General features: G+C 35.8%; 5 protein-coding genes across 7 annotated transcripts; 1 reads left to right on the top strand and 4 right to left on the bottom strand.

The window, feature by feature from the left end:
- Nucleotides 1–28893: 28893 nt before the first annotated feature.
- On the bottom strand, nt 28894–29631 carry LOC126759227 (protein BUD31 homolog). Its single transcript, XM_050473933.1, has 2 exons — nt 29391–29631; nt 28894–29324 (listed from the first exon to the last, which is right to left on the bottom strand). The coding sequence occupies exons 1-2, from the start codon at nt 29482–29484 to the stop codon at nt 28984–28986; spliced, it is 435 nt and encodes a 144-aa protein (XP_050329890.1). The 5' UTR covers nt 29485–29631; the 3' UTR covers nt 28894–28983.
- Nucleotides 29632–31143: 1512 nt separating this feature from the next.
- LOC126759225 (zinc finger protein 383-like) lies at nt 31144–77751 on the top strand. Its single transcript, XM_050473929.1, is given in 10 exon segments — nt 31144–31525; nt 31592–31836; nt 31912–32029; nt 32089–32184; nt 32187–32234; nt 32326–32715; nt 32770–33216; nt 33276–33399; nt 59317–59401; nt 76980–77751. Coding segments are annotated over 10 exon segments (1788 nt in total). The 5' UTR covers nt 31144–31326; the 3' UTR covers nt 77016–77751.
- LOC126759228 (transcription factor 15) lies at nt 34113–38088 on the bottom strand. 2 transcript variants are annotated; one of them, XM_050473934.1, is made up of 3 exons: nt 37654–38088; nt 34541–34671; nt 34113–34451 (listed from the first exon to the last, which is right to left on the bottom strand). In XM_050473934.1, exons 1-3 carry the CDS (start codon nt 37809–37811, stop codon nt 34327–34329), a joined length of 414 nt encoding a protein of 137 aa, XP_050329891.1. In that variant the 5' UTR covers nt 37812–38088; the 3' UTR covers nt 34113–34326. The 2 variants fall into 2 exon arrangements, with proteins under 2 accessions (XP_050329891.1, XP_050329892.1); XM_050473935.1 differs by having other exon boundaries at nt 37657–38086.
- On the bottom strand, nt 49320–96507 carry LOC126759226 (uncharacterized). Of its 2 annotated transcripts, XM_050473930.1 has the most exons (8): nt 96390–96507; nt 96133–96261; nt 83541–83805; nt 65765–65872; nt 53316–53656; nt 50944–51064; nt 50636–50839; nt 49320–50558 (listed from the first exon to the last, which is right to left on the bottom strand). In XM_050473930.1, the coding sequence occupies exons 3-8, from the start codon at nt 83670–83672 to the stop codon at nt 50493–50495; spliced, it is 972 nt and encodes a 323-aa protein (XP_050329887.1). In that variant the 5' UTR covers nt 83673–83805; nt 96133–96261; nt 96390–96507; the 3' UTR covers nt 49320–50492. The 2 variants fall into 2 exon arrangements, with proteins under 2 accessions (XP_050329887.1, XP_050329888.1); XM_050473931.1 differs by having other exon boundaries at nt 50944–51049; nt 96133–96506.
- Nucleotides 96508–133868: 37361 nt separating this feature from the next.
- On the bottom strand, nt 133869–135127 carry LOC126758795 (uncharacterized). The gene has a single exon (XM_050473177.1). It carries the CDS (start codon nt 135089–135091, stop codon nt 134129–134131), a length of 963 nt encoding a protein of 320 aa, XP_050329134.1. The 5' UTR covers nt 135092–135127; the 3' UTR covers nt 133869–134128.
- Between the last annotated feature and the right edge of the window lie 9052 nt (nt 135128–144179).

The following is a 144179-nucleotide window of genomic DNA, read 5'->3' on the forward strand; positions in this document are numbered from 1 at the left end:
TTTCTTTTCAACGATCCCCTTGATCTTTGTGTCGTTAATATACGGTTATTGATGCTGCGTTGACCAAAAAAATTGAAACTTGAAGCGAACTGTGTCACACATCCGTTTCGTGATTTCTCCTTTTGCTCCTTCGACTGTTGCTGCTAATTTGCTTTTATTCAATGATTTTTTTCTTACTTCGAGAGGACGCACAAATGCAGTGTCATTTAGATTTTATGCCTTGATTTTGCATACTATATAATATATGTATTTTCCTCAGATAATTAAATTTTTTCTAGTAGTGGAAGGGTTGAAAATATGTGTTAAGTATGTACCATATATTAAATATTAATATTCATCACTTATGCTTAAGCTTTTGGTAAGAGGGTGAAGGAGTTCAAAATATTGCCAGTCATATTTCATAGCATTCAGTGACCTCGTGCTAAATAACAATTTCGAGTAATTGAACCTTCAAATTCCAATTGAAAGCAAAGTCATTCCTGGGACAACTACATTAGTAATTGATATATATTTTTATTCAAGCATTGAGCCGCTTTATTAGTAGGAATTATCCAAAAATATGAAAAATATTTATATTAATTAAGCTTGCAATTATACAATAAACAAAAGTCTTTGTGAAGCTTTAAAACGAATGTACTTGACCAAACTGAAACAATATTTTGTTTTCTAATAGCTTATTCTCATCTTTCTCACTGCCAAATTTACCTCAAAATGGTATTCAACTGAGCGAATAGAAATGGTTTATCCGTCAACCGAAGTAAAACTGTAATGGTTTTATTTATCAGGAGGTACAAAATTCCGGACGTCACTCTCCTCCTTTTCGAAGTTTCACCCCTTCAACTTGGCGATAAGATGAAATATCTGAGACTTATCCTTGAGTGAAAGTTCTCATGGTGGCCAAATATGGAGGAGAGGGTAAATAAGATATATTTTGCCTTATACTTCACTTATGCTTCCCTACAGAGCTATAGTGAAGAGATAGGGACATCTACGTAGTACTGCGAACTACACCAACAATTACACTTAATGACATTTCACAGGTCGCACCCGTGAATATTGCCGACAGGTGCATTGTTGCGAAGGTTGCGCTAAGATTCAGGGGAGCTGGGTATATGAAGGTGAGCAAAATAGGGATATTCTCTCCTTCTTCAATTGCATCCCTGAAAACTTAGAGCACTGTGTCATAGAGGTTACTTTTGGTGACAATTTCTACACTCACATACCGACGAGGGATATGTAGATGGGCATAAGTCAATGAAGAAGAAACGCAATGAGCTTGTACACAGATGTATCGTAGCTAGGAGCGAAGTCTTCTGTAAAGAGCTCTCCGTCAACCTTAGCCTTAGGGAAACGGACTACTGTAGTCTTTATCAGGCAGTAGTGGCTGTTATTAGGGTATCAGTTTATTACTCCTGCGAAGTGCAACTTTTTTCAGGTGATGATTATTCACTCTGACAACAGAGCGGCAATACATTGAGCTCGCAAACTGTGCGCTTAAAATTAGGGAGGGGATTATGGGATATCTATACTATTCTGACTGCATGTAGCATAAATCTACTTTATTCTCAGATTCGTTTGGGTTGCTGTTCATAGTGGTATCGTTCAAAACTACAAAGCCGATGAGTTGGCAAGAGGGACACCCTTACCCCGCTCACATCAGGATGAGAACGTGTTGCATCTCCGTTGCTATCTTACGTTCTAGCACTGGAGTTAAAGACTTCGCTAGTGCTTAGCAGGCGTTAGTCGACGACCAGCTTCTGCGCGGCTGTGAGATCTTTCTAGTTTAAAGGTGAACTTTGGAGATCTACTGAACCTCTTGCCCTTAGCAAAGTTCATATTGCCGCAACCGACGGATGCAAATTGTTAAAATTGTTCGAAAGTAGGTGCGGTGGAAATATCCAGTCACTTTCTCCTCCTTTTTCTAGCTTTCTAAGATTGATTTTGGAACATATTGGCAGTCATACTTTCGACAAATCAAGAGGCATAGCTGAGACTGACATAAGCCGCCTCAACATTTTTTGATGGGCTCAAAGCGTTTCGTGACTTCATTAAGGTCTTTGTAAACAATTTTATAGGAATTTTAGGTAACAAAACGGACAGGCGGTATTAGCAGTCCAAGTGAGATCCCTGTGAGGATCAACCATTTAATCTAACCTATTCTCATCTTCACTATTTTATGGGTTTTGGTCATTTTGGTAATAATGGTTATAAAGACTAGGATTATTGTTTACAGAAATGTAACAATCAAAAGTTACTTTTAAAATATATCTACCATCTTGCAACCTGAAAACAAAACATTTCTCACATTCGATAAATTATAATCATCATTACTTTCTAAATTATATGCGCTGTCTTATCTACTAAAATACGTTGGCCATAATCTCTGTGTTTTCTGTAACAATTCAATAAGCATAAATCAAATCTTGTCGACTCAATGCTTTTCAATTGTTAAACGATTATTATACTTCTTCAAAGATTTGAACTATGATTCTGTGACGAAACAAATGTCAGCTGAAAACCTTTTATGTTCATATAATCGCAAATATCCTAATATTGTAGTATGTGTGAACTTTTTAATAACTATTACATTTAAATGTGTGACATGACATTTTCAAAGAATCTTCTACAAAAGTTGAGTCGAATAGAAAAATTGCAGTATATTAAGAAGCTAAAATCTGCTTCGACAATAATAATAACTTCAATCTCTATGGACACATTTCTGTGTTCAATAATTCATGTAAAGTGGTGATTTGAAGTTTCTGCAATATTTTTATGACTACAATTAACCGGATTAATATGCACTCTGACAAAACAGTTGAATAAACTACCTTTGCAGCTTACATACTTATACATATGTAACTAGGCGTGTTTTAGATGGCATATTTACACATGTGCGACTATAATAATCAAGTGCAGATATGCTGCTGCTGATGATGAAGAGCACTTGCGTAATGAATATTTATGAAACGCCAGTACTTCACTAATTGAATTTATATATTTGCCAGATTGGCGCGCACAGAGAATTGCTGAAATACACGCACACGTTGTCAACTCAACTGCCAACAAAGCTATGCAATTTAAATACCAACCAGTTGGCAGTTTAATGCTGCTGCTAACTCAGTTTCGCAATTCATATGAAATTTGAGTATTTTTGAAAATATTGCAGAGTCGTATTTGCATAAATTGACATGCACATAACTACAGCTGAGCTGCAATAGTTACCATAATGGAACGTAGTTACTAGGACGCTGAGCGTTAGTTCGAAACCAGAAGATATTGTTTTCTTATAAGCGAGCACCAAAAGAATACTTGCTAAAGTACTGAAAAGCATTTACCATCACTATTTTCCTTAAGTTTAGTGAGCATAGTTAGCAGATTGGTAAAATATAAGACATAATTTTAGAGGTGAGATTTTGCAAGTGTTTTCAAATAAAGGAAATTTTTTTAGACATGCGGTTTTCAAGAAGAAATAATAATATTATGGCCAAGAACTTAGCTTTATTATAAAGATAAGGGTCTGCCATAATGTTTTAAAATTATTTCGGGCAGGTTACTGCCGTGGCTGGCTCAAATAAATTCCACCGGGAGTCCCAATTAAAGACCACTTCCTGCAGCAACTGGGTCCATACTTCTTCTTATTTATTGGCGTAAACACCGCTTAGGCGGTTATACCCGAGTTTACAACAGCTCTTTCTTTTCGCTGCTTGACATCAATTGGAGATCCCAATCGAAGCCAAATCCTTCTCCACCTGATTTTTCCAAGGAAGTGGAGGTGTTCCTTTTCCTCTGCTTCCCCGGGCGGGTACTGGGTCGAATACTTTCAGAGCTGGAGTGTTTTCATCCATTCAGACGACAACCGTAACCGCTTTCTTAATTCGCTATACTATGTCAATGTCGTCGCATAACTCGTACAGCTCATCTTTCCATCGACTGCGTTATTCGCCGTTGCCAATGCGCAAAGGATCATAAATCTTCCGCGAAACCCCTATCTCGAGAACTCATCGTCCATGCCTCTGCACCATATAACAGGACGGGAATAATGAGTGACTTATAGAGTTTGGTTTTTGTTTGTCGGGAGAGGACTTTACTTCACAATTGCCTACTTAGTCCGAAGTAGCACCTGTTGGTAAGAGTTATTCTGTGTTGGATTTCGGAGTTGACATTGTTGTTGCTGTTAATACTAGTTCCAAGATAGACGAAATTATCTACGACTTTGAAGTTATGACTGTCAACAGTGACATGAGAGCCAAGTTGCCAGTGAGACGACTGTTTGTTTGATGACAGGATATATTTCGTCTTGCCCTCGTTCACTACCAGACCCATTTGCTCCGCTTCCTTATCCAACCTTGAGAAAGCAAAAGCAGTTGTAGAGGACAATGATATCAATATCATCGGCGTACGGACAGCAGCTGTACACTCTTATAGAAGATCTGCTCGATTAAGTGCTGCGGCTCGAATTATTTTCTTGAGCAGCAGATTGAAGAAGTCGCACGACAGAAAGTTGCCTTGTCTGAAACCTCGAGGATGTCCTTCCCGATCCTGACGGAGCTTTTGGCATTGCTCAACGTCCTAGCCATATCAGTTTTGCGGGGAGTTTCTGACATAGCAGCATAAAGGCACTTATAAGACGTTTTAGAGGGACAGATTTTCTTTTGGAGATTAGACTTCCGTTTGTCAAAGTAAATGCATTTTTGACCTACATGTTTGATATGCTTTCCATGCACTAAAATTATTACTGCAAAACTCGCATTCTGTCTCGGGTAATTTGCTTGCCGAAAACATTATTACCACTCTAGACAAATATCCCGTCACTTTGTGGATATCAGTCATCGAAACGCTAATACTGATATTTTAACACTTTTCGTAACCAATTTTTTATATGAGTTCATATCAGACAGGAGTCCAATCAATTACCTACCATAAGTTTGAAAGTCATAAGATCACTTGTAGTAATACAAAGTTTTAGACTAAGAAAGAAATGGATCTGACCTTATTTAATTGTGGACTATTTAATTGTGACTAACCTATTCAGCTCAGTTATGAAACCCTAGCCATACTGCACATGCATAAGCTCATAAATATACATACATACATATATAATAATAAACATTTTTCCTGCTTCATTTTGCTTTTGGCCATTTATTCCATTTCCAATTGCGCTTGGCACATTCAGTGTTTAGTTTTAATTTCGCATTTTGTTTCGTTTGTGTCTAAATGAAATTGTTGTTTTTGTGATTATTAATTTCAATTATTCTCAAATTTTCTTTGACGTGCATAATTTGCCGTTTTGCTAAACTAAAATTGCGCGTATTTTATATGCATCGACAATTTAGTTTCGCAATTTATTAAAATGCAAATTGCCAAAAGCGAAAATTTTATTATATTGTGATTAACATATATTTCCACTAAATACTATTTTGGTTCATGACTATAATGTTTATAATGAATAATAATCACACTATATGTCGAAATCGATTTTTTCTGCATATGGGTCCAATACAATTTTTTTAAGAGGTATTATCATAATCAAAATTTAGTTAGCCTTTAAAATCGAAATACTTTTCTTCGAATTTCGAAATTGAGCTTATTAAAAAACAATTTTAATTACGGTATGTAAATTCCTAAAAAATTAAAAATAGGACATGATTTGTGGGTCAAACTAGCAAAAAATAGAAAGATTTTCTTCATAATTTTAATTATAACAAGAAAAAACGTTAACTTCGGCTGTACCGAAGCTAATATACCCTTCACAGGTGCATTTCTTTTAGTAACTATGTGTCCAGTTTGTATGGAAGCTATATGTTATAGTAATCCGATCTGAACAATTTTTTCGGAGATTATGTTTTTACCTTAAGCATGGATTACTGTCAAATTTCGTGAAGATACCACGTCAAATGCGAAAGTTTTCCACTCAAGAACTTGATTCCGATCGTTCAGTTTGTATGGCAGCTATATCTTATAGTGGTCCGATATCGGCAGTTCCAACAAATGACCAGCTTCTTGAAGAGAAAATAACGTTTGTAACGGACAGACAGACAGACAGACGGACGGGCATGGGTAAATCGACTCAGCTCAACATACTGATCATTTATATATGTATATACTTTATAGGGTCTCCGAAGCTTCCTTCTGGGTGTTACAAACTTCGTGACAAACTTAATATACCCTGTTCAGGGTATAAATATAAAATATTTGTGTAGCGATTCACGTTTGAAGTCTTCAATTGCATCAAAACGGTTTCGTCGGAGCGGTCGTTTGTCACACAGAGCTAATAACACTGAAAAAGTATTCCTTATTAACAGTTTGGCCAATCGGAAGGAAATCGGAGTGCATCACATCGATAATCGAAGAAATCTATCAACATAACCTTGATTTTCGACCTGTTTTGATGTAGTTTTTAGGCATTTGCTCAATTTTGCCACGATATTCGGCCGATTGAACGCCAGTTTCCTGGTCAAGAGCATAGTTCAAAGACTCATGGCCAGCAATAATATGTTTCATGAGATCCTCGTAGTCGGAAAGCATTGTTTCACAGATTTTAACGCGATACTGTTTTTCAAACAATTTTAGTGATTTTAGAACTAATCGGGATTTCACTTTTTTAAGCCCAAACTATCTTTCAAAAGTGTTATCACTGATTCCTCCGATCTTCCAACGGCGCCAGTAAGATCTCTGACTATTAATAATCATTGATTTTCAATTACCAATTTTTTATATTTTATCGCCGTTTTGATCATAATTTGCTTTAGATGACGGCCACACCCTGTGAAATCCAGAAATCCACTGTATTCACACTTTTCCAGCCAATAAAATACCGTTCGGTTGTGAACTGTCAGATAACAGTGCAGAAACTCCTTCGAGTTGCGCTGAAACATCGTTTAATATTGCTGAGACATTTCGGTTAGTCAATAGAGCGAGCGCAGCACCTAGCCAACAACTTTCTCAGGCTCTATATTTCATGCAGATAAAGACGCATGCGGGATTCCCTAATGCTTGGGTTTTCTCGCGGACGTTCGATCGGCGGTCTGCCAATACTAAATTGATGTTTTTGTCTCATTATCCACTGTATTAGTCCTTTTTTGACACTTGAGCATTGCTTGAATCAGAAGGACATGCTGATATATCACTGTTTTCGGTCGGCGTCGTAGGAGAAGAGTCTCTCCTAGCACTCCTTGCGATTTCTTTCCCAAAAGAAAAATAGCAAAAGTACTGCAGCATATATGTAGCTATCATACACAATGATCGATAAAATCGAGTTCTTCTATAGAATACCACTTTTTTTAACAAGATCTTTATGAAATTTTGCATGGCTTCTTTCTCAAGACAACGATACAATATTCGAAAAAAATTCTCAGATCGGACTACAAGGTGTGTTCCAAAGTAAACAGGACTTAAAAAAAATAAAAAAAGGAATTTTTTACAAAATAGTCTCCTTCTGCTTCAATACAGTTTTTTGCACGGTCCATAAGTGTTTTAGCTCGTTGGCCGGTATGGCCGCCAGTATGCCGGTGCAAGCAAGTAATGCTTTCCTTTCATGGGCAAATGCATTTTTCCGAAAAGAAAGAAGTCGCACGGTGCCATATAAGGTGAATACTGGGAGTAGTTAATGGTTAAAATGTGATTTTTGGTCAAATAATCGGTCACAAGCGTCGATCGATGAGAGCAATTTGTGGTCGTCAGTTAATTTGTGCGGAACAAACCGTGCACACACCTTTCGTAAGCCCAAATGTGCGATCAAAATGCGATAAATCGATCTTTTGGAGATATTCAATTCCATTTCCATGAATTTCAATGCTGATTTCTGGTGAATTCACGCACAGTTTCGATGGAATTTCCGGTGATCCCGGATTTTGATTGGCCCACATGTTGATCGTCATTTATGTCCTCACGACCACTTTGAAAACATTAACCACTCGTGCACTCTGCTACGGGATAGGTAATCATCGCCATAAATTTGTTTCATCAATTGAAATGTTACGGTACAAGTTTTACCAATTTTAAAACAAAATTTTATGTTGGATCTTGGTTCGAAGCTCATTTTCGCACCGATTACACAAACATACTGACACTTAAGTCGCAATAACTTCACTTCCAATAAATGAAATGTCATGTCTCACTGGACAATCGATAAAGATAGCAGATTCTAACGCACCAGTCCACATATAGATGGCGCTACCAGGGGGCGCTAGATTCAAAAAGTCCTGTTTACTTTGGAACGCCTCTTGTACATATTTGTACTTTTGTACTTATACCATACATACGTACATATGTGTCAACAAAATTGACGTTTGTAAACAAACATAGACAACAAGCACGCAACTTGCACGCGCACAACTTCATTTCGCCGCTGCATTTATCAGCACATAATCGTGCACATGTGCATGTCGGTTCATGCATTCATAATCAAGCGCTGCTGCGATGTGTACAATGTGCGCTTTAAAGCACTACTCTCACTCCGCACTCCCTCCCGCACTCACTCGCGCACAAGATTAAATCCATTACATGGTGCAACAACAAATGCAGTTAGTGCTAATGGCATTTGCTGGTGCTGCGAAGCCCGCTGATCGCACATTTAAGCAGCACATCATGCATTGAAGAGTAGCTAACGCAGCCGCTAAGCTTGCTCTTTCGCTGCACCTTGCCGCGTTGCGCTGGCACACAGGTAAGCGTGAGCATGCACAAGTAATTAAGTCGAAGCATATTTCTGGGCGATTGCGCACCATTGATTCATAAGGACCATGCACGTAAGTAACAAAATATTCAACTCGCTTGAGGTAAATGCAATCGAAGTGCATGAGATAAACGCATTGCAGAAGCAATTGGAGTACACACACCTTATTATACATATACATATATCGGGTGATTTTTTAAGAGCTTGATAACTTTTTTTGAAAAAAAAACGCATAAAATTTGCAAAATCTCATCGGTTCTTTATTTGAAACGTTAGATTGGTTCATGACATTTACTTTTTGAAGATAATTTCATTTAAATGTTGACCGCGGCTGCGACTTAGGTGGTCCATTCGGAAAGTCCAATTTTGGGCAACTTTTTCGAGCATTTCGGCCGGAATAGCCCGAATTTCTTCGGAAATGTTGTCTTCCAAAGCTGGAATAGTTGCTGGCTTATTTCTGTAGACTTTAGACTTGACGTAGCCCCACAAAAAATAGTCTAAAGGCGTTAAGTCGCATGATCTTGGTGGCCAACTTACGGGTCCATTTCTTGAGATGAATTGTTCTCCGAAGTTTTCCCTCAAAATGGCCATAGAATCGCGAGCTGTGTGGCATGTAGCGCCATCTTGTTGAAACCACATGAGTCAACATTTAAATGAAATTATCTTCAAAAAGTAAATGTCATGAACCAATCTAACGTTTCAAATAAAGAACCGATGAGATTTTGCAAATTTTATGCGTTTTTTTTTTTTAAAAAAAGTTATCAAGCTCTTAAAAAATCACCCGATATAAATCGTGCATACTCGTACTATTAACTGCTTTTGAGTGGTATTGGTCGCAAACAGTGCCAAGCGTTTGAGCTCAATAACTCGCGTATTGTTGGCTATACAAATAATACTAATGCCATGTTCACATGAGGATACCATAAATCGACATCATCTCCTAGCAGAGTCGGCAATTAGAGCAAGCATGCATCGCTTTTTTTTTACTTTTGTATTTTTTTTTATAGTAGGAGGAAGCATGAAATACCGGAGTGCGGAACTTTAATTCGCTAAAGCTAACCTACTGCCAACTCATATCTCTCCCATGGAACCAGCAGCTTAAGTTTTACTTCATGGGAGAGAAAAATACCTTAAGTGTTATCTGAAAAACTACCGCCAAGTGAAATTTTTAACTTTTCCCTTAGATTTGAAAAACGAAGGCATTGAAGGCCAGAGTCTTCTATGCACTCTGTATACGTCGCACAGTACGGACTAAGATCGTGATGGAAACGGAACAGATAGCTTCTAAAGCATCCATATCCAATCAGTATTTGAGTTAGGTGGAAGTCTAGGTCACTATGTTGTCTACCTATCCAGGAATGGACGTCCGAGATTAGTCTGTGGTCCTCTGTCCTTTGGTTGAGGTTTGCTACTACAGTGTGATGCTTTTTGTTTTCTCATCTTCAGATACTTCAGCTGCGGCTGTGGAATATTGTCGCATACCCTCTTTTGTGCTTATGTGCAAGACTTCCGTTTTCTGCTCAGCCAACTCCAAACTCATGGTAGTAAACCATTGACGTAAACCATTTATGCTATCATTTGAGTCGGAAGTCATCCATATGTTTAGCCACCGCTACCACTATGATGTATGCTTAACACACCGTTGTACTTCAAGTTCCATAGTAGAGGGCTTGCTCTACTCCACTCGAGATGTAGCTCTGAGTACTCGAAAACGCTATTGCTGTGAGTAAGTTCATCCGCCATGGCGCTCTACAATTGGGATCTGGTTTTGGGGCTTATAAAATAAATCAGTGTAAGAATTGAAGCCGAGCGACCAACAAACGCATCGTAGACTCGGTGACTGGGCCTGCTTCAGATTTTCACAAGAAGATTTTGTTCAGCAATGAAGCTCAAAGCAAAAGTTACAGTTATTGGTGAAACCTATAGAGCCATAATTATTGACTTTTTGTACCTGATTTAGAGGATGTTGATGTGGACGACCTTTCGTTCTAACAAAACTGCGCTACATGCTATAAAACCAACCAAAAAATCAATTTATTGAAGGAAACTTTTTGTGAACGCATTTCCTCGCGTCGTAGACCTTTGGTGTGGCTTCTAAGATGGTGCTATTTAACACCGCTCGACTCTATGTTGTAGATTTATGTGAAATTGCTTGTCTACACAGATAAGTATGAGAGGATTGATACCTTAGAAGAGAATATTCAGAGCGCTATTGCCGACTTACGAAACCAAAAGTGGTCGGAAATCTCCCGATCGATCACTCTCTAAATCGTTTTAAATACCCAATAGCAAACTCTTATATTTATAATGTTGTAAAAATGTCGTATTTTAACAGTAACTAAACTGCTAGTAACACACAGTTCTTGTAAACCTGTCCAGAGAAATCGTGATTAAAGAGATAAGTATTTTATGTAGCAGTGTGAACTTACTTTAACACATTCGGTTCGGAAGGCACATTTCGTTGTAGAGCTTAGCCTTTGCTCTGCGGCGACTCCAATCGCCCAAAGGCCGTGACAACGCATTTTAATGTGCCTTAAGTGGCCTAAAATGTTGACAGCCAACCATTTGGCAAATAGAAAATATGCGCGTAGTTATATATGTAAACATGTGATACAAATAATCCGAAAGGGGTTTAAAGCGCAATTTAATGACGTCTGATTGTGTCGTTAAAGCGATTTGTGAAGGATTATTTAGCTTAAATTGCAAATTTGTTGGACTTTTTGGGAATGAAGTGAGTGAGAATCAGCAGCATTGAACAATACAGAAATCTTACTAATTTTGCAATGAAATTTAAGTATTTCTGACTCGTCATAACATTTAAATCCAAAAAATAAATTCAGTAGGGTCCCATGTTTTGAGTTCGAAAGGGTAAAAAACAGTTTGAAGATAACCGGGATGGACAAAAGTTAAACTGAAATCTTGCAGAATCTGCAAAAAGTTCCCAATATGTTTTCTGTGGGAATAAAATTCGCTGAGTCATGATTTCGAGTCCCGACAGTGTTAAAATTTATAAAAATAGAAAGCATCACCTCCAATCAGGCAATAAAAAAACTCCGAATTTAAAATTTTTAACTTTAATAGCCGCATAAATTCCATATACTCGTACCAATAAACGGTAGTAAAAGTTAAACTACAAACACTCCGTTCATGATTGCCCCACGAATAAGTCTTAACAAATATCTGAACTTTCATGGACTACGCGAAGACATCGCGAATAGTTTTTGCTTAATGGCTTATACAATTTACTCTTCCATACATGTACCTAACTTTATCTGCTCTCTCCTGCCTCACCCACAGTCTTCGCTGACCAGAATTCTATTTTGCAAGTTGTTCCAACTAACGAACAACAAACTTCTCGGTCTACTTGCTGTAAAAGTCAGACGTATGTTCGATGTCATCCATATACGGACTACGTGCACTTAACGTTAAATATCAGACATTTTATGTACATACAATAAATTTCTTGGCAAAATTTACAACCACGAATGCGCTTAGAGATGATAATAAAAGTTGGTGGCCACTGGCATCACCGCCTTCTCTCTGACTTTTAGTTTGGTATATTGTTTTAATTTAACGCAATTCAAAGTGACGCCAACTCAGCTTGGTAAACTTTACAATGCAACAACACAAAACAACAAGCCAGTTGTAACGATATCAGGAAACGAATCACAAAAATCTTCTTGTTTTCCTGTGTAGGAAGTGCAGTGGGCGAATTGAATATTTAAACTTTTTAATTTGTTTATTTTTTATTCAGAGAAAATATAAAGCGTTTATTGACTATAAATTGCTTTAATAAATCTAGTAATAATAATGCATTATATTAAATTCATTTTATTTTCTTGCAGAAAATTAGTTAGGTTATACAGTTAATTACAATTGTATTAAGGGAAAAAAGAAAATCAGAAAAGAAACTTGTCTCATACGGTCATTTTATTAGCTCATAAATCTAAATATAGTTTTGGGCCTGGTAAAACCTGTTTTGTTTTAGAAGTCGCTTGTAGTAATAGGTGTTTTCGATTCGCCAAGCAGATAGTTGTGATTCCAAAAAACTATACCAAATGCTCAAACAAAATAGCTTAATGAGCTTGTTTGGCGAGCATAGCTAATTCGACTCAGCTTATCGTACTCATCATTCGTACATATACTTTATAGGATGTCCAAGTTTTCCTTTGCTGGAGATTTGACACCACTTACTATACGGACTAAAAGGTCAGACAGACAAACATAGCTAAATCGACTCAGCTTATCATGCTAATCATTATACCATATTTTATAGGACTTGTAGAACTTCTTTGGACTAACTTTGATCTCACCTTCGTAGATCTGTATCAGACTGTCCTTTGACATTTCTGCTGCTACAGTTATGACAAAATTGAGGAAATCAGTTAATGAGCGTCGAACATACTGGGGTAGATTTGCCAATGTTTCGCATATATTTTTTTTATAAAAAAGTAATATTTTATCAAAACATGAAGTTAAATTTTTATTTCAACAAAAATATCCGAGGTGACCGATAACTTGAGAACGACTGAATGAAAAGTGATTAAAGTTTGGCCATACTGTAGCTAAAGTTAGTACCCTAAGCTAAGAATATTGTTACATATATATATTTTTTAATGCCATCTCAAAGAAGTCTAAAGAGTAAATATATATGTACATTAATCAGACTCGTTTGGTCAATGGACTTCGCTTGCGCTTATCAGACGCTGGTCGACAGTCCGCACCTTCTTTGCCCTGTGAGTGAGGTGGAAACACCATGGCACTTCATCTGCCATTGTTCAGTATGTGGAGGAAACATCTCGGCAATCTTGCCTTCGGTCAACCAGGACATTTAGCCGAAATTGAGCTTTGAAGGGTTTTATGATCTATGATCTATATAAGAGTTTCCGTAACACAAGGATGGCGTTCTAAACTGTCCAAGTGATATCTCTGTTAGGATCGACTTCCTATCTAACCTCAATCTAACCTAACCTAACAACTTGTAGGGACCCAGGCCGATAAATACTTATCCTATACAAGAAAAACTAAAATTTTGGAAAAGATCATAACTTTTTTTTGTAATTGGAGGCGTACTATCCAATATTTCAGCGTAGATCTTGTAACTTGTAAAATCATGATTTGTGGATGGCAAAAAAGAAAAAACAAAGCTCAAACTCCTTCAAAATGCGCTTAAATAGTGTCAAATAGTTTCCCTGTTACTTTTGTTATCAGGGTTGAACAAATGAGATCGGGCCTACAGCTGTCTCGTGCCTAATATTTCGAGCATCATATGACCACCTCAGCGTATTAATATACCCTGAAGCTATTGCAATTTTTCTATTGACCGCGCATCCACACCCTATCGAAAGAAAATTACGAGTCCAACTTGACTGTGACTTTGACAACAGCGCTCTATGAGAATATACTAAAATTAAAATAAGTTTATCTTGCGATGGTGACGGCATCAAGCGGTGAGGCTATCGGACCCTTTACGACTTGATATTCCTATTAATTTTTTTGGCTTGGAGTTGTTTGAATAAAAAGTATTATAACAACTTTAAGCCGCCAAGGCTGTACTGCATTCGAACGCATTTTTTTTTATTTTCAGAAATATAGAATTGTAGTATGTGGTTTGGTTGGATCAGTTGCTATACATTAATGGTAATTCGAAATCATGACAAATATTTCAACAGTGTTAAATTTTACTTAAAATTAGTATTTAAAATCCACTGCATAATATATTGGACGAGAGCGCGCATTGTTGAACTGACCGACAAACTTTCAACCGCAGCAACTGGTGCAAGGGCATCTGCGCTGTATTTGTGGTCGTGGGCGCATAGCGTTTTGCGCCTTTTTGTCGAACTTATTTCCACACACAAATTCGAAGCGCATGTATTATATTTACCATGATGTAGGTATATATTTTCTGGGCATTTGTCAGTGTTTATGTATGTAAGAGTATATATGCACACGCAACAATAGAATTAATATGTATGCTAAATTGTTAATCTAAGCACACAATCAGTTGTAATTATATGATTTCACAAGTGCCCTCGCCCGAATGAAATCCCTATAGAACTCACTCACGCATCTAACAGTAAAAATTTCACAAATAAATAGCGAAACCTAAGGTTTTGAAACTGATTCGATTTTAACCAATCAAGCCATCACCATCATCCTTCTTCACAAATAAGACTGTGTTCACACTCGACAACTTTCAACAGGTTAATTATAAAAAGTGTCCCAAAATACGGCTGCGAAAAACTGATACAGAGCATGCATCAGCTTCTGTGTAGAATATGGTCGGACGAAAGCATAGCCTACGATTGGAATTTAAGTTGTGTTCTGACCAATCCACAAAAAGGAAGACCCCACAATCTGTGTCAACTACCGTGGAATAAGCCTCCTCAACATCGCATATAAGGTTCTATCGAGTGTTTTCTGAAAAAGATTAAATCCCATCTTCAACAAACTGATTGCTCCTTATCAATGTGGCTTCAGGCCTGGAAATACATCAACTGACCAGATATTCATCATGCGCCAAGACCTGAAAAAAGGATCGATACACATCACCTCTTCGTTGATTTCAAGGCTGCTTCTGACAGCACGAAAAGAAGCTGCCTTTATGCCGCGATGTCTGAATTTGGTATCCTCGCAAAACTAATACGGCTGTATAAACTGACGTTGAGCAATAACAAAAGCTCCGTCATGATCGAGAAGGACCTCTCGGAGGTGTTCGATATCAAACAAGGTTTCAGACAAGACTCCAATTAACTCTTAGAGAAAATAATTCGAGCTGCAGAGCTAAATCGAGAAGGTACAATCTTTTTTAAGAGTATACTGCTGCTTGTGTACGGCGATGATATTGATATCATTGACCTCAACACCCGAGCCATTAGTTCTACTTTCTCCAGACTGGAGAAGGGGGGCAAGACGAAATATATCTTGTTATCAAACAAACAGTCATTGCACTCGCGACTTGGCTCCCACGTCACTGATAACAACTGTCAATGTGTTTAACGTGGGTATCTGCCTACGAAGGCTCAAATCCACGGTGCTATCTATTGCTAGTAGCACATAGATCAAATTAATGCGTTGATCAGCGCCCCAAAGTGTAAGTGCATGCACAACACTACACTCTGGAAGAAACCAAGGTATGAGTGCCGCCCCACACACATACACTTTGGTTCCAATCGGTTCGGGTAAAAACCAAAGGAAACACTCTAGCCACCTTGGTGGGTTCGAGGCCCATCTAAAACCTCTGCTGTACTCTGGGTCCGGCACCCGGCCGCAGTGCGACTCCACATTGGACAATTGCCCTTTCTGCATTTAGGTGTAAACCACAGCCACCACGAATCTCCCCAAAGGGCCAAGACCCAATGAGCAGACTGAAGCGAACTTCAGGGGCGGCTGCTCCCCGTGGTACCATGTTTTAGTCTTTGGTGTGACCTGTAGCCCAAGCTTGCGCTTAAGCTACTGCCAGTCGAGCCCCCAAAAATTCCGAGGAATTCTTAAGAACCCGACTGTATGATTTTTTTGTTATCCCTTTCATTTTTGTGTTTGTTATATAATCGCAAACCCATTCAATGAATTGATAGTATTTCAATATAGCACTTTTCTGACATCTCTGACCATGCCGACATTCAATAAACTAGACATGCGAATGTCGGACATAGTGCATTTGGATTTTAGTCGCCTCATACGACAGGCATGCCTTACCGCGGGAATATTCTTATCTCCCTCCCCGCAGGGAGGTCACTGATAACAGTCATAATTTCGAAGTTGTAGATAATTCTATCTATTATGGATTCAAAATTAACACTAACAACAATGTCACCCTCGAAATCCAACGCAGAATAACTCTTTTCAACAGGTGCTACTACGAGCTGAGTAGGCAATTGAGAAGTAAAGTCCCCTCTCGACGAACAAAAACAAAACTCTATAAGCCACTCATTATTCATGTCCTCATATATATATATGCGGCTTCGAGTAATTATCGTTGCTACTCTGCAATAAAGAGCCTTTAATATTTCAATACCACGAACTGGTCCGAATTTTTCCAAAATTTCCCCAGTTCTGAACCAGGTTTTCGCAGTTTCAACTCAAACTTGTCATCGTTTCCTATAAATTTGCGCTATTCAATGGGTTAACCACAGGGAGGCTTCTGGCATTACTATGTTAGTTTGAACAATCATATCGTCAGTTTGCCATATTGTAGATTTTCTATACGTAGGTATGTACGTGCCCGAGAGCGTAGGAAGTTAGTGTATTAGCGCTTTTGAAAAAGCCGTCCCCTTTTGTCGTTTGTTTTGTGGTTTTTCACTGATTGTGTGTTTATTTTTCATCATCATATGTTATAGCATAAACTAAAATATTTCATAATTTCGCTAAAAAGCGACTTAATAACATAGCAGCTTGTTTAAGGGGTATTCTACTCTAGAATTTTGAAAAATTCGATTTTTTTTCATATATTTGAAGTTTAGACCCTTAAGAACATATCCTCCAAAGGATTTTTAAAAATTAAAATTGTTTTAAGAGCTACAGTTACTTCAGTGACGCAGCACCTAGCCAGGTTCGGCCGTTTCGAATTTTTTAAACGCGTTTTTCTCGAAACTACTTTTTTCCACACGGTACCGGCATTATCTCAAGTTCTATACAACCGATTTACTTGAAATTTTGTGTGAACCTTCTTTATATAATCCTTTATCGTTCCTATCGTTTTAATATTTAAAAAAAATCAGGAATTTCAAAAAAACAGCGTAAAAAATGATTTTTATTTTCAGGCAGTCGCCATTTTTCAAAAAAAAATGTTTCGTGTTCCCTGAGGTAGGGACTATAACAGCATCCTTACTGATTAAGAATTTCTTTTGATTTTTTTTCAGACCACCAGGAGAGTCAGGATCAATGTCACCGGATGCTCTATTTTTTTTACACCTTTCTCTCCCCCCGTTTAATTATTTTAATTTTTAATATTTTTTTGTAAAACTTTTTTTCTTTATTCTTAAGATATCAATAAAAACACCATAAAAAATGGATAGTAAAAATATTAATTGCCTTTTTTTACGACACTTTAAAAATTACCTTAAATTCATGCTTCTAGAGTAGAATACCCCGTTAACTTCCAGTAAAATATTAAAATATATCGTATACGATGATATACTACTACTAGAAAAAAAGTTTATGGCTTTGTTCATAATTTTAGATGCGCGGATTCCTAGGGGCGTTCGTTTAAGCTTGCTGAAAAGCCAGAAGTCCCATCCATCATAAATCTTCCGCAGAACCTTCCTATCGAAAACTCTTATCGTATTAAAAATGATATTATGAAAAATTTAGTTTTGTTTAAAAAATTCTATATTTATAATTATATAATTTTCGGAACAGAGCTGCGGACGCATGTAATCGAGCTTGTGAAAAGTGATAGCAAAAGCTTTGACTTTTTGACATTTTTCTCTGCATATCAATTTTTTTTTGTTCGATAAATATCAATTTTACTCTGAAAATAATAAAAAACATGAATTTCAATATTCAATGTCATATCGTTTTCAGCAGTTGCTTTCACCTTGAAACGCCAACGCCAACGCCACCACCGCAACAATTTTGTATTCGTTGCACGTCAGCGCCTTGGCTTGCAACAGAAAGTTTGGACACTTTGTAGCATTTTGTTACGTGCAAATTGCTAAATTTTTCACTGATCACCAGAATAGTTTCGAGACAATTCTTATTTAATACAAATTTTTACAAAATTCAATGCACATTCTGACTTAGTGGTTGCTTGAAATAAGTATTGGTAAATGGGGAATAGGAAATTTCGAAAGTTATGAGTTGCATTTCAGAAAATTGTGTAAATGTGCTTAAACATTCTTTACATATACATACCTTCAAACATATTTTCATATGGCAAAGACTGAAAATATTCTACTTATACATATATACATATATAATAAAGGAAGAACAGACTTCAACTTCAGCTGTGTGGAAGCTATAATACTCTTCACAGGTTCATCTCTTATAGTAGTTATATCCGACAACGTAACCGGCCAACGGTTTGCATCAAATGAAAAGCGTTTTGCTAGTTCTTTCTAGTTATAAAACCAATCGAGATCGATATTGAGTTATAAATACTTATATCTAAAAAGAATAAAACGAATTGACATGGCGGTTGGTATTGGAGAGCGGTCCGTCCCGTTAATCGAAAAGTTATGAAATGCAATAACTAAGTCGAAACATGTTACGTAGGAAGCATTAAATTTTACGATAAAAAAGTTAAATTTAGACCGTTGACTATTAGGTGAAATCCCACGTTTATCCGTTGACTTTACACCGCTTATATTGGTCAATATGTTCGGTATTTTAACAAAATTTCTTCACCACAATATGATTTATCGTTGAATACCAAATAAATTGGTCTGAAGCTGGGTCTACCTGTATCTCCGAATTCCTGTTCATATAAACCAGTGTTTCCCAAAGTGGGCGATAACGCCCCCTTGTGGGCGCTGCAGGTGTCAAGGGGGGCGGTAAGAGACCCAGAAAGAAAATGGGGCGTTGTGTAGAGGTCTGGGGGTTATTTGTAATTTTATTTAGCTAGGAGGCCTCTTAGACAACGACTACATGAGCTCTCGACTCTCAACAACAACTTGTGAACATCAACTAATATGAATTAAAAGATTGCTCAAACTCGGTTCTATATTTCTCTCCGCGTAGTTCATATATCTGTCCTATTTTATTGAAAATACAATAAATTTCATAACGGGGCATCTCGACAGGATAGAATTTATAGAATACTAACTGTCAAACGTATTGCTATTGCCATTGCCAAATCTGTATGTGGGCATTTGCTATCATAATATGTGACCCGGTCTACGGAAAGGGGGCTTAGGTGTCAAAAAATCAATTTTCACTTTTTAGTTGATTCGGATGGAAGATGAGATGCTTTTTCACGTGATAGAATCCAAAAAGTCATAACTTGTTTCGCAATTTAGCTCCGTTTTCGTAGACCAGGTCACATATAATCATTTGCGCAAAGGTATAGGGTAGGTAGGTTCGAGCTGATGTAGCGCATGCTTTGAGCTCTTGAATAATTTATTTTATCATGATGTAGGGCACGTTTTGCGCTTTTGAACTCCTTTAATCTTTTATGTGGAAAATAAAAAAGGATCTTTATCCTTTCTTACAAATGTATTTCTGGGAAAAATAAGATAATACGAAAAGGAGAAAGATCCTTTTTTACAAATGTATTTCTAGGAAAAATAAGAATTCATGTTTTTGGACTACTATATAATAATTGTGCTTAAGCATTCCTATATAAACAATGTAATATTTATTTTATATTCATTTGTGGTTTTGCGCGCAATAGATGAGCATTACTTACGCCTCCTTTACACTACTCGCGAAGTTAAACGTATTTCTCAAAACAAAACAATGTCGTAAGTAAAAAAGAAGAGTCGGCAATACTGTGCGGAATACATTAAATTCGGATTCATTGAAAATCCCACAAACCCATCCTCGCCTTTGTGTCTTCTATGTCTAAAAACATTTTCGAATGAAGCAATGAAGCCTTCAATACTGCAAGATCATTTGAATAAAATGCATCCAGATGAGAGAGACAAGAATGTAGCATATTTTCAAGACCTAGAGAAGAAGCATAATACTCAGCCAAGAGTAGCAAAACTATTTTCAGCGGCTGCTAAGCAAGATGACGACGGACTTCGAGCTTCGTACAATATCTCTTTGTTAATTGCTCAAAAAGGCAAACCACATAACATCGCAGAAGAGTTAATATTGTTCTTCTTAATATTGCCAGCAATAAATGAAGTAATAACTACCGTGCTTCATAAACCGGCCGCAGATATTATCCGAAAAATTCCTTTGAGTAATAATTCTGTGCAAAGACGAATTGATGAAATGGCTGAAAACATTGAAGAATCATTGTGCGATCACCTGAGGACAAGCCAATTCTCAATTCAGCTCGATGAGTCCACTTTACCAACTAATGAACCATTGTTGTTGTCTTACGTGAGGTTTATTAAAGATGAGAAAATATGTGAAGAACTATTATTTGCTAGAAATTTAGAGACCGATGCAAAAGGCGAAACCATATTCAATATATTGGTAAAGTTTTGCGATGAAAAAGAGATTAATTTGAAAAATATTATTTCAGTTGCTACGGATGGCGCTGCGGCTATGATAGGGTGCCATAAAGGCTTAATAGCGCACTTAAAAAATAAAATTCCAGATGTCCTTGGTTTACATTGCGTTATTCATAGACAACATTTATTTGCTAAAAACTTAAGTGAAAAACTATTTCAATCATCATCATCAAGCAGTCAATGAAATCCGCAACAGCTCTTTGAATGATAGATTATTTCATCAGCTTTGTGTTACTAATGACGAGGATTTCAATCGTTTGTTGTTTCATATTGAAGTTCGTTGGCTATCAAGAGGCAATTGTCTGACTCGATTCTACAACCTGTTTGACTCTGTTATAGAGTTCTTGGAAACTAAAGATACAGAATTTCAAGACAAGCTCATAACATTAAAGAATGATATAGCTTACATGAACAGACCTGTATAAATCATTCAACGACATGCATCTCCAACTGCAAGGCAATAAACTAAATTTAATTAAAACAAAAACGTCGTTGCTGCTTTCGCAGCCAAACTGCTTCTACACAAAAAGAATCTGGGCAGACGTGAGTTTCACAATTTTCCGAATTTATCAGTATCTGCAGTAACGACGAATTGTTTGCCTACTGCCAACATTTGGAAAACCTCCACATTGAATTCACCGAACGATACCAGGACATTTTGAACTTGGAAATACCAGACTGGGTGTTGAATCCGTTTTCAAATGTCAACACAGCAATGTCACCTCAGCTGGAAGAAGAACTTATAGAATTGACAACAAACGAGGAAATAAAAATCAAGTTCAAAAATAGTTACCAAGAATTTTGGCTATGTGCTCATACGCCATTATTTTTTTATTGCATATTTAGAATCTCCATCATTGATTCTATGTCTGGTCAAAATTTCGTCAAATTCTACTTCCTCAAAGTGGGTCAAAATGTCATTGAAAAAAATGATGTATAATTTCATGTTCAAAAATTTCCTTCAATAAGTGTTTAAGCTCATATGCGCTATTTTGCTTGAAATTGCTATTGCAAAGTTGTTAAAAGAATAATAGTGTATGCGCATTATACTCCATTTTAGCCTGTAGAAATAAATACAATTTATCAAAACTTTAACTCATAAAATAGCTTATAATAATATACACTATTGTTTGAGAAATAGTTTTATTCCGACCATTTCTATACTCCACATAAGCTGTTTTATTTTCAATACAAATTCGAAAGTTTTATCAGAAATTTACAGGAGTAGTAGCCTATGCGATTTTTACGTTGTTTTGACTACATGAATGCCAAGGAAATATTGTAGTCATTTGAAATTTCAGCTTGCAAATTCATTTCGTAGAGAAAGTTTGTTCATTAAAAATATGGATTTTAAACATCTGAGTGAGTATCGTCTTCTATATAATGTAAGTGACGTAAGTAAGGTAAATATCAACAGGCTGTGACACGAAACCACCAGTCGTTGTGAAAATTGCTCCAAAGACTGATGAGTTTGATTTCGCTGTGGGATTGTCGGACATAGAGATATCTCAAAAAGAGGTGTTCAACTTTTCGTTTACTGGCAAAATAAAGAGCTGCCAATTTGTAATCGAAAGCTGCATGATCTTCAAAATTTGTGCAAAAAGAGTGGAATTCCTCGTGGCTCGCAGTAATTTTTTTTTAACTTACGAGGGGAAAACAAGCGAAATTGTTTAGATGAGCCGGATGTAGCAGAGGAAGAGAATGAAGACGAATGAATTTCTAGTTATTTTTGGTTTATAATAACCCAAATTGGAAAGTAATGAATAAATGCCACTGAATTAACAAAACTATAAATTAATTACTGTTTTATAATGTTACAAATTGATATTTTTGAGATCAAATATTTTAATAAAAATACCGTAAAATTATTGAATAAAACAGCGTATACCATACAAAATAAAATAGTGTATCAGATACATCATACGAATTCCTTAAAAAATAAAATGGCCTATATGGAGGACTTGCGCTTTGAATAACATAATTATGGTCTTAAAGGAAGCGTAGAATAAAAAAACTTGGTTACTCATCGAAAAATCCACTATGAAGAATTTTTATTTACCGCGATATTGAGGTTTTAATAGACATCTGATTTGACAAAAACATTTTAGCTCGATTTTCTCAAAACCCAAAAAAAATTATACGCTATTGTTATATTGAGGGGACGATATATAGGTCACAATAATTAATTTGAAGTTATAGTGGTTTTTAAATAGGTGAAAAAATGGGGGCGCTAAAAAAGTATTTATTCTCAAAGTGGGCGGTAGACAAAATAAGTTTGGGAACCACTGATATAAACCAACACCATAAAATATTTCTCCGCATTGATATTTGCGAATTTGTAAGAGTATAAAATGTTCGACTGCAGTCTAACTTCTTAATTCTTCAACCACAGAAGGTGGCTTTTTATAGTATCTCCCTAGAGTTAATAAGAGTTTTGTAATTTGTCTTTACTTAAGAAAGATTTTTCAGACTTCCATAATTGAAATTTCAATGCAATATTTAACGGCTGATCCAAGTAGAGGTACTTTTTTCAACAGACTTGTTTTGACAGATCACGCGTGAGTCGTGTCAAGCTATCATGTTATTTTTGTGCAGTATTGTTTGGCTTTTTATCATGGAGACACTTACCTGAAGAACGTTTACAAATCGTTCAACTTTATTACGAAAATTCACGTTCTGTTTCGCGTTTCGCACGCTTCGCTCAACTTATGGTCAACATAATCGAGCCCATCTTGATACCCAGCATTCATTATTGGATAATATTTCACCGAATAGACCACGTCCAGCACGCAGTGAATAAAATATAGCAGTCGTAGCTGAGAGTGTTCGCAAAAACCCGTGTCGATTCGGCACCGTTCATAGCAACTCGGACTGACGTATGGAACGACTTGGCGCATTTTATGTCGAGACCTTAAACTTAAAACATACAAAATACGCCTTGTGCAAGAACTGAAGCCGCTCGACTTTCCCAAACGTCACCGTTTCGTTTTATGGGCTCTTGAAAAGTTCCAAGAAGATCCGAAGTTTTCGAGCCAAATATTTCTAGCTTAAGGAGTATGTAAGCAAGCAAAATTGCCTCATTTGGGACGAAGAACAACCAGAAAATATTCTAGAGCCCTTTCATCCAGAAAAAACGGTTTGGTGTGTATTGTGGGCCGGTGGAATCATCGGTCCATATTTCTTCAAAACTGATGCCAGTGAGAACGTAACCGTCAATGACGACCGTTATCGCGGCAAGATAACCGACTATTTGATACCTGAAATTGAAGCTAGTGATCTCGGTGACATTTGGTTTTAACAAGACGGCACCATTTCCCACACATCGCATCAATTAATGGATTTATTGAGAAAACACTTCGGTGAGCAGATAATTTTACGTTTTGAGCCGGTCAATTGGCCACCAAAATCATGTGATAACACATCGTTAGACTTTTTCCTGTTCAGGCTTTGGAGCAAAACGTCAAGCGCCATTTACAAATCGAAATGTTTGAGCGAATCATTGAAAATTGGACTAAACGGATGGACCATTTGAAGACGTAGCCACAGCCGACATTTGTAATAGATAATCTTCAAAAAATAAATGCCAAGTAATGTTCTTTGAAATGATAATAAATATTCCCCATTAAAGAAGTTTCCGTGCTTTTTTTTTTAAGTGGGGAACCTCGAAATGGATCATCCTTTACAAGCTGTATTTTATACGATCATTGCAGCTATGGAAAGCGGTTTTATATATTTGTTCGATATTTTATACACTTGGTCAATTGGTGCGGTGCCAAGCTGTTCGTTAAATCCTTCGAAGTAAAGATTCGAAATTGGCAATGTCGGACTAATTCTTTTTATTTTTAACCCCATCAGCTTTTTGTGAGCCATCTTTACATCCAGTACAGCCAATGTACCAAACGATTTCTGAAAATTTTTGCATAACGATACTTCAAAAATACTTCTAGGTTATGGGAACTTTGACTCCAAAAATATACGTTATCGGCTAAAAGTTTTGACAAATAAGTAATACTGATTTTATACGATATTCTTTTTATGAAAATTTAGAATAATATTCTACAGACTTCTACACACTTTAACAGATCTTTCATTTCCCAAAAATTTTGCATCCGTTCCGCTGAAAATTTGCTCCTCCTTGGTTGTTGGTTTTACTAGCAGAACTCATCTAATAACTAAATTTAATATTAAAGCGTGTATATTAGACATACGCGTGTGTTTAACAACCTCATTGACCTAGCGAACGGCACAATTCACAAGTCCTGCAGCATGGCAAATATATGTTAATGTAGAAACCTAAATAACCGACGGCAGCTTCATTAAAATTGCTTAAGGTCAGTATTTGACAGCGACGAACAAGAACCAGCTAAATTTGCTCGGCCACAACCTCATAACAAGTCGCGATGATCATTGAACAAATAACTTAACAGAGCAAAAACCAAATATACGGACTGTGGAGTAAAGGGGTAGGAAGAATGATTATAAATGGATTTTTAATTACGCTGATGTTAGCATATTTACAGGCGCCAACGCATACAACCGAGCTGTCAGATAAAATAAACGTGAATGTGTGCGAAATTATGTGCCCTGCAAGAAACTGGAAAGGCAAATTATTAGTTCTAAAAGAAGGACAGTAAATTTTTGGCCGCTTGGTACCTACCTAGGGCATCGCAATGACCATGGAGAAGAGAAAGAGCATTACTACTCGCCGCTTTAAATCGAAACGACTCCGCGAACAACTGCATTTCCCGGCAGGGTATCTCTGCACGTAGTTTTAAATCGAAAATTGTGGGCGCAAAAAGCTCGTATTACGCGTTGGTCATTGTACATAGAATTAATTGGTGGGGAAAACTGATTATTTGATGCTGGAAATCATGTATTTCTGAGCAATGAAAATTTCAACATGAAAATTTCGTTGTTTGCCTAATACGACAGTGGATTCGAAGGGATTTTATGCGGTATTTACACAAAAGCTCTTTGCCGATTCAGACGGGAGACTAAGCAAGTCAGTTTGTTTGCTCGGCATTAAAATTAAATTAGAGCGTAAAATGGAAAGTCTTGGCTTGGTAATTAAGTTTCAAATTGAAGCATAACTTATATAAGTATGCTACAGCTGGTATTAATTTTTAACAGTTGGCGTATTGGGGGCGGCAAGATGGTACGGAAAGAAGTTCTTCTTCTTCTTAATTGGCGTAGACACCGCTTACGCGATTATAGCCGAGTTAACAACAGCGCGCCTGCCGTTTCTTCTTTTCGCTACGTGGCGCCAATTGGATATTCCAAGCGAAGTCAGGTCCTTCTCCACTTGGCCCTTCCAACGGAGTGGAGGTCTTCCTCTTCCTCTGCTTTCCCCGGCGGGTTCTGCGTCGAATACTTTCGGAGCTGGAGTGTTTTCATCCATTCGGACAACATGACCTAGCCAGCGTAGCCGCTGTCTTTTAATTCGCTGAACTATGTCAATGTCGTCGTATATCTCGTACAGCTCATCGTTCCATCGAATGCGGTATTCGTCGTGGCCAATGCGCAAAGGACCATAAATCTTTCGCAGAATTTTTCTCTCGAAAACTCGTAACGTCGACTCATCGGTTGCTGTCATCGCCCAAGCCTCTGCACCATATAGCAGGACGGGAATTATGAGCGACTTATGGAGTTTAGCTTTTGTTCGTCGAGAGAGGACTTTACTTTTCAATAGCCTACTCAGTCCGAAGTAGCACCTGTTGGCAAGAGCAATCCTGCGTTGGATTTCCAGGCTGACATTATTGGTGGTGTTAATGCTGGTTCCTAAATAGACGAAATTATCTACAACTTCAAAGTTATGACTGTCAACAGTGACGTGAGAGCCAAGTCGCGAGTGCGACGACTGTTTGTTTGACGACAGGAGATATTTCGTTTTGCCCTCGTTCACTACCAGACCCATTTTCTGTGCTTCCTTGTCCAGCCTAGAGAAAGCAGAACTAACGGCGCGGGTGTTGAGGCCGATGATATCAATATCGTCGGCATACGCCAACAGCTGTACACTCTTATAGAAGATGGTACCTTCTCTATTTAGTTCTGCAGCTCGAACTAATTTCTCCAGAAGCAAGTTGAAGAAGTCGCACGATAGGGAGTCGCCTTGTCTGAAACCTCGTTTGGTATCGAACGGCTCGGAGAGGTCCTTCCCGATCCTGACGGAGCTTTTTGTGTTACTCAACGTCAGTTTACACAGCCGTATTAGCTCCTTTTCGTGCTGTCGAAAGCAGCTTTGAAATCGACGAAGAAGTGGTGTGTGTGTCGATTCTTCTTTCACGGGTCTTTTCCAAGATTTGGTGCATGGTGAATATCTGTTCGGTTGTTGATTTTCCAGGTCTGAAGCCACACTGATAAGGTCCAATCAGTTTGTTGACGGTGGGCTTTAATCTTTCACACAATACGCTCGATAGAACCTTATATGTGATGTTGAGGAGGCTAATCCCACGGTAGTTGGCGCAGAAGTTAGGATGTTTAAATTTCAGGGAGAAATTTTTAGTAATGTCTTATAAAATTTTAGAATATCATTTGGTCCTGTATACTTATATGAGAAGCTGACTTGTCTTAAAAGCTTTCCATATTTGTATTTTTTTTCTTTGAAATTATTTTGTTTATGATTAATTATTACGAATTATGAAGCTTTATATTTTGAAACAGAGCAGTACCCGATTTTGAGACCGAATTTGGTTTGAAAATATTGATCGACAACATGTGGCACACCATATATTGTTGGAAGGGTGAGATTTTAAGCTTCATTTAACCAAACAAAAATTAAATTGGGGTAGGTTGAAAAAAATAAGTGAAAATAATGAAGAAATTCGTAATATTTTGAAATTCTTGTATAAAAAAGGAAAGAATGCCACGCAAGCCACCAATGAAATTTGTGAAGTTTACGGAGACGATGCTGTATCAGTTCTTGTAGCACAACAATGGCTCGCTCGCTTCCGTTCTGGAAATTTCGATGTGAAAGATGCACATCTATCGTTGAAAAATTCGCTGAAATTATGAAAAAGATTGAGCAGGACCGTCACATAAGCAGCCATGACATCGCTAAGGAACTTAACATTCATCATCAAATGGCTTGGCTGGGAAGTTTTGATGCATCCACCATATAGTCCTGACCTTGCACCATTTGTTTCCGTCAATGCAGAACTCTTTTAATGGAGTAAAGTTGGCTTCAAAAGAAGCCTGTGAAAATTATTTGTCGCAGCTTATTGACGAGAAACCAGAAAAGTTTTACACTGATGGAATAACGTCGCTAGCGTAAAAATGGCAAGGAGTCGACCAAAATGGTACATATTTGGTTCATTAAAGTTTATTATAAATATAAAAAACATAAGTTGAAGTTTGATTATCTGGATTTAATTGTTGATTCTGAATTACTTTTAGATTCTTCATATGCATGATAACAACTAAGGACAACAGGGTTAGAGGTAATAACCTGATATCTCTTTAGCAAGAGACTTAGAATTTGTATAGTAGTCAGGAACAATATTGATTTCTTTTGTATTTCAGAGTTCCTTGCACAGGACCTAGTTGCTGTGCAAGCTAAGGGCAGCGAAGCAGTGCACTTCGCCCTGCCTGCAGCCTATCAGAGAGAGGCATCCACAGGACGCCCAGAAGGTGTGAACATCCTGGTGAAATACTGCAGGCGACACAAGCTGCCGCTGTACCTCGGATGTGATGCAAACGCCCATCACTCGGAATGGGACAGTACGGACCGTAACACACGAAGTGAGTCTCTTTTAAAGTATATCATTACTAAAAATTTAAATATCGAAATGTGGGTTGTGAACCCTCTTTCGTTACAATAAGTAGAAGGGTGGTGCTTAACATCACTTTGAACAACTAGCCAATCAACGGAATGATATCACAATAGATGGTGTCATCAAAGCAAGGGATGTGTTATGCCAAGTTTCTAACGGGTGGTTACAATCTCAGTGGTTTTAAAAATGTAATCCAACTAAAGCAATTTTTTGCCATGTTATAGAACATGGGTAATGCTTCTTGTGCAAATTGCTGGTTCTGGAAATATATTTAAATTATATTATCAATAATTAAATCCCCTGATGTATATAAAAAACTTTCTGCAACTTCAATTTCTTCAAAAGTGAGTCATTTATTTATTAATGTTTACATTTTTTTAATTTATGCACTATCAACTAAAAACTTTTTTTCCTTTTACTAGCCCGAACAACCTCGGCATCCACAATGCACACATTCAACAATTCGCCCTTCCTCTAATTTCGATTTTGGTACGCGGCATATGCAATTTGTACCGAAGTTTGTATCACGAGTTTGTATACAACGCAGACAGCATAAGTTCTCATATCCTGATTTTTTCCATTTTGCAATTAAATTTGCATCTGCTATTTTCTCTTTTAAACAATAATCGTACAGCTCCCGGCTGATAGCTTTACGCCTATAAAACAAATCGTAGATGTACCGAGACTTTTGATGATGTATTTTGAAGATGGGCCATAACGATTCTGTGATACGTTTTCCTTCATGCGGTTCCGTCTCGGCTAAGAAGAATTAAAATACAATTAATTAATATATTTCAGTTTATGTTAAGCGATAGAAATATATACCTTCTCGCATTTTTTGCTCCAGTTCTTCCAGCGTCGGTTCGATTAACTCCCAGCCATCTGGAGGAGGCTTCCTGCTTCTACGCACTTTCGGCATTTTAAAATCTTATATATTTTGTGGCTTTAGGATATAGTTTTATCTCTGCATTAATCCACTTTCGATATTAATTTAATATTTACCACGATACTCTAAAACTGAATGCAATGCGAAACGAAATCACAACGAATTGAACAGCTGTTTCCAGACACACGGCAGTTGCCACATGATTGAATTATTTATGATGCCATATAGACATATTTTGTAACTGTTCCCAGTAGTGGTTGAATTTCATTATTTACTGCCTAGCAAATCATAGCCACCTAAACTCCGATGTATTGAAAGAATTATGGTTAAAGCTAACTTCTTCGTGCACGTTACTTTTGTTTAAATTATAAATTGGGACATAAGGAACTCATACATAGAAACTTAAACAGAAATCTCTAATATGACTTTATTAAATAATAATTGAATGGAAATAAAAGTATATGGAATTTAAAAGTTTTGTTACTTGAGCGACAAATGTATTGAAACTATCGATTTTATTTAAGATTAAATTTAGTTGTTACGAAACATTTTTTTTCGTTTTGCTTTTAACCGTGATATCTACAAGTTGTGTTATATTTTTGCAAAATACATTTCGTACAACACAGATAATAGTTAAGTAACTGGTCATCGATTGGTTAATGCCTTCGTTATTCTTTAGGTTATTTTTGTTTTAGCCTCGGGAAAAAAGGAACCATTTCTCCTCTTTCACTATACGTCGGTTTGATTAGCGAGAGCTACTTAGAGCGGGTACTCTCATTGATTTTGCGCATCTGTTGGTTAGCCATTTTTACTGAAAATGGTTTGTTTGGTTATTGTAATGATCTCCCATGTGTTGAGAAAATTTTCTATAAGTTATTTGTTTGGTTATTCATTGGTCACAGAAAACTGGTGCAAAGGTCATCGCGACACTTGGTATGGGTAATTTTTTTGGATATTCATTGGTCACCACTACATATCGTATCAGTCAACTTTTTACTTATAAATAAAACACTTGAAATTTTTGTTTTATTTCTTTTGGCTGGGATTTAGAAAAGCATCCGCGGATTTTACCCGCCGCGCTCCAAAAAAAAAAAAATAACCATGGCAGCCCTTTTCTTATTGTGCAAATGCAGAGAATTGTAACTAAAATAAAATAATTAAAATAAAGCTTTATTTACAACAAATATTAAAAAAATTAAAAAACAGAAACTTTATAGTGAAGTGTTAGTAAGTGAAAAGTGCATAATATAAGTGAAAAAGTTACTCACAATATACAAATTAGCAATGTAAAAGTTGTCAATATTTCAACTTTAAATGCAAATATTTTTAAAACTATAAGTCAGCGGCAACTATATATGTATATATATTTTCGTGATCTGGAGAACGTCACCTTTCCAGTGATACCCATTTTATCCCCGAAATCCGGGGATGCTATTCTAAGTTTTACCCTTTCTTTTTATTTAATTAATTATTTTTTTAAGTTAAGATGTTTATATATAACAGTTTGATTTTTCCTTTCTATTTTATTATAATGTATATGTGAACTGGTTACTCTCGTCTTGAATGGTTGGGTTACTTTTGTTCTAGATGTCAAATTTGCGTTGGCAGTCCTGTTTTTGTGTATTGGGAACAGTTAGTTAGTACCGCAACCAGAATTATGACAACAGTGCAACAACAAAAGCAACATAAATTTTTAAAATGTCAACATAAGTTTGAAGATAAGAAAGTGAATTATCTGTTTTATTTTGTTTCGGTTAAATATGATTTGTTTGAATAAGCTTATTTTTCGTAAATAAAAGATTTATCTTCAAATCCATCGAGTAAAATGAGATAATGGGTAGGTGATGGCAAAAGAAGTTAGTAATATACAGGAATATGTCAAAGAATATACAACTGATTTGTCGAGTCTGTCTGAGGAAATGTAAAAGCAGACATGTTTCACTACTAGACGTTTTTCAAATAAATGCGGAACAGGCATCAGTAACATATGCCGAGGCTTACAAGGATTGTACTCAATTGGAAATCGAAATTGGCGTGGATGGCTTACCCGTGTGGCTGTGTAATAGCTGCAGTCGTAAGTTAATCACATACCAATCCGAAATAATTTATAGTTAATAACTAATAATATAATATTTTCCAGGAGATCTTCAATATGCTTATGAGTTTAGGATTAAGGCAAAGAAAAGTGCTGGCACACTCCTTATTCAGATAAGAGCTCAAAACGAAGAAAAATCTCGCCGGGTACCATCACCATCCGAATTTGAGTTACCTGATAATAATGCAGCGCTGGGTTATGCTCTCGCTGATGCCGACGTAATTGATGCATGTAGTAGGCAAGTGATGGAATGTGACAAAGATCCGCTGGAGGAGTCAGACAGTGACAATGTTAGTACATTCGGTGTTAAAGATTCAATATTTTAAAGTTCAAAAACAATATTTATAACTTTTATAATCTTTAAGGAAGTAAGAGGTGAAGTTGCTCCAGCTATAAATAAGCTAGAATCACACACTTCATCTCAGACCAACTCTGATTTTATTTATGACAGCGAAGACGAAAAGCCTCTAAAATTACTTATGAGTAAGCATTTGGAATATATATAACCATAAACATATATACATATATGCGGTGAATTTCAGCTGGAAATCAATCTGAAGTTGTGAGCCCTTTTGAAAAGGATCAATGTTCATTCGATGACGATGACGAGTTTATTGCTGAAGAAAATACGACTAAAGAAAAATTACTGATCCAATGTTTTCGCCAGAAGCACAAATTTTTCCAAAAGGTTGCAGTAATTATTAACTTTCCACCGCCTCCATAAAATGCGGGGCAGATGTGGAAGATATTAATATATTTTTGTTAATCTCATATTTTAGGACGATTCAAATGTGCTATTTGTGAACAGCGGTATTTTACTGCAGCTGGTTTGAAGGCACACATGGAGGTTCATTTAGCGAAAAGTTGCATAACAAAAAAGAAACGTGGACGAAATAAACAACGTAAAGCTCCAAAAAAAGTTAACATTAATGAAGACTGTGAAAACTTGATTTTGAATCCAACTAACGATGATGAAAAACTTGCCACCGAAGAAACAAAGTATCAGCAAGAACAGCAATCACATGAAAAACCACCTAAATCGAAAGAACCCAAACCAAAACGCATGTTTCCGTGTCATGTATGCGGTAAACATATGATATCGGCTTCCAAGCTGCGCTACCATATGGTAATGCACACTGGTGAAAAGGACTATCTCTGCACAATGTGCCGTAGGTTAAGTTTACTCTTCAGTTTGTTTCTGTACTAAACTCGACATATTACAGCAAAAGCATACTCCACGATTTATGCGCTTAAGCACCATATACGTACACATACTGGTGAAAGACCGTATGAGTGTAAGTTTTGCGGAGACCGTTTTCTGCGACCGACCACACTTAAAAGTCACCAGCGCCGTCACACAGGCGAACGTCCTTATGGCTGTGATATATGTGGTAAACGCTTCATACAGCACTCGTCGATGACAACACACATGAAGCTTAATCATATGGATAAAACTATACAATGTCCGCACTGTGATAAAAAATACGCACGTCAAACCGATTTGAATACGCATTTACTTAGTCACACCGGGGATAAACCGTATTCATGTCAGTTGTGCCCCAGTCGCTTTGTGCGCCAAGCAAATCTCAATAAGCACATGAATCAACAGCATGCTGAAAAGACTAATTTATCCAAATGCACGCAGCTAATTGACGATGCCAAAGCAGAAGGTCTCATAAATAAGTTTAATGCTAATTTTCATATGTCTATAATGTTGCTTATGTTGCAGCAAATGGAAGTGTTGCTGTTCCAGACAAATCACACGACTACACTGTGGGTAAATTAACTGATAAAAGTATGCTAAGTGAAGCAATGACAAGTGATTTTGTGGATAAGTGTTACAATTTCAACAGGTAAGGTGTATGTTCCTTTAGTTTACATATATACTTTTAATAATTATAATGTATACATATATACTTTTAATAATTATAATGTATATATATATATATATAAATATATATATGTATATAATATTTAGCTCTTCCAATGCTGAAGATTCGTCAAAAGACCAGCCAATACATGCAGCAGCAGAAAAAGATTTTGCCCAACTTGATAATGATTTAGTGCATTGGAATTAAGTCAATACTTAAAAAAAGCTCATATATTTACATTTATAATGTATTATTTATATCTCAAAAGATATTGGGTAGTCGAAAAAGTATTTTGTTAATAGATTTAGTTGCAGTGAACAGAACAATGGTTCGCTCGCTTCCGTTCTGGAAATTTCAATTTACACTGATGAAAGTTTTACACTGATGGAATAATGCCTCTAGCGGAAAAATGGCAAAAAGTGTTCGACCAAAATGGTACATATTTGTTTATTTATTTATTATTATAAATATAAAAAAAATAAGTTGAAGTTTGATTAAAAATACGAAAAGACTTTTTCGACTACCCAATATATGCACAACAGTTCCTCAATATATCAAACAGTATTGCAATGAAAATTTTTGTTATTTATTTTGTTTTTATTTTACCTCAAAATGCTCCTGTCAAAATATTTGTTATCCCCTTTATGCCAAGTTCGCTTTATTTATATATTTTAATTTGAAAGATACTGAAGAACCCCTTTAGTATTATGCTTTTATTCATTATAATAAAAAATATATTACAAACAATCTCAGAATCACTCCACCATATAGTTATATCCATATATGTATACATATACTAAATATATATGTATATATATACTAAATGTGTGATATATGATCAATTAAAGCATGTATACTTTTACATGATTACTTCGATTCGTGCCTTTTAAAACGCCTCCGCTGCACCGTCTAACTTTTATTTGCGCTTAAAGTCGCGCAAAATGTGCAGATATTTGATCGAGGTTTATCGCTGGACATAATATTCTCGCATCGATGTTGACTGGAATAATTTGCACACGGTCTGTCGCTATTGCCTGTAAAAGATGTTTCCATATTTTGTTAAATTTTACTTTTTTTTTATATTAGCTTATTTTAAAGCGCAATATAAAATTTTAATGCATACCCGTCATTATAACGGCGTCTAGATGGGCTATGTAACTCTTAGCCAGACGCAATATTTCGATCTTCGATAATTTACGATCACACGGTTCGGTTGGTATCAAGCTGCGCAGCGTTGTAAAGGCGGAATTGACACTATAAATATTTTAATAACAAAATCAGTGGAATATTTAAAGGAAATGTTGATTTTCTATGTATGTGTGTGTAAAATTAGCTCTGCAAAAAATGCGACATGTCCGGTATATGTTCCCGGACATAAGGCTAATCGTACTAAAGAAACTCCTTGTTAGGAAACTCCTTGAAAGGAAATGTAAATGATTATATTTCAAATTATATCTTCAAGATATTCGCTTTGGACTATTTGTGCCCTAAAAATACATATATGCTACGTAATCCTAATTATTTCGAGCTATTAATTTCAATTTCAAACATTTTTGGCATTCAACTATATTATATCCAATTGTATACCTTCAGTTAATTATGCTAAAATCAAAAATACACTGTTATCTGGAAAGTATGCTCTCTCAATTTCATTAAGATAACTTAAATATTTGTTGTTGTAGTGGCAAAAAACATTCCTAAATTAGTATCGAGGAAAGCTGCTGAGCTAATAGTCCTTTGCCGGATAAAAGTCCAGGTCGGTTCCGGTTATTAACACCCGACTATTGTGGAAGCGGCTATAATATTGGCAGAAAACATTCCCGAAGTAATTTCGAGGAATAGTGCGGAGCTGACATTCCTAGCCGGATAAAAATCCGGGCCCGTTGCAATTTCTCATACCCGACCGAAATATACGGTATAAAGTCCACCGAAAGTCGCGAAAATCTTTGCATTAGGTACATGGGGGCTAAGGGAAGTATTGTGCCCATTTAAATCATTTTGCCATACAGACATGTTATTATCAGGAAAGGATTTTCCTTGATTTTCAGTGTACTGTATCTCACAGATTGACCGATATATTCGATAAAAAATTACCAATAGAAACCGGCGTCTACGTATTCTGCATCTCTGCTTTTACATTTTTTTCCCCCATAAGGTAGTAACCTTCAAGGCACTTTTTGCCTAAAGTTTCATCTCAAAATATACAGGCATTGTCCGGAAAGTAATAGAACTGATTTACTTCCGCCGCGATTGTACTTCGGAACGTGCGAGCACCGACTGGATGAACGAACGGTTGGTCAGCTGTCTCCGAGCACCTGGAGAGTCAGGACAAACGTTTTCGCGCGACGACTTTTGATATGATAAGCAGGCTTACCCAGAAGTTGCTTTAGCAAGAAGTGGTGTGTTTCGGTGGCAGCAGGCCTATAGGGGGACCGGAAAGAGGTCGGTGATAAATGAACAAATCCAAAGTGAACACGATGCTCATTGTCTTTTTTGACATCAAAGGCATTGTCTACCATGAATTTGTTCCTCCTGGACAAACCGTCAACCCCAAGTTTTACGTCCTCAAGAGACTCAAGCGAAGGGTAATTCGGGTCCGACTAGACATGACAGCCGATTGGAAGTTGCACCACGATAACGCTCCGACTCATATCCCCTTTCTTGTGAACAGCTACCTAACCAAGGCCGGCATCCCTACGCTTCCGCAGCCGTCCTACAGCCCAGATGTGGATGTATTGAGACGACAGAGAGGATCCAAGCAGCATGCAACTCGGCTCTCAAGGTTATTCCGGAGAATGCCTTCAGTAACGCCTGCAGCGCTGCATCAACGCTGAAGGAACCTATTTTTTTTTAAATAATTGTAGCGATTGGTTCAAGAAATTTTTTTAAATCGTCTCAGTCGTATTACTTTCCGAACAAACCCTGTATAAATTGGTTCCTGATCTGTATACTGGAAAGTGAGAGTATCAGATGGAATTTAAAGTTTTGTTATATTGGAAATAGGCCCATTCCACCCATTTTCGCATAGTAATACAGTAATTTTAGGATCATGTTATGATAATCCACCTAAAGATATATAAAACTTATTTATATCACCTCGAATGCAAAATGTTGTGTCTGACGGTTTTACTTTTTGAGTTATTGCCCTTTTGGTAGTTTTCAACTATGCCATCATATGGGTAGTGAGCGGGGTTATAATTAAATTTTACATATTTTGCACTTTCGAAGAGGGTACTAAAAAAATATGCCCCGAGAAAATTTGGTTGATTTAATTCTAGTCGTTTGGGGATATGTACATTAAAATTTTTCAAAAACTCTCAAACCGCCGGTTATCCTCTGCAATGCGATTCGTTTTACCAATCTCGTATCTTATCGTAAAGCTTAATTATGACACTTTATAATTAGCTTTGGTCGATATTTACAATTTTTGCATATATTCATTAACCTCAAACTAGTATTTCATATGCATTACTCACTCATTGTTAACAGATTGAAAGAAAATACTAAATTGCAAGCGAAGTTAACTCGGTCTTGGATTAATTCATTGTACATATCGTCACCTAGAATGCAAAACAACGTATTATCAAAAAAAGGCGAAATTGATTTTTTTATTTCTTGCCTACATCATATTACATACATATGTATGTATAAGTAGCATAAGATTTTCAGCTTCCAATTTATAACCATTTTCAGCTTCCGCTGTCAGATATAACCAATTTATAACCATTTTATAACCAAACTCCAATTTTGTTTCAAACGAGTGGTTTCTATTACATCGGTTTTCCTTCGCCTGTCAACTTATGAAAAGTGATGTTACGTTATTTTGCATTTTAGGTGACGATGCACATATAACTGTGAATAAAATATGTCTCATATAAAAACAAATATACATAGGTAAAAAGATACAGTTTAACAAAAGTTTGTTATTTCCGATTTTTATATATGTACATACATAGTACATACATACTAATCTATAAATTCTGAGGCAACAAATATCAAAGTCTTTTATAAAAAGTGGATTCTGTGTGCACATTATATGCTCTGATTTGGATTAATCAGAGCGTAATAGAAGTACAAATTAAGAAATAATAATGTTAATGATGATAAAAAACTATATACATTTTGAAAAATATCACTAATGTTTAGATATCGTATTTATTTGATGATTATTATTTTTTTCTTGATGATGATTATGTATACAAACATTCTAAACAAATCAACAGTTTTTCAACTCACAACCTTTGTGTACGACTACGCTCCCGTGCATTTACTTCTTGTCGTGGCTTGCCCGACTCGCTGCCGTTGGAGACATCCGAGTGCGCAGGACTAATACTCTGCTGCTCACACAGCATATCCAGCATCAATGGATAGTTGTGCAATAATTCATAATCCATGACTCCGAAGAATAGTTTAAGAAGAATTACTACGATAATTTTTACGATTTTTTAGTATTTAGAAGCCACTTTTTTATTGAGCACAGTTTTTATTTATTAATTGATGAATTGTTTCAATTCTATTTATCAATACATGAAGTATACATATATGCATATTATTTTGCACATAAATTGAAATTCTCTGTAAAATTTCACTTCCAGTCGAGTTAATTGACACTACGGGACAATTAGTTGGCAACTAATTGTAGGCGAACGATAGAAATGCGCGTCCGCTCGTCATGGCGATGTTCTTTTCAATGTTTTCCACTTTCAACGAGCAGCCGGTCTTCAACGCTTACGAATGTGCACTTGTGTGTGCGCATTTTTTTTTAACAAATGAGTTAATGATCATCGCTGATCTCTTATTTCAGCAGTTTCCTTCTGCACCTCCCATTATTCAGTCATCTACATACATAGCTGTAGTGCCGTTAGTGTGCCGCTTTACAATTAATAATTTGAGCATCAACAGTAGCCCTGGATATGCGAGTGAGATGCGGTGAGAGTACATTGGTGGCGCACTGTCTGTGAAATGAATTAAGTCGTTAGTGGCGACAAATTGACCATAAACTATGTTTGTTTGTATGTAAGCATATGTAATTATGTGTACAACAACAACAATGCTGTGTACAGGGACATGCCTATGCGCTTGTAGGAGTTTAGCGCACACAACAAAAGTCTAAATATTTGACCACAACTGGAACGAGCTGTGAAAATTCTTTGCTCTGTGTTAAGGTTGACATATTTCCTTTTTCCTCCCTTCCTTGCTTTGGCATTTGCCTTGGTAATTACTTTGCGGATATGCGCACAGCAGATTACCCGCCGCACTTCCTCACGCGATCACCACAAACTGTGTAACATACAGTAACAACAACAACAGCTCGAAGATCCACTTAAGCCGTAATCGCTCATTTGCGCTCTTGATTTTCAATTATTACGCTAAATTAAATTGCGTTGCCGTCCGTTACTCCCACATATTTGGTTCTTAGTAGTGTTTGTGGCTCAAGCATTCCAGCATGCAGCAGCTTGTGTATCGACATTAATTAAAAAAGAAGCCTATCTCTGATAAAGTGCTGATAAGCGCGCATAAATAAAGCATTTATGCCTTAATGAAGTGAGAATTGTTTTGTGGTGACGTCAACTTAGCGCTTGTATGGACTTGAGTTGAGAGAATGTTGATTTTCTTTGATTGCCCTGTCACAGTAGGGGGCGCGCCCTTTTGAAGTGGACATGGAAATGGTTTGTTTTGACATGTGTTTGCACGTGCTGAGAGAGACAGTGCTACCAAGGCGGTGGTTACTTTAACCATTGTATATTGTTGCCTTTTCAAAATTGCGCAATCCATGCCAAACACCTTTTTTATAAATACTATGTATGTAACTAAAGGGGGATCCATTTCGAGGTTTCCTACTTTTTTAAAGAAAAGATACAGAAACTTCATATTTAATGAAATTTTTATTATCAATCGAATGAACATGCTGTGGCATTTATTTTTATACTCTTGCAACAAGTTGCTACAGAGGATTATAGTTATGTGGGCTCCTTAGTAGTTCGTGTTCGTCGATGGGCGTACTCGGACCACTGCCACGCCCATAAATCGCCTTTCACCGAAAACACACTAAGTGCCATAACTAAGCACTAAATTAAGATATAAAGCTGTAATTTGGTACAGGGGTTCACAGTAGCAAGGGGCACCTGTGGGAAATATTTTTGGCAAAAGTGTGCGTGGCCCCGCCCTCTAAGAAGTTTAATGTACGGATATGTACATACATATCTTCTAAACCACTTAAGTTACAACAACCAAATTTTCTGAGAATAAATCTTATAGGAACTTCTACCGATAGTGTAAAAATGGGAGGATAACCCCGCTCACTCCCCTATAACGGTATTGTTAGAAACTATTAAAAGCGCGATAAATCAATGACTAAATACGTCAGACAATAAATTTTACCACCGAGATGGTATGAGAGAGCTTTATGGGAGCTGGTGGAAAATTGAACGTTGGTTGTGGCACCGCCCACTTTTTGGTGGAATCCCATATCTACAAAATTTAGTTCGAGGCATTCTTCTGATATGCCCATATCACATTGTGAAAATGGACGAAATCGGAAAACAACCGCGCTTACTTCCCAATAGCACAATTTTAAATTCCACTTGATTCGTTTAGTTTCCAGTACACAAATCAAGAAGCAATTAATATAACGGGATACAACTTTTCACGAATAATGCCTTTAGTGTAATGCCACAATACGATCAAAAATTGTTCAAATCCAACAAAAACTATTCAAGCCTCTAGGTACCGAATATTTGGACTCCAGTATCTATAGTTGACTTTTGATAAAAAATGTCGGTCAATGTGTGATATATATACATAACTGAAATTAAGGGATAATCCTTCTCTTATAATGGTAGGTCTGTATATAACAAATGGGTTGGATAGGACCAATACTTCTCTTAACCCCCATATATCTAATATAAAGATTTTCGAACTTCCGGGTGACTTTGTACCTCATATATCGGCCAATATATGAGTTAGCCCAATGAAAATACAGCTTTACATCCTATGTGTCTGTACATATTTACGATAGATGTGAAAAATCTGAAACATGAGGCGATTACATCAAATTACGGCAGAAAACTTCGGTCGGTTTCGAAAGGAATAAGGCCCAATAATACCGCCATGCCATAATTCGCACCAAACAGTAAAATTTTGTTGATGTAATTATAGACCTGAAATACACTTCTGACTCACTCCAATAGCGACAATTTTGTTTGTTTACGAAGCCATTTAGCCAGAAATCGGATAATCTTAATCAGTGGCGGATTCAGAAAGGGAAATGGGAGAAATTTAGCTGAAGAACTTTTCCGATCCATCTATTCGGACACGAAAAAATGGCGGCAGAACTGAAATCTGACGATGAAAAACCAAGAATCTGCTGCCGACAAACAAAAAGAGAAAATTTCTGCTTGAGAATCCGCGAAAAATATTACAGCGTCTCAGTGTACATTCCTCTATTGGATACAATCGGCGAAGATTTGAAGACGCGTCTTTCTAGAGAAGTATTGGATGGATTTCAGCTGAGTTTGCTGCTTCCAGAAAAAGTATGTGCTTTGAAAACCAAAGAAATGGAAAATCTTATTGACTGTTTGATAAATAGATCCAAATGTCTTTTGGATAACGACAACATCATGCGACTATTGAAGCTTAAAGCTGAACTTGATAACTGGCAGTGCCATTGGACCAGAAGCAAAAGTCAAATGACAACAAGTTACCGATTACTGCATTGAAAACGTTGAAGAACTGCGATGTAGACCTATTCCCCATAATTCATAGTTTTTTTCGCTTATTTTTCACACTTTCTGTGACGAATGTGAGCTCTTTTCGACAATTACCAGTATGAAAATGTAGCTGAAGATGAACATGCTTCAAGATAGATTGATCGGCCTAGTTTCTACGCACGCATGAGGACATTGAAGTCTTGCGGTATTTTTATTGAATTTTTTATTTATTTATTTGTTTTTTTTTCTCTATGCCGGTCTCTTTCGACCAATTCAGCGATTTTATCGCAATTTTCGACGACAGGCCTTCCGGAGCGTGGCGCATCTTCGACCACCTCTACACCAGAACGAAAACGTTGAAACCATCGGGTCCATAAACTGCACAAATTTTATTGGCGGCTTGAGATGCAATTTTGCCTTTATCGTAATAGTACTGTAAAATATGCCGTATTTTCACTTTATTTTGCTCCATGTTTGCGACGCTATAACTCACGAACGACTTAAAAGAAACGACAATCAATCAAACGAGAAATGAGCTTTCCAAAAAGGTAGAGCATGACCCGATGCGACGAATACCGCAAGACTTTTTTGACAACCCATTATAATAATGTTCATGTTTCTCGTAAACCAAAAACCCAAAAACTATTTCTGTATCCGCCCCTGATACAATAGTGGTCCAATATCAGCGGGTCCGAGAAATGATGATTCATTTGTTTCTGTATTCACCCAACATGCTGCACTAAGCATAAGTAATACGGTGAGCTTTCTATTGTATTATGGACACAATGATTTTTAATGCCGAAAATTTAAGGAACTGATTTACTTTTTCTTTCAGCTTCATATACTAATTCTTGTAGTGTGGCTCAGTTTCACAACTATCGATCGGTCAGATATCTTAATAAAAGTATATATAATAAACTAGAGGACCCGCCCACGCTTCACTGTGGCTGATACATAGATAATACTACTGTTACCATCTATATGATTTCTATTAGTTGGATAATAACTATTTGTTAATGTGATATAGCATTTTTGTGAAGCAACTTGTGTTAGTTTACAAAAAAATGGATCATAAAGCATTTCGGTTGTTAATAAAGCATTGCTTTTGGATGGAAAATACTATTGAATTTGGGCTCAGGGAGATCCACCGTTGAAAAGATATTTTCTAAGCTGGAAACAGGCGAATTGAGCACCGAGGACAAAGATGCTCTAAAGATTCGAAAGCAATGTGCAAAGTGGGTGCCTCACAAGTTCATAATCCAATGAAAACAACGAATAACTGATTCTGAGAAGTATTTGAGCGCTCTTTAATCGTAATAAAACCGAATTTTTGCGTCGGTGTGTGTCGACTGTCATTCTAGTGAACTGAACCGGTTCTTAGGCGTGGAAAGACGAAAACGTCGGATGGAAAGGTTATGACATCAGTCTTCTCGAATGCATGTTGTATAATACATACTCAAGGACTGATTACTGAGCCAGTTATATTGAACTGTGTATTTAGTTGCAGTTCCTTTCTACTATTACAAATACATACTTAGAAATTGTATTATTTTTGAAGAAGAATCTGTATAAAATTGTAGGCATATATTCAAATGATTCCTGCAAATATGAGTTTTGAACAAATGCTTATGATTTGAAATATAATTTTAGTATTTATGAGTTGTATTAAATTTTGACATAAAGAGATAAAAGGTATCCTACGTCCTTACCCTGGTTCTAAGCTACCTCCCCACCAATTTTCAGCCAAATCGGTTTAGCTCTTCTTCAGTTATAAATGGTGTAACTAACAACAACTTTCTTTTATATACATACATATATAGATATATAGAAGTGAGGTTTTTTTTATTGTTTTTTTTTTTTTTGAAGAAATGAAATATTCAAATTTTGAAAAAATGCTTATTATTTGATATATATGTATATATATATAATTTTTGTATTTATGAGTTGTATTAATGGTAATGGCTCAGGAGGCGGTTCAAATTCCGGCAATTTTACTTTCCCGTTAGCGCAACACATTCCAGCCGTTTCACCCGAAAATTTAGCCGCTTCACAATGTGGGCATATAAAATCCATCATTCCAATATATCCATGTACATTATAGTCGATTAAAGGGTCGTAATCAAATGCAGCAAGGAACATATCTTCCAAAACACGACGTCGTATTCGCGTAGGTCTTGCTGGATTTCTTGCATGATGAGCTTCTTCAAATCTATTTCGTGGACGTCGCACTGCACTTTGTGATACTCTTTGTGACAACACGCCCCGAGCATTTCGAGTACGTCGACCTGTGTTTGATTTTGGACGTGCCGGCATTTTCTTTATAATAATTTCTTATATGATCACTTCGTTTGAAACACATATAAAGTTTTCAATGAATAATTTTCAATAATTATTCTTTTAAATAGCCGGAATAAAAAAGCAAGCGACCGAAATTGAACGATTCAAATAATTTACAAATCAAAATATTGAAAAACAAAACAATAAAGAATTGTATGAAAAGTCACTTTTTGGAAATTTCCAATTTTTCGACTTTTCCTTATGAAAAGTATATGGTTTTTTTTATGTCTCACCCTTTCCAGATCCACAGCGAACAACTTCTGATTTCATGAAGATACATACTATGTATATACATACAAAATAAAACCTTTGTATGGGAAAAAGAAAAGGGCTGTTTTTAGGGGTTTTCCGGCAACTTTCGTAATTTTTTCTTACATAAGAACCTTCTCCTAATAATAACAAATACAACAAAAAAAAAATCAGCCAAATCGGTTCAGCCGTATATGAGTGATGAAATTACAAAGAAAGTGGCATTGATTTTTATATATATAGATAAATGAAAATAATAATAAATAGTTGCGCCTATCATTAGAGACCGAAAAGTTTCAATAAAAAAGGCACAAAGTAAAGAAACTATTTTATTTCCAAAAAATGGAGCAAAATTTGCATTAGAAGTAAGTAAAATAAACTAGTATTATTTTATAAAAAATCATACCTCAAAATTACCACCACAATGGTATGTGAAAGTTCAAAATACCGAAGCGGCCTTTTCCTGCAGTTTTACAAAAACTTTATCTGGTCACCCCGGTCACGCTGAGCGCTGCAAATTTTTTTGTGCTGCATCACAAATTCCCAATTTCTACCAGGCACCCATAAACGTGCAGCAGGCAGCTGCCGCAAACTAATTGATTTTCCTGTAGCTTATCCTAAAGGCGCTAATGTTAACTGCCTTATCGGCAGCAGCAGGACAACCGGAAGTAAAGGATGCTGCGACATTTATGCGAATAACTTCGGTAATTCAAAACCGATTGCGGCCAATCAGGCACCCATTTAAAGGAGAAGTGTGCAGCCACACAATCTGCCGCTATTCAATGTTAACGCATCACAAATAAAAGAAATATCTTGAATGAAAATGTGACAGAACAACTCTATGATTAAAACTACTAATATTAAATTTGTAAAACAAGATGAAAGGTTCTTCGTACTGCTCAGCCATTGTGTTACGCTTAATAAGTGAAATCTGTTACAACACAACATTACATATCGACAAAATTCTGCACCAGGCTACTTTTTATAACTAAATACTTCAAGCTGAATTACCATGTGTGTATATTATATGAAGGGAAATGCATTGCACTAATACTTGCTCAAAGCGTCTACCTTTCGTTTGCCGCAAGAATCTTCGAAATCGGTTGAGTTTTACAAAAGTTATAGCGAATTATAGGATTGCACTGCTTTATCCGCCATTTACAGGAGTTCCGTGCGTCTTTGGGGCATGCTTCAAAAGTTATTTATTTTTTGCAGCAGCGACCTGCTGGGCATTTATGGTCGACTGGTGAAATGTGATGTTTGTGAAATTGACGAAAATCGAAGAAACGTGCTGGTAGAGTGACCAGAAGTGATTTTTTAGCAATTTCGGCAAATCTTAACCGATTTTGAAGATTTTTGAAGGAATAGAAAAAAATTAAGAGAAATGGCGGAAAATGCAGACAAGGTTTATTGAAATCAAATTTTGTGCGAGATATTATTTTTTACTCACCCTTCAACAAGGTATAATAATTAAAAGATAAACCGTTTATATTTGTAATACAATAATTTATTATATAATATTTCAAACATAGCATCTTATAAAATATTTAATTTGTACTTGAATTAAGGATATATTTTAAATAACTATGTTGTTTGAATAGTATTGGAATGTACCAAACATGTGATATAAATTTTTTCTCAGCTTGTTCAATAAAATGAATTTACAAAGTAAAACAATTAACAAATTATAACTTTTTTAAGCAAATGTTTCGCGTAGGAAAATCTTGTTCTGTATCAATAAGCATTATATTCGTATATGTATTTCTTGAACCCCCTTATATGGAGTCTGTCGATTTCCACTTATGCGATTGACTTTGCAGTAGATATTTCCAATAATAAGCATATTATATAATATGCAATAGATTTTCGATTTTTTAGCCGTAAGCCTGGCAGCTAATGCTTCTTACTCTCTAAGATAATAATTGTATTATTATTTTTCATTTAATAAACAAAAATTTTCGATTAAATTGTATATTTTTTCAAGCAACTTGAAATATTTCTCATTATCGCGACTTACACAAATATTTATTGTTCGTTTCCACACGAATACGATTTTCCTTATTTATGTTTACTCCATACCGCTGAAGTGGTATCGAACATTTCATTTAAACTATACTTACAGACGTACCATTATCATTATCAGCGGAGAATTCTTCTTCTTTATCGGCGTGGCGAAGAATTACTTTCACAAAGTTCCCGTCCTCTTCGACACAGTAACGAATGCAAGATTTGTGTAAACAGCATCGTTCGATAATTCGTCATAATATCACATAAAATGAAATTTATTGCGCTTGCTTCGCTTATATTTTTTAGCTGCTGTTGTTTAGTGGCAACTTCAGAGTTTTTCATTAATAACAATTTGAATAAAGATTCGGGTTTAAGGGCTTTAATATTTCGGGTACCTTGTAGAAGATGGCATCCTAGCGGCCGCTGTCTTAGGGTAAGTAAATGAGTAATTTGTTAATTTGTTATATATTATTATCCTGTTCACGTTTCCAGCAGAGCTACAACCGATTTCTCGATGAACCGTTCAACAGAAAATTTATGAACCTGAAAAAGAAGATCAAAAAACCCTAAACCCAAACATGTGTTAAGGTTTCAATTGTGGAAAGTTTGAGAAACTAGAAAAAAATGTGCTCATAAACTTACTGAATATAAGGAACAAATATATGGTTTATTTCTCCAGTTATTTAGTACTTTTGTAATGAATCATAAGCTTATAGTAAATATTTTTTAAATTAATATAAACAGTTCAAAAGTTTTGTTTTTATAATATGTTTAAAGCCTCAATTCAGTACAAAGCTTGAGTAAAGCGTGTTATTTGAAAATAATTTTATTCAACCGTGTTAATTCCTCCCTGAACGTATGATTTCAGAAATAGCAACCGAAATCATGGCTTAACCAACTGAGATGCTAAAAAAAATTAAAGGAAAACTTGGAAAAGTAGCTTATTTTCGCTGACCAATAAAAGTGGTCACCTGATTTTGTGGTTTTGGAAACAATGGTTCAATTAAATTGAATATATCGGATGAAATGGAATAAAAAACTGGCATATAAATTCATTTTCTCCTTTTTATGCTAGTCAATATCGATATTTGAAATTTTCAATAAATATAAATATATTTCAACATATTTTTTAGTGTATCAGCTAGCAAATTTGGTTCAAAATGTAGTAGTTGGTGAAACATGAATTACGGCAAAATAATATTGTAGGTTTCCATATGAATTTTTATAAAAATTGTACAATGAGTGTAGTTTCCTCCACTTTTAAGTGAAATTTCATACAGCTTCTCGACCAAGTGCAGTGAAATTGTTATATAATATTATATCGAAATAGTGTTATTAAGGAATAAAAATCGGACCACAACTGCGCCTACATTCTAGCCACATATAAGCCAAATATGTTAGAAAATATTGAAATAAACCTTTACAGAAATAGTTCCTTTATGGTATATAATGGGTTGTCAAAAAAGTTTTGCGGTATTTTTATTGAATTTTTTTTTTATTGAAATTGAAACCAATTTTTGATGACTCATGCCCAGCTCTTGACCGATGCTACGGCTGCTACTATGCCGGTCTCTTTCGACCAAATCAGCGTGGCGCATCTTCGACCACCTCTACACCAGAACGAAAACGTTGAAACCAAATTTTATTGACCACTTGAGATGCATTTTTGCCTTTATCGTAGTAGTACAGTGAAATATGCCGTAATTTCTCTTTGTTTTGCTTCATGTTTGCGACGCTATAACTCACAAACGACTTAAAAAAACGACAATCAATCAAACACGTGTTAGCGCGAGAAATGAGCTTTCCAAAAAGGTATAACATGACCCGATGCGACGAATAAAACTAGAACTACGCGCTTTCAGCGCCAACTAGCAAAAATACCGCAAGACTTTTTTGACAACCTATTATGAATATACCTTTTGGGCTATATCCTTTAAGGCCCGAATACAATGATATCCTTTATACCGAAAATATCGGTCAATGTCTAAGATAATATATACAAGTATAAATAATATATACATATTTATGAAATGAAAAAATTATATTAGTAAAATTGAGTGGACACATTTTTATATTCTTGCAACATGTTTTTATGTTCACCTAAAACTAATTCAGTTAGATATAGGATAATATATATATTACATAAATGATCAGGATGATGAAACAGGTTGAAATCCGAAAATTGATAAAATTAGGCGAAAACTTGAGACTTATCAGTCCTTTTCGAACATCCTTGTGATTTTACTCCTTATGATTGGTGATGGTATGTGAGGTACCTTAATAAATCTCAGAGAACATTTTGATAGTAGTATGTGGGATGTATAGTATGTAGTATTGGCAAAAATTAATAAAATCGGATCGAGCAATCCCTAACTCCCAAATATGTATATGTACTACAGATGGTTGGTATAATTATTTTCCTTTTTCTAGAAAACATTATGTAGGTCAGGGTATGAGTTGTATCTAGATATATTTATGTATATAACTACGAGTATAATTGCTTGAAATTTGTTAGATGTGTGACTTGCCTTTTACTCAGTTTAGTTTGCCATTTCATATTAAACAGATTCACTCCGGAACAACTTTGCAAATCATGCCAATTTGCTACAAGTACCGATCGCGCGCTGCTTCCAATATTCGGTCGACATAATCGCTTAGCAGAGTTTGTCATTCGAGCATCAATGGATCGGTTTCCTACATTTTTTTAATTAAAATTATTTTTTAATTTTTCATGTTGAAATTGCACTTATCTTACCTATAATCTTAAGTATTTCCTTTTCTCATATTATTATATGGATCACAAAAAGAATCAAGTAAGGGTTAGATTGGTTTCTGAGAATCTTCTTCACCGAATACCTTGTAGCTGCAGTGGAGTAGAATATCAAAGAAGACCCGAATGAGTTTCACCGTCATTGCGCACAACAATTGGAGCTGTGCACATCCATTATATGTAAGATTTGAATGAGAGATCTTGATTTGTAGGCTTACAAATTCCAACTCGGGCAAGAATTGAAGCTGAACAACCATCAAATGCGTTGCACGTTCGGTGAATGGATTCTAAACGAGATGGCCACCAATTTTCACACAAAATTTTGTTCACAAACGAACCTTACCTTCTCCATTCAACAGCATAAGTCAAAAACATTTGTAGAAACGCAGTTGCCTCCTAAAAAAGGCACTGCTTGATGTGCTCTAAAGGCTAAAGCTAAACTCTTGGCCATAAAGTTAAATTACTTTAATTAAATAAAAAAACTTTAAATTACTTTAATTAAACTACAAGCTTTTATTAATTTTTTCACTTACGTACTTTTATTTACAAAATTAAATTTACAGGCAAATATACATCGAATTAAACAAAGTCAATATTTTTTGAGCCGTACGCTAATATTTTCGGTACAAAATTTACACGTTTTTTTCCATATTCTGTATATGTAGTATTTTAACAAATTTGCCACATGTTTATACAATTGCATAGACTCTTAGTAACTCTTAGTAACGCTTAGTAGTAACTAGTACGTGACGAGTTAAGAGCTTACGTTGCAAACGCATGTTCGCCATTTATAATTAATTTTTGTTTTAAATTTGCTTAAAACGCTGAATAATATGCTGTACAAAAACGTAAATTAATCGTTTACAAATTAAAAGAAGTAATGAGTAACTAAAAACCACATATGTATATGTAAATAAAAAATGCTTAAATATAATTATATATAGGATTTCGTAAATTATTTATGCCAAATAATAATTAACAACATTTATAAAGCAAGAATTTTGACAAGTAATGCGCTTTTGTGAGCAAACACTATCCGTGCTGCAAGTAGATCGAGCTTTGCGATATGTGTTTTCTTTAAGATTTTTAACCTTAAAAAAAATACAATTTAAATAAAGTAGCTATTTAAACACCACAGTCAATTCATGTTTCTTTCATAAGTGTATATATATGTATGTATGTATATAAAAAAGGGGGTAAGTAAGAGTAAAAAGTAAGGACTTTGTATGTACATAAAATACAATAGTTGTGAAGACGTTGTAGTTGTGTTTGAATCGTTGTAGAAGATTGAGAAAAATACAAGAAGTAATAGCCGTTATTAAACACTAATAATAATATCAATTATATTTTAGAGCTGAGCGCCTCATTGTTACACATTCCTGCAGCCACGCTGGGAGAAGCTGGCGCAACCATAATTTTTTGCACAAGCTTACATGTGAGCTTACGAGCCATTGAAAGCTCCGTTGACAAGTTATTTAAAGTTTTTGTGAGCTTACGAGCACATGAAAGCTCCGTTGACAAGTTACATATGTATGTATGTAAATTTTTTTTTATTTACTTGCTATCACCGCTAAGTTCATTGCGAAAAGATACACGCTTAACAATCTAACATTTCTGTTGGGTGTATTTTTGCAGTTTGTAGTTAGCTTGTATTTGACTACGCTTCAGTTTTATTGTGCTTGCCGGTAGTTTTAAGGTTATGTAATTGGCGCATGCGCATTTCATGATTGTTGGCTTTTATGTAACTAACAATTTTCTAAACATTACAAGTTTACATTAACAATTTTTCAGGGTTTTTTCATATATGTATGTTTCTGCTGCCCCGCGATGATTTTTCTCTGATAATAATGGCAATTCCAATTTCAACTAATTTATGAGTTTGCTAAAGCGATTTCTTACTGTGTATGTTTGCATATATGTAAATGTTGTAAGAGTATTGAACATGGGCAAAGGCAGTTTTTTTTGTGATATTAAGACAGCTGTAGCTATCAGCTGGTGTGCATTTAGATAAGCGCTGTGATAAGCTTGGCCTTGAAGTTGACGAATTTCTCGCTGGTTGCCGCAATGCGCTGGAAATTTAAATAAATTCAGTTTAATATAAGCATCTCCGCTTTATAACTCGATTCGTAGCAATTTTGTTACTTACCAATATCAAATCTTGTATCAGATTGGCTAAGCCTCTGTTGGCCAGCACAACCAAGCGTGTAACCGGTCCGGGAATACCTTCCGTGTAGCCGTCGGCAGCACGATTCGCATCGCTATCACCATCGGCATCACCGCCGCCGCTCACACTGTTGGCACTGTTAGCCGCCTCATCGCCAGCTTGAGTTTGTACGCTGCCTGAGAACAGCTGTTTGGTGGTAATAAATATATGCGTTAGTAGCGTGAGAGTTGAGTGAGTATTTGACCTTTGCTTATGTAGACATAAGGTCGGCTATAATATTTTGTACTTACGCGTATGATGTCGAAGAGAAAATTTCCCGAACCAGCATTAGGTGCAGCATTGCCAGTGTTGCCGCTCGAACCGCCCGCTACGCCGGCACCACCGAAGCTCAGGAACCTTTTGAACAAATTGCTTTTGAAATTTTTTCATATCGGTTAGTGTGTTTTGTGTTACCAGAATTTCTTTCATGCTTTTCATGTAGATGTAGTATGAAGTTTGATGTTAAGGCGTTAATTGTACGTGTTCAGCCAATTGGTTTGGTCAAGTGTACAAGGTGGTTATATACAGTTAAAATAAAAAATTAATGGTGAATATAAGAGCTGAACTGGAACCCCCATTTTGAGATTTAAATTAAATTAAGAATATGCAGCGCGTTTCTTTATAGGTATTTAATTTTCTAGAGGGATAGCTGTCAAACCAGCTGTCAAAATGTACACATATGTATGTCCTATTTTTTTTTAACATAATGCAGAAGAACAACGTCAGTCTCGAAATCCAACGCAGAATAACTCTTGCCAACAGGTGCTACTTCGGATTGAGTAGGCAATTGAGAGTAAAGTCCTCTATCGACGAACAAATACCAAGCTCTACAAGCCACTCTATATGGGCAGAGGCATGGCCCATGACAACATCTGATGAGTCGGCGATACAAGCTTTCGAGAGAGAGAGTGGTTCTTTGCGCATTGGTAACGGCGATGAAACGATGAGCTGTACGTGATATACGATGATATAGTTCAGCGCATTATGAGACAGTGGCTATGCTGGGGAGGTCATGTCGTCCGAATGGATGAAAACACTCCGGTTCTGCGAGTGTTCGACGCAGAACCCACCAGGGGAAGCAATGGAAGAGGTAGACCTCCCTTTCGTTCTAAAGGCCAGGTAAAGAAAAACCTGGATACACTTGGAATATCTAATTAGCGCTAAAGATGCAAATTTGAACCAAAAGGATTTACAAATACTAAATCGTAATACCATGTTCAGACCGGCACTTAATCACACGATTTCGGCTGTTGAATGGATTATCCCGCTAATCTTAAAAATTTATCAAGATTTCGCCATACAAAAATGACAGTTCCAAATCACTTCATTGAAATGGTTTGAAACTGATCCACGCTAAGTCTCTCTGTGCGACTCTGATTTTGCGCAATCGACTTGCAGGACTGGAAATCTGTTACATTATCACAGCTGATTTAGACACTACAAAGGGAAAAAAATGTAAACAAACAAATATTTTTTAAAGCAATGAATCTAATTTCATCTGATAATCGACTTAACAAATGAAAAAATGCATCCATTATTTCTATTATATGGAAAATATTAAAAAAGCCGTCTTTTTATTTCAAAATACTATATGACAATATTTTCTTTTGATAAATATTAAGCCAGGAATAAGGGGATGTTAAACTTATTCCAGTGTGAGAGCGCCTCAAAATTAGCGTTTTTTATAACATTTTCCATTATGGCCAGATCGAACAAAATAACAATTTTTGGGCATTTTTTAATCCAATACCCAACATTTAGTACGAATATAAATTACTAAATAGTGGTTATTTATTATATGGAGAAACTATTTAAATCTTTTTAAAGAATATTATAACAACTGACTTTTGTCCTTTCAATACCCAATAATAGGATTTAAGGTTGTTAGCTCTCAATCATTAAAAGTTTTTAATAATTTTCAATTGAAAATAAATACCTTTAAATTTCACAAATTTATTTAATTTTCATTGTTTTGCATTTTTGATAAGAGGTCTTGAACGATGCAACAAATCCCTCCGTATATATATTTTTTGGTAAGATTTCAATCTGGCCATCGCTCGTTTCCAATTGCTAAACGTCAAAACCTCCTGAACTCGATCAACTGTCAAAGTTTAGGTGGTTTTGACGTTTAGCAATTGCTCTCTCACTTCCAGTTAAACATCTCTTTATCTCTGTATTAAGCGATGTGAATTCTTGAATGACAATAACAGCTGTTGTTTGATCTCTCTAACGGCAGTGAGAACACCTTTGGGTTATGAAATGCTTAAATATAATCTAATCTTTTAAATTTTCGGTCTGAACATGGTATAAGACTCGAAGTAAACATTTTGATAACGTGAGTGTTTTGTATTTCACTTTAATCAAAAGCTTCTCACTTTTGAAGGAACACTCTTGCTGATAGAAAATTCATTATTTTTTTCGGTCGATCAGGTTGAATTTAGAACCTAACTTTTTCCCGAACGGTTCGAATTGTATAGTATACGAAAGTTTTTAGATCAACGCTGCATTGTTCTCCCTCTAAGATGAATTTACACATGGCCTATAATACTTAGCTCTCACAACATAACATGCAGTTCGCTCACTTCAAATATTCACCACAAAATAGAGAACTCATAAGACTTACCTCTTGTTACGGTCATCTAAATCGGCTGCGTCCTCATTAGAGTCCAAAGTGAGCTCATCAATGGCCGGTGATTTCGATTCCGTGAGACGTAGATCATTATTGACGGGCTTTGAACTATCACGGGCTTCGTTGTTGAAACTCAACTGTATGGGCGCATTCGGATCGGTTTTGCTTGGTATCGGCAATTGTGCTGGTAGCGATGATGGAGTTTGCTGTTGTTGTTGTTGGGCAATAGCTTGTGCCGCAGCTTCGGCTTCTTTCACTTGACGTGCCACACGTATTGTCTCCTCAAGTTGTTTATTTATGGCCGATAAGTCGATTTGGGTGTCGGTTGCACCATTCTGGTTTTTGGTGACAAGCATTTTCAACGACACACCGCAACACCGTGGTTCGAATTGAGTTTAAATTATGTATTAATTGCAAATTTTTTTTTGGTAATGGCCAACCCAGTTTAGTTGTTTTTATTTATTTTATGTTGTGATTGTATTTTGATTGATTGATTGGTTGTGGCAAGAAAGTTAGCGTTAAATATTTAACGAAGTGAATATTTGCCGAATGTGGTTCGTTTATTTGAATTTATTTGATTTTTCGTGTTCATTATTTTTGTTGGTGTGATTTTGGGTGTACATGTTTTTATTGTAGTGTGCAGTTTTATTTTATCATAGAGAAAGAGTAAAGAGTGATAGGGAGAGCATATGCAAGAGCGCGTTGAAGGATAGTTGTATGCATGTGTGTGTGTGTGTGCGTATTTTATGTTGTATTTGTTATGAGTGGTGTTTGTCCAGGATACGTCAAAGATATAACATGGCAAAAAGATTGTGTAGAACAAGTTATGAAAGTGCAGGAGATGTTCGATTTAATAAAAGCATTAGCAAAGTGCAACAGTCATTTGGTGCAAATACGAGCAGGACAGATGTAGTGTTTTAGAATTGAAGCGTACAGTATTTACAGTTAATAGAAAGGATTTGTGAACGGATTTAAAAGATGCACGTGCAGTGATTTTTTTTTCATAGTTTTTTTTTGTAGAAATTTGTAAAAATTTTGCAATTTATAGTTTTTGTAATTTTATTGCAGCATATTTGTTGTTGCCATTTCAAAGATCCAAATTAAAATGCACAATTTCATTTGAAAATTTTTTATGAGTTCAATTTATGATTTTTTTTTTAATTTTTTTGGGTGTAGGTGTGTGGGTGTTTGGTGGATTATTTCACAGTTCGAATCATGGTATGCGTAAATATGAAAGTAAAAAGAAAGAAAAATAGAAAAAACAAAAAGCATGAGAATTATGAAATTTCGTTTCAAGCCAATTAAATCAAAAAAAAAAAAAATAATTTCCATAGATGCCTAGCATTTATTGATATATGGAAAAACTGTGTCACATACGGTCAGTTAAAATGCAAAACAACGTAACATCAGAAGAATCGAATTTGAGCTTTTTATTGCTTACGGTTCACTACATTATATTGCAAGTATGTAGTATAAAAATTTCAGTTTGCGTTGTCAGCTATAACCGATAAATAACTACTTTATAAGCAATGTATAACTAATTTATAACCTATGTATAACCATTTTATAACCAAAACTCAAATTTTGTTTTAGTATGAGTGGTTTCTATTATAACGTTTTTTTCGCCAGTAAACTTCTGAAAAGTGCTGTTACGTTGTTTTAGATTTTAGGTGACGCCAAGTATATATGACAGTAGATGAAATACTAGCTTTAATTAAATCTAAAAGCCGGAGCACACATTAAAAAACGCATGATAAACACGTTTCTGTATTTCAATTCCAGCACCGTTGCTCTTCATAATCTACTGTTATAAAAAATTTTGTGGGCTATATAGTAAAGCGAACTCCTTAACTACACTAAATAAATCTGTAATCGTGTACTAAACACTTCTTTCATATAAAATATTGTATGTGACCAAGCCACGATTTTAATGTTTTGCTCTGCAGAAATTTCATAAACGTCTGTAGTACTGATAAGCCAAACATTTGTATAAGTTCAAGTCATATAATTTATACCAAAGCAAATTATGTTAAATACAACCTCATTGCGCTAAAACTTTATGCTATTAATACCTAACTGCTTAGACTGAGTTCACACAGGAAAACTTTTGTCGCTCAAACTGTTTTTTTCGTTAGGAAAGCGATGTCGTGGAAAAACGAAGAGAGCGAGTAACTCGTGTTCGGAAAACACGTTATCTACTATTGTGCTCAGCCACGCAATCTGACATTCCTTTTCATTTCAAAATTTTTTCCAATTGCCCTGCGTTTCAATTTGTGCGGAAATTGAGGAATTATTATCTACTTTTTCGCATAATATAATTAAATTATTTTAGAAAATGCTTAATAAAGTTTAAAATTACTTAACGAAAAATATGTTTGTGCAGCGCGAACATGAAACATGCAAGAAATTGCGAATATGATATGAAAGGGAATGCAAAAAATAGCCCGACTCGTGTCGCTTGTGTCATAATGAGCACCAAAGACAGAGATAAAGAGTATTAGAGATAATTAGAGTTTTTTTTAATAAATTTTTCGATTATGTCCACAAAATATTTACTTTTTATATAGAGGCCGTTTAATGTATGGATAAACTATTTAAATATTTGGAAATCTTTACAAATTCCTCCGTTTACAAATTTTTTTGGTAATATTTCAATTTAACCATCCCTCGTTTCCAATTGCTAAGCGTCAAAACCTCCTTAACTTTGACAGCTTTGACTTTGATCGAGTTCAGTAGGTTTTGACATTTGGCAAATGGTTTCTCACTGTCAATGAGAGATGAGTTGGGCATCTCTTTATCTCTGACAAAAGTCTTCGCGTGTGAACTCTGTCTTACTATACTAAAAATTGCATAAACATACAACAATGTTGTTTCGGAGCGACAGTGCGAGAGAATGAGACATATGTCGCGAAATAAGAGAGCATTTGCGTGAGAGTGAAAATAAGGAAGATAAAGTTGTCAGTGTTGCAGTAATTATGACAATTCAAATGACCGTCTTTAATGTAAGTACTTATAAAATGAGTAATGACAATTTACAGCGCACGCTCGAAATATACATACATACAAAGAGAACAAATATAGTAAATGCTGCTAAAGACACTGAACATACTAAAATTAATAAAAAGTTAGTTAAAGTGAATGGTGGCAAAGACATACGAATGAGAATTAAAGACATAGTGGAAGACATGGAAGAGTAAAAGAGAATTATGTAAAGTTAAAGTAAGTAGCTTTTATTTTTCACACATTTCAATATATCAATTTAGTAATTTCGCTCAGTGTTAGACTGACAGATATTGCGTCTGTTGTAGCCTCGACCGTCCACATAGTTACAATTACGGTTTTCCATGCATTTTACGTGTGTTGTTGGTTTGGTGTAAAGTTGTACGCAGCTTGGTAGTTGTTGTTTTTTACTGTTTTTCTTGTTAACGCGCTTATATTATTTTTTAAAAATTTTTATACTAATTCTATATTGCCAATTTGTTGTCAGTAGTTGCCAATTATTCGTTAACATTTAAATTCATGAATTTTGCGTTTCTGTTAACAGTAAAAAAAATAAAAGAATTTGAAAAAATCGAATTTTAAAATGCATTCAATTTAAGTATTTTGCTAAGCATATGTGTGCGTTACATAGGCGCGCACCACTGTCAATTCAACCGTGAAGCCAAATGTGAAATTGACAGCTGACGCATTACATACACCACAAGGTATACGCGCCCTGCACTTGCAGCACATTTCGTACATAGTACATCCAAGCAATACTTAAGCGCACTCGCCCACTCACATTTCGTGCTGTCAGTAGATGTGGCCACCTCGTTATTCTCATCATCTTCATCTGGCGCAAAGGTTGGCAGCTCAATGGTGACGCGTGTACCGCTGCCGTTGCTGGTACTGAGGCTGGAGCCACTACTGCTGCTACTGCTACTGTTACTACCGTTGCTGCTGCTGCTGCTGCTGTCGTCATCATCATCGTCAAAATCGGCGTCGAAATTGGTGCGTGCGCGGTTGGCGGTGTTGCCCTGCACGGCGGTACGGAGTACAGTGGGCCCCAATGTGCGCAGTATTTTCGAAATTATACGATTCACTTGATCATCGATTTGCTACAACAACGGCACAGTCAGTGATCGAATTGGGTTTTGTATTTTTTGATATTTTTGGTAAGAAACAAAGGGTATCTTTTTTCATATGTCAAGCAAGTAATGAAAAGTTCATGCTTAGGCGCCGACTCTTTTCTCATATGTGGACAGTTAGAGCAAAGAAATAGTTTGTGCAAACATGGTGGGTGCAATTATAGTGGATAAACTGTGGAGCTTATAAACTTTAAGATACAAAGTTTTTTAAAATAATATTAGCAAATGAGACAAGCAGTGTGTTTCAGATATTTTCATTTGCCAAAGATAACTAACTATATTATCAAGAATTTTGAATTTAGAAAGTTGAAAAACCAAAAAAGCAAAGTTCTCTGTATAACACTTATTTTTATCAAATGAGAACACATACAAATTTTGATATTTTCTAAGTTATAAAAACTCTCATGCCTTTTGCTGACTATTGAACGGCATTGTATGAGGATGAATGATATACTACATACATATAGTCACCTAAAATGCAGAACAACGTAACTTAAAAAAAATCGAAATTGAGTTTTTTAGTGCTTACGATTCACTATATCATGTTACATAGACGTAACATTAAATTTTTAGCTTCCGCTGTCAGATATAACCATTTTATAACCAATATAACCGTTTTATGACCTATAAATAAGCATTTTATAACCAATTCTCAAAATTTGAATGGTTTAATTACATCGTTTTTCCTTCGCCTGTCAACTTATAAAAAGTGATGTTAGGTTATTTTGCATTTTAGGTGACGTTATATACTATATAGCTTTTATATACTTTCTTGACTTTAGTCACAAGTTAGTTACAACATATTCAGAGGTAATATTACTTATTTACTTAGCGCTGCAATAATATAATTTACATTATTCGGCAATGGAGATTTTAAGCAATTATTTTTCATACGAGTATAAGTTGGAAACCTTCAATAGTAATTTTTTAAAGAGAATTTTGTATAATAAATTTAAAGTTTGTTGCCTTCTTGGCTGTGAGTTCATGATATTTATTTAACCAGATAACTTGTTTGTTAAAATATTTGCAATGAGGACCTTCTACGTTTATTTCCATCAAAAAGAACTAGAACATCGAAAGCTGGCAGCTGTTTGAGCGCTTAGCAGTCAGTTTAGTGCTGAAGCGAGCGAGTTAATGGTTTAAACGAGAAATAGAAAATAGAATTCAATAGAACATACATTGACCGTTTTTTAATTTGCACTATAGGAAGTACTGAATGATATACATACATATGAATGTATGTATAAAAGGGAATTTTACAATTTTCTGGAAAAATATTTAATAGCTTTACAGCTTTCATTATATTCACCAAAATGCCATTATATTTTTTTTATTTTACTGAAAATTATAGAATTTGTACAAAAACTTCTTCCAGAGTACTAAATGCTGCACGTTATATGATCGCACTTCAGGGGTTATATGTACATATATGTACATTTAGAATTTTCAAAAAATCGATTTTTTTTAATTTTATATTGTTAATGTACATATATTTAAGAATACATGAAGAAAATTCCATATCATTCCGGTGAATATTTTCAAAGTGCACATACACATTTGAGGCCCAGAGTGCTTGGAAGTGAGCTCCAAACTTTAAATGCGTTTTTCTCAAAATGCTGTGTTCAAAGTCGGTGACCAACATTACTCGAAAACGGCTAAACGCAGTAGTCGCAAAGCTTCTTAAATATATTTTTTTAGAAATTAATCGAAGATTCAAATTTTAAAATATTTTTGTTTGTTATATACAATTTAGGGCCAATATTTTGGTCAAAAATTTCTTTTTTTTTTTGAGAAACCGACAAATTTTATTTTGCTTATTCCTTAGATAACATTACTTTAACGAAATCTGTTGAGTTTTTTAATTTCAGAGGATCCTGTTCAGAGATATATTGGTCACCGCAAAACGTGTTTTTTGAGAGGGGCTTCCGGAGATCAGCTGTAGTTCCTTTCCAAGTAAATATTTTTATTAACACTAAGTCCTAAAACGTTAAAAGATATCATAATACACTTTCTTTCAACGGCTTCTGCATCAAAGGGTCTGACTGTCTGCTGAATATAGAATCGCTTTCTATCTGCCTTAAGGAGCAATGATTAATTTCATTACCTTTCCAACTCGAAATTTCTTTACTCGTAAATATAATCGACAGATTGCTTATATATGTAAATATATAAACTTTTTGCAGCACGTACATACATATGTATATATGTATGTATATAGATTATTTAGTTAAGGATTATTAGTAAGTCAACTTTACGTAAGTATATAAATAAGGTAAATTTCAATGCAAGGATTCATGTGTCTACAAGACGGCAATGCCTTCAATTCGTGACTAAAACCGGCACTGATACCACGTAAATGTAAAACACACGTACAAATGAACTACGATGAGTACACAGGAACCTTAATGAGAGGACAAACTACAACACCAATAACTCAAGGGCTTTCTAGGGAGCAATAAACGATGAAAATGCGCTAAAGATAACGAACTTCTTCAATAACACGACGAAGCCAACAACATAAACAACCATATATACATACATACATACACATTTATATATAAAACTACTTGCATATATGATTGAATAGTTGTTGGTGAATTGTAGATGTGGTGAGAATATGAAACGACTACAACGTGGGTAGATAAGAATATGTAACGTACGATATTACAATACGATAAAGCTGCTGATAAAGCTGCTGAGAGTAAATTGACGATCGTGGTGAACTAGCTACGAGCTACTCATTTATGCAGTGATGCATTTAGCTTGTGGGATGTGTTGTTGTTGATTAGCTGATTTCGTTGTTGGGTTTTTTTGTATTCGCTTTTGTAAAGATGTTGTTGTTGTATATAGTTATAAGTTAGCCAATTACATAACGGAAATTTCCAGCATGTGTTCGCATTACTGCTGGTAGTTATATTAGTTGTTGTTGTTGTGGTTTAAGTTTTGTACTTGCGATAGTTGCTGATAGGTATTTGTTGTTTATTTTTTTGTTTTTCAATGTTTCCAATTAATTGGCCACCGGTAGAAGTTTTGTAATCTTCGCAGTTGAATTTAACGCCGATGATTGTGTTGAAACTGCTTTTAAAGGCGTTGTTGTGATTGGTATTGTTGTTGTTGTTGTCGTGAATTGTGGTGTATTTAGATTATTGCTATTGGTAATAAGAAGATTTGGTGAATTCAATAAACGATTTATATTGTCGACTAAAGCAACAAGCTGTGATCGATCAACATCAACAGCCAACGGCAACGCATTCGATGAGGATGGTGGTTGTTCTGATGTGGCGGGTGATGCTACATCACCCTCAAATCTACCTATATAGGTGGCAGGTATGGTGGGTGGTGGTAATGTTTCGCCACCAATGGTGTTTGTTCGGGGTGGTGTGTTTAGAAGGTCGGATATAGATGGAGTATCGTTAGGATATTGTCTGGTTGGAGCTATGTCGGCAGGAGCGGGAGTTGTGGGTGAGGTGATGGTGTCAAATGTACTTTCGGTGGACTCTGTGGTTGGATTGACAGTGCTGGTACTTATATCAGTAGGATTAACATTATTTCTATTCTGGCTTTTAGCTCTAGGTATAACAAGTATGGAATCAACAGTTGTTGGGGGTAATGTTGTTGTTGTTGGTGTAAGGATCGTTGGTGTGGGCGTAGGTATGGTAATTGGACTAGTTGCGCTGGCAGTGGTGGGAGTTTCAACGGGCCGACTGGTAGTTGTGGTCAAATCGGTTGTTGTCTGGGTACTGGTGGTTGCCAGAGTAGTACTTGTGGTTGCCACCGTTGTACTTGTGGTGGTAATAGGCATTGTTGTTGCGATTGTTGTAATTGCTGCTGCTGTCGTTGTTGATGTTGATGCTGCTTGCACTAAACTCACATTATCTGTAGCAGCTGTTGGCGCTTGCGTAGTAGAACCACTCTCTGGTGGAAAAGTTGGCAAGGCAATGCTTACACGCGTGCCACCATTGCCATTTCCATTGTTCCCAGCACTTGTACTGGCACTATTACCATTCGGTGCACTAACATCGTTGCTGGTGTCATCATCATCATCTTCGAAATCGGCATCGAAGTCTGAACGTTCGGTGGTGGGTCGATTGCCGAGCAATGCTGGCAGTAAACTCGGTCCGGCAACACGTATAACCTGGCCTATAATGCGATTAACTATGTCGTCGATTTGCTATAACGGGAAGGTGGAAGAGTGCATAAATTCAGAAAGAACAACTACAAAAACACAGATACTACTTTGTGAGTCGTCTACGGTTTGCATTGCTGAAGATGAACGGAATTTGGATACTGGCATGAGTTCGTTGTTATTATTGATCCTGCGTCGATGCGTATGAGAGAGCGAGAGCGCTTTTGTTTGTAAGCCAATTAGGTTAACGTTTCAAATATATTTTTTAAAAACCAATTTGTTTTTTATATTTTTTGAAATGACAGCCCTTTGATGAGAGTTTTTTAGTTCGCTTAGCGGCAAGTAATTATAGTTATGCAATGGAAGACATGTTTAAATAAAATAATTTAAGATTAAAAGCAGCTCTTGTTGCTGAGCCAAAATGCCAACGGAGTAGCATATTTATTTCTTTTGGTTTGGTTGGGATTTGTAGCTCTTTCATTATATTTTAACTGTATTTTCAACAAAAAGTGTAATGTCAACAAAATCGACAAACATAACAGTAGTTTGTTGTGTAAAATCAGCAAAACTTGAAAAGCAGCTAAGCAAAGCAATCAAAATTTTAGCATATTTATAGAATTTTTTACAAGCTTTAAACAAAAGCGTGCCGGTTCTAAGTCGCAACTATTGGGAATTAGCCACAATTGCTTACAAAAACAAAATACACACAGAAATTGTGCACTTTAACTAATAACACATAACAAAAAATCTTAAAATTCCAAATAGAAATTGGTCTGTATATACTACGAGTACTTGGTATGTTGTTTGGTATGGTGTATGTGTGTCGGAGTTGGTGTTGCCAGTATTTTTATTGACACTTTCTTAAAGCTAAATTATTGTATTAATACTTTGTATTTATTTTCATTTGAGCTTTGTTTTTTTTAGACCTCCTTTGCAGCACTCAATTATTCTTATCTCGCTCGAGCCTTTCCTTTTTATATTACTCAGATTTTTTCTTTCGCCCAAATTCAGCATCTGGCACGAACACTGTTTCCGGTATTTCATCGGAGTCGTCTTCAGTTGCGGCTCCATCAGCTCCACTTTCATAGTTAAAATCATCGGTATTGACGCCAGTGTCATTCTTATTTGAGTCAGCACTGTTGGCGTTATTATCATTATCATCATCATCATTGAAATCTACCGCTGCAGTATTGTTGGCACGGCGCCCAGCATTCAAGGTTGGATTGAGGACAGTTCCCAGGATTATTGGACCCACTTCTTGTAGTAAACGATTTACAAAACGATTGACCTCTTCATTAATGGTCTGTATGTAGAAGTGAATTATCCATATGAGTTGTAAAAAATAAGAATTTGGTTGTCAAATCTTCAAAACTAAAAGCAGGAGAGGAGTTGGGACCTTTAGGGAATCCAATTTCGGTAACTTATCGGTAATTCATATTTTATAGTTATTTTGTATTTCAATTTGAGTTACATATTTTGTTCTGTGTATTCACACATTCGCGTCCAGGCTTTTGTTTTGTTTCTTTAGTATTGTGAGTAAGTCATCTTGTATAAATTAGTTGTTATTTATCATTATAATATAGTAAGACCACTAAAGTCGACCCAACTGAACTTTTACCACAAATAACTTTTCTGCACTCCATTGAAGGTCTTTAATTCGCAGAAAAGAACTTATTATCTTAACGAAAATACTTGCTTTAAACCCATTTATCAATCAGAGAGTGACGTACGGCGTACGTTGTGTCTTATACTTCTGTAGTTCTCTGACTAAGTTAAGGACTCTATCTACAATAAGTTCGAAGGTGTTGAGAAAGGTTATACTAGCTGAACGTGCACAATGAGCGCTTCTTATAAATATTTGTGACATTTTATGTTCTGACAGAGTGGTGATGCTAGAAATTACTGTCTATGGATGTATCTAAAATGCAGGCTCTGCTATTTTTGTGTTGCTCTCTTTCAGATTATTCGGATGAGAGTATAGTTCTTCGTAATCAAAAGGGGGAAGGTCTCTCATCCCAGGCTGTTTTGATCCTTTCATTGGGAGTGTTTTATATGTGGCGAGTTCCAAACACAGCGAACAACTCTGGGGAGGAATGATTCATATCACTTTAGCTCACCTTCAAACTGATGGTTTTCGGTTATCCAGAGGATACTTGGTCTAGTCGTTAGCAGAAATCCAATGCAGAATAACTCTTGCCAACAGGTGCTATTTCGGACTGAGTAGGCAATAAAAAAGTAAAGTCCTCTCTCCTCGAACAAAGACCTAACTCTACAAGTCACTCATCACCCCGTGCTGCTATATGGTACAGAGGCATGGACGATGACAACATCTGATGAGTCGGCGTTACGAATTTTCTGCGGATGATTTATGGTCCTTTGCGCATTGGCAACAGCGAATACCGAAGTCGACGGAATAATGAGCTGTACGAGATATAAGACGACATTGACATAGCGAATTAAGAGACAGCGGCTATGCTGGCTAGGTCATGTTGTCTGTATGGATGAAAAACTTTCCAGCTCTGGCAATATGCGACGTACTGTCCAGTGGTGGAAGGAGAGGAAGAGGAAACCTCCACTTTGTTGGGGAGATCAAAGGACCTGGCTACACTTGGAATTTCCAATTGGCGTCAAACAGCGGAAAGGAGCATTGCCTGACACACTGTTGTAAACTCGACTATAACCGCATAAGCGGTGTCTACGCCTATAAAGAAGAAGAACTATAGTTCCTCAAAGCTCAATGAAAAGTTTAGTGGGAATTCCACAGCCATCAACACTCTCTATACAAAAATGTTGGGCTTCTTCAGGGTTTTAAATATACTACTACATAGCACAAGGTCTTCAAATCTCTGAGGAGTGGGAGGTTTAGAGAGCTTCTAGTTTTACTAAAGCACATTTTGCTCTAATTGGTTTTAATGCGATAAGACAAAAACAAAGTATCCGTCTAGAATCAAAAATGTGTGACGAGTTATCTGCTATTGAAATTAGGCGCTTTTATAAATCTGTGATGAGCTCATTCACTTTATCGTAGAACTTTATAATCTTCATATCGCCTTTCATAAAATAATTTGGTGCTCTCGATGAAACTGCCATTCAAGGTTTGGTACCTGATGGGTTCTAAGTATTCTTCGACGGGTATGTTATAGAGCTGTGCAGTCACGGAGACAGTGGAGAGCAGCACTTCTGGATAGTCAGGGCCACGTTATATAAAACTATTGAAATGCAATTTTTTTTTCTCAAGTAAAGGCTCTTTGAAAACATAACTTGAACATTTAAACATTTTCTTTAAACAACAAACGCTCATTAAAAATCCAATCATCTGCTATAAAAGTGTAGAGACTACTCTTCGTAAGATAATTTGAGGAGCGAAGAAGTGCGAAGTTAGGCTCTGTCAAATTAATGAGCTCCAAAAGTAATTTGTAAATATTTCACACGCAGATAAGTCTCTTTTTTATTTCCTTATTTGTGGGTTTTCCGGTTTTTTCGAGTTGCTATGCAAGTCAAAACCTAATATATCCAATAGCAGAAAGCTGCATTCTTACAAAATTATACGACCACTCTATTTCTGCTGGAAGGAGTGTTCTTTGTTTATACGCTTATTCTTGTCAGGTTCAAGCACACCTCGTTTTATGACACTCTGTCTACTTATTTCCTTAAACTTATAGAGGGATAAAGAGCCGAGCAATTTTCACACATCCGATGTTTATACTATAGGCAAAAAGTATACTATATGTACGTGAAGAATTCAAATAAGATTTTTTTAGCATGCTAGTGGCAGAGTGAGCAAGTGATATAACTATTTGTCATTCAAGGGCAAACAATTGACAAAAGCTGTCATCACAATTGTCAATATGACAGATACGTCAGTACGTACTGCTGGTTATTGTTGTCGATTATTACTTATTATGCGCAACGGAATGTGTCCGTTTGGCCGCGACTTTACGCAAGTAGACAAAGAATTAGTGAAGGCGATGCTTTGCTTGATTAATCTTTCATGTGTCTTACATACTATTCTTCCTATACAGTAGTTATATAGATAAAGTTATAAGTAAATAAGTTATGCATGCTTATTAAAATGATAAAAAACATGTTGATTTTTCAAAAGTGTTTGATGAGCATTATACTTATGTAGGTATTTAAAGATGTCTTTGTAGTTTATGCCACTGAAATATTAAATGAAAGCATCAATATACCTTTGTGATGTCGGGGAATAGTTCGCGCAGTAGGCCAATCGTTCGTTTATTTCGTTCAGCAATTATTTGTTCCTGATCTTTGGCGCCAAGTGTCAAAACATCTATTTCCTAGAAGATAAGAGATAAGACGTAAGTTAGAACTTTAAAACATAAGAAGCAATTATATGTATGTATAATACAAATTTTGAGCTGAAATAAAAGGAACTTTTAGCAATCTATATCGCAATATATGCCTTACTTTTATACCTAAGGAAAGGTCTAAGGGAGCGAGAGAGGGTAAATCCTTGTCTAACTAAAGTCTAAACTAAAGAAACTAAAAAAATAACTTTTCATAATCACCGGTTGTACAGAGTATTTTTCGGAAATCAAAATTGACTTTGTTGAATACTAATATATGATTCCACTTTTTAACTGGGGCATGGTAACCCGATGGAACCAGCTACCTGGGTGCAAAGCTGTAAAAGTCATGTGCAGAACGGTAGATCGGAAGGACATACAATTTTTATTGTTATTCGATAGAAAAGTCTGTGAGAACATGTTAGTATTAGACTAACTGGTCACTGTCAAAAAAATTCAAGAAATATCTAGAACAAGGCACGAGGAAAACAATATATTATTTTTGTGCACTTGTCCCACATTGGCAAGACTACGCTGTAAGCATTTGGGGTCTTCACGGTATTATGCAATAGAGGAAGTGTCGATATTGAAGCCTCAGAGTCTATTAAAATTCACGTCAAGCGTAGGCATCCTAAAGGATGACTACTTTTAATGAACCTAGCAACTGAACTCTATCTGGAGTTGCAAAGGACCAAAAGTGATCTATGCATGGCTTATTGGTCTACCAGATTAACCTTACCTAAATTTGCCGCCATTCATGTAGTAAAATATGACAAAAATAAATAAACAGCTGACAATTTACGCTTAGTAAAAATTGAACGTTGCACGACAGAACAACCTGTCTTCATTATTGAACAATATTTCAACTTTCGTCAACATATTGATGCTAAATTTTGAAGCAAAATCATCCTTAGCAATGAAAAACATTTTCACAACGCGTCACTGTATGGTGGTGATTCAGAGCTGGAGATATAAATGGAATATACTGTTTTGAAAATGAGGCTGGTCAAGTAGTGATTGTTACTGGTGCTCGATATGGCTACATGGTAACTCAGTACTTGCAAGCCACCAATGAAATTTGTGAAGTTTAAGGAGACGATGATGTATTAGTTCGTGTAACACAACAATGGTTCGCTTGCTTCCGTTCTGGAAGTTAAAGTGTGATTAGAAATACGAAAAGACTTGTCGTGTGTGGTTACTCGTACAACCAGACGATACCAAATGTCATGATCGTGTACTCTCTCGTTATGGTGATTAGAATTGTTGCTCTAGATCGTGGGATTTCACACCATTAGAACTCTTTTTATGGGCTTATTCATAGTACTTTATGATACAAAAACAAATTTTAATCGAAAGACTAAAAATTGTGTTTTCTATTTAAATTAATCTTGGACAGCTTTGAATAAATTTTTTAGATTGGATCACTATAACATATACATAACTGCTATACAAACTGACTGATCAAGATAAAAATTTTGTATAGACAACTTTTTTGTTCGATAAAAGATATCTTCACGAAATTTGGCCAAGTTTATTTTACCGAATAGCACTGAAAGTGCTACAAGTTTACATACACCTAGTTCTATTAAATTTCGACACGTTTATTTGTTTCAAAATGGATAAATTTTGTATCATTTCAATATAAATTGTTGGACCAATAAAGTTTCATAATATCTATTAAATTTCGACACGTTTATTTGTTTCAAAATGGATAAATTTTGTTGTTTTTTTCTATCCATTTCATGATATGTATATTTAGCATTAAATATAGCATATCAAAATATTTTTTTTTTTACACAAATAAAAAAAATTTAAGTTAAAGCTTAAAATGGGCATAATTTATATCAAAAAAGTTTACGTACACTTATGATTGTTTATATAAATCAAAAGTAATTACAATACTTTTAACGGGTTTTGGCCTACATTTTGTTGCTATTAGTGTCCCTAGACATCGTTGTATGCTCCCCACTCAATTTCTTGTATTATTTCCGGATATTTTGACCCATTAAGTCCATGATCCAGCTTTTTGGCCTTATTCTGATTAAATTCGATGTTTTCGAATACGGTTTTCCAAAAAGTTCCAGATATTTTGAATAGGAGTAATGTCTAGCGATTGCGGGACCTATGGAGTTATTTTTATTTCCATAACAACCATTCACGTACAAGATAAGTTGTGTGTTTTGGGTCGTTATCCTGTGGTAAATAGAAATGGCTGCTATTAACAGCCGATTTAAGCACATTTAAAATTTAAATCTTTTTCTTAAAATGCTCAGATACATATGCTTATACATTTTTGAAATGTACACAAAAAAATAAATCCCCAAACAGTAAGGAATTTGTTGAAGAGTGCTGGTTATCATAGACGAGTCGCGCGTCGTAAGCCATACATATATAAGGTTAATAAAAAGAAAATGTCGGCGTTTGCTAAACAATATTTAAACAAACCGTATTGGTTTTGGGAAAACATTGTGTTCTCTGACGATTCAAAATTTAATAAATTTGGTTCGAATAGATCACGAAAAGTGTGGAGAAAGATCAATGAAGAGTCGCAAGGACAAAATGTATTGCCAATGGTAGAGCACTGTGGGGGTAATGTTATGGTTTGCGGGTGTATTGTTGCATCTAGAGTTGGACATTTGGACTTTATTAGTGAAAACATGGATAAGCATACGTATCTGAACATTTTAGGACAAAAATTTAAATTTTAAGTGTGCTTAAATCGGCTGTTAATAGCAGCCATTTCTATTTACCACAGGATACCGACCCAAAACACACAACTTATCTTGTACGTGAATGGTTGTTATGGAAATAAAAATAACTCCATAGGTCCCGCAATCGCTAGACATTACTCCTATTCAAAATATCTGGAACTTTTTGGAAAACCGTATTCGAAAACATCGAATTTAATCAGAATAAGGCCAAAAAGCTGGATCATGGACTTAATGGGTCAAAATATCCGGAAATAATACAAGAAATTGAGTGGGGAGCATACAACGATGTCTAGGGACACTAATAGCAACAAAATGTAGGCCAAAACCCGTTAAAAGTATTGTAATTACTTTTGATTTATATAAACAATCATAAGTGTACGTAAACTTTTTTGATATAAATTATGCCCATTTTAAGCTTTAACTTAATTTTTTTTATTTGTGTAAAAAAAAAAATATTTTGATATGCTATATTTAATGCTAAATATACATATCATGAAATGGATAGAAAAAAACCACAAAATTTATCCATTTTGAAACAAATAAACGTGTCGAAATTTAATGGAATTAGGTGTATGTAAACTATATATTGGTCCGCTTAATGTATCACCAAATAATATGGGACCAATTCAACGAGGTTAAAAACCTCCAAATCGAATATGATAATATAATAAGAAAATATTGACGAAAAAGTTATATCAGGTGAAGTATCATTGAAAAACAACAAGGATTTAGGAGCTTAATTTACCTCACTTGCTTGAGGAACTTTATAGGAAAAGTTGCAAGTGAGAGAGTGACCAAAATAATTTTAATTGAAAGAGAATTGAAAGAATTAACGAAATAATATCAACATAAAAAATATTTTGGCACAAAATATCGAGCCAAACTGTTGGTTCATATGTGCCTGGAGACTTTTCTCAGATACCAGATCTGGATTTGTATGTTGCAGATCATAGAGCGAGTGTTCAAAAGGAGTTTAACCTAACTGTCAGGAGATCAGACCCTTTGAAAGATATTGGGCGCTTGTAAAAAGAGTTATAAAGACTATAAAACAAGTTACTGACTTCAATAACCATTTTTCGAAAAAATAGTTTTCTTCAAGCAAAAAAATTGCTGAAGATGCTACTAAGAGGCATGGGAGGTATATAAAATTAAACTATTTATAAAAAATACTATAATATAACATATCAAATCATAACATAACATGCCATAAAATAACACCACATAATATAACTTAACATAACCTAACCTAACATAACACTCCATTAATGTTATAATATAAAGCAATCTTTACAAAAATTTTATTCAACCCCTATTTATTCCGCTTTCTTAATGAAATCGTTAATATTTACTATATAATGACGTAAGTTCCAATTGAATTGGTTGAACATACGTTAATCAGCATAACTCGGTCAACTAGTTGCGGCTGAATTGCGGAAGTATTTATTCGGCATTTTTAAGATCCGAAATTTTATTTCCTCCATTCAAAAAGTTAGCCTTAGAAGCAATTAAACCCAAAGCCGCTCGCGGTTATGCAATTAGCAGACAGATTTTTCGTTTAAAAAAAAAGTTTCGCCAATTTGCACATAACAACAATTTACTATAAAAATGCTCCATTGCACGCATACTTATACATATACATGTACATATGTATGTATATGTGTTGAAGCAAGTGTGTTTTATGTCTTGTTAATGATGTCAAAGTGTCATCAATTTTTTGATTTACTGGCAAAATCAATAAAAGTGAATAGCGTCATTAATTTTACGTCTTTGTATGGGGGAGAATTTTTTTTCACTTAATTTAAAGCGAGCGACTTTGACTTCAGCATTGGCTTTGGAATGCGCATTGATTTTAACGCCGACTCTAATATTTGTCATTAGCGTTACTCCTCAATTTGCCATAGCCGTGGCCGCTGCCAACGTGCGCATGCGTGCATATGTTGATTCATAAATATTTATATGCATGTATGTATGTATGTATGATATCAGTATAGTACCATCACCGTTGACTTTGTTTGCTTAGCGCGCTCATTCCAACAGTAAAGGCAACTAACTCGTCCACCTTAAGTCGGTGAAGGTCACAAAAATTGTTAATGCAACAATTTTTATCGTAAATCCATTTCATTATAATAGCGCTTTCGGCAATCGACATTCGACATGGCATTCAAGTGTGTAGACAAGCCGCAGTTGTGTGTCCATGTATTGTGCACATGGTGTTTTACATATATATTTATGTAGGTATAAGAGATGTATATAAAACATACATATATATTAATTAATAATAATTTTGTATGAACAAGACTTGCAACATTGTGCGCTGCATGGTGTATTTAGCTTTAATATGCCTTTCTTTATGCATTTGTATGTATGGATGTACATACGTATGCATTATGATTCTTATTGTGCTAATGTGCCTATAAAAATTCAAATTGGCGTGCTTAGCAATTAGTACTGTCTAATTCCAATTAAGCATTCTATAATGGTATTTAGTGAGTAGCGATTATTGGAAATACCTCTTGCTGGGTTGCTCAAGTAAGTAGCGGCGATTATTTTACACAATTGGGTTTGTTGTTGTCTACAATTACTACTACAGTTATGTTTATTTGTATGTAAATATGTACCTGTGTTTGCTTCTAAGCATTTATGATTGATTTGAAGTCGTAACAGTTGGATCATGAGTGAGAACTCATTTAATTAGTTCGTCATTGAGAGACATTGTTTTCTGAATTATTAGAAAAAAAACCTATAAGATATACTTTTTTCTGTTTGCGGCCAAATATGCAAAATAGTGCTGAATTATATTAAATGTTTTGGATGTGGTAATTAAAGATAGTCGTTATTCATATCATAGTGTGGAAATCAAGAAAGAAACTACTGTTCCGAGTAAATTGAAAACAGTTTGATTTCAGTTTAAAGTTTTTTCAAAATATATATGTATTTAAGGGTTGATTACAAAGTATCGTAAGACATTTAAAGAGACATCTGAAAATCATAAAACTAGAAAAAGTTCTCTGACAATTGCATAATAATCTGTTTGCTTACTCGTATTCATAAAACGTGGAAAATCTCTTTTTATGAATGTTATTTGGGAATTACTCAGAAGAACAAAATTTTGTTTAACGAATGATGTAGTTCCATACCATAAAATTTTCATAAGTTTTGAGCGCAACAAGGTTGGACTGTCCTTAATTACTATGCCAAATATGAGCACGATCTGTCAAATTACAGCAGCTGCTTAAGTCGATACATCTCGTCTTTGGACATGCTTGATCGTGCGAATTCCGATCCCACAATCACGGACAGCATTAAAACTGCCGATCAGATACGGGTTTATGAGTTTGACATGCAAGCAAGTCAACAATCATCGGAATGTAGGGGAAAAAACCAGCCGAAACCAAAAAAAAAAAAGACACGCCAAGCCCACTCAAGTGGATGTTCATTGTTTTTTTTCGATATTTTTGGTTCGGTGCTTCATAAATTTGTTCCTTAGGGATATACGGTCAATAAGGAGTTCTATTTGGCTGTACTGAGGCATTTGCGTGAGAACATCCCTCGAAAACAGTCGGAATTGATTCATTCGATCGAAGAGGTAAAACAAAATTCGCTGAAGGAGCTGAAGGTCATCCCAAAAAGTTCTTATTACAAGTGTGTCGAGGACTGGAAAAATCGTTGGCATAAGTGTACAAGGTGCGTTCCAAAGTAAACAGGACTTAAAACAAAAACAGAACATATGGTTTTTTCGGCAAAATCAATTTATTTATTTAAAATAGTCTCCTTCTACTTCAATACAGCTTTTTGCACGGTTGCACCCTTGACCGGAATGGCCGCCAGTATGCCGGTGGAAGCCGTTTGAATGGCCTTTACGTCTGCATAACGCTTTCTTTTCATGGGAAAATGCATTTTTCCGAACAGGAAGAAGTCGCACGGTGCCACATCAGGTGAATATGGGGAGTGGTTAATGGTTAAAATGTGATTTTTGGTCAAATAATCGTCCTTCGAATGTTGGATTCTGACCAATTTTTGGTCGTCAGACAATTTGTTCGGAACAAACCGTGCACACACCTTTCGTAAGCCCAAATGTTCAGCCAAAATGCGATAAATCGATGTTTTGGAGATGTTTAATTCCATTTCCATGAATTGCAATGATGATATCGTCTGATTTTTGAAGACTTCACGCACAGTTTCGATGGAATTTCCGATGATCACAGATTTTGATTGGCCCACATGTTGAACGTTATATATGTTCTCACGACCACTTTGAAAACGTTGAAACCACACGTGCACTCTGCTACGGGATAGGCAATCATCGCCATAAAGTTGTTTCATCAATTGAAACGTTTCGGTAAAAGTTTTACCAATTGCCAAACAAAATTTAATGTTGGCTCTTTATTCGAAGCTCATCTTCGCACCGATAACATAAACATATTGACTCTTAAAACGCAATAACTTCACTCCCAATCTATGAAATGTCATGATATTCTCACTGGACAAGCGATAAAGACAGCAGATTCTAACGACCAGTCGACATATAGATGGCGTCACTAGGGGGCGCTAGATTTAAAAAGTTCTGTTTACTTTGGAACACACCTTGTATTACATCTGGTAGGGAGTTCAATTTTTTTGTTATAATGTATATTGTTAGGTCTCCGGCGTTTCCTTCTGGGTGTTACAAACTTCGTGACAAACTTAATATACCTTACTCAAGGTAGATTTGCAATTTTTAAACACCTTTTCAGGTAGACAAAATAACAAAGTGCAACTACCAAAATTGAATCCATATTTTCTGACCTGAGATCATGGTCTGTTTTGTTTGATCATGAGTCTGTTTTAATAGAGTGTCAATGCTTTTAAGCTTACCACAATAATTTTTTCTGCTGAAAAGAGAAAAGTATTAAACCTTCTGAAATAAACCATTTAATAGCAGTCTAACAGATCACAACATTTTTGATTGATAACTGCATAAAATTGGCAATTTGTCGGCAGAAAAGTCAATCTAGTTAGTGACTCTGCGTCAAAAATACCCGAATGTGGACATAACAAAAAAAACGTTAACTTCCGCTGCACCGAAGCTAATATACTCTGCACAGGTGCATTTCGTTTAGTAACTATGTGTTCAGTTCACCTTAAATTTTGTGAACATACCATGCGAAAGTTTTCCATACAAGAACTTGTTTTCGATCGTTCAGTTTGTATGGCAGCTATATGTTATAGTGGTCCGATAACGGCAGATCCGACAATGAACAGCTTCTTGAAGAGAAAATGACGTTTGCAAAATTTCAAAACGATATCTTAAAAACTGAGGGATTAGTGCGTATATATATAGGCAGACGGACAGACGGAGATGGCTAAATCGACTCAGCTCATCATACTGATCATTTATATATATACTTTATAGGGTCTCCGACGCTTCTTTATGGATGTTACAAACTTCGTGACAAACTTAATATACCCTGTTCAGGGTATAAAAAGAAGGAGTGTAATTGGATGGCAGTACCCGCTAAACAAGCATTTTATTTCCAAAACACTCAGCGATTTAGATCCTCACGGTTGAAAAGGTTAGTCATTAATTACGATTATGATAAATGTTAACCTTGCATAAGCGAACACTGAAATGTCTTCGGAAATCGAAGGAAGTGTTGTGAAAAAATTGCTTTTATTAGAGTAAATGTATGTATATGCACTAAGAACTCGCGCTTTGAATATTTTACGAAATTTATAGAAAAAAATGATTTGCATTTAAAATTTTGCTATATAATTTTTTTTGGAATCTGTTAACTATAAAAATATTGCTGCTATAAGTAAACGAATATTTTAGTAAGCATATTTATATATCTTACTATAACTATAATAAAGCAACAGGTATTGTTATTTATTTAGTTTACTCATGCCTATTAGTTGTATAAACTGTACAAGTAATCACAGCAAATTAGTATTTGCATACAAATATATTTAAGTGCAAACTAAAACTATGAATTATTAATCCCGGCAATAATATTGACTTCTATTTATACACATTCATTGTGTTGTCCGGAATGCATGCGCAATAAAAGTATATTTAATCAATTGAAAACTCCGCTCAATTAAACGAACTTAATTAGTGGCATTTAAATATGACTTCCAAATTGAATATGAAACTATTACATAGGCAATTATGCAATATTTGCTGTGAACCTTTATCTGCTTGTCGGTTTATATACATACATAGCTATGTTGCGTTGTAAGTTTGAGAAAAACTTTGACTGGTAATTTGCTATAATTCCATTTAATTATTGAACACTAAATCACGCATAGATCGGAGTCGGTTTCGCAGATTGAAACCAAATGAAACTTTTTGTTTTTGTGTGTGTGCAGATGTTGTTTAATATTTATGCACAACATACTCGCAAAGGCGTCCATTCAAAATGCATATGTATTAGTGGGGGAAAAAAATAAGTGGAGCAGCTAATGAATTGTATATCTGTTTGTTGCTTTTGTTTTTTTTTTTTTGGTACGGTCTGTAATTGTTGTAGTGGACTTTCAACTATTACGTGTGTGAATATTTTTTCTTTTATTTTTAATATGTCTGACACATTTTGTTTGATTGAAGCACAATTATGATTTCATGCGCAGGCGCTTTGTCTTCAGCTTTGGCGGCGAAATTGACACAAATTGCAAAATGCGGGGAAACAAGAAAATATGTAATAGACATTTTTGCAAATTATGAAACTTTTATTAAAAAAATTGTGTTTAATAAAAAATATTTTTAATGAAACATTATGAAAAAATTATATAATAAAATTATAAAAAAATATTTTTTCATAATTTCTCATTAAAAATTATTATATACTATTAATTTTTTTTAATTTTAATGAAAAAAATATTATTTATTACATACTATTATTATTTTTTTTTAATTTATACTTTGCACAATTGTTTCTAAGGAAAAAAGTATTTTTTATTATATAGCATTATTTTGTTTTTTTTTTTTAATTTTAATGTAGAAAACATTTTTTTACAGTTAATTTTTTTTTAATAAAAATTTGGTAATTTTTAATCTTCATTAAAAAACTTTTTTTTTGATTAAAACTTCACCAAAAATATTTTTTTCATTTAGAAACCTTAGATATGAAAAATATAATTTTTTATTATTTTAAAATTGTGAAATGTTTATAAAAATAATTAATAGTGTACATGCATATTAAAAAAAAATTGTGAACATTATGAAAGTTGTAGGAAAAAAATTATAATATATAATGATTTCATTAAAATGTCTTTTCTTAAAAATAGTATTTTTTTTATTAAAAATATTATGAAAAATATTTTTTTTCACCAAAAATATATATTTTCTTTCTCCGATAATATTTTTTTCTTTTAAAAAATTTAGGAAACTCAGATAAAAAAATATTTTTTTTATACGAAAAAAAAAATTTGTGCGCCCAATTTGGCACTTCGTCTGAGTTAATATTCGTAAGAATTAAATTTATCAATCCAATAATTTTAGCATAAAGTCGTACATTAAATTATACAATCACTCTTCTAACACCAAAATATATACAATGTAATACCTGATTATATATCTGCACACTAAGCGCACGGCTTAAATTGTAATGTGTTCATTAAGGTTATTATTTGAATTTAAATTGAGTGGAAAAATGTTTTGCATTTGCAAAACTGATTTGTGCGCATGTGCGTGTGTCTATTTCTACTTCGTTCGCTATATTTCTTACGAGACGTGAACTGGCACATAATCAAATTTCATTTATGCCGACATTTCGTTGCTTTATTTTGTTCTGTTTTTGCAGAAAATACCAAAAAACGTATTAAAATGTAATAAATGTGTTAGAAAAAAACATTATTGAGACATGCATGCAAATTATCGGCTCAAGAAAAGCAGTTTCGTGCTAGCGTAGACCTCGAATACGGCGCACTTGCTTATGCAGCTAATGTGTCTGGTTAGCTTAAAAGGATATATATGTATGTATATAAGTATATATACATCTATATAAATATGTATAAATATGTGTATAAACGTCTGCGTCTAAGAATAAAAACAAAACTTGTGCCCAAATGAATTTTTTATGACATTTGACATGCTAAATGGCGGTAGGCAGGCGATAAAAGTGAATGTACGATGATTAGACTTAAAGGAATACTACTTATTCTTTCAAAAAAAAAAACATAAAATTTCCCAGAAAAATTATTTGCTTTTATGTTTTTCAAATGTAAATAAACAAAGTAGCAAGTTTAGTAAAATTAATTTAATATTTGAAATGAAAATTTATAAGATAGAGAACAAAACAAATATATATTAAATATAACAGGACTTAAAACCTTAGTAAACTTTTGACAACTTGCAAGCAAACTATGAATCTAAAACACTGTAATTTTTTTGAAATTTTGACTCTTCTCAGATTCGAACACATGACTGTCATATACTCAACAAATAAGTCCCCAGCGGCCATCTAATTCACGTCTACATAACTGCAGCTGCACAGTAGCGCCGGCCAGTAATAAAGTGCCAGTCAGCGCGCATAATTGCGATATCACATCTGCAGACGCTCATGAAGTTTGATGAATTTAAACGCAACGCTCTCAAGCCGCGACTAGCAAACGTCACGTCAGCTAATAAAGTCTGCCAAAAAATTGTATGCGAAATTCGCAAATCGCTTGCTGCAATGCAACTTACAGCACTCCACTAAAATATATTAAATCATAAATGCTATTATTTTGAAAAAATTGTTGGCCTGCGCGCTTCGACAAATTACTGCTAAATAATATAGACAACAAAGCAATTCGGTGCACAGCAACCACAAAAGCGAAAATAGAAAAATACAACAACAAAAAAGGGGAAAATGGTTGCCGAAATATTGCTGCAAGCATAAGCTGTGCCAACAAATGCTTAACAAGTTGTCGTTGCCGCTTTAACTGCTGTGCACTTTGCCAAAGTGCGCGTACTTTGGCTCGCGTTCGTCGCTTAAGTCTTTTGTATCGCTTGAAGTGTGCTGGGTGTTGACTGCTGAAGGTGACTTTCGGCGGCACTTCATTATGTTGCTACAGCTGTGGAGGCATCTGGTGCTGATTGCCTTGCAGATAGCTGTATTTGTTGTTGTTGTAAGATATTTTTACTATTATTGATATATTTTATTGTTGAATAAATTTACGGAAATTGTTTATACATATACATATACTATATATATATATATGTATATGAAGGAAATCTTATAGATTTAGATAGCAGAGAGTTCAACTAAGGTGATGAGTAAGGTTAAAAAGTACTTCGCATACTACTTCTGTTATATCTCATATAGTTTTTGAGTTCCAGCTACTTAAATGATAGCCGCTTCGTTGAATTGGCTTCAACTGTTAATTTTTAAATTTACTGCAGTGCTAACTCGAAGACAAATGATCCGATCATAACGAAATTATTTTGCCTGTTTCTACATACAATGGCCGATCGGTTTCTTAATCTGATTATGAAGCGAATATTGTATAATATCTTATATTTTAAGAAGAATTTTTTTGAATTTCATCCACGGAGAACCCGGAATCTCTACAGAAGTGGAGGACCTGTTTTTAGTGCCGTCGAAAATTTCGCAAAACTCAACATTTAATTTTTTCTCAAACTTTCACGTGTATAAATTTAATCTGAAAAATTCGGAACAATTTATTTTCAAAAATCGAAATTTTTTACGCTGTCATATTAGATGTACATACCATTACATTATATTTTGCTCTTAACTTTTGAAATAATTTCTTCATAGATCAATCACTTACACCAACAAAATGTGTTTACGATAACTTGGCAAAATATTATGTTAATACAAAAATATCATAGTCAGCATATTTTCAAAATCAAAACTAAAACCTAATTATAACATTATTAATATGTTAATATAAAGTTGCTTGGGTACTTGATGGTTTAGCAAATTGTGTTGACTGAATCGAACAGCTGAGGAATTTTGACTAAAGAACTCATTTGATTTGATTTTTTTTTTTGTATAATTACGGAATAAGATAGACTAGGAATAACAAGAAATCGAAATTTTGGGCTTGAAACACCCTTTAGCGTTCTAAAAACATTCAGTAGCATTTTTTTTTTGTATAAATAAAATTTTTTGTTTTAACACATTTTTAATAGTTTAAGCCTTTAAGTCCGAAAGTTGTTTGACATCGTTTAAAAAGTCAAATACACATCTGGAGGAAAATTTGAAAGAGATTTTAGAAAAGCGTGAAGAATTTGAATTCGATATACTAGAAAGTGCTGCTATGTCTCCCAATAGAAATGGAGAAATATTACATTCAAGACGTTCCTTGGAAAAAGTCCGAAGAAGACATTAACATAGTAAATAAGCCAATTCAATATTTCAAAACGTTTTTCGATGATGCTTTACTTAAATTGATTATGGAACAGACCAATATGTATTCCCTCCAAGAGTCCGGTAGTGAACTCAATTGTTAAATAAAGATATTCGTCGTTTTTTTTGGAAATTTGTTGTACTTTAGCGTTGTCCAGCTGCCAGTTTTTAAAATGGTAGAGTTTCAAGAGTTCAAAGTAACCGCAATTACAGCTTCGGTGCCGAGAAATAAATTTGATGAAATAAAAAAAATTATCTATTTTTCTGATCAGTCGAAGTAACCATTTAAAAGCGATAATAATTATAACAAATTATGCAAAATTCGTCCACTATTATCGTTGTTCAAAGCTTCGCTAATAGGAACTGAAAACATTGACGCGCGCAGGTTCGTCAGGAACTATTTATGACTTGCCCTTCAAATGGACTCGGCATATCATAGGACACTGTATTATACTAAGCGTACGGAGGATGAGTTTCAAAATTACAAACTGTATTTTGATAATTATTTCACTCCATTAAGCTTTCTTTGGCTTTAAAAGAAATGGGGATATTTTGTATCGGCACGGTTGGTAAAAGTCCATGGGGTTCTCTGAGATTAAAACGCAGGCCATTCAGTTCTCTTAACTCTCAGTACTCATTCAGCTAAAGATAAACGAAACTAAGTAAAGAGCCGCATAACAAAGTGTCTAGAAAAATATTGACAGCGTTGCAGCTGATGTATTTTCGAATACTTGGTATGCAAAATAACTATTTTATGGCATATTAAAAACAGCAAGACGCCTTTAAACAATCCGCTTAAACTCCGAAGCAATTAAATGTAATTTGCATGTATTTTGTTGTCACTGGATATAACGATTTGATATTTGAGTTAAAAATTACCAACTTCACTCCTAGTTATGACAAATAATGCCACAGTAATTGCGACTCTAATATGTGGCATAACATGTGAGCTATTCGCATAAACGCAACTCGTCGTTATGGCATTCTACTTTCAGCTCGCAAGTCAATATCCGACTTCAACTGGTCGGCGCCTCTAAGTGAAGCTATTAAAATAGATTTAAGCTATGTGCATACACACACTAATCCATAATTTCAGTTGGTCGATGTGCATACACACAATGATGTATAATTTCAGTTGGTCAGTAAGCTAGCCGTTCACTCCTTTGTCCAAGTGAGTGATGCCGAACGCAGTGTTTAACTATTTTGCGCTGATTGCTTGAATAGTAGTATATATGTGTGCATACATATATACAAATAATTTTTCCATGATTTTTACAAATTTTCGTTTCTGGTTTTTCATAGCCAAAAATAAAAACGACTTAATAACTTTAAGCTGTTGCTTTGGAGGATATTCAGTCAGCAAGACCCGACCGGCATGTTAACACAACGACCGTGTTATTGCTTACATAAATACATATATATATATGTACATATATATATGCACATATATGTTTGTGTGTGTAGCGTACACTCTCATTTTCAGTCGCTTGCCAACTGGTTAACTGGGCAGTGTCTCAATGTGTCATTTCCGCGCATTTTGGTTATTACACGCATTGAGCAGCAGGTTTTGCAGGATTTCGTGGCAACTCGTTTTGCCTATATGTGACAGCGAACCTGGAGACCCACATTTTATACAAACACAAAAGGCAACAATTTCCAGTTGGTGGACAATGAAAATTGGTTTATATAGGAAAAAATAAAAATACTTTTAATCGTTGTGTGTGATTGTGTGAGGCGTGAAGATAAGGACATAATATGAGTCACTCAATATTATAAGTGAACGTATGTACATATATGCTGACAGCAACTTGCAGTAATATAGTTGAATGTAGTAAGGTTACTTGTGCAGTTTACCAAAGAGTACGAGTGTCTTATACTAAAGTGGGCCAGATATGACACTATTACGAGAATTCTTGTTGCAGTTCAAATGAAACTCATACATAATTATTGAGTTTTGATATACAGTTTGTAATAGTAAATGGAGTAGATGTATGTGAGATTAAAGCTTACCTAACGTTGACAATATTGAACTTAATGCTTTAAGGACTAGTTGAAATGCGTAAGTTGCCACACTAGTAAATAATATGCGAGAATGTTGTCGGAATAAATTTGATGCTTGAATTCCTCTAAATAACCAGCATATACACGATATATATAATTTATAGAAGAAAAAACGCAGTTGGTATTTCTGCTGGAAAGTTTTACAAATGTTGTTAATTTGTGTGACGATTGGCTTAATATAATTCGCCTATGAACATGTCTACTAGCTGAAATATTGCATAAAAGCGTATCAAGAAACTTTGCGAGGCCTCATATATTATGATTCACAATATGTACCAGGTCATGCTAAATTCATATTACCATCGAAAGAGATGTACCTTCAAGAAAATCAACCCAACTATGTTGGATAAATTGAAAACTCAGTTTAAAGTTCTACGAGGGTTCACAGCTAGAAACAACAAGATTGATTATTCTATGAAGTATTTCATTTCAATAAATCCGAATATTTTCCCGGATATGTGAAAAAGGGGTCATGTCGTACCAAATTCAAGACGTGGAAAGATCCAACTGACAGCTAGCAAAGTTATGACGTATATACCATAATTTGTAATGCCCTAGAAAATATTTTCATCGAAAAGCAATATACGTATATAAAGGGTTTTTTCATAGGGACGCTATAAAAGTACCGATAGGGACAGCATGCCATATTTTCCCCGCTCTTTGGAAATTTCTCTTCAGTAAGGCTTGCCATTTCATCATTGGAAGATATACGATCCAAAAACAAGTCTAAATAATTAGAACTTACTACAGAAATTCGGAGTCAGTTACCTCAACTTTAAGAGCGCTACGTTCAATTTTTAGTCGTGATAAATGTCCTGTCAGATCAACAATTAAGCGTCTAATGGGAATTTTTGGAATTTTAATCTACAGGCATAATACAAAATGTTCTCCTGCCAGTGAGACAAAGAAGTGCCCATGAGAACACTGCTGCCGCAAGCTCATCAATTGGGGAAGATCCAAATCAAGCCTTCACATGTCGTTCTCAAGCGTTGGGCATCTCTGTGACGTCGTTGTGGCGAATTTTGTGAAAAGATCTTGTCCTACATCCTTACAAGTTTAAATTGACGCATGAACTCAAGCCGCTTCACCACCAGAATCGTCGTATGTTCGTGAATTAGGCTGTGCAACAACTTGAAAATTATCGGGATTTTCATCCAAAAATCATCTTCAGCGATGAGGCTCATTTTTGGCTGAATGGCTTCGTCAATAAGCAAAATATGCGTTACTGGTCAGGCAGCAATCCACATGTACTCCCTGAGTCAGTTCGGTGCGGTTTATGAGCCGGCGACGTCATTTGGCCGTACTTCTTCCGTGATGATCAAGATCGGATTTATTGAAAACCAAGTTTGATAAACGTGTTATCTCACGAAATGATCCAATCAATTGGCCGCCTTGGTCGTGTGATTTGATGCCGTTGGGTTATTTGTTGTGGAGCAACGCCAAGTTTATGGTCTAATGCCAACAAACCAGCGACGATTGATGAGTTTCGCAGGAATATCGAGCGTAAAATTACAGCAGTATCGGTCGATTTATGCTTGAAAACCGTCCTATTCAAGGCTATTTTCGAGTCGATGCAGATTTTAGCATCCAAAGTCTCTGCAAACAGTCAACAAGATGTCACAAAAAGGTGGAATATTCGAAAAGCTATGAAAATTATGACTTTTATTTTTTCATTCTACGATCTTAAGCCTTTTATATTTTGGGCTATGTTTGTTTTTTTGACGCTAAATATTACAAAAGTGAGTTTCCTCTTAAGATCTCAGCATCGGTCATTGGCGACCCAATTCATTCGATTTCGCCATAATTTAATTGGCTTTTGACAAAGTACTTTTCTCTTTCAAAAATGATTTTTTCTCGATTTTGTACCTCAATCGCTCCAATAACGATATATAATAATTGCTCATGATGTTTTTTTTCTTTTTCAAGCTTAAGAAATAAGTGTATTTTTCCTATGAGACAGGTATTTAACTGTAATTTCTTCAAAATGGCTATTAAAATCTGTGCTTGGCAATGGAAAGCACCGCAACTGATCATGATTAGCTTATGATAATTTTCCGAAAAGTTATTCCATTGTCTGCTTCCGCTTAATGAAATTACGGAATTGTTTGAAACTAAACCACTCCACGACTATTTCATTTACTTTACATCTCTGAAATAAGTGCCGCCATTTCACCTCTAAAAGCTTATCTAATAGCAGCTTCGAGTATATAGTAGCAGAGAGCAAAGTAAAAGTTGGAAAAACTAACCAAACACGCAAATTCGTGTACTTTCGGCGCTTGTTGACATTTAGCATCATTTTAAGCAATTAACGTACAACAACAGTAGCGTACGAGTATAACGCAGGAAATGGGTTGTAAACAAAATTCACACTTTGCACAATTCAAGCAGCAGCACTGCAGTAAGTTCAGCTCACTCTACTTAACCAACTGCGGTTGCTGCTTTCGTACGTGCCCACTAACACATGCATGGATATTTGCTGGTTCAGTTACTAATGATTACTGCGGCGCTGATGTAACCGAATCGCTTGCATCGTATTTAATCTGACAATAGACTTACCTTGCCATCTGAAAGCGGAATCTGTAACACATCTAATTCCTGGTTGCCGGCAGGCAACGGCACAGCGGACACGAGCACTACGGCGGCGCTGCACAGGCAGGCGGCGATTGCAAGTAAATGGTGTTGCCTCATAATGTCTGTGTGTGTATGTGTGTGGGTAAGTTTGAGCACTATTGGTGGTGATGGTTGACTGCAAGCGATTAATCTGTGTGTTCAGGGCTACTCTAGAAGCACTACGAAGCGTTTGCGTTGACTAAAATAAACTCTGAAAAGGGAGAAGATAAGAAAGGCAACGTTTAATTAGGTACTGTTGCGGCATTTGTTTTTTTCTTTCGAATTTCTATATATATACATTTGGTTCATTATAAAATTAATGTGAGATAAATATTTACACAAAACTTGTTTGTATTGGTTGAGCAATATATTTAAGTATTTTTATTATTGAAAACTTTTATTGGACTTTATTTTTATTATACTTGATTTGATCCAGTTTGAAATAGTTTAATGACTTTATTAAAATTAGATATTAACAAATTGAAGTTAACATATTGGAAGTTGTTAAATTATGTGAAGCATACCATATCATGAATGAGCAATACCAACTAAAATAAAATATACAATAACTAGTTGATCCACCCACATGTGCATTGATTCTGTTATACATAAAAAACTATTATAATAAACAATTTATTAAAGTGAAAAAATTAGTTATGTGCTAATTGAGAAAAAATCTTTATTGCTCGTATAAGTATCCTGGGAATTATACTTGAGCAATAATTTTTCAAATTTTTTCCTCTTCCTAATTAATTATTATAATATGTTTTTTAACCTTGAACAGGCATGTTTAAAAATAATTGTATATGATTTGTTTCAATTTTTACATAATGGAGATATAAACTACCCTATCTTTTAAGTTGGATCAAACGGGAGACAGAGTATTAAGTTTTATTAAAATCGATGCTGTACTTTAGGAGTTTACCCCGGAAAAAACATGACACGTGCTAAAAATGCCTTTCTTATCAAAGTTCGAATATTGTCCGAAAAAATAACTGTAAATTCGAAGATTCCAGAAATATCTATGGCACTCACGTGCGTTTCCGGTTGGTCATTGAAATAAAAGCACTTTTCATTTCTTTGTCTTGCCTAAACAAGTGCAGTTTTTTCTATTGAGAAAGTACTAAAAATAAACAAATAAATTGTTTTCGAGTTACATTAAAGAAAAAAATGGGAAAAGCTACTATTCTGAGCTTATTGGAACGTGAAAAAGTGGACTTATTTCACGCTCCAACTATCTAAATGTCCAATCGCAACAGTTAAAACGCAGCTCCAGAACCGTTGATAGATATTGGAAGGATCCAGAGGCATATGGAAAACAATTTAATGGAAAACGATCTCTATCCGAACAATCAGTACGCCAAATTGTTAGAAATGCTTCAAATTCGACTAAGTCTGCAGCTAAGGTTAAGGAATAAGACGGAGTAAAAGCAAGCTTTTCAACTGTACGCGTACAATCAGAAATGCAGACACCTAAAGCATCTTAAAATAAAAAAAACGCTCGGAATGAACTACGCAATTAAAAACTTCGATTTTCAAAAAATACATGATGTGTACTGTTCAATCTGACACTCAACTTAATGATTGGCGTTCAATTGTCTTTACTGATGAAAAACGTTTTAATTTAGAAGGCCTTGATGGTCTTATCACGATTTGCGGAAAGATGAGTTATATTCAAGATGCCATCATAGCCGAGAAGTTGGAGTCATGTTGTGGGGTGTCATCACATTTTATGGAAAAATTTACTTGATTTTTATCGATCACAAAATGAACGGCGTTCGCTTCAAAACATTGTTGGAGTCCGTATTTCCTAAATTAAGTGATATCTTTGGACCAATTCGTTTGTTTTTTCAACAAGACAATTCTTCTATTCATAAAGCTCGAGCAGTAAAATCGTTTATTTTGAGTCAAAACGTTAATGTCATGACCTGACCTCCATATTCTCTAGATTTTAACGTAATTGAAACTGCTTGGGGCTGGCTAACAAGGAAGGTATACGAAGGAGAAAAGCAGTACGAAGATAAGGAGCTTAGAGCGAAATTTCCTTGACCTTCATTGATTCCCTGTATCTTTTTATGAAGGACTGGATATACATACATATATATGAAGTTATTACTAACAAAGGAGGCAGTACTCATTACTGAAATTATTTTTTTTATTTCTAAAAAATCAAATATTCACAAGAACTGAAAATTTAAGTTAAGAGAAATATTTTTCTTATAAAAAATTTAAAAGCCTAAGCGCGTCTATTTTAATGACCAAGAAAAAGGCACCCTTTTTTGAGTAGCTTTAAGAAAATATTTGAAAACACACTATATAAAAAAGGAGCTATATTCTTAGTGACAAGAATTACACAAATTTTGACAGATTCGTCATTTTACTATTTTTATGGTACATTTGAACTAAATATAAATAGATTCGTGAAACCAGACAGCTTTATTACTATTTTATTTCTTTATATTATTGGCATTTTGTGCTTATTTTTGAAGAGTTGTACATTCATTTACAAAGATTCAATAAACTGAACAAATTTACCAATTTCTTCACAAATCCAAGATTGCGACCTTGAACTAAGTGACTTGGCAGCTTTTGTTAAAAAACAATCAAGTTATTTTTGAAGCAAATAAAGACGATCGAACATGTATCTGAGCTGATAACCAGACAAGTATACTAAACCTGATATACAGCACTAGTAGTTTTTAGATTTTGAAATGATTTTGCATATTATGCAAATTATTGTATCGGAAATATTCAAAAGGTACTGCAAGTGCCATTCAAAATGCTCTTAAAATATGCCGTTATGCCGCAGAGCATTAACTTTTGCGTCTGAGAAGGTCAACATTGAACCGCTGTCTATGCACAACACAAACATGTTGAAGTGGTTATGTGTGTCCATACGTACAGTACACCTTTATTATAGTTGCCTGTGCATCAATTGCTTATGTTTGTTTGCATACACACAGCTATACAGCTATGAAGGTATATATACATTATATATGTGAACCTATGACTATTGGGCATTGCTTTGACAAAATTATGCAAATTGCTTTGTCAACAAACACGTATAGACGTGTGACTGTGAATACAATTTGTATTTGGTTAATATAAAGTTCGAAGCTAGTATCTGTGGTTATGGCGTTTGCGCATGCGCCAGACAACTTTGTGTCAAGTTCAACGGAAAAAACGCTAGAAAATGTTACTAATTGTATGTGGAATTTACTAATGTACAACAGCAACAACGAAAACTACATTTGGTAATACAAATTGCTGATTTTTGCACATCAGGTCCCCGCAGTCATGCTCGCATTTGCATGCGCTGTTAGTAGTTCGCGCATATTTCGCGAGTTTCGGACCACCCGCATTATTAGCTCTATGCATTAAATAGTTAGTATGCATACATTTTTTTCTAATGACTTGGTTATTGCGCCCCTAGCAGTAGTCACGTAAGTATTTGTTGTTCTTTGCATATCTTTCAGCAGCCTTCCGCTTAAAAGCTGAATCAATAAAATATGTCTGGATTCATTTCTGGGGCTTCTAACTCACTTAAACTTGAAACTCATATTATAAAAAAAACTCGTTAACTTATAATTATTTAAAATACATTCAAAATTTAAACTCCTGTTTACTGTTTTTTATGTTTTTTATATAATTTAACTAAATTATCTTGCTTGTGTATCAGGTATGCTTTGCGGAATCTATTTCCGTACTAAATTGAGTGTGTTTATCACATAAATGATGATATCTCAGAAGTTGTTTAAGCCAGATGTTTTGGTTTCAGCTAGATTGGTTTAAAGCAAAAAAGTTATCAACAAAGCTATCTATTAATAAAAAGTAAGACTGAATAAGCTTACGAGTTCACTTCTACTGGGTATCAGGTCATAAAGACTCAATGGCAATGATATTGTGGCCGAGATGTCCAAGAATGGTGTACGACTGACACCTGAGAACGTAATGAACAATGGAAAACTCGCTGCTTACAATGTCATGATTTCAAGCTGGCTTTGGCTAGAGTCAGTACATTGCAGGCAGGTGGCACCTAGCGAAGGCTGACGTATTTTCCCAATCATCCTCTTATGATGGACTGCTTTATAAAATGCTCAGAAGTAAGTGAATGGGTAATACAATGGCCACTGCTAATTAGGTACCTTCCGGTAGGTATAAAACGCTTGCGGTAGAGACCCCCAAATAATAAAACTCAGTATCAAAGTCAACAACGGAACGAAGCGGACCGTCGTTCAAACGTCGGTGGGAGACGAGGCTGCTACCACCGGCGGATACATCGATTCCATGAGCTGTGTCGCCAGTAGTCACACCTCCACTGCAACGGGAGCATGTTGCGGTAGTTGGGGTACTACTGCGAAACCTCTAATATGAAGACTTGAATTAAGAAAGCGCTGTAAATATAACGACGAAAATGGAGAAGAACTTCTTCGCTCTCCTGAGCAGGTGACGAAGGATTCCAACTCTGGCAACAAGAGAAAGGTTGAAGATAAAAGCTAGGTACAAAGCGTCAGTTGGAATATGCAGCCGTCTCGAAGGCAAGTTCAGACTGAAGGAAGAGAAGTTGTAACGGCAGGTTTGGGCCAGAGAGGTGGTGAAGAATGACCGGGTACACTTCGCTACTCGTTACTGCTGCAATGCCTCTTATCCATCGTACACTAATCGCATTGAAAAGCACATCGATGGAAAGAGACAGCGTTCGACGAAGAGTGAACCGAAGGCGCCTTTGAAAAAGAGGAAGTGGAGGGAGGTGGTCGAAAAGCTACACAACAAACCGACAACGTCCAAGGAAGCGACGGCAGCCAATCCGGACGTGAGGATTATGAACTGGAGGGTGCTAAGCGTGGCGAAATCAGGTGCCACCACCGCGGACAGACCTTAATTAGTGGTAAATAAACTGCTAAAATACTTGGACGACAAATCCCATAAGATAGTGATATATGTGGACGTCATTGCCATTTTAATAACGGGTAGGTGTCTACAGACTATTTGTAGTATTATGACTACCACTCACAATACAGTCCCGAAATGGGCATTACAAGTGGGTCTGTGGTTGAACCCGGTGAAGACAGATCTGCTTGTATTCATAAGAAAGCAAACATTTCTCAATGGAGGTTCCCTTCGGTCACACAACTCTGTTTTAAAGACCGCACCAAGTACCTTAGGGTAGGCTTGGACAGCAAACTGTTGTGAAAGCACATTGTACAAGAAAGAGTGAGAAAGGCTAGCAATGCTTTATATGCGTGAAGGCTGAAAACTGAGCAGAAAAATCGGCGGGACGACTACTGGCCTTCGGGCATAGTTCGGTAGGGAATCGGAAGTACACAAAGTTCCTATTGGCATTCGATGACAAATCGAGAAGACTGCAGGACTGGGGTCCCAAAAATATGATACACTTGACCACTGTGGTGTTGGAAAAATGTTTTAAGTAAATATTTCAAATATTTGCGAAAATGCACCTTGAAGCGAAAGTCGTTGTTAAACAACCTACACGAAAATACCACTACAAAAAATCGCAGTAGGGTGAGTGTGCAATAAATTTGAAGACTATGAGTATAAATGTGTGTGAGTATACCCAACTCGTATTACACAATCCCTATTTACAATTGTATGTTAATGGATTACGCGAAACATTTGATGACCTCCATCGCATGCAGCGATCAATCAAGAAAATCAACAGACAAATAAAGAATGAAAAAAACACTATTAACCTTATTACTTAGCCATTATTGGCGGTGAATTGCTAATGACAGCACCAATGAAGTAATCGCACTTCGGAGAAAAAGCTGCCAGACGCGGACATGAAAGTGAGCGTGAAAGAGCGCATGACTTTCGCAGAAATGGAAAAAGCAAGAAAGTAGGTGGGCAAACGGAATTTAAAAGCAAAACAAAAAACGAAAATGAAAATAAAAGGAAATTGTTTACGGCGCGCGTTCATAGACTCCAGCGGCTGTTTTTGTTGCGCATGCGCGCTACCATGGCTGGCAGCCGAGAGCGGATGGATGGTTGGCTGACTGGCTGGCTGGGTGAATGGCTGAGCTGTTGGCTGTGCTCAAAACCGCTTTTTAGCTGTTATGTCATAGCTAAATGGTTGCGCACGCTAATGTTTTATTTATTTGTTGTTGCTTTTTTTTACAAAATGTTTTTGCATTTCGGTATGGCTCCGCGTTGTTGTTATTATGGCCTCTTTCATACAAATATTTACACTTTCATACACTTATATTTATACTCGCTGATATTTTATTTTATTGCATTTTTAGCAGCAGTTTTATCTTCAGCCACGATCCGTTCACGCTGCTGCTCACTCTGGGCTCTCGTAAATGACACAATAATAACAAAACAACAGCGCATAGTTTGAATGGTGTTTTCCAAGCAGCAATAATGACTTGGCAACTGTTGCGGCAAAGTGCCCGCTGGCCTGGCTGCTTCTTCAGCGGAGGCAGAGAAGGGTGTACAAATGCTACACAACTTTTGAAATTCATTTCCATGATGCTGGCAAATTTACTCTGACACCAATATGCCAATATTCGCGGCATTAAAGTGGGCTGAGCGTAACTAATGTGCGTTGCAACTCTTGCAAGACTCAAAATAAATTTACTCGCATAACTCTTGTGTCTGCTAAAACTGTGTGCAGTGAAGAGAGTAATGAATAATTTATTTTGTGTCGTACTTTTTGCAAATGTAACTACATTTGTCGTACTTTTACTTTTAGCTCTTCATCAGTGAGCTTCAAGAGCATCTACAATTATGTTTGTTGTTTTTTCTATTCTTGAGCCTAGGCTATAGTTAACTTAGAAAATTCTAGAATATGACTTCTGTAGGTTAGAAAATTGTCTACCTTATTTCTTATAATTTTCTTGTTTTTGACTTCATAGTCCAATGTGTCAAGAAGCCATTTTAGGTTGAAATATGTATTTAATTTTATTTTATATATTGTATTAAAAACATTATTGAAGACGAACCATGAAAATAAAGCTACATTGACTATTGTAAAAAAATTTCTCATATTCATAGGCCGCTTAGAAAAAATTGTATCTGAAATCAATCTTCAAATGACAAGTGAAGAGAAAGGAGGTAATAAGCTGTGTGGTCTTCTACTGAAATAAATAAATAGCTCGAGTTATATAACAGGTTCTACTGTAGAGACATTTTCAGATGATATTCTGAAAGTTTTTATGTTCGAATGATATGCTAAGGATCGATCTTGTTATCGAAGGATCCTGAGTTGGTGAGACTCACTGGGAAAGAAAAATTTTGTGTACCAAAATATGACGAGATATAATCACCGCATACCAAACCAAGAAGAATAGTTATGATATGCAAGTCTTATAGAGGTTATTGGCAGCTAGCGAACCCTCTGTACATTTGAGAATAGTCAGAAAATATAAAAGAAAATTACTTCGGTTGCACCTATAATACCCTTCAAAATGATTTTAACATAATTTTAGTCAATCACTTTGGCAGCTATATACTATACTCGATCCAAACAATTCCGTGAAAGCTTGCACCATATTCATAGACAATAACAATTTTCTGGAAGATATCTCGTCAAATGAGAAAGATTTCCATAAAAACACTTTAATTCGATCCTTTATTTTACAAATGTAACAAATTTCTGATCGATATCCCAAAAACTGAGGAACTAGTTAGCGTATATACAGACAGACGGACAACAGTTGTTGTGTTTTACGTGAGTACCTGCCGTTGACAGCCTAAACTCACGGTGCTTGAAAGCACATAGATCAAAACAATCAAAAACACAATCAAAACAACGTTGAAGTTCCCCCATAATAATATATGTTTTTTTGCAAATATTATTAGGTTCCAACTGGTCAGGTGCAAGGGAGGGCGACTCCACACTGAATTGAATATTTAATTCTACCTGCCTTTAGGTTTAAACCACAGCCACCATGAATCTCTCTAAACGGCCAAATAGAATGAGCTGATTCGAGCGAACTCCAAGGGCTAACTGCTCCACGTAGTACCAGATTTAAGTCTGCGGTCACACCTCGTAGCTTTGACTTAGTGCATATTAGATTTTAGTCGCCTCTTACGACAAGTCTACTTTTTCGCGGACAATTCAACACCCTGCCCGCAGGGGGAAGACACACAAACAGACAAACAGGACTAAATCGATTCAGCTCGCAATGTTGCATGTTGTAATTTATATATAAATTTTAACCTATTCAGGGTAAAATAATATGCCCGCCACTTATACCAGCAGGGCTGGAAAGTTTCAATTTAGTTAATATGTTCGTGATTAGACCTAACCTTTAAAAGAAACGCACTTATATACTTGTATATACTAGTAAATAGTATGATGTCATTTATGGATATTTGAGATAACTGTAAAAATACCATATACACTTTTTTTATTTAACTTCTAATAATTTGCTTCCAAAAAAAAAAAAAATTTTTTTTATCATACATTGTTAGTTCAGATAATATATGTACCAGATTGCGCTCGCTGTTTAGATAAAATCATCACAGCCGCTGTCTGCATTCACAAACACCACGAGTTATGAAACTTGTACTGAAATTACTTAACACTTTTAACCTCTTAAAGAAAATAATCGTGGTGTGCTCCAATATAATATACAAGCTAATTCAAATAAAATGCAAAGGAGGAAGATCTGTCAACCTCAAAATCACCAATTCTCTGATTGTATAATAATACTTCTTCTTTACTTTGCATAATAATAAGTTATATAAATAAAATTTTTTATATTGAAACTCTTAGAGAATTTTAAGTTGCTTGTCTTATATAAACAAAAGAGAACTATTTTATGGCTGTCAAAAGTCCGAAATTTCAGTAGCGACTTTATGTATTTTTATACGTGACCCATGCAAAAGTGTTTTATTCGGGCATTTATCTTGCTTACAGTCTGCGCACTTTGTACTTTGTAAATTTGTATTACTTTTATAAATAGAAATTAAAATTTTTAGTCCACAGAATATATTACCACTTTGTTAGCGACTTTTGTCAAATTCGGTCGGGATTTATATATGAGAGATGGTTTTAATATTTTTGCTTGGTAGCAATAATTTAATACAGTGCTTAATTATTTATTTTTGACTTTGCAAAGTAGAAAGGGCTTTCGAGTGTCACAGAAAAGTGAAACATTTTCATTCACGCTCAGTTGCTAAGACATAAATTGCAATGATTCTGCAAAGAATATCATAAGCTTTTAGCTAAAATAATGATTAATTGAGGAAAAATCGTTATGCCTGCTTCTCAAAAGAGTTCTCCAATTATCTCAATTGCTTGTCATCCGTTTTAGATGAAATTTAAACAGATTTATTACATACGCGAAAATGAATGAATAATTTTAAAGCTTTCAAAGCACCCAGCAGTAAAATTTACTGGTTGTAAACTACCTGATAATTGGTCAGAGAACTGTCTTTTTTTCATACTATCCAAAAGTTTTATAGCGATAGTTTTTAATGTGTTAATTAACAGATATAAAACTTAAATATTTCTTCATAATAGTGCGAAGAAAAGAGTTCAATAAGAAAAACGAAAGCAATGGGTTTAGTAAAAAACCGAAAGACGATATTGCCATACATATACAATAATATAAAAACTTCGTACAATTAATCTGACTAAGAATTGCTCCTTATTGTGTACACTCATAGAGACCAAATTTAACAAATCGATTTATAATTCATTCCTTCCTAATAGTTAATAATACTCAACGATTGCCCTCCTCCTTATTTTGGAACGGACTCTAACTTCTCCGAATGTACTTGATAAGCAGGGTTCGATATCTAAGAAGATTTACCAATGATGTAAAAATAATTTTTATAGTAAGCGGATTTTTAAATTCATTTCACCATCGTTTAACAAAACTAAGAGCGCCCTTAGCTTTAAAAACATGCATGAAGATTGAAAGTTAATCTAGTTGTAAACTAGTACTTCTCAGTCTAATTCGTTTAAAAATTTTTGTTTGTAACTTAATATTGATTCTAAGCAGTTTGATATATCACTGCAGGGTGCAAATAACAATTGCGTTGTTGTAGCTAAGTGCTAATGCTAAGTGGTTCGTTGGAACTTTGCCCCGGATGAAAAATAATTAGTCACTTGGTGGAGCGGTGAGCGGAGCAAAATCAATTAGTTAGTTTAGTATGCTAATCCAACTGACTGACAAGTGATGCATTCGGGTATTTTGTGGTTAGTAAATGTTAAAACAATCATGTATGTGCATTGGCAAATACTTTTTTATTTAAACATGACAAGCATTTAAAGCAAACTAACATAACATTACAACTTTATAATTAATTTTGCTATGTTACAGGTGCAATTAAAAAATGAAAGCGATAAAAATATCATTCTAATTAAATGTATTTTTAATTTATTGGTTTGTATTAAATTATTTGAATTATGAAATTTTAGACTTAACCTAAAAAATCACTTAATTTTCGGAAAAGTTTTGTAGACGTCAGAGGTACGCAATTTACGTATCAGTGTTCACATTTGTGAATCACATTCCGTGGATCACATTGCAAATCTCATGTAAATTGAGCATATACATTGGATAAAAAAGGTCACGGAAATTATGATTTAAATTCATTGGCCATATTGAAGCATTTGCGTGAAAACATCCGTCGAAAACGGCCGGAATTTTGGCAGAACCACTCACGGATTTTGTCATCGAGCCACGATTGTGATAGAGTTTAAAGCCAAAAACACAATGGACACCATCGGTCAACCCAGTATTCACCAGATGTGACTCCATGTGATTTTTTTCCCAAAATAAAATTGCCGTTCCGTGGAACCCGTTTTCAGTCGACCGACGAGGTAAAACGAAACTCGCTGAAGGAGCTAAAGGCCATCCCAAAAAGTGCTTATAAAAAGTCTTTCGAGTACTGGAAAAATCGTTGGCATAAGTGTATTACATCTTGTGGGGATCACACTCAAGGCGGCATTAAAATATTATAAATAATTTAATATTTTGCGTTTTATTTACGTTTTCCGGTATATAATATGCATATACCGAAGATCTACCGTTTATGAAACCGTTACTAACGGTTGAGGAATTTTCAAGACAATTTTTCTAGTCAGAAATGTATTCAGAGTTTTAGGATTGTCCGCTGATAGTGATAGACTTTACTATTTTTAGCAATTTTACTAAAATTTCAAAACTAAAACCTCACAACAAAACGAAGGATTGATTTTTAGTGATGAAAGATGATTTTTATCCTGAAACTCTCGCTTTTTAACAAGTGCTTGCATCGTCGGAAAGTACCATATTGTAATGTTGTATCTGATAAGTTGCCATAGTTACTGTTATGAAGAAAACAGAGTCCAGTATATTTTTAACTTTGACGGATTTTAAAAGTTAGGTTAGTTTTAAAGTAATGAGGCTCAACTTCGTGATAGAATATGAATTATCTCACTTAGACAGCTAAGAACGCCGGTTGGCTGTGATTCCTAAGTAGAATGTAAGAAAATCTTCTACACGTCTCGAACCCACGTATTTGCGAAATATAGTCATATATATGTATATGATTGGCTTAGGTAGGAGTCTCTTTGCGATTATGAGACCAAGAGGAATACAAGGTTTGTATGTCTCAAGCAGCTCTTAATAGATAAATTGTAACCGAAGATCAAAAAAGGAAGAAGTAACTTGAACGGCATCAATGTTATTTGGTTGTATGTCAAATACATTTAAATATTTGTATGATCTTCTGATTGATAACAGCTAGAAAATTAATAGAAGAACCCATAATAAATACTATAATGTTGATTAAAATAATAAAGCCTAACAAATCAGAAATATTCGGAAGGAAATATTGGAAATAATTTCTTATGAAGATGATGCATATCGTGGCCTAAAATGCAAAATCGAAATTGAGTTTTTTATTGCTTACGATTCAATACATCATATTAAAAAATTTTCTGCTTCCGCTGTCAGATGTAACCAATATATGCATAACCATTTTATAACCAAATTTCAAATTTGATTTCAATATGAGTGGCTTCCATTACAACGTTTTTCCTTCGCCTTTAAACTTATGATAAGTGATATTACGTTATTTTGCATTTTAGGTGACGATTTATTAAAAATTTAAGAAAAATTCCACAGATATGTACATCAAGCAAAGAACATAAAAATAGTAACTACTTTTTTTTTTTTAAAAATGTGCACAACATAATGACACTACTGGCATATTATAATTTTGACTTTTTGTTTTAAAAATTAACAATTTTCTAGCGGGTTTTTGCAAAGGCCATAATTTATATTTTTTTTTTAACTTTTTTGATAATTTTTTTTTGTTATCCCCATATCCACGCCGCAATATAATACACTGCAAGGCATATGTATGTACTAAGTACGAAATAGGAAGTGAAGGCAAGAGGAAAACGAAAAAAAAAATCTCATATACCACGATTAATGAATAGCATAAAGGTATGAAATGCTTCTAGCACGCACGAAATTTAAAAAAAAATTAAAATGCACATATGTATTAGTTGTTATGAAGTAATGAGTTTGCCATGAAATCGAATGTTAATAAATATGAAAATTCAAACACGTACAATTTTAGCGTTAAACGCTTTGGTGGTTTGTCGTTCTACGGCAAAATTTGGCAATGGTTCCAAAAATTCGAAAATAACTGCAAATTATCCACTCAATAGCAGGTGTACGTGATGCACGAATCGCTGTTACTGCAATTTATTGTTTATAATATTATAAAATCTTTAATTCAATTGTAGTTCTAGGCTTGCAACACTTTTCAATGGTTTTAACAACACGCTCAATATTTTGCTTAATGCTGCTGTTGTATGCTGCTTACTATGTATATTTATTAAATGAAAACGACTAAATTAGCGATTGTTAAACCACGACGACAACGGCGAAGGCGCGTCTTAATTCCGTGTCTTGGCAGTTGGGCTTGCAATTGATTACTAACGTATTTTTATCACACGCCAACGGAATTAAGCTCAAAACCGACACACAGTTAAACAAGTCAACGAGTGGCGCCGCCACCACCACCACCGCCATCGCCATTGCCGTTGAGACAGTTCACGTAAAGGCGTTGAGGCTAGCGCCTGCAAGGTGGTCGGCTAGAGACCACCGTCAATCAAGACAAGTGCTTTGAGCCAACAGGAGAGGCAAAACGACAGCGTTTACGCTCTTGGCTTAAAAGTGCGCTCCAAAAGTGCTGCATATGAGGGAAAACGGAGTGCTAGTTTCAGTGTGCGGAGTGTTGTCATGTGAGGTGATAATGAGGGGTTTGAGCTTACCACCGTCACTGGCGCTTAATATTTGAGTGACTGAGCAATTGAGCGTGATAATTACTAGTGTTCCAAAAAAGCTAAACTGCTTTAAGTCTGATAGTAGCAATTATCTTAGTATTGTGCTTGAAAATCGCAATACGCCAGCGCGACTGCCAAAAGAGTGGAAGAGTATTGCAAAGAGTAATTTACTGAAAACGCTGGCAAGCTAAGAGATTTCGGAGCGAAATAAAAGTGCGTCAAAAAATATATACACACACGTTGCAGAGGTGTGCGTGAACGCAGTAAATCCACACCGTTGTTGTAATTGTATTAATTACTATGTTTTTTTTCTTGCCCACATACACTCGCAACCTTCGCGCGAGCCACTCGAATCGAAAGCGAAAGTTAACTATGCTCAAATCCAGTTTTATCAGCTGCTGCTTTGGATTAGATTATTTTTTGTTTTTTTTTTTTTGTTTTTTCTTACTACTGTCAGCTACATTTGGTTTTGCTATGTTTGCTGCTGCCCTTTGTAGCACACACACACACTTGTGTGCAAGAGCACACACACTCAAAGGTTTTCGTACGCACAAAATAAAGTGGCGCAAAGTAAAAGGTTTAACAATTTTTTGTTTTATCTTTGGTATTTTTGGAGGTTTAAGCATTCGCTCGCATTTAATTTTACTAACATTGTTTTTATTGTTTTTTCTTTAACTATACCTTTTTACCTTTTTATTACTATTTACTTATGTTGTTGATTTTTATTAGTACTTGTCGACAATGCTGACATGGTTTAGCTCAAAGGAAGCTTATAAACAAATAGAAAAACAAGAAAAAACGTTAACTTCGGTTGCACCGAAGCTAAATACCCTTCACAGGTACATTTCTGTTAGTAACTATGTGTTCAGTTTTCATGGAAGCTATGTGCTATAGTTAACCGATCTGAACAATTTCTTCGGAGATTACATTGTTGCCTTAGAAAATAATATATTCCAAATTTCGTGAATATATCTTGTCAAATGTGAAAATTTTCCATACAAGCATTTGATTCCGATCGTTCAGTTTGTATGGCAGCTATATGTTATAGTGGTCCGATATCGGCCGTTCCGACAAATGAACAGCTTCTTGAAGAGAAAATGACGTTTGCAAAATTTCAAAACGATATATTTAAAACTGACGGACTAGTTTGTATATATACAGACAGACTGATGGACAGACAGACGGACAGACAGACGGACATGGCTAAATCGACTCAGCTCAACATACTGATCATTTATATATATACTTTATAGGGTCTCCGACGATTCCTTCTGGGTGTTACAAACTTCGTGACAAACTTAATATACCCTTTTCAGGGTATAACAAGCTGACTGTAAGAAGCTGATAGATAATGATATAAAGTAAAAAATAACAAAAGAGTAGCATGTGCAAGGGCATATAATGGATATGCATGCATATAAATATTTACTTATGATCGGATTTGTATTTGTTGAATAATTGTCTTGATGGATAATGAGTTTATATTTCTTTCCTGTAGCTCATTTTTTTACTTAAAAACAGGTGCATTTCTTGTAAAATGAAATGGTATAAAAAGATCTTTATCTTGATTTTGATCGGTCAGTTTGTATGGCAGATATAAGATTACAACATTGCCTTGTATAAGGATCCAGGTCAAATTTTGATCTGATCGAATAGAATATTTTGATAAATCAGTTTATTTGGTAGCTGTATATTATAGTGATGCGATAACCCGTTCTGAAAAACGAGCAGCTTCTTGAAGAGAAAAGAACGTGTGCAAATTTTCAAATCAATACCTCAAAAACTGAGGGACTAGTTCGCTTATATAGGAACAGACGAACACAATCAATCGCCTCAGTTCGTCACGATGATTATTTGTATATGTATATAAATTATCCCCAATCTATGACGATGGAGACCTCGTTATCCGACCATGAAGAAGTCCGAATAGTAATTACCCGCCTGAAGAACAACAAAGCGGAACGGCCCATGAGCGGCCCATGAGCTGCAGAACTAAATAGAGAAAGTACTATCTACTATAAGGGTGTACAGCCTCTGGCGTATGCCGATGATATTGATATCTTTGGCTTCAACATGGTGAACTAGTCACTGTTGACAGTCATAATTTTGAAATCGTAGTTAATTTCGAATATCTTGGAACCAGCATTAACACCAACAACAATGTCAACCTAAAAATCTAACACAGAGCAACTCTTGCCAACAAGTGCTACTTTTGACTGAGTAGGACAATTGAAAAGTAAATTCCTCTCTCGACGAACTAAGACCAAACTCTATAAGCCACTCATCATCCTCATCTTGCTATATGGGTCAGAGGTATGGACGATGGCAACATCTGATGAGTCAGCACGAGAAAAAGTTTCTGCGGAAGCTTTATGGTCCTTTACGCATTGGCAACGGGGAATACCGCAGTCGATGGAACGATGAGCGGTACGAGATATACGACGACATTGACGTTGTTCAGCGAACAGCGGCTACACTGGCTAGGTAATGTCGTCCTAATGGATGAAAATACTCCGGGTCTGAGAGTGCTCGACGCAGTATCCACCGAGGGAAGCAAAGGAGGACATCTACTCCATGGGAAAGACCAGATGGAGAAGGACCTGGCCACAGAGGGAATCTCCAGTTGGCGCCAAACAGCGAAAAGGAAGAACGGCTATAACCGCGTAAGCGGTGTCCATGCCAATAAAGAAAAAGATATAACTTATACCTTATCCAAAGTTTCCTAGTGACAAACTTCACCACAAACTTAATATCTGGGTGCCGTATATTACGTTGTTATAGTTATATGAAAAACCAATCACTCTCCAGTCCATGAAAAGGGCTGTTTCGATATGGTCGGACCAAAGGTGTTAAGTGAATGAGTTTCACATGGAATGTATAGAGGTGATTAGTCACATGTGGGGTGAATTTTTAATGTGTCAGGGTCTTATCTCGATAATTAGCAGTTCGACCTGCTGCAACACCCAGAACGAAGTTGAGCAAGGCTCAGTCTGGTTCCGCATGACAACTCGATCTCGCGGAGTGTGATTGGAGAGGCGCCTTTCAAAGAGGCGGGATTGTGAGGTCAATAAGAGTGTCACGTCTGAAATTGCATTACTATTTTGTTGTAGTTCGCAACGTTCCATTGATGTTCCTAGGAAGCTGTATCGACCGATATTGCAAGGATAACTGCACGCATTATGCTCCTTAAACAGAGTGTGGTGTTCTGAGATGTCCGTATTTTCAAAGTCTTTAGGCGACCATGCAGCCATATGACATTTAAAATATCTTTTTTCTATCGCGCTACTCTTAAAGTATCGTTGACATTAAAAATTCATTCTATTGGATGATGTTCAGGCCAGAAGTCAAAAAAGCGTTTCTCAGTGGTATATCCGCAGCAGGAAGAAGAATTTTAATGCGAAATTAATTGTTATCAAAATTACAGGTTTATTTTTACTGTATCCATTTAAACGCAACAATAATACAAAAGAAATAAACGGTTCGCCAGAAAACAAATCGCTAAAAAATGATATCCGAAACAATAATAAAAAAGGCTTGGCGCAATAAACATCCTGACAAATATAATTGTGGCATCAAAGCGGCCGCAACCCAGTTAGCCGTGTCTGGTTCAATTTGATAGCCGAAAAGTTTCCGCATTTTTGAATTTCCTTATTAGTTGCCACACTGGCACTTGCGTTAGCTGCCATTGTTACCTTCGCTCTTACATTGTATTTGGAAATTTATGTGCGCTAGTGTAGTTTGTATTTGTGGCGGTGATTTTCTGCTGAATATTTTCTTAGTGAATTGGAAACACTTGATGTCAGCTCTTGTGTGCTCCTTCAAACACTGTTGCAAATATTTATGTTTTTTCTGTAATTATGATTATCACGCTGTTACTGAACCAGCAACCAAATCGCGTTGAATTGAAGTTTGCCAAAGCAATTGCTCTGCAAGCCCTCTAATACTAGCCTACATTGCGGTTTCTTAATTTTACTCCCCTGTAAAATGAATTCACGGTGCACACTCTTACAAATATATGCGAATTTATATTCACTTAAGAGTCTTTTAATAACTTTTAGACCTACGAACCACAAATTGCTGTGTGCAATATAAAAATCTTAAGCACAATTGCTTTGTTGGCCCACCTAAACTAACCATAAATCATTGAGTTTTAGTATAGCTCTTTCAGGCCGAATTTGAGCGTACGCTTTTGATGGGTTGCAACAAGTTGCTTGGGCGAGCGTTGGCGCATACTTGCGTAAAAATTTTATAGAAAATGTATTACAAATAATTTTTTGTTTTTAAGCTCAGTCAGTACAAGTATGCGTACTTCTCTACTAGTTTGTTATCGTACAGCTCATAATAGATTTGCATTGGCGCCGGAGGCGTGATTATTCAATTTTTATGGCTTACTTTGCGAATTACGACCCTTTCACAATCATAGATGCGCTGTTAGATAATTGGCGTTTTGGGCCAAAACTTTCGTGAATAGTTAGTTAATATAATTGCAAGCTAAAAGTACGATCATATGTAAATCCACTTGTATTCATGTCCCTTAAATGTCAGAAAAAAACTTTAAAAAACAATAACTTCGTAGGCAATTCTTTATTCATCGCGCATTTCAAGCTAAAACTAACTGACTTAAATCGTTTTTTAATCGGCAGGAGCAGACTGATTTTCGAGATAACTAATAAGTCAAGTGTTCTGGGAATGTCGAATCATAATTTCCGTTACTTTTGAAGTAAAAATATTTTTTCTTGTACTATTTAACATAGTTGAGAGTATGTTGCAATAGAGTATAATAGGTTTGTTCCTCTGTCCGTACAAAGTATAATTTGGGGAAAGATTAAGATATCTTGATTAAATTTGGTACACAGTTCCTGGGACTATGGAGAAATTCTTATCATGAATGGACGGAATCGAACCATTGTCACCCCTACAAAATTCCGTTAAAAGAAAAGTTTTAAAATGTTTTAACTAGTTTATAAATAAAGCTACAAAAATTTAGATCAGTACAAGAACCACCCGCTTGTAGGTTTAATGCGCATGTCTCACAAACCACCAAAGCTACCACCGCATGTATCAAATTTACGGAGGACAAATCATTCCGGAACTTCCTCAGACATGGCGAAAAGGGATGTAATTAGATTATAACACGTGCAACCGAACAATTTTCGGTGAAATCCCATACCTCAGAAATTACTTGACAAATATCTTGTATTACTATAAGTTGTTGAATGGAACCCTAACTGTTCAACCGTCACATACCGAATAATATGTGAATCAAATATGTATTGCTGACCTTTTAGCTTAGCATATTATTACAATTCAACAACTAGTTATCAAAAATTTGAACTGTCTCAAACCACAACCTGGCTGATTTTGAAAAAGCAAGGCTTGCATCCGTATAAAATTGTACTCATTCAAGAACTGAAGCCATTAGACCACCGTAAATGTCGTGAGTTTGCTGATTTTGTCTTGGAACAGGGTGAAAACGATAACGATTTTTTAAGAAAATCTTCTCAGAGGCTCCCTTAGAAATGTGTAGTGCGGTTAATATACAAAACTGTCAAATTTGATGAGAATAAAATTCAGCAATTATTTATGAACAACCGTCACATTCACCTAAATTGACAGTTTGGTGTGGTTTTTGATCTGGTGGAATCATCGGTCAGTACTTCTTCCGAAGTGCAGCTGACGACACCGTTACTGTCAATGGAGAGCGGTATAAATCGATGACAGCTAACTTTTTAAGACCCGCAATCGGAAGAAGTTGGTCTTGACAACATCTGGTTCTAACAAGACGGGACTACTTGCCACACATCACGTGCAACAACCGAGAAAAGTTTGGGGTTTCGAATATTTCAGGAAATTGTGAATGGCATGCGAGAAGTTGTGAATTAACTTAATTAGAATACTTCTTGTGGGGTTATCTGAAGTGATTGGTCTTTAGCAATAAACTAAACTCTCTTCAAGCTTTAAAAGTCAGTATTGAAGGTCATTTAAATGATGTTATATTCAGAAATTAATTGTGTCGATTGTATTTCCTTTTCAATTTGAGTGCGGTTTTTGAAAAGAAATCATATGAATCTTATTGGAAAACCCTGTGTATAGTTAAAGGTGAAATATTACAGAAACTGACGAATCCATTGTTTAAATTTTTCCTGGTCTTTCACCCTAGGAAATTCCGAGGGCGGTTCACCCAAACTTAGCCCCAACTTAAAGAATTGTCTCACTGTGAAATTTTCGAGAAATCATTATCAATTATAATAAACATTCTCTCAAATTTTGAAATCGGAATTCAAATTATTACTGCCGTTTCTCGTAGAAGCGGAACAGAGTTGGGATCATAGCGACCACAATTTTTAAACACGTTTTTCTCAGAATGGTGTTTTTAAAACGGTTTCCACTCTCAAAAAAAGAGTTTTGAAGATATCTGGTTCTAATTTGGAGAGAACATTTTTAACGTCATGCGCTAAAGGGGCTATGGAAGCTTCTATTTTTTTTTTTTTGAAATTTTCCTATTTTTTTCTTCGCAAAACTGTCGAAAAAAGGGCCAAATTCAAAACTTTTTGTTCAAACCGCCGCCATTTTGTCCAATTTGAAAAAAAATATATATAAAAAGCTTCCACAGCGCGGTAGCGACTTTCGTACAGATTAACAATCTCTTTTTATACTCTCGCAACAATGTTGCTAAGGAGAGTATATAGTTTTGTTCACATAATGGTTGCTTGTAAGTCCTAAAACTAAAAGAGTCAGATGTAGGGTTATATATACCCCCTGATCGGGTAGGAGGAAATCCGGATGCGTGGAGGCGGGAAGAATATATCCGTGGTAAGGCAGGCCTGTCGTAAGAGGCGACTAAAATCCATAAGCACTGTGTCTGACATAACAGGTCTTGTTTTAAATGTCAGCATGGTCTAAGTCAGAATAGTGCTATAATAATTAGCTTGAAGTAACATTCTAAGCTTCATATTATTCACATAATATAAAGCATTTGCGACAAGCGACAAATGCAACCAGTCATTGAGTTTTTGGGTACTCAACTAGTAGTAGCAAAAGCTACAAGGTCTCACCAGAGACTATAACTTGGTACCACGGGGAGCAGTTAGCTCTTGGAGGTAAATCCAATCTGCTCATTGGGTTTGGCCCTTTGTGGAGATTCGTGGTGGCTGTGGCTTGAACCTAAATGCAGGCAGGGCATTTTGTCAAATGTGGAGTCGCATTGCGGCCGGGTGCCAGACCCAGAGTACGTCGGCCTCTGATCAACGCATTGTATTGATTTACGCGCTTCTAGAAATAGAAAGCACCGTGAGGTTAGGCCTTCGCAGGCAGGTACTCACGTAAATCACAACGGACTCTGACTATTTTTTACGTGCCATTTCAACTATTTATTTAACTACAAGGTGCGTTCCAAAGTACAATAAAAACAAGGAAGGGCTAAGTTCGGGTGTCACCGAACATTTTGTACTCTCGCATGATAAAGTGATAATCGAGATTGCATTATCCGTCATTTACATATTTTTCAAATACCGTATTTGTGTAAAGATTTATTCCGCTATCATCATTGGTTCCTTGGAGGTAAATAATCTGCTATATATTATATTATTGAACAAAAGGCATCAGATGGAATTCAAAATACGTCGTTATATTGGAAGAAAAGGCGTGAGGTTTGTCGAACCGATTCCACCCATATTTCGTACATGTCATCAGGGTGTTAAGAAAAATTATATACCGAATTTCGTTGAAATCGGTTTAGTAGTTCCTGAGATATGGTTTTTGGTCCAAAGTGGGCGACGCCACGCCCGTTTTAAATTTTTCAAAGAAGCCTGAGTGCAGCTTCCTCCTGCCATTTCTTCCGTAAAATTTAGTGTTTCTGACGTTTTTTGTTAGTCGGTTAACGCACTTTTAGTGATTTTCAACATAACCTTTGTATGGGAGGTGGGCGTGGTTATTATCCGATTTCTTCCATTTTTGAGAGAGAGTTTGGTTGCCATAGCTATAGTGGTTTCCGAGATATGTACAAAAAACTTAGTAGGCGGCGGTGCCACGCCCACTTTTCCAAAAAAATTACGCGCAAATATGCTCCTCCCTAATGCGATCCTTTGTGCCAAATTTCACTTTAATATCTTTATTTATGGCTAAGTTATGACACTTTATAGGTTTTCGGTTTTCGCCATTTTGTGGGCGTGGCAGTGGGTCGATTTTGCCCATCTTCGAACTTAACCTTCTTATGGAGCCAAGAAATACGTGTACCAAGTTTCATCATGATATCTCAATTTTTACTCAAGTTACAGCTTGCACGGGCGGACGGACGGACGGACAGACAGACATCCGGATTTCAACTCTACTCGTCACTCTGATTACTTTGGGATATACAACCCTATATCTGACTCTTTTAGTTTTAGGACTTTCAAATAACCGTTATGTGAACAAAACTATAATACTCTCCTTAGCAACTTTGTTGCGAGAGTATAAAAAATCAGAACATATGTTTTTTTCGGCAAAATCAATTTATTTTATTCAAAATAGTCTCCTTCCGCTTCAATACATCTTTTTGCACGGTCCAAAAGCACGTCGAACGAGTGTTTTAGCTCGTTGGCCGGTATGTCCGCCAGTATATCGGTGTAAGCCTTTCGAATGGCCTCTACGTCTGCATAACGCTTTCCTTTCATGGGCAAATGTATTTTTCCGAAAAAGAAGAAGTCGCATGGTGCCATATCAGGTAAATACGGGGAGTGGTTAATGGTTAAAATGTGATTTTTGCACACACCTTTTGTAAGCCCAAATGTTCGGTTCTATTTCCATGAATTTCAATGAAGATTTCGGCTGATTTTTGATGAATTCACGCACAGTTTCGATGGAATTTCCGGTGATCACGGATTTTGATTGGCCCACATGTTGATCGTCATTTATGTCCTCACGACCACTTTGAAAACGTTGAAACCACTTGTGTACTCTGCTACGGGATAGGCAATCATCGCCATAAACTTGTTTCATCAATTGAAACATTTCGGTAAAAGTTTTACCAATTTTAAAACTTAATGTTGGCTCTTTGTTCGAAGCTCATTTTCGCACCGATAACACAAACATACTGACACTTAAAACGCAATAACTTCACTTCCAATAAATGAAATGTCATGAAATTCTCAATGGTCAATCGATAAATATAGCAGATTCTAATGCACCAGTCGACAAATAGATGGCGCCATCAGGGATTGCTGTATTCAAAAAGTCCTGTTTACTTTGGAAAGCACCTTGTATTTTACACTCAATAAATGTACAAAAAAATAAATAATAATTTTGTATTCGTATACAAAAAACTCGGACTCGGATTTTTCGGAGGGTCACACTAAGACGATCTCTTAACTGTTCTTCTTGTCCGAGTGGCTCTTTCACTATTTCGCTTACTTTTACATTTCTATGGATGGAAAGTTCTTTTTATTGTCTTCTATTTTAATTCAGTAGTGGGTGTATGTAAAGTACTTATAAATAAAGGGTTCTCAAATGTATACATATTTAAATATTTTTTGGCTATTTCAGTTTTATTTTACCTATATGTGGGTACCTAAAGACATATGAATGTACTTTATGACTTTGATCATTCCTTTCTGGAAGGATTTGGGGACAACGACCAAGTATTGTAAAATCCAGGAAGTAAAATCAGAAGTAGTATTTTTTAAAAACTTGGTATAGTCGTATAGTATATTAAGATTTCTGTACAGTAAAAGCAAAAAAGTCATGAAATTCTTTCCATGACTTTAAGGATGATATTAATGAAAAGAATGCTAAAAGATTATTGTGATCCTTTCATACAAAAGAAGTTCTCAAAAGCTAAGATTCAGGTAATGCGAAAATGTCAAAATGACAACTACTTGCATTATGATAATTCGTTTCTGAAACGTAAGGTTTAAAATTAAAGTCAAATGCAATTAATTTTTATCTTTTCACAATAAACTATGTTTGACAGCTGACCCAGTTGGGAAGTAGGGACAAACTATTTTATTACTGGATATCTAGAGGCGACAAAAGCCAAATACAAAATAAATACATTCAAAAGAACGTGCAATTTTTTAAAATGCGAAAAGAACTTGAATACTGATTGATATGTTAATTAAGTGCAATTGCAGCACATTAAGCTCAAACAATGAAAAACCACCATAATTTGCTGTGATTGAATTCGTTATTGATTTGTCCGTTATTTTTTCTAATCATTAAAACAAACATCAACTCAATTATGAAGTTTTATGACCGACAATCAAATTTGGAAAACAACAATGTGTGTACAAGTGTAGCGAAAAGCCTTGCCGCAGGCAGCCGAACTTCCGATCGACCCCGCACGCATAATGGACGCGACAATTCGCTAACTACGAGTAATTGTTTCGACCTTTAGACGATTGTTCGAGACCGAATATCTCACACAATGGTTTCGCATTGGATGTTGAATGTTGGCACTCGTTGTTGAGCTGTCAAGTTGCTGAGTTATGTTGACGTTAAGAAGCTGACTACGTTGAGTTGCGCTACGCTTGGGTTCACTTTGTCTTCATACACTTTGTTCGACAACATTAATCTAATTAACAATGTTGTCAACAACAATAAGAGCATTAAGAATAAAAAATAAGAGTAATGTAGTTAAGTACTTCATCAAATCGAAGATTGCCTGTAATTATATTAAAGCATTTGGTGCGTGATCGCTCTCGAGGCGCGTAGACGCTTGTTATTAAATATATACAGTTGGGTACAAAAAAATAGGATTGCTAATAAAGAAATTATCTTTGGCTGTATAATTTTCTCGATCACACTTAAATTATGGGGTACAATAACGGTACACATTACGGCATTCTGAAATTAAAATACAAACACAATTTTTATTCTTCACAAGTTTTTCCAGTAAATAAAACTATACCGGCCAAGATCTATAGAAGAGGAGAGAACTCCACCTTTTAGGGTTCCCCTTCTCACACTTCGTCGAGGGCGTGAGTTATGTGTACACTATCACCCCAATCAGACACCACACAACAAAATATTGTAAATTGGTCAAAATAAAAGATTAAAGAAAAACAAGTAAGCATTACTAGAACAAAATAATCAAGTAGAGATAAAGAACAAAAGAAAATAATGCAAATGCATACAAACATGTTTTGGTCCTTATGTTTGACTGTAAGGGAAACCCAGACATTATCGGGTAAACCACACAACCATTTTTGTTTGCATTCACTAGAAAATAAGATTATATTTAACAAATATTTAATTTCCTCCAATAATAAGAAAATAGAAAAACAAAGAAATAGATTAAGAAAATTTTAATAACTTTAGTAGTTATATAAGCAGAAAATAATTTGAAAAAACAGAGAGAATTTCGGAATTTTTATTTTCTCTTCCGCTCGAAGAACCAAAACTCGTGCGTTGCCCTATCCCGTTTCAATCACTCTGGCGCACATTTAACGGTAGTATGCTTGGCAGTATCCACTGACTTGCCTTTACAATAAGCGTCTTGGGCTCCTGATAGATAGTCCCTCGGAATGTGCCTCTTTATGTATTAGTCCATCAGACTCTCCAGAGGTTGAAGTAAGATGGAGGAGAAGCTGATGGGCTTAAAGTGCCTTTTTTTAAGGTACCTTTTCACATATTACAATTTTTCTAATTCTCTTTATTGAAGGCGTTAAGGATCAAGTGATATATGGTAAAATATTAGATGAGGTAACGTTATCCTATGCATCAATACTGATATAAATATACCAACAATATTATGTCCCTAAACATTCGAGTGAAGGAGAAAAAAGGTAGGGTGGAGTCAATGGTGTCGAGTATAGATATCAAAAAGTCATGTGCAGAAGTTCACACAAGTGAGGAAAGTTCTCTGATCGCCATTCACTTGGGAGTGGCCAGAAACGATTATTTTACATATGACTCAAGCAGCTCACGACTTCCGGTCTTTGACCAAGAATCCTCTGGGTGGCCTAAGAACATCCGTTTTAAGGCGAGCTAAAGTGAGAAGGTGAAACATTCCCTACATAGGTTTATGCGCTGGGTTTGCGACCCGCCACGTAAAAAAAACAGCCCCAATGAAAAGGAACAACAAGCCTCGGCTGAGAGACCCCCCTTTTGATGACTACCATGGCAAACGAAATAAGGACTACGAATTGAGGGCATGCACCTGGAATGTCCGGTCCCTTAATTGGGAAGGTGCCACTGCCCAGCTGGTTGATGTCCTCGCAAAAATAAAGGCTGACATCACCGCCGTCCAAGAAATGAGATAGACGGGACAAGGACAGAGACGAGTAGGTCCTTGTGACATTTACTACAATGGCCATATAAAGGAGCGCAAGCTTGGTGTTTGGTGTTTGGAGTACTATCATTCACTCCGGTGAATGAACGTCTAGCCACAATCCGCATCAAAGCGAGGTTCTTCAACATATCGCTGATTTGCGCCCATGCCCCGACGGAAGAGAAGGATGATGTGACCAAAGATGCCATCTACGATGTCAAAATCGTGCTTGGGGACTTTAACGCCAGGGTGGGAAAAGAAGGTATCTTTGGCACAACGGTCGGTAAATTCAGCCTCCACGACGAAACATCCCCAAATGGGTTGAGGCTGATTGACTTCGCCGGGGCCCGAAATATGGTTATCTTTGGTACTAGATTCCAGCACAAGAAGATACATCAATCCACCTGGCTGTCTCCGGATCGAAAAACTACCAACCAGATCGATCATATTGTGATAGACGGAAGACACGTCTCCAGTGTTTTAAATGTGCGTGCGCTCCGAGGTCCTAACACCGACTCGGACCGCAATCTTGTTGCAGCCAAGATTCACACCCGCCTTTGTGCAGCAAAAAACGCACGCCAACAAACACAAGGAACAGACAGCAGACAGAAAAAGAAAGAGGCCGAAATGCGTGAGTACGAAGAGCTTGATAAGCTGGCCGACAGGGGTAATTCTCGAAAATTCTACGAAAAAATGCGGCGGCTTACAGAAGGTTTCAAAACCGGAGCATACTCTTGTAGAACAACCAAGGGTGATCTAGTCACCGAAGCCCAGAGCATACTTAAATTATGGAGGGAACACTTCTCCAGTCTGCTGAATGGCAGTGAACGTACAACGCCAGGAGAAGGCGAACCCGATTCCCCAATTGATGACGATGGAGCAGATTTTCCATTGCCCGACCATGAAGAAGTTCGAATAGCAATTACCCGCCTGAAGAACAACAAAGCGGCGGGGACCGATGGATTGTCGGCCGAGCTATTCAAACACGGTGGCGAAGAACTGATAAGGGGCGTGCATCAGCTTCTTTGTAAAATATGGTCGGACGAAAGCATGCCCAACGACTGAAATTTAAGTGTGCCCGCCCAATCCATAAAAAAGGAGACCTCACAAGCTGCGCCAACTACAGTGGGATAAGCCTCCTCAACATCGCATATAAGGTTCTATCGAGCGTATTGTGTGAAAGATTGAAGCCCACCGTCAACAAACTGATTGGACCTTATCAGTGTGGATTTAGACCTGGCAAATCAACAACCGACCAGATATTCACCATACGCCAAATCTTGGAAAAGACCCGTGAAAGGAGAACCGACACACATCACCTCTCTCCGCGATGTATCCCCGCAAAACTAATACGGTTGTGTAAACTGACGTTGAGCAACACCAAAAGCTCCGTCAAGATCGGGAAGAACCTCTCCGATCCGTTCGATACTAAACGAGGTTTCAGACAAGGCGACTCCCTATCGTGCGATTTCTTCAATCTGCTGCTGGAGAAAATAGTTCGAGCTGCAGAACTTAATCGAGCAGGTACAATATGTACAGCTGCTGGCGTATGCCGGTGATATTGATATCATCGGCGTCAACACCCGCGCCGTTAGTTCTGCTTTCTCCAGACTGGAAAAGGAAGCAAACCAAATGGGTCTGGTAGTGAACGAGGGCAAGACGAAATATCGCCTGTCATCAAACAAACAGTCGTCGCACTCGCGACTTGGCTCACACGTCACTGTTGACAGTCATAACTTTGAAGTTGTAGATAGTTTCGTCTATCTTAGAACTAGCGTAAACACCACCAACAATGTCAGCCTGGAAATCCAATACAGGATAACTCTTGCCAACAGGTGCTACTTCCGACTGAGTAGGCAATTGAGAAGCAAAGTCCTCTCTCGACGAACAAAAACCAAACTCTATAAGTCACTCATTATTCCCGTCCTGCTATATGGTGCAGAGGCTTGGACGATGACAACAACTGATGAGTCGACGCTGCGAGTTTTCGAGAGAAAAGTTCTGCAAAAGATTTATAGTCCTTTGCGCGTTGGCCACGGCGAATATCGCATTCGATGCAACGATGAGCTGTATGAGATATATGACGACATTGACATAGTTCAGCGAATTGAAAGACAGCGGCTACGCTGGCTAGGTCATGTAGTCCGAATGGATGAAAACACTCCAGCTCTGAAAGTATTCGACGCAGTACCCGCCAGGGGAAGCAGAGGACGAGGAAGACCTCCACTGCTTTGGAAGGACCAGATGGAGAAAGACCTGACTTCGCTTGGAATATCCAATTGGCGCCACATAGCGAAAAGAAACAAGTAAGGAAGGGCTAAGTTCGGGTGTCACCGAACATTTTATACTCTCGCATGATAAAGTGATAATCGAGATTTCATTATACGTTATTTACATATTTTTCAAATACCGTATTTTTGTAAAGTTTTATTCCGCTATCATCATTGGTTCCAAATGTATATGTATATTATACAGAGAAGGCATCAAATGGAATTCAAAATAGCGTTATGTTGGAAGAAGGCGTGGTTGTGAACCGATTTCACCCATATTTCGTACATGTTATCAGGGTGTTAAGAAAATATAACATACCGAATTTCATTGAAATCGGTCTAGTAGTTCCTGAGATATGGTTTTTGGTCCATAAGTGGGCGGCGCCACGCCCATTTTCAATTTTTAAAAAAAGCCTGAGTGCAGCTTCCTTCTGCATTTCTTCCGTCAAATTTAGTGTTTCTGACGTTTTTTGTTAGTCGATTAACGCACTTTTAGTGATTTTCAACATAAGCTTTGTATGGGAGGTGGGCGTGGTTATTATCCGATTTCTTCCATTTTTAAACTGTATATGGAAATGCCTGAAGAAAACGATTCTGTAGAGTTTAGTTGAAATAGCTATAGTAGGGGCGGGGCCACGCCAACTTTTCCAAAAAAATTACGTCCAAATATGCCTCTCCCTAATGCGATCCTTTGTACCAAATTTCACTTTAATATCTTTATTTATGGCTTAGTTATGACACTTTATAGGTTTTCGGTTTCGGCCATTTTGTGGGCGGGGCAGTGGGCCGATTTTGCCCATCTTCGAACTTAACCTTCTTAGGGAGCCAAAGAATACGTGTACCAAGTTTCATCATGATATCTCAATTTTTACTCAAGTTACAGCTTGCACGGACGGACGGACAGACGGACGGACGGATGGACGGACAGACAGACATTCGGATTTCGACTCTACTCGTCACCCTGATCACTTTGGTATATATAACCCTATATCTGACTCTTTTAGTTTTAGGACTTACAAACAACCGTTATGTGAACAAAACTATAATACTCTCCTTAGCAACATTGTTGCGAGAGTATAAAAACGACTGGCGCGCTGTTGTTAACTCGGCTATAATCGCGTAAGCGGTGTCTACGCCAATTAAGAAGAAGAAGAAATCAAAAATATTGTTTCTGTATGAAAACGAAATAGTTTCTGAGATTTTTGACAGGTAGTGAAAGCGGTTTAGGAAGGATTACTATTTTAAAATGCAGAATTTTTATTGAAAAAAAGAAAAATTTGTCATGTTTAGCTGGTCAAGTCTATTTTTTTGTGGGCAACTGTATATACGAAAATAAAAATAAATAAAAAGTAAGTAAGCATAGACTAATTTGCACATTTAGTTCACACTTAAAAATCTGACTTTAAGTTGATAGTAATGAAAAAAGTAATCATTAAATGCTTAAAACCGGAAATCGCGAGAATTTATGATTCCTATACGAAAATTAAGTGTACAACCCCATTTCAACTCCACTTTTAATGCTCCACATTTATTATGTTTCGAATGAGTTACTGCTGGAAAAAATGACTTCGCTCTGTATATATTGACCGGCGTAATAAGACAGATGCCGGCACATGTAAGTTGACGGCCGTTCAATGGAGTAGAATACGCCTGGTCCGAGGGTTCAAAGAACGATCTCACTTTTACGACCAATGAGTTATGATTTGCCTGTAAAATTAACGAGTTCAACTAAAAGTACAAATAATAAATTTAACGAATGGGTTACACCCTGGGGTGCGCCGTGTTTGAGTTATGGTTACAATTAAGCGCTTCACTTGTCACGTGTGTACATGGTGGCTCAGATACTAGCTTGTTAATAAATTATTAAACTCAGGTACTTTAGATGTAATTTCTTTTGTTAAACTTTTGATAGCCTGTGCTCATGTTAAAAGTTGTTAGTTGCTTTATTTTCTGTTTTCATATAAATAAACATTATGTACTCTTTTTCTTATTTGCAGTTTAGAAAACAATGTTGTGTTCTGCACCGAAGCTAATATACCCTTCACAGGTGTATTTCTTTTACTTACTATGTGTCCAGTTTGTATGGAAGCTATATGCTATAGTAATCCGATCTGAACAATTTTTTCGGAGATTATGTTATTACTTTAAGCAGTAATCCATGTAAAATTTCGTGAAGATACCACGTCAAATGCGAAAGTTTTCCATACAAGCCCTTGACTCCGATCATTCAGTTTGTACGGCAGCTATATGCTATAGTCAACCGATCTGAACAATTTCTTCGAAGATTACATTGTTGCCATAGAAAACAATCTATACCAAATATACCTTGTCAATTGTAAAAGTTTTCTATACCAGCTCTACATTCCGATCGTTCAGTTTCTATGGAAGCTATATGCTATAGTAAGCCGATCTGTACAATTTCTTCGTATATTACATTATTATCTTAGAAAATAACCTGTGCCAACTTTTGTGAAGATACATTGTCAAATGTGAAAGTTTTCCATACAAGAACTTGATTCCGATCGTTCAGTTTGTATGACAGCTATATGTTATAGTGGTCCGATGTCGGCCGTTCCCACATATGAACAGCTTCTCGGAGAGAAAAGGACGTTTGCAAACTTTCAAAATGATATCGTAAAAACTGAGGGATTAGTTCGTATATATACAGACAGACGGACGGCCAGACAGACAGACAGACGGACATGGCAAAATCGACTCAGCTCAACATACTGATCATTTATATATATGTATATACTTTATAGGGTCTCCGACGCCTCCTTCTGGGTGTTACCAATTTCGTGACAACTTAATATACCTTGTTCAGGGTATAAAAATACAGAATTAGTATGAAATCAAGTCTTTAGGTTCCCGCTAAACTTTTACTAGGTCGGTTTGAGATCACGACAACGCAACCATTAGACCTATCTTAAGAAGAAGATTAATTAGGTGCAAATATACAATTAATGCTATTATAATGTGTTCTACGCCATAACGGAAACTCGTTAAACAATTATAATAATATCCCAAAAACATATGGTAGTTTTACCGGAAAATTAAAATAAAAAAGATAAATATGTATGTATATTCATTTAAAATATTTAAGATTTTTTTAATACATGCCTACAAGATTTAACGCTTATAATTATTCTATTTTAGAAATTTATATAATTGAATTATTTTTTTACTTATAACCAGATGTTGAAACAAATAGACATCACTTATGGTGCAATCTTGTACAAACATATTTTCTGACCCATGCGCAATTAGGATTCTTTCTTGGTAGAGAAACTATTTTTCCTGAGTCAACAAACGTTTTGGTAACCCCATAATTTGATTTTCTATAAACCATTATAATTTACTTCAGCGGCTGTAACGAAGCTGTCATATTCTTCACATGTGCATTTTTTAAAACATAAAGGATATAAAAAATCGAAAAAAGGACTCGTTCAAATTTTAAAATGGATATCTCGAACACTAAGGCACTAGCTTAAGTGTATACAGACGGGCAGACGAACATGGGAAAATCGACTCAGCTCGTCACGCTGATCATTTAGATATACATATATATTTACAGGATCTCCGACGTTTCTTTTTGAGTGTTACAAACATCGTGTCAAATTTTATATACCCTACTCTTAGAAATATTAATTTTCTTTTGTAATTCGAACCATTAACATGAGTAGAACTTGCTTAAAATATGCAAAATAAAACTTGTTAAGGTACACCCCTACACCCTACAAAAAAAATTGTTAGCTTTGTTTTTGCATTTGCATAAAAGTTTTTGACAAGAAAGCAGGTACGAAGATAACGGCCGAAGAAATGGGATATCAGGGACCACTTATGGTATATATCAACTCAAATAATCACAATTGGTTCCGTGAGCTCTGACCTTCCGCCTATTCATCTGAGGAGCTTGCTTTTTCTATAAAGTAGGAAAAGCAATTGCTTGAAATGAGATAAGGAACGAGCTATCGGCATATTCTACAAGGTGACAGATTTGCTTCCACTTTATTGTTCGTTTTTGCATTAAATGCAATGTCTTCCAAACCTTACATTCAACATTAGCAAAGCTTAAAAAAAAACTTTTATTATATGATTATACAACAGTTCCTTATGCCGAAATGCAATAGAGAGATCAACCAATAATGCTATTAAACAGATATATTGTCAAAAAAATATACTAAAAGGTCGTCAGGATAAAGAAGTAGAAATTCAACGCAAATTCTAGGAAAAATTAAAAATAGAATATGAATTTAGGAACCGCATAAATTATATATATAATTTTTTAATGCGCTGGATGGAAACAGTAATGAAGTTCATACTCAATACTGGGAATGTTAAAACTGTGGATTACCCAAAATGTACAAAATAGTTGATACCACAAACAGAAATAAATAATTTGTTTTACTAAGTACAATTTTTGATTTGATTCTGATTTTTTTTAAAGAAACAACGACTTCAGTGATTTTCTAACTTTTCGAGGCCTTTTTGGTAACACGATTTGCTTTTGTTTCAAAATAAGCCCAAGTCATATTTCATGCGTAATCCAATAAATGATTTATCTTTTCACGATTTTCAAAAATGTGTGTCGTGCCTATTACTACTGAACAGGCTGCTCTGAATCAGAATCAGTTTTTCAGAACTTTCGCAAATCTAAATATTCCTGAATCATTGCTTCAATATGGTATAATATTTCTCGATCAATAATATTTCTCGGCCATCGAAGACATTTTTCGTAGAGACGTAGACTCTAACAGGATTTATATATGCTTTTGACTGAGTGGATAATGTTGAGTATCGCTTTAGATGAAACTATGAACTTTGGGTAATATCAAATCAAATGAAAGCAGTAATCATAAGAAACTACGCTAAATAGGGCTTTTGAATAATATCTGAAAGCAAATCGCCATTCTTAGAATGAACTGTTCTACTAGAATTGCTCGTTATTCTCTGCACACTCAAAAAGAAATTTTACATCCGTCCTTTTTTCACCAAGAATCTGTTCGTTTAAATAAATGGCTGTTATCGGACCACTATAGTATATCAGTATAAAGACTGGAACCCAATCTTTCAGTTAATATGCCATGCAATGCGATCTTAACAATTTCTTCGTAAATTTCGCCATTGCCTCTAGCAATAACCCATAACATTTTTACAAATATCTCCGCAAATAAAAAGTTTGATGTACAAGCACTTTGTACCGATAGTTCAGTTTGTATGCAGCTATATATAGACTTGGATCCCACGTCACTTTTGACAGTCATAACTTCAAAGTCGTAGACAATTTCTTTTATCTTGGAACCAGCATTAACACCAACAACAACGTTAGCCTCGAAATCCAACGGTGAATACCTTTTGCCAACAGGTGAACTGAGTAGGCCATTGAGAAGTAAAGTTCTCTCTCGACGAACAAAGACCAAATTCTACAAGTCCGTCATCATCCCCGTGCTGCTATATGGTACAGAGGCATGGACGATGAAAACATCTGATGTGTCGACGTTACGAGTTTTCGAGAGACAAGTTATGGCCCTTTGCACAATGGCAACGGCGAATACCTCATTCGATGGAACGATGATCTGTATGAAATATACAACGCCATTGACATAGTTCAGCGAATTAAGAGACAGCGGCTACGCTGGCTAGGTCATATCGTCCGAACGGACGAAAACACTCCGGCTCTGAAAGTAATCGAATCCGAAGCAATACCCGCCGGGCGAAACAGAGGAAGACGACCACTTCGTTGGAAACACCAGGTGGGAAAGGACTTGGCTACACTTAGCATCTCTAAATGGCGCCAAACAACGTACAGGAAGAACGGTGGTTTTTTTGAAACCGTAGTTCCCGTTTTTCTTGTTTTAAAATTAAATAAAGCGACATTTGTCAGTTATTTAGATCAGATATGTATTCTTCAATGCTGATTATCATTCCAAATCAAGTATTAAAGTGGAAATGTTAAAGTAAATACTTATTTATTGTGTGTATGTATAAGCTTTATTAAATATAATGCGAAGAAGATCGTATGTCCCAGTTTCATATCATAAATCTTTCGACCCCATACAGAGATGATTCAACATAGAAATCGAGTATATGTTAAAAACCCTAATATGAATTTTCTTTGTTTGCCTGAAACGCTATAGTTATAAACATTCAAGGGCGATAAAATGTCAATTATTTTATATAAGCTAATACGTGTTCCAGTTTAAGTATGCTTAAGTGACCAATAAAACTCTTATATGTTATGTTAAACGCTTGCATATGATTTATTGGCAACCTTCAAACTAATAAAAAACAGTTTCTGCTTTTTTCCAAAAAATCTACCGCATATGCAAATGCATGCATCAACAGACTTTCATTGTGTGTGCACGCCATAAATGCGAAGTTAAACACTTCCGATTCGATGTCTTTATTTTTATTGCAGAAAATGGTGTTGTAAAAAAACAATGCAAGTCAACTTTTTGTGCGGCAGCAAACAGTCGCAACACTACTACCTTCACACCGACCACTGCTGATTAGCGTGTTCACAAAACGACAGTTAGTTTTCAATTTTCAACTGAAAATAAACTCAAAGAAACTTTAAACTTGTCTGCAACCAGAAAAAAACACACGTAAATTAGTGGAAAAAATGAGAAAATCGCAAGCAAATGAGGTCTTATCAAAGTATAATTCTACTGCATGTATGTTAATCTGTGTAGTTAAGTATTCAAATGTGGCAATGTGTGCGCATGCGTCTAAACGCGGTGTCATATCTGCGCTGAAGGATAACCACTTTGAGATACATTCGCTTGCAGCAGCACCGCCGTTGTGCGGTTGTCGACCAAAGCAGAGCAGCGCCGAACGAACAAGTTGTTGTTATTTCTTTGTTGTACGTACGTTTCGTGCACCTGTAAGTGTAGTTGTGGCCCACGTATTGTACGCTTGCGTGTGCATGTGTGTTGACTATGAGCTTTACAGACCAATTGTTGTTCTATTTTTGCCGCTGATTTTTGATAGTTTGGCAATAAACCCAAATACATGGAAAATTAACAAATTACGTATACGCCACTCCGTGCGGCCTGCAGCGCACTGATGCAGCGTTTGGTGTTGAGATTGGTTGTATGCCTGACTGCAGCGGCGTTGCGCAAATGTCTGCGAAACAGGCTTGAAATTGGCGGAGTTTGCAAAAAAAAAACTAAAAAAACTAAAAAAAACAACTACAACAACCATTTATATACAATGGCCGCCTGCATTAAACAAGTCGTAGTGGCAAAAATCAAACCCAAACCATTGCTTTTGCTTTTGCCATGCGGCTGCATGTTGTTGCAAATCAGATTAAGGTGAATTAGATTGTGACACCGCTACTGGTGTACTGGTGTATGGCGCGACTAACACGTTAACGAACACACGCACTTTGCTCATTCAAATGAGACGCATTTGTGCAAATTAAACCGTTTCGCCGCTTCGTTGTTGCCATGGCACAATGTGCAAATTGTCGAAAAATAGTAGCAAAAACAATAAAAAAAACACAAATGCATTATCTCATCCATGGGTTTGCGATAGAGACCGCAGAGTTGTGGTAAGACCTAACACATGCGAAGATTTAGCTATTGAAAAGAAGTCACTCTCGAAGCTACTCGATGCATACATACATGTGCGGTGTTATTGATTTGGCTGTGTGACGCATTGGTTGACTGCATTCATGTTGTTGTTGTTTCTTTTCTTTTTTTGTTCACGTCGGTTGTTGTACGTGGCGTCTGTGCAACCTTAACCTACGTGCCTGGTGTGGTAGTGTAGAGTGTTGCCATAAACCTGCCCCTGCACCTGCATCCAGTCATGCATAAAATATACATATATATAATAATAGATAATACTATATGTAACAGGGTGCCTTCATATGCCTTTTTTAAATCAATGAAGTGATATATTTCGATGCTCGAAATAATAGTTTTTTGTTTATTTTCTTAAAAAGCGATATACTCATAAGTAACTAAAGTTGGAAGGAAGAACAACGCAACTACTACGAGTGCGGCCAACATATACATACATATTTTGACTACAAATGCAGCATAGTCTACCTTTATTCCTATATTCCTGATCCATTTACCACAACTTCTTTCCTATCTCTAAAATACGTTTTCTGGAGATTCAGGCAGGCCTTTAATACTCAATCTTCCACCTGGCGATTGACTTTTTTGGTTTGGAAACATGGAAAATAAGGGTAATGAAACTACACTTAAGGAACACACTCGGTGAACTTAAAAAAAACAAGTAAGGAAGTGCTAAGTGCGGATACAACCAATAATTTTTTACTTTTGCAACTACCAAGAAGCAAAGATCGAGAAATTCCTTCAGATGGTGGCAAAACTTTGTATTAAAGTATGTTGCGAAAGAATTAAACTTGGTTTTATTGCTATATTTTAGTTCGCAACTGCTAAAATATATTAACATCTTCGAATGAGTGATATGTTTATGATTTTAATTCCACCGAAATAGCTAAATTTAATACATTGGCTTAATGTGGACTAAGTCAGACAACGACTATCAGAGGATCGAAGTTCTTTATATTAGGGTATTTGTTATTTGGAAGCGTAACATATTAGGGAAATGAGGTTTGGACTAATCCCATTTCAATTCAGCGGTAAACCGCATAGTTTTTGAGAAAACTTGTAAATTCAGTTTCATTAAAAAACACATTTGGACAAACGTGAACGGTTCAAATTCATGTGGCAAGACGGAAATCATTTTATGAGGTATATTGGGGATAGCGAAAGGGACGAACTGATTGCATTAATTCTAGCATTGCTTAAGTATACAATTCTCACACTGACCGACTTATTATTCATAATATAAGGTTTGGTAGAAAAACGAAAAGCATTATATGAACTATATAGAGTTTGTGGTTAGTATCGACCCGATTTTATCCATTATTGCCAATACCACATACTATTAACATGCCACATACCAACAAAATGTTCCTGTGTTTCATCAAGGTACTTCACATACAATCACCAATTACATGGAGTAAAGTCAGCCGGATGTTAGAAAATCGTGATATTTGTTATATGAGAGCTATGTCAAATTATTATCCAATTTTTTCATTTTAGGCACAAAGACATAACTGCATGGTAATTTTTATTGAGATAACTCAAATATCGGCCGATATATCAAGCATAAAGTCATTTTAAAGTTCGAAAATATTTATGTTAGGCATATGGGGGCTCAGGGAAGTATTATATTAACCCGATTCAAACCATTTTTGAAACGTCAACATACTATCATCAGGAAAGGATTCTCTCCCCATTTCAATATCTCACACATTGACCGACATTTTTGATCAAAAGTCAACTATAGGTACCGGGGTCCACATATTCGGTACCTAGGGGTAGTACAGTTTTGCTTCGGTTTACGCAATTTTCGGCCTTAAAGTGGGACATCTCTCTATTCGAGGAAAGTTTTATTCGTATATATTATTTCATTCTTGATTTGTGTGTTGGAAAGTGAAAGTTTCAAATGAAATTTAAGATTGTGTTATTTAAGTAGTAAATAGGCGTGGCTGTTGTCTAATTTCGTACATTTTCCTACTGTGACATAGGATTTCCAGGATATGTCATGTAACAAAGTTAGTTGAAATCGAACGCGTTTAAAAAGTAACCGGTTAGACTGTATGAATAAATCGGCTACCAGATAAATGACTGTAACTCGAAAACTGTTTCAAAAATCGATTTGAAATTTTAAATGATTTTAATATTTATGGGTATAAACTATCAAAATAAAAACAAAAAACAAAAAAAGCATCGATTTTTCAAAACTTTACCTAGTGTGCCCCTTATACCACGTCAAACACACTACCAATCCGTTAACTTATCGAATTGTTCTTTTAAATGAGGGCGATCGGCAAAACATCTAGCAATACATTTATTATTATAAATAAATTATTGTAATTAAAAAGCAATTTTTGTCGGAGGTTAGGTATGTAGTTCATCAAACCGGAATATCATATGACGCAGGCATGCGTTTATACTACAATATTTTTTACAGTAAAAACCAATAAAGCATTGATGATAGAATTAAAATATTTAATTTCGCACGCTTATGAAAAATAGTTTAGAATTAGACAAGTAAATTCATGAAGATGCCATATTTTAAGATTACCAAATTTCAACTAAATAGCGAAGGTTGTGCTATAGTCGAATGACTTGAGAGTATGACTATCACTGTGACGATTTTGGATTAAAATTTCAGTCAAAAACATCTAATAATTATACAATCAATTAAAAATATGTTCCTTAATAAAAACCCAATTTTCCTTAATATAGACTTTTTAATAAATTCTCTTTAATAAATATATAAATTGTTGTAAAAAGAAGTCACTAACAAACAGGCAGACGAAGGTATAAGCGACAATAAAAAAACACATGACAAAAATGGACAACAATTAATCGAAAAATCTATTTAGTCTTATCTGCTACTGCTTCTTTAGCTTACAATAGACTTAACAGGTTTCATATCTCCTTTATGGAACCTTAAGTAGCCAAGGAAGATTTCCATTACTGACTCTATTAAATATTTTGTAGATAGCGCTCTCAACGTCATTTTGTAATGAGTGAACCAAGTACTTCTACTTTTTAACTTTTTCAGTATAGTAGAAATCCATGAAAAAGATGTAATTGCGTGACAAAGAAAGAGTTTGCAACACAAGAGGACATGGCCTCGCCAACTCAAGCTTTCAGTTTGTAGATTCAAGTTAATTGTATGACTAGTAGCCATGTTCTGGAGTACGCCTTTAGAGTTCCGGTGAAAAAGTTGGGATTAGTTTTGCAGAATTACTTAGGGTATACAAGTTGATTAATGATTGGGCAACCATTTTACCACTAAGGTTGACAAGTGGTAAAATAAGGTTATTTCTTCTAAAGAGATTGAGAGATAAACTGTTAATAATCATGAAAGATTTATGAAGGTTAACGTTATATTTCCCATATTGAAATTTATTCTTGAGCCTAATAAAACGTATTTTTATTCATTTAAGGTGTATTATACATCACACCTTGGTACGGCCCGCTGGATCATTATTTTTTAAACTATAATATAATATTTTATTTTTATTACCATATGTATGATGTGGGCGCTGATAGTTATATGTTTTTTTAGAGGAAGAATTGAGTGAGATGATAAATCGCTAACTATCACCGATCATATCTACACCTCTGTAAAATATTATTTTTTTTGCTTAGTGAAAAAATAAAATAAAGAGTTACTTAATTTCGATTTGAATCATAAAAAGTTATTTCAACACAAAAAGATAAAGGAATAATGTATGTATTTTTTGCGAATATTTGCGAAAATGCAGATCTGCTAATGGGCAGCTGATTGTTAGCTATTTTTGATTATATGTCAACGATCATTATGTGATAATGTATGTACATATGTAATTCTCTGAGGAGTGTTGAGAAATGTGCCAAATAGTAATTTGCGAAATGCCGGCTTCAGATAAAAACCGACGACTGAATATTAAACCAGGTAAGCTTTCGGCCAAACCGCTAAAACATGTTATTAGTAGTGCAAGCGCCAACAATTTTTGAAAAGGCGTTGTGGACAAAAATGAAATAAGAAGTACTAAAATAAAAATTAAGATATTAATAAAAATAAATATATTTTCAACGCTAATTTCTCAAGAGCCACCAAGCACTATTTATTTGGCATTTTATCGCATTTGATTTCGGTTATGGTTTGTCAAATGGCAGTGACATGGCAGCATGCAAATCAATTAGCATAGGAGTGAGTAAGCAAGTTTATATCATAGCTTTGTTGTAAACTAAATTCGTGTACACAGCTTGGTTTTGTTTTATTTCATTTGTTTTGGAGATAGTTTTATTAATGATGTTTTGCTTTGAAGGGCCTTGAAATGTTGGAGTGAAGTCCAAGTTATAAATATTAAAATAATGTAATAAAGGTTAAAAATAAGGCAAATTCAAATTTTCGTAAGCCACATTTTTGGTTTGCATAAATTTTGCCAATAAATGTTAAACGAACATACAAACCGCCAATGATATGTGTTCGGATTAAAGTGAAAGGATTAGGTTAATGCGCTTATATCGGGTGATTTTTTAAGAGCTTGATAACTTTTTTTAAAAAAAAAACGCATAAAATGCCTTGAAATGTTGGAGTGAAGTCCAAGTTATAAATATTAAAATAATGTAATAAAGGTTAAAAATAAGGCAAATTCAAATTTTCGTAAGCCACATTTTTGGTTTGCATAAATTTTGCCAATAAATGTTAAACGAACATACAAACCGCCAATGATATGTGTTCGGATTAAAGTGAAAGGATTAGGTTAATGCGCTTATACATTGGTATATGTATACTTAACGAGAACTGCCGATTGCAAATCGTATAGTGGAGTGTGCTGGTGCAGTCCGGTTACGACCTCTTACAAAAATAGCTTAAAAAGCTTTAAAGGCTGTCTTAAATACCATTTACGTTTAGGTAGAAATAACAGGTTGTTTGAAAAACACAGTCATATTACTTTAATGCATAAAGCTTATCACAATTATATTTTATACATAACTTTCCGATTTAATTTTTATAGTGCAATTAGTCTTTTGCTCCTAAATAAGCCTCAGTCTTGGCGACTAACTCTTCATCATTGCTAAATTTCTCTCCAGCTAGCCTTCTTCTGAAATTTTGGGTTAGAAACGGCAAAATAATTGCGCCTTTCAAGGTTCGATTTAACTACAAAATAAATAAGGGGATAACTACCAATTTCTATTCTATATGAATACGATCTACTCTTTATTTGTTGAAAGGTCCTAAGTCAGTTCCCCTCTTATTTAGCCATGGTAAATTAATCATTGGAGGATGAGGCTATATCTAGAAGTTCACATAGTAAGTGAGTAAAGTTCTCTGATCGCCATACACTTGGCAGTGAAGAGTAACAATTTTTTTACATATGGCTGAAGCAGCGCTGGACCTCCGGTCTTAGACCAGGTATCCTTGGGTAGCCAATAAACATCCCTTTGAAGGCGATCTAAAGTGAGAAGGCGAAACATCCCTCTCCAGGATAGTGCGCTGGGTTTGGTAGCCGCCACGTAAAAAACCATCCAAAATGAAGAGAAAAAACCCCCTTTTAATGACGACCACATACTAAGGATTACGATTTAAAGGCATGCACGTGGAATGTCCAGTTCCTTAATTGGAAAGGTGCTATTGCCCAGCTGGTTGATCTCCTCGTCCAAGAAATGCGATGGACGGGACAAAGACTGAGATGAGTAGGTCCTTGTGGCTTTTACTAAAATGGCCATATAAAAGAGCGTAAATTCGCTGTGGGATTCGTGGTGCTAGAGAGACTCCGTCGCAGAGTCCTGACATTCACCCAGGTGAATGAACGTCTAGCCATAATTTACATCAAATCGAAGTTCTTCAACATAACGCTAATTCGCGCCCACGCTCCGACGGAAGAAAAGGACGATGTGACCAAAGATACCTTCAATGCGCGCTTGGAGCGTACCTATGTGAGGTGTGGTATCCCCGCAAAACTAATACTACACGGCCGTATGTGACGTGACGTTAAGTAATACCAAAAGCTTTGTCAGGATCGAGAAGGACCTTCCCTCGTCGTTGCAGAGCTGAGTCGAGAAGATAGGATCTTCTATAAGTGTGTACAGCTCCTGGCGTACGCGGAAGATATTGATATCATTGACCTCAACACTAGTGGTACTGAACGAAGGCAAAACTAAGTACATCCTGTCATCAAACAAACAGTCGTCGCACTTGCGACTTGGCTCCCACGTCACTGTTGACAGCCAAACCTTCGAAGTTGTAGATAATTTCGTCTGGAACCAGTATTAACACCAGCAACAATGTCAGCCGCGAAATCCAACACAGAATAACAGGCGCTACTTCGGACTAAGTAGGCAAGTGAGAAGTAAATGCCCCTCGCGACGAACAAAGACCATACTAATTATTCGCGTCCTGCTATACGGTGCAGAGCCATAAACGATGACAACATCTGATGAGTTGGCGTTACGAGTTTTTGAGAAAAAGGTTCTGCGTAAGATTTATGTTCCATTGAGCATTGGCATCGGCGAATACCGCAGTCGATGGAACGATGAGCTGTACGAGATATGCAATGACATTGATATAGTTCAGCGAATAAGGAGATAGCGGCTACGCTATCTAGGTCATGTTGTCTGAATGGAAGAAAACAATCCAGTTTTGAAAGTATTCGACGTAGTACGCGCCAGGGAAAACAGAGGAAGAGGAAGACCTCCATTCCATTGAAAAAACCAGGTAGAGAATGATCTGGCTACACTTGAAGTCTTCAATCGGCGCCTAACAGCGAAAAGGAAAAACGACTGGCGCGCTCGTGCAAACTCGGCTGTAGTCGCGTAAGCGGTGTCTACACCATTAAAGAAGAACAAGATTTTAGCTTTGGTGCAACCAAAGTTAACATTTTGCCTTCTTTAATGATTGTGAAGGTTCATAGTGACATCTCCAATTCACTCGTTATAGCTTTTTCTTAAACAACAAACTGACGATGAATACACCCACTTTCTTAATAACGTAATAAATTATAACCTTCATAAAAATCGTGTTTGATAAATTATAATTCGTAAACTTAACCTAAAATCGAACAGGATTACCAAGGAAAAGTGAACATTTCAAATTAATCCTAGGGAATGTGCATCTGGCTGCCTCGGTAAAAGCTGCCGTACTACAAGTTTTGGTTTAACCAATTTATTTACTCTTAGTATGCAAAAGTATTTTTTAAACTTTTAGTTTTCCACTGACATTTAATGCAAATATAAATTTATGGCATAATATAATATTTCGTGGTCAATAAGCCGTGACAATTTCGTGAGCTCTTGTATCTCTGCGTACCTGCACACAATCTTGATATATCTATATACATATACAGTACTTGTCCAAAAAATTACGAACGAGAACAAAAATTTAAAGCTTTTTAATATTTCATTCGATTGTGGCAACTCCATTCGCTTTTATTTCAAAACTTAAGCAAATAAATATGAAATATTGAGTAAGATTACCGTTATATTGCTCTTTTCTTGGCGTCAGTGCTCTTTTTCAATTTTGATCATTCACTTTTTACCAAGTGCGAGAACGACTTACGCTGATTTTTCGTAAATTATAATTTTAAATAATTAAGAATAGTGTCGAAATTTATTGCCGAAAGAAAGATAAATATATTAAAAGAAAAGGTAAGTACAAAAATAATAAATCTTTGTCAAAAACACGTTCGTTTCTTAATTGAAGTTTTTATAAAGGAAATGGGTAGGAAAAGTGACATTTCATCAGAAAAGAAAATGAAAGTTGTAGCTCTTTTGAAAGAAGAAGCCTCGAGCTACTCAGAAATTGCCAAAATTGTTGGTATTTCTAAAACATCTGTGGCTGAAATAAAAAAAAAACCTTATTGAAGTTCCTAACGAGAATATGATTAGTGATAATAATCGCTCAAACTGCGGGAGAAAGAGAGTAACAAGTGGAAGGGAAAATAGAACTGCGTCAGCGCAAATATTTTACAAAACATTAGAAGCGCTGGCGTTAAGATATCTCTTCATACTCTACGCAGAAGATTTTACGAAAACGGCTTAAAATGCAGGAAACCAGCGAAGAAGCCAAAATTAACGGATTTGATGCGACGACGTCGAGTGTTGTGGGCTCAGCTGCACAAAAATTATGATTCAAGATATTGGAGCAAGGTACGTTTCTAAAATATTTTACATTTTTTTTTAATTTTAACTAACAATAGTGAGCATATTAGAATTGTATTTAACATTTTTTTAAAGGTTATCTTTAGCGATGAATGTCGTTTGGAAGCAGTGACTGAGACAGCAAATTACGTTCGCAGAAGAAAAGGGGAACGATATTCTAGCTCCTGTGTTCTTCCCAGGGTAAAACATCCGCCTTCAGTGATGATTTGGGGCTGCATTTCTGCAGAAGGTCCTGGTCCCCTACAATTCATTGAAGGCACAATGCGATCTGTTCAATACATATCTGTACTTAAAGATACGTTGATGCCTTATGTTCACCAACTTAACTTTCCGCCAGAAGAATATACCTTTATGCAAGATGGGGCTCCATGCCATACAGCTAGAAACAGCATGAATGTCCTAAATGAATTGCATTTGGAAGTCCTGCCTTGGCCTGGCAATTCTCCGGACCTAAATCCAATCGAGAACTGTTGGGCATATCTTAAACGAAAGGTCTATGAACGAAGCAACACAACAATTGACATTTTAAAGCGAAACATTGAAGATGTCTGGACAAATAACGTGGAATTGCATCATGATACAAAAATGCATTCAAAGCTTGCCTGATAGAATAAAGGCTGTGTTAAAAAATAAGGGCGGGGCGACAAAATGTTGAATATGACTCAATACAAAAATATAATAATTTAAGTTTAATGTATATAGTATATAAAAAATAATTTTTTTCTAAAATACGCAAAATATTTATGTTTTTATTAATGATTAAAGTTGGAACTCTGCATATTTTTTCTTCGTTCGTAATTTTTTGGACAAGTACTGTATATGTATGTACAAGTATATGTACATTATGCATATATATATGTAGATTAAACTCTTTTACGCTCTAATTACTTCCCTGAAGATCGGAGTTGGCATTTTGATAATGGTTAGATATTATATGCGCTCATATAATATTATGAGCAACATATATGAACACACATATATGTACATATCCACGAACATATACTCGTAATAATGCATAATCAAAAGTTATATTGCTTAGTATGAATTTAAGTACGTTGTACTTATAACAAAGTCATTTGATTTAATAACCGTTCATAAATGCTGATGCTCGTGAGGGATTTCTTGATAAATATGTATAAACACGTAGTGAAAAATTAATACGAACGGAAGGACCATCCATGAGCAAAAAGAATTTATTATTTAAACGTTTCAATATCTTTATGAATTTAAAAGAGTATGTGTGAATGCAGTCATGAATATATATCTGGGTCCAAAGGGTAAGAAAAAGCAATTACTTCTATTACTTCTAGTGGTCAAAACATTTTGAACGTCTTATAAAAATTGATATATCTTAATGTGTTCCTTTGAAGGATAAGCAGTTCGGCATTGCGAATGGGCTTCATAGTTGTACTGTTACCTCCAAAATGAGCATGGCATGGCTCACTATTACCTCAGGAACTAATCAACCAATTTTAATAAATTTGGCGTGCAAAATTATCCAGACATTGAAATCTTATTTTGGGAAAATGTGCGAGATCGTACTATAGTCATGTCTACTTTCCATATACTATGTATCACATTTCAAAATTCAAAATGAGTCTTTCATTTCACAGTTAAAAAATTCAGAGTCAACTATTATGACTATGTGGACTCCAGTGCCTATTGTTGACCTTTCATGTCTAAGATAATGACTTTCAATCATCCGCTTGATTTTATACCTTATGTACCGGCCAATATGTGAGGTATCCGAATGAAACTCAATGAGAATCTATTGCCATAATATTAAAACTGGAAAAAATTTGAGGGATGTTTACACCTTTACCACCATATTCTTTATAAAAGAATTTCGATCAATATGTAAGATATCTTAACAAAATTAATTGAGAGTATGTTATACGGAAGATGTTTGAAATCGGTCGACTTTCTATTTATGGTATGGTCAATGTTTGAATTATCTCCAAAGAAACATGTTCTCGTTATTCTCTGTTAATCAGTCCAATATACGAATTTGAATGCCACGGTGATTTAGTGATTTTGTATCAGTTGTTTTCGCATCCCTCTCTTAGTTTGCCCAAATGAGCAGACGACTATCACTGTCCCAGATTTGTCAAAGGCTACCCATTTCTTCGCTAATTCGTCTACCCTCTAATTGCTTATTTATTACTTTGTTCGGGAATGCATTTAAGAGAGAAAAAAGAGATAAAGTTGTGAGCTTTCTTATTATCTTGGCTTTTAAAACTCTTTTTTCGTACTCAGTGAAGTGTATAGTGTCCATTTATAGGTTTGGTAAATGTAATACTATAACATTTAAATTTAAAGAAATTATTTTGAAATGATCAGTTGATATACACCCTGAAAAAGTGATTAAAAGAATCGTCGTTTTTCTACTTCAGACAGACAGGCGTATATGACTTCCAAATATTTTTAAATAAAATAAAGCCTTTATTTGTGAATACCCTTCAGATGTATATAGATATATATATATATAGAATCTATAGACGAGGTGTCTTGGAACCAATTATTTCGAAAATTGTCACTAAACTCCGCGAGTAAATGATATTTCAACAAAATGTAATTTGCTAAGTCGTTAGGACTGTCTTTAACTAATATATCAAATATGAGCGCGATCTGTTAACCAGTTTGTTCACAGCGGCTGCTTAAGTCGGTACCCTCAGTAGTGCGTTGATATTTTTACAAAGGATCAAAAATATCGAAGAAAGAATTTGTCTCAAATTATGAATTTCTAATCAAATTTCGTGTGCGGAATCGTTGCAAATTCTGGAAAGGGTTACGGAGGGTCAGTTTTAACGAAAACACAAGCCTACGAGACTTCAAAGAAGGTCTAGATATCGTTGAAGACATGCCTCGTTCTGGACGACCTTCGACCTCTTCAATTGATGAAAATATTGGATAGTCGAAAAAGTCTCTTCGTATTTCTAATCAAACTTCAACTTATTTTATTTATATTTATACTAATAAATAAATAAGCAAATATGTACCATTTTGTTTTTTGGAGATATTATTCCATCAGTGTAAATCGAAATTTCCAAAACGGAAGCGAGCGACCCATTGTTGTGCTACATGAACTGATACAGCGTCGTCTCCGTAAACTTCCCAATTCCTCCGTTTTTTACAAAAATTTCAAAATATAACGAATTTCTTCATTATTTTCACACATTTTTGAACAGCTGTAACTTTTTTCAACTTCCCTGAAGCACTGGAGTTATTCGACTGTCACGACATCTATTGACAAGATACGAAAATACTTTTTCGAGTACCCAATGTTAAAAAAGGGAAGGATATGGTGTTTGAAAATAGTCTGGGAAAGGTTAAAGAGATGGCAAGAGAGCTCGACATCTTCCACGATTCCATTCGAATGATTTTGGTGGATATTTTGGGTATGAAACGCGTTAGTGCTTGACTCGCCCTGATAAAGCAATTTTTTTTTTAAACAAATAGCATAAACAGGTATCTTTCGTTATGCGTGACGGAGCGAATTCCGATTTCCGAATTTCCGAGAGCATTATAACTGCCGATGAGACATGGGTTTATGAGTTTGACATTCAAGCAAGTCAATATGAAAAAAAAGAGCCGAAATCAAAAATAATACAGCAAAGCCGCTCAAAAATCAGGTGGTGGTCATTGTTTTTTTTTCGATATTCGCGGTTTGGTGAATCGTGAATTTATTGCGGAGAGATAGAAAGTTAATAAGGAGTTCTATTTGGCCGTATTGAGAACATCCGCCGAAAAGGGCCGGAATTGTGGAAGAACAAATCATGGATTTTACGAGATGATAATGAACCATCGCATCAAGCCACGATTCTGACTGTATTTAAGAGATCGTTAGAAAATTATATTAAAAATGTTCTCTTCAAATTGGAATTAGATATCTTAAAAACTCTGTCTTTGGGAGTGGAAACCGTTTTGAAGACCACCATTCTGAGAAAAACGCGTCTAAAGATTGGAGTCTCTATGTTCCTCACTCGATTCCTTTTCTACCAGAAACGCTGTAGCGACCGTAATAATTTGAGAGAATATTTATTACAGTGTTTGCTATAATGCAAAAAAAATATAAAAATCATATTTAAAAAATTTCACACTGAGACGATCTCTTAAAGCCAAAAACGCAATGAGCATCATCAATCAACTACCGTGTTCACCAGATTTGGCTTCATGTGATTTATTCTTGTTCCTCAAACTGAAACTGCCGCTCCGTGGAACCCGTTTTCAGTCGATCGAAGAGATAAAACCAAGTTGGCTGAAAGAGTTGAAGGCCATCCCAAAAAGTGCTTGTGAAAAGTGTTTCGAGGACATAAGAAACATCTAGTAGAGATTAATTTGAAGGCGAAAAAATAATTATTAATGAATAAGTAAATATTCTCCGTTTTTTTACAATTTCCGGGTGCTTTTTTGCCACAATATATGCTACTACACAAATCATATCTCGTATATATGCGCACAATTAAGAGTAGTTCTAGTGCAAAATAGTAGATAATGTAACCTCAGTATTAAGTTTCATTCAACCAAGTGTCGGTAACCCAATTTTCAGTGTACTTTGTGCAATTACTAGAATTTAGGCAGAGATCCATTAGTTGATGCCAAAGTTCTAGTGTATATAAAAATGCATTGTGTAGTATATTAAAGCAGAGATGGTGTGATAACTCAGTTAACCTCCGATAACCGTGTAATTTTTTTTTTTTAATTGTATTTGTGTTTAAATATATGTACATACAGCCCCGCATACACTTACACAAATATTAAATATATACCATAAATTACAAGCAGGCATACATATGTGAGTATTTGTGTGTTCATGTATATTTCAAAGAAAAATTTGATTGCTTGTTTACTTCTTTCACTTTTTTTAATAATGTATGCATGTAAAATAAATTTATTTTCATGGAACGCCACAACGTCGGCGATGGTGATTGCATTTACGTTGCGCTACCATGTACAGTACGATCTGTTCGGCATGCGGCTCCGTCTCGTTGTGCGGGGAGGCGGTGTCAGTGGTTGTATTGTATGCTAACTTCGTGGAAGTGCGTCGAAGACTGTTGGTTGCTGTATTATTTTGTGAGTTGATGGATGAGTTTCGTTTGCCGAGATTTTGGCGATAAACAGTGCGTACTATAGGCGCACTTGTTGTTGTTGTTTTGGTGGAGTGATGTCTAAAATGTTGTCGATTTGAAGCAGATTCAGGGTTTTCTAAAAGTTGTTGTTGTTTTTTTCGCTGTTGTTCACTTATAAATTTCCTTAACATAACCTGCTCGTTTGATTGCCGACTTTCGTTATCAGCGCACTTTTGCTGAGCCGCTTCCGTTGTTGTTGAAACTGCAGTTGCCTGGTGCATCAAACATTGCAGTAATAAGAAGAGAAATGCATATTGCATGTGGTGCAGTTTAAACAGCGGCATTGTACTGTGTGGCACTGATTTGAATATGCTTTACTGTTTTGCATCACTGCTAAAATGTGACTGTTCTCGATGGCTGCTGCAGAATAGGCAACTTGTCCCTGCTTGTGCTGCACTTATCTTGATGCAAAAAACAAGGAAGCGCTAAATTCGAACGCAGCCGGTTGTTAGATGCTCTTGTAATGCGCAGAAACTAGAGACATGTCATACTTGGTATATGCTGGGTGCGGTGTCAAGCTATGTCGAACATTTTAGATGAAACATTTGTCATTTGAGTTCCCAAGGAGGTTTTGGTCCGAATGTTCTATTTACATACATATATGTACATACAAAATCATATACAATATATAAAATTCTATATAAATATTCTACTGAAAGTGGGTGGAGCTATGCCAAAAACCGGCATATGTTTTCGATGATATTCTGAACTATAGGCTCTTAGCCTTAGAAAATTCCTTATGGCGTTACAAGAGTTTTCGGGTTACAAAAATTTATTTATTTTTCATTCATATTAAATTCTAAAACACCTCTAGAATATTGTCCTAAACTTTCAAGTTGATCCGAGTAATAGTTTCGGAGATACAGCCTTGAGGACTTGTGCGCTCGAGGCTAGCTAGGCTGCGCCGTTTCTTTAAACGCGTTTTTCTCGCAACTGTGTTTTTGAAGTCGGTTGGCAAGCTTTCTTGAGAACACCTCAACCGATTTTCATGAAATTTTACACAGGTCTTTCAAATACAATTCTTAAAGACTTAGATGAAGAATTTTTTTTCGAGTAGAACTATTTGAAAAAACAAATGACGCGATATTTTCATGTTTTTGTTAAGTAAAAATTTCTGCCAAAAATCCAATTTTTAGTTTTTTTCCTTCGTCCAAGTTAAGATTTCTACCAAGGTACGTATTTTTTCACTTTAAGTCTTAATGAGTTATCCTGCCAACACTGGCGCATCGTTTTTCCGAGGGGTCACCATAAATGGCGCCGCAATGGCCGAGTTTAAATATTTCTTTTCTAAAAATGACAAAATTTCTTTGTTAATTGTGTATGCTTGTAACAATAAAAAATTCGAATAAAATATTTCATTTTTTTATATGAAAAAAAAAATTGTTGAAACCCATGTAACCTTTTAAGTCTATGTACTCATGTTAGGGTAGATAATAATTAGCTTCCATAAAACGTTGTTGACTTCTACATAAAAATAATAAACACATTTGATATAGGGTGACAGAAGTTCTCCGAAAATCGGAGATCTTAATACAATTTCGGCAGAATTTACGGAGCAACATTTATATAAAAAATATGTCGGAAGGAAAAAACCCTCCAGAAAGAAATTCTGTGGTTTCGTGGTGGAATTTAATATCGCACATTTGAAATAGTGTTAACTCACAAATTATTTCTCTAAAGATTTTTATTATTTTCACTTGTAAAATTAAATTGATCACTTTGTTTAAATTTTGCTAAAACAATTGAATAAAAATTTTATGAGTGGCATTAAAATCATAGCAAATGATATCAGTCCAGGCATGTAAAGGCATTACGATTAACAATCACTCAGAGTAATAAGTAAAACAACTACAACGTTATTGTATTTATACAACACTTCCACAGTTTCTATATAATCCTTATCGTATTTCCTTTGCTATTTGCGCTTTAAGCAAATCCACTTCTTATATCAATTGCAAACGTGCTCTCGGTTGGCGCTGCAGTTACAGTGGCACCGGTTGTTGAAATTGCGCCTGAGTTATTGACTGTTGTTGTTTCATATTTTTTTGTTGTTGGTTCCGTAATTTCTATAGTTGTTGTTGTTGAAATTGCGCCTGAGTTGTTGGCTGTTGTTGTTTCATATGTTCTTGTCATTGGTTCTGTAATTTCTACAGTTCTCTCAGCGGACTCGGTTGTAGTTGGTGGGGCAGCGCGCGTTGTTGTAGGCGTCGTTGGCGTAATATCTATAACGGTATCTTCTTTTGGTTCACCTCCCACTCTTCGTGGTGGCCCATTATTATCCCACTCACGTATGCCGTTATTAGTATTCTCAAAGATTGCATTCTGTCCGAAACTGGCAGCTTCATAGCCTGTACCTTGTACATTTTCTCCGTTTAAGTCGGGATCCGAACCTATTGGTCTTTGGCAATCATGCCATCTATGGTGATGTCTTCTGTCATGCTGATTTTGTGGATTATGCCAAGGATGGTTTACGATTATTGAATCCTGAGTTAACGCCACATTTACTCTATGCCCTTCAAAAGGTCCGGCTGCAGGGTTCAATATGAATGGTGGTGTATTGCCCACGCTATTAATATTGAATTCTTCAGAACTGTGAAACTTTGGCTGTGCTATTACAAAATCTTTATGGGGACCATATTCGTTGCGGTGTCGGAACTGATGTCTTTCCCATGGATGTCGTTCCACTTGCCCTGCCATGTAACCTCCATTCACGCCGTCAAATCTAATGCTATATGGCGGTGGCCGAAACGGTGGGATGTTGAAACCATGTGTTAGAGTGTGTAATATACGCACACCCGTGGGTAGCGCTGATATGTATTCAATGCCACCGCATGTATAGTACAACAATAATATTGCACTGTTTAAGAACCACGAATTTCGAGCGCTCATTTTGGAGCCGGAATGCTATTAACACGAATGTTTTGCTTTGACTAAGCTTAAGTGGCACATTTGAAAACAATTTAAGTTGTATAATGCTTATCAATTTCTAAGGCATGAAATGACAACAGCAAGGTTCAGGTTATCAACCAAATTATTCTTAAATAGAAACCTATACTAAGCGATTTTATTGCGATATTGCGATTTGATTGAACTGTACTGAATTTATAACACTGAAAGAAAATAACAGCGCGTTATTATCTAAAATGCGTTTTCGTAAACCAACTACTTGTATTTGGGGGTAAAATTAATCTGTATCCTCAACCGGCAAGACTGTCTAATAATTGAAGAGGTCAAAAGATGCCAATTGCCAAATAAGATTTCCGAACCTTGTGCCTTGTCCTTGCTGATATCAACATATCAAACGCCTTTATCCTCGGTAAGTCTTTTGGTGATGAGAATCTGTCAATAGTCCAGTGTATCGAGAAGTCGTGAACGAGAATTGAACTATCATTTAACTCTAGTAAAAATAAGGCTTACCTAATTTCTATATGCTAAAGTACGCAGACTTAGAACATTGTGGGTGTTTAGAGGCGTTCTAGCTAAGCTAATTTCGTTTCGAGTACCTAAGCTAATTGAGTTTTCGGGGGTATTTTTTTCCTTACGCTAGGTATGATCTGATCCGTTTTCAGAAGAATTTCGCCTTATATGGGTAGTTTACAATGTTATAACGGGTGATCCAAGAAGAGAATACCTTTTCATCAGCCTTTTTGAGAGTCGTATTAAGCTGTCACGTTATCTTTGTCCACTATTGTTTGGAATTTCATCTTGGAAAACCTGAACAACATTTTTATATCGTTCAACTTTATTGCGAAAATTTACGTTCTATAAAGAATATGTTTCGCGCGCTTTGTTCATCTTATGGTGAACATAAACGCCCTACTGAGCATACTATTCGCAGCAGCATCACCCATCTTGAGACCCAGCATTCATTACTAGATAATATTCGACTGAATAAACAACGTCCAGGACGCAGTGAAGAAAATATTGCAGCCATAGCTGAGAGTGTACACGAAGACCATGGAGAGTCAATTCGGTGCCGTTCGTAGCAACTCGAACTGACGTTGGAACGACTTGGCGCGTTTTACGTAGAGATCTTAAATTGAAAGCGTACAAAATACAGTTTGCGCAAGAACTGAAGCCGCTCGACCTTCCCAAGCGACATCGCTTTGATCTACGGGCTCTTGAAAAGTTCCAAGATTCAACGTTTTCGAGCCAAATTCTGTTCAGCGATGATACCCATTTCTGGCTCAATGGGTATGTAAACAAGCAAAATTGATGCATTTAAGACGAACAGAAACCTGAAGAGATTCAAAAGCTGCCATTTCAACCAGAAAAAATAACGGTTTGGTGTGGTTTGTGGAACGGTGGAATCATCGGTCCAAATTTCTTCAAAAATGATGCCGTTGAGAGAATACGTCGGTGAGCAGATAATTTCATGTTTGATATCAAAACTTAGATTTTTTCCTGTGGGAATATGTATGATTGTCTATGCGGGCAATCCCGCTTCTGTCTTTAAAAAAGTAGAGAACATCGAAATTTATATCCCTTTATATGTGAACCTCGAAGGCAAAAAGAATTGCTGCTTAGTTGAAATTATGCGAATTTCGAAATGCGTGACTAACCAAAGTCAATCTTAAGTAGTCATTAAGAATTCTTTTAATTCCAGTAAGCAATTACGTACATTTTTGTGAAATAATTCACCACATATTTGGAGTAATTGTCTCTATATACTCTTTCGATTAATTTCTCAATTCCCAATTACTGCTATTTGTTGTTGTTGCTTCTACACTCATTATTCAGGTATTCTTAAAAGTTGTAAATGAAATGTGAGCCAAATGTGTGTACGCTCTCTGTTTGCTCGCAAATTCACTATCTCGTTTGTTTATTCGCCAAGAGAAAAACGAGAGAGCAAAGAATTTTTTTAGGGGTTAGGAAGTCTGATAACAGTTTTCAATAGTTGTGAAATCATCGCTTTATTTCCGGAAATTAGTTTTACGCTTCGAACTTGTTTACATGCTTGAGAACATCTGCACTCCCTCAGAATGTTAAAAGCGCTCATTATCAGGAAGTCCATATTTTTATACTCACGCAACATGTTGCTACAGAGTATCATAGTTTTGTTCACCCAAGTGTTTACATATCTTACATACCACTAAAGCTAAGTTAACCAAACTTGCTGAAAAGAAGTCTCTCTAGCCTTTCTTCATACACTGTAAAATTGGCGAAATAACATGACAACCACGCCTATTTCCCATAAAAAACACTTTTAAATTCTAAGCTGTCAGGTTACACCCGAAATTATCCTTTCTTCCGATTTTTTATACTGCCGCAGCATTTTTTAAAATGTAAAATTTGAATGTTTAAGTTAAAGTTTAGGTTTAAGTTTAAGTTTAAGTTTAAGTTTGAGTTTAATTTTAAGTTTAAGTTTAAGTGCTAAGAGTAGTAAAATCCACTCTAAAATAGAATACTTTGGTTATTTTAGCAATTCCTTTCGAATTACATATGCAAGGGATCGAGCATAATTTGAGAGAATATTTAATTTTGAGAGAATATTTATTTTTAAGTATTTATTTTTCGGTTCCATCTGAATATAGGTTTCACTTATTGGGAAAGCTGAATTGTAAAGACTGCTGAGATTTATTCAAATCTGATAGCGTTGGCGTAATGTTTGGAAATAATTTTAGTGTTATTCGAATGGGCAACGATACAATATGGTAGTACGGACAATAATATTATTATATACATATATAACGGTAGTGTTTCTGTTATGCTGTGTATTTACAAGTGTTTCCACGCTATCCACTGATCAGTCATATTACTCATATAAGGATATTGAAAACACACGGCAAATAAAATGGGCACCAGTGGCACGTCCGCCTAAATCTACGGGACATTATCCAACGCCTCCATCAAGAGGTAAAACACGACAATGACATTAAATGTTTAGTTACTCTTTTACATCAGCTATATTTGATAATTTATACTAATTTAGCAGAAGACGGCATAGAAAGTGGGAGAATATGGGATAGACAGCCTTTACGTGTGACAACAGCTGTACCATCACCAACTGTTGAAGTGGGATGGCGGTTTAACTTCCAAACATACCCTCGTCTTACAAATAGAAGGGATAGAATTGTTTTTCCGATTAAAAACTAAACGACTCGGAGAAGGACTTAACAAGAGGAAACAGAAGCGGATATTCAAATCGGATACGAGATTGGATATGAGTTTATGTTCAATTAAAATTATTAGTGCGATTTTGTGCTCGAAAAATTATGTATTAACTCATTAATGCTTAAATCTGATTTAAATTCAAAATATTTGAATATTTATTGTGCACATATTAAGTATTATTATGAAGAAAGAGAAATGATAACGGGTGGTCTCTAGGGACATTGATATTATTAACAAAAATTTGAGTAATCAATTCAGTTTAAATGTTATCCGCAGACGTGAAAATGAGTCATAACAAGAAGTATTTAATATTAGTTCGCTGAAATATTTATTTCTCTCCCAAGAATACACGATTTTATTACTTTCAATAAGGAAATGAAATGAACGCTTTGATGATAAGCAAACATACTTTTCAGGCAACGCTTTATTGTACAGTGAACTTCAATGGCAGCAGTTGAGGTTTTCTTTGTTAAGTTGACTCAATGTTTGAATTTTGGTTATAACGGGTGATCCAAGTAGACGTACTTTTTTCTATAACCTTTTTTGATAGATCACGCATGAGTCGAGTCAAGCTATCACGTTATTTTTGTTCAGTATTGTTTGGTATTTCATCTTGGAATTCACGTTCTGTAAATAATGTATTTCGCCGCCTTCGCTCAATTTATGATCAACATAATCGGCCTGCTGAGCACTCTATTCGCAACACCATCACTCTTTTTGAGACTAAGCATTCATTATTGGATAATATTCGACGGAAGAGACCATGTCCAGCACGCAGTGAAAAAAATGTAGCAATCGTAGCTGAGAGTGTAAACGAAGACCGTGGAGAGTCGATTCGGTGTCGTTTGCAGCAACTCGGACTGACGTATGGAACGATTTGACGTATTTTTTTTTTTACAGATAATTACACGTTTTGGGCCAGTAGATGGCCACCAAGATGTGATATCACACCGTTAGGCTTCTTCCTGTGGGAATATGTAAAGTCTTAAGTCTATGCGGACAATGCCGCTTCGTTTCAGGTTTTACGCATATCATTCAACAGTTACCAGTCGAAATGCTTTCTTTAAAAAAGTAGGGAACCTCGGAAAGGATCACCCTTTATAAGCAAAAAATCTGAGTTATTAATTTATCCATATCCAAGAGTTGTGCTCACTTACAGTATTGTGGGTATTTTTTCGATACAAATTCCAAATTCTCTGTTCAGGTTAGGAATTCCTTTAAGGGTTGAAGACATTTAATTAATCGGTTGTTTTTTATTGTTGTAAAGGAGCTATTGGGAAGCAGTCGGGTCTCTCACCAGAAATTGAACTTTGGCTTTACGAAGTCGTAGTTAAGCCAATACTGCTCTTATGGATCTTTGTCTCGTGGAGAACGCTCGGTAAAGCCACAATCGCTAAACAGCTAGAATGTGTTCAACGAGCGGTTCCCATTGGCATCAGTGGTGCATAACACCAGTGCCGCACAACATCCGTCTTTGAGAAACTGAACCCATTAAGAGTCCCAGAGGGGGACATTCCGAAATTCTCCCCCAATTCGACCGCATCCCCGATAACTTGGACTACTGTCTGTCTACTGACTACCTCTGAATGATATGTAGGTGAGGCAGAGTCGCTGGAGTAGAGGCGCAGTGAGCTTTTTTGCGGATGCACGGATAATCAAGTTGAAGGCTGGAGGGCAAGTCTTCTGTTGGGAACTCTCAATCAACTCTTGTTTCAGACCAAGCTACTTCCATATTAAACTTGTCAGTGTGCCTGGCTACAGCGGAGTTTTCGGAAATTGTAAAGTCGATGAGTTTGCAGGATAAGAATTCCGTCGGAATGGTAATGAGGAAGTTTCCCTTATCCTTATGGATATCGTGAGAGCCCAGCTAGCGTTGGTCAGCAACCGGCACTAGTAGATCATAGAATGAAACGCAAAAGGTCCATCTAACTGCTAGCTCTTTAGAGCTGCAGTCTTTTCGTCCATTCGGACGACATGACCTAGCCAGCGTAGCCGCTGTCTTTCAATTCGCTGAACTATAGCAATCAGGGGTGTTGTGAAATCCAAGACAGAATTGCTTAGCTGTCAGAATTGCAAACCAATTCTGATTTAAAATGGTGTCACAGAATCTGATTGGATTTTCGTCTTTTCGAACATATGCAAAACCAATATTCAAATCAGCTGTTTACTTATGTGACAAATATTGTGAATGCAATTTGAATAAAATTTGAAATGAGTTCGGCAATATTAGCTTTCCTTTTATTAGAGGAAGAAAGAAATGAAAGAATTAAACGTAAAATATTAAGGGATCTTAGTAACCCACTTGATGCTCCAGGAGAATCGTAAGTAGAATTTATCTTGTATTTACTTGTGTGTTACTTTACGCGCTTACCTTACAGATTCACATTATCGGCTGAATAAAGACGCATTTATTATGGTGTTAAATATAATAGAACCACATTTGCAGCCCTCGACGGTGGAGTCACCGATAATTCAATTGGCAGAAACACTGCGTTTTTTAGCAGAAGGAGCTTACCAACGGGGAGTAGGCCGTGATTCTTGTATCAGTTTGGCAAGAAGCACGGTGTCGCAGATTTTAACAAAAGTGATGTGCCTCTTAGAGAATTACATTTGCGGTCAGTGGGTAAAACTTTCTATGGATGAAAGCGAAAAATTGATTTCAAGAAATCATTTTTTTGGAAAGTACAAAATACCCGGAATAGTCGGATGTATAGATGGAACACATATAAAAATAATAAAACCACCTGATAATGAGCGTTTATATTTTAACAGAAAGGGATATTTTAGCATAAATGCGATGATAGTAAGTATAAACAATAAATTAATATTCAAACATATTTATAAACCTACTTGTATATGTATATGTATTTATTTTTTCAAAAGATTTGTGACAACGATATGCAAATACGTGCAGTTGATGCGCGGTATCCCGGTTGAAGTCATGATGCATTCATCTGGGGTATGAGTCACGCTAAACCATATTTCCGTACACAGTATGAGAGTGGGCAGCGTTCATTGAGGTTGCTGGGCGATTGCGGCTACGGAATTGAACCATTTTTGTTAACACCTTATAGAGATCCACAGTTTAACTCAATGGAGTATAAGTTTAACATAGCACATACGGCTGCACGGAATATTGTGGAAAGGACAATCGGAGTTTTAAAGGGCCGTTTCCGATGTTTAATGTCCACATTACATTACCGCCCTGAAAAAGTGGTTAAAGTTGTAAACGTCTGTTGTGCCTTACGCAACATCTGCAGACGTTACAACATTGAATATAATCAGGAAGTAGTAATTCTTGCAAATGAGACTAACGATGACAATTTTTTCCACTCTGATAATGGTTCAATGCAGAGCGAAGGCCGGAGAATAAGAGACGAAAAAGCAAATACTTTGTAACTCAATGGATTTATTTCTTAATTTTAAATATAACAGTCTTCATGACTAAACTAAAATCAGTCTTATAAATTCAGGTACTTTAAATATATTTCACAACCAGGATCTTTAATTAAATAATATACTTAATAATTAATCTTTTTTTTTCGTTATATTGTCTTTTGTGTTCAAACTTGAGAACTTCGAGATTTAGTTGTTCTGTTTTAATCTCATTTTTTTCCACAATAGCTTTAAGCAATTGAGTACTTATAGTTACAAACTCATCTTTCAATTCAGTAATAGCTCTTCCAACAGTTTTATTATTACTCTCTATTGCTTGGTATATACGCCTCAAGCTGCTAGCATTTTTAGATTGCAGTTCTATTATCTGATCAAATTTTTTCAATATATCTCCATTTTTTTTATCTTCCTCATCCAAAAATCTTTTTAAGCGATCTGCTGTACTTTCTAATTTTTGCCTTCTAGGTACACTAGCAATTATTTCGTGTTGCTTTTGTGACGTGGAAGGTATATCGTCGGCATCTTTTTGTCTATTGGATGCATTATAACTTAAGTTTACATTTTGTTCCTCTGGCGATGAGGAAGACAAATCTACATTCACCCCTGCAATTGGTATATTTAAATTCTCATTAACGGGTTGGGTGCCAAGAGAAACGCCTAATATGCCTTCTATAGTTTGCGAAATGCTACAAAGACGCACAATGGTTTCTTCGTTTGGAGTGAGCTGATATTTTGAAAATGGACCACCTCCTGTTGCTCGACTCTCAATTTTGTTGTGAGCTAATTTTCTTTTGATTTCGCTTTTCCACTCAGTTATAACCTATAGAAATAAGTTTAATTTAATTGCAGTTTAATTTTCACTGAAATTTACTTACCTTTTTCCACCCGTTTACGTCTTTGTGTGGAGGACCTGCAGCATTAAGGGATTCAGTTAATGCCTGCCATAACGAATCTATCGTCGGCTTATTACGTTTCGTAAACCCTCTTAAGATATCAGGATTTTTTTCCATAAATTCAATTATAATCGTATTTTGCGTTCTGTTCTTATGTTTTCCCCTACAAAAATAAAGTTAATTACTTCGTAACAATAAAATAAATAAATTTCTTAACTTACATTTTGCCAACCGTCTAACAACACACAGAAATATAAACTGAATATTCAAATCTGTTGGCGATTATCTTCTTGTTTTATTTCTGATAGCAAAACCGATAAAATTGGTTTCGATGACACCCAAAACCGATACAAATTCTGTTTCGAACATCAAACCAATAATATCTGAATTCATGACACCTACTACGTTTTTTGATCGGTTTCAATTCTGATTCCGACAACTATCAGATTCCACAACACCCCTGAATGTCGTTGTATATCTCATACACCTCATTGTTCCATCGATTACAATATTCGCCGTTGCAAATGCAACTGAAACTCGTAACGTCGAAATGATGGAATAATGAGTGACTTATAGAGTTTTGTTTTTGTTTGTCGACAGACTTGCCTACTTAGTCCGAAGTAGCACCTGTTGGTAAGATATATATGTATATACTTTTAAATTTCGAGGTTGACGTTGTTGTTGGGAGGATGGAGTCATGTGTAGAAGTTCACGCAAGTGAGGAAAGGTCTTCGATCGTCATTCACTTGGGAGTGGCTAGAAACGATTCTTTTACATATGGCTCAAGCAGCTCACGACTTCCGGTATTAGACCAAGTATTCTTTGGGTAGCGAAAGAACATCCGTTTGAGGGCGAGCCAAAGTGAGAAGGCGATTCATCCCTACTCATGGTTGTGCGCTGGGTTTGCCACCCGCCAGGTAAAAAACGCCCTCAATGAAAACTAATCAACAGCCTCGGATGAGAGATCCGCCTTTTGATGACGATCATGACAAACGTAATTGACCTTAGCCGCCTCAATAAATTTGTGGTAAGCTCCAGACGTTTGGTCTATGTATGATACGTCGGTCTTTTCGACCCATGCCTAGGAGTTCCATTGGATAGGCGTCTCTAGCTGTTTCTTTCTGTTAAGTTTTTTTGTTTTTTAGAAAAAGTAAACTTGAGTACAATATACTTGTATAAGGGAAAATGTCTGTTTGTAATGGAATAAAGCTAAAATGTTGCACACACTTTAAAGAGTTGTCATGTTATGCAGTACTCAGTTATTTACATAGGAAATATAAAATGCGTTTCCTTAGAGTCTAACTGAAAAAAATATTTCCCATCATCCAATTAAGTACATTTATTCAAACAGAAACTACAGCTATACGTCTGGGAATCAGCGAAGCATTGCGGCAGGTGCAGTGGACTGTAAAGCCCAGGAAATGAGTGACATGCTAAGCGCCGTCCATGGTGACCAAAATAATGTCATCAGCAATGGTTAAATGTTGTGTAAATGTACATCTTACGTATTGGTTATGTTGAACGCCAATAATAGTGCAGATGCTCCGCTTCATTGACCTGCACGCATCCGCCGT

This window comes from Bactrocera neohumeralis, chromosome 5 (assembly GCF_024586455.1).
Source record: "Bactrocera neohumeralis isolate Rockhampton chromosome 5, APGP_CSIRO_Bneo_wtdbg2-racon-allhic-juicebox.fasta_v2, whole genome shotgun sequence".
Lineage (NCBI taxonomy): Eukaryota > Metazoa > Arthropoda > Insecta > Diptera > Tephritidae > Bactrocera > Bactrocera neohumeralis.

Coding starts and splice junctions, on each gene's coding strand:
- LOC126759227 (XM_050473933.1), bottom strand. CDS start 29,484: ATGCCGAAAGTGCGTAGAAGCAGGAAGCCTCCTCCAGATGGCTGGGAG. Junction 29,325..29,390: donor GGAGCAAAAAATGCGAGAAG/GTATATATTTCT, acceptor AATTCTTCTTAG/CCGAGACGGAACCGCATGAA.
- LOC126759228 (XM_050473934.1), bottom strand. CDS start 37,811: ATGGATTATGAATTATTGCACAACTATCCATTGATGCTGGATATGCTG. Junction 34,672..37,653: donor CGTAGTCGTACACAAAGGTT/GTGAGTTGAAAA, acceptor AAATATTTATAG/TGTCAATTCCGCCTTTACAA. Junction 34,452..34,540: donor AGACGCCGTTATAATGACGG/GTATGCATTAAA, acceptor CATCTTTTACAG/GCAATAGCGACAGACCGTGT.
- LOC126759226 (XM_050473930.1), bottom strand. CDS start 83,672: ATGAGGCAACACCATTTACTTGCAATCGCCGCCTGCCTGTGCAGCGCC. Junction 65,873..83,540: donor TTCCGCTTTCAGATGGCAAG/GTAAGTCTATTG, acceptor CTTATCTTCTAG/GAAATAGATGTTTTGACACT. Junction 53,657..65,764: donor TATTCCCCGACATCACAAAG/GTATATTGATGC, acceptor ACCAAAAACCAG/AATGGTGCAACCGACACCCA.
- LOC126758795 (XM_050473177.1), bottom strand. CDS start 135,091: ATGAGCGCTCGAAATTCGTGGTTCTTAAACAGTGCAATATTATTGTTG.